Source organism: Gopherus evgoodei, chromosome 2 (assembly GCF_007399415.2).
Source record: "Gopherus evgoodei ecotype Sinaloan lineage chromosome 2, rGopEvg1_v1.p, whole genome shotgun sequence".
In the NCBI taxonomy this organism is placed as follows: domain Eukaryota; kingdom Metazoa; phylum Chordata; order Testudines; family Testudinidae; genus Gopherus; species Gopherus evgoodei.
In genome coordinates, this window is record NC_044323.1 from 91,320,793 (window position 1) to 91,424,096 (window position 103,304).

A 103,304-nucleotide genomic window follows, 5' to 3' on the forward strand; every position below is an offset into this window, starting at 1 on the left:
AAAAAGCAGGTGAATCTTAGTACAACATATGGTCACTCTATACCAGGAGTCGGCAACCTTTCAGAAGTGGTGTGCCAAGTTCACTGTAATTTAAGGTTTCTCGTGCCAGTAATACGTTTTAATGTTTGTAGAAGGTTTCTCTCTATGTCTATATTATATAAATAAACTATTGTTATTATCTGAGGTCTTGGCCACTGGTCCTGCTCAGGCCACTGCCAGCTGAGTAAATGAAACCCCAAACCAGCAGCGGGCTGGTGGCTGGAACCCTAGACAAGGATCCCAGGCCCTGCTCAGCCCGCTGCTGGTCTGGGGTTCTGACCACCAACTCCTGCCAGCCAGGATCCTGGCCGCCAACCCCCCCCCCACCCTCAGCCCACTACCAGCCTGGGATTCTGCTCACCCAGGCTGGCAGGAGGCAGAGTGGGGCTGGCGGCTGAGCTCCTGACTGGCAAGGGGCCGGCAGCCGGAACCCCGGAGTAGCAGTAGGCTGAGTTCTGCTGGCACCCCAGACTGGCAGCAGACTGAGCCACTCAACCCCCCACCGGCCCTGCTCAGCCTGCCACCAGCCCGCTCAGCCCGCCACCAGCCCACTCAGCCCTCTGCCGGCTGAGTGAATGGAACCCCAGGCTGACAGCAGGTTGAGTGGTTCAACTGGCCTGCTCAGCCCACTGCCAGCCTGGGGTTCCTTGGGGGTCCCCAGGCCAGCAGCAGGTGCTGAGTGGGGCCAATGGCTGGTATCCCAGTTGGCAATAGGGCAGCAGCCGGAACCCCAGAGCAGTGATGGGCTGAGCCGCTCAGCCTGCTGCTGCATACCATCAAAAATCAGCTCAGCTGCCACCTTTGACACGTGTGCCGTAGGTTGCCGAACCCTGCTTTATACACTAGTAAGGAGATGAGCATATTACAGTTGTTGGAGGGCTCTTATCAGGAGTAACAAGCTATAGGAAAGTCAGTCAACATTTTTTGTTTCTCTGATGAAAACTGACCCACTCCCTGCCTCAAACCAAACCTGTCACTAATAATTGTCAACAACTTAATTTTCTGTTTTTGGCTAAGATATTGATTTTTTAAAAAAAATATTGAAATTAGATTCAGGATTGTTAGCAAGAATTTTTGGCAAACAAAGTTGTTAAATGACAAGCTAAATGGCAACACAGTACTGCTTTCATGCTTTGCTCACCCCCCCAGCCTGCTGGTCCAACAGCTGCAGTAGAGGAGGAGATAGGTGGAAAACTGCAGGACCCCAAAATCCACCTCTTGGGGTGCAGAGTGGCAACAGCAGCAGCAAACCCTCAGGTCCAATCACATGCCAATGGGCACCGCCGCCAGCCCAACAGACCATGGTGAAGTTAGCACAGCATCTGATCTCAGGGACGGAGCACCGATGGAGCCACAGCAGCTCATCCTGCCCTGTGCAGCTCCCCCCGGATGAGATGGATCACTGGCAGCTGCCAGCCCGGGGGAGAGGCGCTCCCCAGCTAGGGTGGCCAGATCCAGATGTCCTGATTTTATAGGGCCAGTCCCGATATTTGGGGCTTTGTCTTATATAGGCACCAATTACCCCCACCTAGAGTGACCAGACAGAAAGTGCGTAAAATCAGGACAAGGATGGGTGGGGGTGGGAGGGTAAAAGGAGCCTATATAAGAAAAAGACCCCAAAATCGGGACTGTCCCTATAAAAACAGGACATCTGGTCACCCTAACACCACCTGAAGCCGGCAGTATCCAAAGGGCACGCCGAGTAGGGAAAGGAAGCGCTGATCAGCCACCCCTCCAGCTCAGGTACCTGTCGCTCCCCCCAGGGCTGCTGCGGCCGCAGGTTGGGCTCTGCATGGGAGGCAGGGAACCCATGTGATCAGCCCAGGAGGAGGCCAAGGCAGCTGGCGCCTCCTCCCCTGCGGAGGGAGGGAAGCGCTGGTGCCAACCCCGGAGGAAAGCGACGGGGCAGAGGCGGTGCCGGGCGAGCAGCGCCGTTGCAAGGGGCTGGTGGGCGGCTGAGCCTGGAGTCAGCAGCGGGGAGAGCCAGGTGCACCCGCCTTTGCTCTGCGGGGACCAGGGCTGGGAGGGAGAGTTGGGAGCGAGTTGTACGCGGGCTGGCTAAGTCTCGGCGGCGGCGACAGCAGCAGAGGAGGCTCCTTCCCCTGCCTCTCCCTGCGCAGTCCACAAGCAGCCCGGGGCGGGGAAGAAACTCCGCGAAGAGGAAGGAAGCGGAGGGGGGCACCCCCAGCGGCTCGGCTCGGCTCGGCTGCGTGCTGCGGCCGCTGTCAGTGTGTGCCCGGCTCTCCCTCTCTGCAGGCCGGGGCCAGGCTGCAGCCCGGCGGGCGGGGAGCGTGGCTGGCCGGGGGCAGGTTGCCGGCTGGCGTGTGTGGGGTGGGCAGGAGGCGGGGATATTTGTAACTTCCCCTTTGCTTTGAACCCTGCCCCGCTGCCAAGTTCTCGGGTCTGGAGCCGAGCGGTTGCAGGCCCCGCCCCCTGGGCGATGCGGGGCTGGGCCGGGAGAGCTCCCACTCGCCGGGGTAGTGGCACCAGTCCGCTCCCAGCGCCGCAGTCCGAGGGCCCCCCGCGCTACCTTGAGCCCGCAGCTCGCCCCGCTCGCGCAGCAGGTCGCAGCGCTGCCCGCCGCACCGCGGGGTAGGATCGACTCGCGCCGCCGGCCATGGGGGGCAATCTGGGCTGCCACCGCTCCATCCCCCGGGACCCCTCGGACCTCTGCCACAGCCGCAAGTTCAGCGCGGCGTGCAACTTCAGCCACATCCTGGTCAACCAGGAGCGGCTGAACATCAACAGCGCCACGGAGGAGGAGCTGATGACCCTGCCCGGCATCACCCGCACCGTGGCGCAGAGCATCGTGGAGTACCGGGAGTACATCGGGGGCTTCAAGAAAGTGGAGGACCTGGCGCTGGTGAGTGGCGTCGGGGCCGCCCGGCTGGAGCAGGTCAAGTTCGAGATCTGCGTGAGCAGCAAGGGCAGCTCGGCGCAGCACTCGCCCAGCTCCCTGAGGAAGGACCCCAACCCCGAGCCGCTGCCTCACCTGGCCGCCGCCAGGCTCAACATCAACACGGCCTCGCCGGCCCAGCTCATGAGCATCCGCGGCGTCACGGAGAAGATAGCCCACGGCATCGTGGACTACCGCAAGGAGCACGGGCCCTTCAGAAGCATCGAGGACCTGGTGAAGATGGACTGCATCAACTCCTCCTTCCTGGACAAAATCAGGCACCAGATTTTCACCGAGAGGTCACGGCCCCCTTCCACCAATACCAACGGGGGGCTCAGCTTCACCGTCAATCCTCACCCCAGCCCCACCTCGCTGAGCCTCCAGAGCGAGGACTTGGATTTCCCACCTGGGGGCCCGACCCAGATTATATCCACTCGCCCCTCGGTGGAGATGTTTGGCGGGGTGAGAGATGGCAAGCCTGTGCTGAGGGTGGCTACCTGGAATCTGCAAAGCTGCTCTGTTGAAAAAGCCAACAACCCTGGTGTGCGAGAGGTTGTGTGCATGACACTGCTGGAGAACAGGTAAACTGCTCAAATGAAATTGCATTACTTGGTGTTCGGTGCCTTATGTTTCCAAAAAGCTGTGTACTTTGATCCTCATTACTACTTCACAAAGTTCTATGTACCATCCCCATTTTTCTTGGCTCATCCTTAACTATAAGGCGGTGATGGTGGTCCTTCAATGCTTTGGACCAAGTGGGTTAGTGCATATTTTGGGAATGTGTATTTTGGAAAGATCAATGGGCATACTCTCTGTTTCCCTCTGTCATGGCAATACAATCCCAGGCATCTGCATTTCTTTAGAAAGTTTTGTGTGAATGTATAACAGATTATATTTTTAATTTAACTACCTAGGCCTATAGTCCAGCCTTCCAACCTTTCAAATATTGCCAAATGAATCTAGCGCACATTCAGAAGTGCTTGGGATCTTTAGCCAGTGTAGAATGCTGCAGTTCATCTGGTATCATGTAGCAAGCCATTGTGGGCACCCACCATTGCTCTGTGATGTGCAGTAATTATTTACTCACAGGTGTGAGTCAAGGTATAAATGTTCTGGGACATTGTCGTGGTAAAGGTGGTTGCAGTCTGCTTACATCTCTTTTTGTCTGTCTGGTGCTGAATGCCCTATGGCTGGTAGCAGCCTTCAGAGGGGAGTAATGCCTCTGGAACCTGCTATCTCAGGCAGTCTGCCAAACCATGGTTTTGGTGAGCTTAAGGGCACAGTTCAAGACCTGTTTGACTGGTCAAAGATTGGACTGACCTTTAGTAATGTCATGAAATAGTTCTTCTGTTCTTTATGAGTAACAGGTTGTGCCTTATTTTGTAACTGTTTCATTAACGTAACACAAACATGTGCTTGGATGATGGGGATCTATATACATTTCTATGATAAAGAGTTGCTTGCTAAACTCTCTGGTTTAAATTGAAGCCTTTTTCCCATCACAGAACTGCAAAGAACTCTGAAGACAATTTTTCTTCCCCTTCCTTCCACAATTAAAAAAACAGCTGATCTCACTTTGTTGTCCAATGTTGTGAAACTAACTTTGCTCCCTTGCAAGTTTTAACCTGAAACAGGTTTGTTTGGATGACTCTCAAACCTCTGAAAATGGGATATTTTGGGGGTAGAAGTGCTGACAAGCCATTATCTATTGCAATATTACTAGCACTATTTGTTTTTAAAACTGTACTGTCAAGTTGAATAATGGTAATTGTTTATGTGATTGAAGAAGTCAGGCTAGCTAGAAATACAATATGTTTTATCACATTATGTTGTGGTTCTTGTTTTGTTTAAAAAAAATAAAGCCATGGCAATAGGTAGGAGAAGTGTGCTGTCAAGGCTGTGCTGCAATGTTCCTGCATTGCAATGTATCATTGGTGAGCTAAGTGTTTTGACACAGGAAACTTATTTCCTACAGGCATGACATGGTTTGATAGCAAGAAAGCTATGTGGTGATGAAATGGTGTAAACCTCTGAATGTTTGGATGTCCTGCTGCCCATTTCAGCTTAACACTTTTGGTCTGGGGTTAGTATTCCTTGACCACTCTGCTATTTCATATTTCCTGTGCTTTCCCTTGACCATGGTCAATCTCCTGTTACAAACTGAAATTACCAGCCAGTTGTTTTAGTCAGAGGAGAGCATAAGTGATCTCTAATTTATTTGCTGGTTATATTAAAAAAAAATCATCCCCATTACTAGCTGAGCTTGGCAGTCAATCATTTCCAACTCCACTAGAGAGTGGGTTTTTTTTTTTTTCACCTGTAAGTTGGAAGCAGCCAGGAACAGTGTGAAAAAGTAAGGGATATCAGAAAACCACACTAAATAGGACAAAAGGAAGGCCAGAGGGAACACAAATGGCTGAGGAAACAAACAAATGCAAATAAGTAATTCTCACTAATCTCAGGATGATTAAATTCCAGTACTGAAAGGAAAGTGATTTGATTTACATAGGACCTAATCTTGTGATGTGTTGATTGCCCATAACGTCTGTGCATTGAGCTTGCTCAAAGAGCCAGTGATGAATTCAGAGGGAGTTGTGAGTGCTTGGCAAACTGAAAATCAAGGCACAAATTTTTTAAAACAGGCAATTTAAGTTGCATTTGCAAAATGTGCACATGTAATGATGAATGCAGAACAGAGAATTATATGTATACTTGTATATTTTGCACACATAGTTACTTGTACAAATACCTCAAAATATGTGCTCACGTTATGAATATGATTTAGATGACTATCTTTGAAAACATGTTCCCCGAAATGTTGATTGAGCCTATTGCTAATGTAATTTTTAGTTTTTCATTTTGTAGACTAGTTTAGGTATTTACATTGAACATGCACTCAAAACCATGTACACACACAGTTACTCTCAGAGAGTATGGTCTGAATGGTTTCTAATCAGGAGCACATGCATGGATAATGAGAGTCTGGAAGGAAGTGAGAAAGACTAGAGGGTATAGCTAAGCCTACATTTCCCTGGAAACTGAAGTAAATGTGGGTTAACAAACAGCGGGGAAAAATGTTAGCAATAGGCTCATTCAACAGTTGAGATGCAAGTGGGAAAGACTCTCCTCTCGCTCATACTAGTGCTATTGAAGTCAGTGGAGTTATGCTGCTGTAAAATTGACTTCATTGAGCTCAGCATCAGGCCCTGCTGTATGTATTAGTGGAAAGGTTTAAATTTCCCATCTCCAGTCATGTACTTGTTGGAAAGTGATAAAGTGCCCAGCAGACTAATCCTTGCCCAGTTAGATTAACTTCCGATAATAATCAGCAGGGGAAATTCAACTCTTGCTTGCTCAGTCATGAATATGACACAGAGGGCTTATCAGTACTTGTTGAGTCCAGTGGCATCAATGAGGCGCAAAGGTGAATGTTCAAGTAGCTCAGAATGTAAAGTGAGCAGATCACATTTGTCACTTATATTTCCAAGCATTGATTCCACCTGTTGTCCAGTGGATTAGGCAGTCTATTTAGCCTTATCACTTAGCTTGCAGGAATGCATGCATGCTGTGAATGACAGATTGCTAATGTATTTTCTGCACAGCTATATTAAGATAAATGAACATCTTGTGCACACTTCCTTGTTACAGTATATTGTCTAAGGCACCCACAGAACTGCTCATGCTTATTGAAGGCCTGATCTTACACTGCCTGGCACCACGTACAGTCCTCTATATCTGTGCTGTGCAATGTTAGTATGAAAAACTGCTAAATCAGGATTACACTCCCTTTGCATAGGTGTAAAGATCTGCGCAAAGTGCAGGGCAGTGGAGAATCAAGATCTCTTTTCTAAGGCTGCCTCTGGCTGTGGTGCTGTTTTTCTGATGACCAGCCAAGAGGGAGTAGCTTTGAGACTGCCGGATTGTTTTACACAAGCCATCACACAGTTCTGTTAACAGCTTCTTTCAGTAACTATCAACTGGCCAAATTACTGTCTGTATCTGCTTACTACCTGCATAGGACATCCAGTTACCCTAACAGGTGAGGACAGATTAATATAAATACCATTCAGACCCTGCATAATCTATATATGAAGAATGGTAATACAGGGAGAGGGAGTACTGTATCCTTTGGTTACAGAAAGAGCAAGAAAGGGTCAAACTCCACATTGAACTGGACAGTAATCTCTTTAAGAATGAGAAAAAAAGATCAGGCTCAAGTCCAGAGGTGCTAAGGATAGTAGCAAAAGGAATACACTGTGATTGCTCTCGCATTAGCTGCACAAAGTCCATACACGTGATCTGTTACCAGTATATTGTTTTAAAATCCATTATTGTGATAAAAAAACAAGGAAGCGCAGTAACCTCCCCACCCCCCTCAAACACTTTGTTACATATATGAAAGGGGTCCATTGTTAGCATTGCTTGCAGAGATTGAGAAGCAAATACTTTCATTCCTAGGACTAGAGAGAATTCAGTAGTTTTAGAAGAGATTAACATGGCTGATGTGCTGGAGAACATGTAGTATAATTGGATTAAAGTATCAAATGTATAGTGAAGTTAACCAAACCTGCAGCATTTCTGCAGACCTAGTTCACAAATCCAGGATGTATTTGTATCAAAATGCAGATCTCCATCCCTTAGATGCCCTTAGTCCCCCAGTGTAAATGCAGGCACTTTAGAGCAGTGATTCTCAACCTGTAGTCCAGGGTCTGTGGACCATATCTAAGGGGTCCGCTAAAGACTTGGACTGAAAACTGACTGAACAGAATTCAACTATATATAGAGACAAGAGATTTCCAACGGACATATTGTTGGGGTCAGCAAATGAAAAAAGGTTGAGAACCACTGTCCTAGAGTAGTTTGTATCCCCTCTGGAAGATTTAAAAGTAATGGAATTTGGTTTTGAGAGGTAATAAGATAGTTAATGAACATGTTGATGGGGAGATAATGCCACAGTTTCATAAAACACTGAACCAAATGTTAGCTGTGACTCAGGAGAGGTCCCCCCCCACACTTGCTGAGAGCTTTTCATGGGGGTTTCCCGTGTAAGTTAGGCAAGTTAACCCTCTCCACTCTGTAATTGGAAAATGTGCTAACAGCTGTCAGTGTTTAAGTCATTATTTGTTTTTTCTTTTAAATGTGCTATATGTAAAGTCCTACTTATGAGAGTGAGTCGAGAGGGTATTCTGTATGGTTATTATAAGGAAAAAAATGTTATCCCCACTGGAATGGCCCTGGCTTTGACAACAATCGTTAAATAGCATAGCTTCAGTTTAGTATAGATGTTGCATTCGTGTGGTTTAGTGGCATTGCAGGGTGTGCTGAACATTTCTGAAGTACTACAATAACGTATGCATCAAGTCAGTATACTGTCCATGAGAATGTGGTGTTACACTAGAGCCCCTGCAATGGAAGGGTCCTTCTTGATAGCCTGCACTGGCTGTACTTCTGTGACAGTAAATTCTAGGTGGTCAGTGGTCTGAGGTTTACAGCAAAATCATGATAGTGTGGTGAATCTTGTATTTCAGTGTGGTGAATCTTGTATGCTGCTGATTGTTTGTGGGCCAGATCTTGACTTGATTTACTTACAGATGTGTAATTCTCTTGACTTCATTTCTGGATCAGCCAGTATGTCTCCTGGGACTTCCAATGCAGCACGACCTCCCTTTTCCTGACTGTGCCTTAAAAACACAATCCATCCTTAAGATTTGTAGGCTGTATTTGGCTCCCAGGCTGTATGTTGGGTACTCCAGGGCTAGTTTATGCTCACATTAGGTCCAAATCCACACCCTCCTTCAGAAGTGTGGACATATAACTAGGGGATCAGGACAGTCTCTAGTGGGCCACACAAGTCCCTGTGTGATGCACAGCATAGCTTCACAGGGGCCCCCTATCGGTGAACATGTGGTTTGAGTTGAGCATGGGTAGGCGGCGGAAGGTGAGGGACTGTAGAAGGACACCCCTTCATGGCTCCTCCCATCCTCTCTTTAGGAAGGTAGGTGCCTCAAAATGGACCATATAGAGCCTACTTCAGCCATTGGGCTGCAGTAGTCTTTGCAGAACAGCTGGAGAGCTGCATCAGGGTTGCTTCATGGCTTGGATTAGGAGGGGAGAGAGTTCCTTTCATTTTCCACCCCACATTCTGCCCAGAACCTGGCCCTACTACTTGGGCATGCCCTGGACTTAAGATTTGCTCCTTAGTGCTATTTAAACCTTTCCACTAATACACAAGATTTACTCCTTTGCTTCTTCAGCCCCTTTTTTAAGTGCAAAGAGTGTGCACTTTGCAGTTGCATCAAGAAGTGTGATTTAAGTACGTGCGTGTATAATTTGTGTTGATACAGATAATATATTGATACTGCATCCTCTCATTTAATCACTTACTTGAGGGTTCACTGGTAATCTTTTAGTTTAGGAAACAGTATCTTTTAAACTAAATGTTCCAAGTGAACGTTTATGCTTCAAAATACTGAGAAGTGACCCTGAAAGGGCCTTTTTTGGCTATACTTTGTAATTAGGCAAATTTAAGATGACACAGGGTCTGAAAGCCAAATCTTGTACTCTCAAAAACAGGAAAAAAGTGCCAAGACTGAGGCTCAAATACCATGGAGCATACGTCTGATTCAGATGGAAGAAGTCTACTTGGATCTCAGATTACTGTGTTTGATCATCCGCTTTCATCCCTCACTTTAAGCAATCTTTTGGAACTGTCCGCTCTTATTAGTCATAAAATATATGACCAACATTAGCTCAAGTTGTATAATCACAGAAATGTGTACAACTATGGAATCTCTTCAGTTGGACCATCCAGGTTTTACTTTCAAGACTTCAGAAGCAGCATAGTTTGTCACTTGTTTCTTTTTTAGAAAACAAACATGCAGTTCTCCCAGACTCTTAATCTGTCTTCTGAGGGAACAACTTGTAATGTGGTTTTACTGTATGTGAAAAGCTGGGAACAAACTTTTTTTGGGCGGGGGGGCGGGCAGTAGGGGCGGTTTAGTTCTCTCCACTGTTTCCCTCCGCACACACACACACCTTGTCTAACAGGTGTGGTAGGCATGGTAATTATATGAGAGGCAATTGTTTTATTACTCTTTGAATTCTTTTGAAGGGAGAGCTGTGGGAGGAGGCTGAAGGAAAAGCCTGACAGTTTGCATTCCCTTTCCATTCCCCCTCACCACCCCCCCCCAAAAAAAAGATGGAAAGACGAGAATGGAGTTCATGCACCTGAAGGGTTCAAATAAGTTTTTCTTAAGTCCTTTGTATGTTCTCTGATAGTAGTAATAACAGGTATTAGCTGGTTATCAAACAAGTATCTTTCAAAGCCTCGTCAAACCCCATGTGCTTGTGTTGGTTATTTTTGTTTTGTTGCTAAAACAGTTGTTGATCCTGCTGAGTAACAAGGTGTGTCTTTATCTTTCCTTTTCCTTTGTCGTGCTAATAATATGGTGGATCACAGCCAAGAATAACTGCATTGCAATAAAAGAGCAAGAAAGAAGCATGGCCCACATAATGAAGTGTAAGGTGTGAAAGAATAAAATGGGATCCTCTTGTAATATTTTAGCAAGTCTTGCCTTCCTAAGCTGCAAGGCCAATTTAAGAAAGAAAAGCGTTGTTTTTACTGTGGCTCTTCTATATGCAATTTATGTATGAATTATTTTTCATGAACTGTGCATGTGAATTAGCTTTGCAAGATTGCCATGGAAATTTAACAGCGGAGGCACAATAACTCCTAGGTAAAAAGGAGCATTCTTTAATATGATGAGGGGAAAATAACATGTCATTTTACTCATCCCAGGCAAATAGAAGTTTGCATAGTTAATGTAAATGCATCCTGGATCACGGTGGATTTGATTTAAAACACTAGTCAGAAAAAGCAGCAGAGAGACCTGTGGCACTTTATAGACTAACAGCCGTACTGGAGCATGAGCTTTCGTGGGTGAATACCCACTTCGTCAGATGCATGCATGCCATGCATCCAACGAAGTGGGTATTCACCCACGAAAGCTCATGCTCCATGCATCCGACGAAGTGGGTATTCACCCACGAAAGCTCATGCTCCAATACGTCTGTTAGTCTATAAGGTGCCACAGGACTCTTTACTGCTTTTACAGATCCAGACTGACACGGCTACCTCTCTGATACTAGTCAGAAAGACTCAATTTAATCATGGATTTCTACATAAAAGTGCATTCCTGTTGGTTGTTATGACCTTAATGCAGGGGTAGGCAACCTATGGCACAGGTGCTGAAGGCGGCACACGAGCTGATTTTCAGTGGCACTCATGCTGCCCGGGTCCTGGCCACCAGTCGGGGGGGCTCTTCATTTTAATTGAATTTTAAATGTAGCTTCTTAAACATTTTAAAAGCCTTATTTACTTTACATGCAACAATAGTTTAGTTATATATTATAGACTTATAGAAAGAGACCTTCTGAAAATGCTAAAATATATTACTGGCATGTGAAACCTTAACTTAGAGTGAATAAATGAAGATTCGGCACATCACTTCTGAAAGGTTGCCGACCCCTGCCTTAATACATATTCTTCATAACTCAGAGATGTAGATTTCATTTTTAGAAGGTACACACTGTACATTTTTAAACTGATTTATTTTGAAAACTTTTCAGATTAGTTTTACAGCTATATCAGAAATTGAATTTCAGTTACCCAAGGTAACTGAAGCAGATATTTATGAAGTCATTGGTAGGAGAATTATCTCCAATTCAACAGGTTAATCATTAATATTTGGAGGATTTTCTTTCCATGCTGTATTAGGAAGAGAACATCACCAGACAGACGTTTAAATTGTTTTGTTTAACTAAAACAACAACATTATGTATTCTGGATTATGTTCTTCAACAGCAAACATATACTATTTTAACAAAATGACCATATGAATTTTTGAATTTAGTGCAACATTCAAGTTTTTTAAAACCAGGTTTGTTCTTGTTAAAATTGTTTTTAACTAAAACAGTTAAATGAAATTAAAAAAAAATTAAAATCGACTGTCAGCCAGGTCAACATGAAAAACTTAAAATATTGGCTTCTGCAGCTAACCTAGTCATCTTCACCTTCATTTTCCTGTTTGTTCATAATCTGGAAAAGAAAAACAAGCTTTCCTGCTTTTTCAGGTCCCAAATGATTTCTCAATTTGGAATGAATTAGTCCAAAGGACGAAAATATTTTTTCTACAGCGGCAGAAGAAGCTACTGCTGTTGAAAGTGAGATTATCACGTCAACAGTTTCTGAATCCAAGTGCTTAAGTGACTTCCACCAGTTCACTGGAGTGACTTTCTTTAAAACATCATCAGCCAACATATATTTCTTGAATAGTTCTTATTCCCAAACTGGATCTCTTTTATGGCCTGTTTCCATTATAGGTTTTCCCTTCTAGTGAGAGAATGGTATGGTAGATCTCAAATCAATAAAGGCTGCATTCAGAAAGACCTCAAGACTTCTGGAATCTGCTGCTCGAATAGTTTCACTTTTGGAGACACAAATCCATAGTTTGAGAACTGCAAAATCTGAGCATCTCTGATGGTATCTTCTAGACTGAGCACTGAGTCCCACTGGGTAGTTAGAAAGAGTAACCTAAATAATCTATACAGAAACCCCTGGAACCCCATAAGATTGGGTTCCTAATCCATGAACTATTGGAACTCATTTAAAACTTTTCTTAAAAATTACATGAATATATTGTCTCATATTATAGAATTAGAATTTATAATCCCTATTCCATGATGAGTTATCTTTGAACTATAATGTATCTTAATTAAAACTATCTCTAGATAGGATTTTTTTTCAAAAAGCATTTTATAAAAAAAAAATGCGATTTAAATGAAAAAAATCAGACTTTTTATCCACCCTGCTCTGGATATCAACTTATTGGGAATGCAGCAAGAAATTATTGGCCAGATCCTTGGACTGTGTCTTCTTAAGGAACGGTGCTGACTTGCACTAGCCGAGGCTCTGGCACATTATTCTTGGCTGCAGAATTATATGAAGAATATAGAGTTCAATGCTGCTAAATTCTGCGTGGCATCTCTGACGGCGTGAACATCCTCAAAACCCATTAGCTTTACTGGGTGTTGGGGGCAATCAGCCCCTTGCAGGACTGGGCCCATAAAGAGTGGACGTAGTGAAATAATAATATAGGCCCGGATCATGCTCCCAAGATACCAATGTGGAGGGTACCCTCCATGTGGAAATCACTGACTTACTGACTAGATGAAGGATCAGTTGCCTCCATGACATTATTTGACTCATCCTAACCCCACAGATCCTTGCGATGGGAATGGAACGGATGGGCTGGGGGTGGAATGATGGATGCAAGTATTATCTACCACTTCAGTTTTGTAGAGGTTTCTCTGGGTGTCCTGTGGGCAGCAACAGGCAGAGGAGACCTTGACAATGCACCCTGAGCCAGGAAGCCCGAGATGGAGGGGAAACTGAGGACTAGAATCATCCTCTGCCCAAGTGGCTCTAACTTCCTCTGCATCTTTGGGGATCTACCAGGTTTTGCCCAGGCCCCACAACTTTCCCCATTTGAGGGCAGGGCAAACCCACAAGCCTTGCATCTTGGAATTGTTGGGGCTAGGGTGGGAGGAAGAACCTCACAGGAATTTCCTCTCCCAGGGTCTCCTTTCATTGGTTCTACCACAGAAGAGAATGATCTGGGCTTCTTGTTTACTTTTATTCTCAACTGTTCTGCTATTTTTCCTTTAATTGCTTACAGGCTATTATCAAGCCAAAACATCTTTTCCTGTGCACCAGCATTTAAGATGATAGCATAACTAAAAAAATAGTGTTGGTTAGAGGGAAATCAACAATGTAAAAATAACACTTGTATTTTGTTTTTTTACCTACTGTACTGTTATTAAAGTGGCACCTAAAACGACTAGAGCTGAAAAAGATTAGAGAGAAAAATACTTCTTCATTTTTCCAGCTTCTGTACTTAGTGCATTTGACAATATAGAATCTGGTCAGTTTCACTCTCTCCAGTTTATTAATAGATGCATTTTTTCATTTAATTGGATTCACTGGCTTTATATGCTGTATGCATGTTGGTAAACTAGAGATGAGTGATTTCTGCAAAGCCTAGCAGATTCCAGCAATGGACATGTAGCAAATTTATAACTGACTTGCGGTAAAACTACACTCTTTGATCAGCAAATTACTCCCTGATGTTTCACAGGGCATGCCACTGGAAGGTGAACAGATTCCAAGAGGCTATAATCTGTGCCTCTCATGAACCTTAGGGCCACAAGACTATATCAAAGAGTATACCGGGTCTATATGTGCAGATGGTTTCCTGTAAGAAGAATTCCCAGTGCTCCAGGGCACTCTTTGAAGCTTTTGAAGATAATAGGACGGCTATAGGAATGAAATGTTTACACCTTTGGTTTAACAAGAGCAATTAGAAGTCTTCCAAAAGCAAAAGCCTTTGCCCAGGAGAAGCAGAGAAGGTAGCTTGCTATAAGAAAAGGCCAGGGATTAATGACATGGGAGTTAAATACCTAGAGTTATATGAGGCTGTGTCTAAAATCAATTAGTCTGGGATAGAGCAGAATATCCTCTTTCCAGCTGAGTTCCAACTTGATATGAAGTTACCATCTATTCTTTGGTCAAGAAAAAAATGGGACATTTATGAGAATATTTTTACATATGTACCTTCCCTCTTCGTCTGGATTTAGATTCCACTTGCTATTGCTACTAGCATGTCTTTGTCATTATGGCCCAAATCCTCTAATCCTTACTTAGTTATCATTCCTGTTGAAGTCAGTGGGACTAGTCCTTCCTGCCTGAATAAAGACTGCAAGATTTGGGCAGATGGTCAAAGTGAATTGGAAAGATCTATGACAAGAGTGAAATGTGTGTGCACATTTTTAATTGCACTGTTTTTATCCTATCCAGGTTTTCCATTGCAGTGCCTGTGTTAGCTCACACAGGGAGACATAGTACCCTTGTTACAATATGCTACAGTAATTCCCCAACACTATGATAATCTGTAGTGTTTGAGACTAATGTTATAGCGTATTATAAAGGTGGCAAAGGTAGGACTCGTCGTAGGTTCTTCATTTGAAGACTTATGCATATTGGAGGTTAGCTGTTGCCAACTTTAGGCATGCAGGGTGACCCATAGAACTCATTGAGTTACTCAGGAGTAAAATTAAGCACATGTGATTGTGTGTTCAGGATCAGAGCCATAACGTTACTCAAGTTAATTCTTGACTTTCCCCACCTTTACTTCAGTTTCAGGCTTCAGAGATGAACAATGAGTTATGGAACACCATGTAACATCTTGAGAACACTTTGGGCGTGGAGTTAGCAGCATGATGACTGTAAATAGAACACACAGTTGTGGTGGAAAATATGATTTCTGTTTAGAATTTGCTTTTATATTTTGTTTCATTCTGTAGCATATGCAATGTGTCCTTTTAACTTTAAAGTTTATTTTCTAACTAAGCAGTTTAAAATATTTGTACAGTCAATAACAACAAAAAGTTAGCTTTCAGGGATCACATTTATATTCTTAAAGCTGGGAGTTTATGGGTTGTGTGTTTTTGTTTGTTTTAAAGTCCCAGCCAGGGTCTATTGTTGGATTGTTGTTCTCACTCCATGGGATTCCAAACCTGGGCCCTAATCCTGCTGACACTTGTGCATATGCTTAACTTTATGCACATGAGCACGTCCACTGAAGGCAGTGGGAGCCTGTAGTAAGAAAAGAATATTGCCTGGAAAATGTTTGCATCCTTAATGTGCCTCTGTTACGATCCACAGAACTACCCAGAAAGTCTTAATTATATTCTCAGGAAAAAAACAACAGAACTAATAATTACTATTTGTAAACTTACTGCCTTGTACTGGAAACAATATTATTGGAATGTTATAGTTAACTAACATTAGAAATGCAACAATTTCTCATTAAAGATCAAATATCAATCTCAAATGCAATAATCCCAGCATTGCTACCTGGTTTGACCTACTATTTGGAGATTTTTGCTCTGGAAATTTCTAATATTTTTTCTGGTTTAAAACCTCTACGTTTTCATGGTCAAACTGCCCGGGTTGCCTGTCCTTACTCTGTGTGTGACGGTGATTCCATTGCTGTGCATTCTGCCATGTCTCTCTTTTGGGCAATGATTCCATCACTTGGAAAGAAATTCAATGACATTTTTCTTCCTGTTGTTGCTAAGGGAAGCTCTTCAAGACAAAGCTGCCAAAGGGAGGAGATAGTGGTTTAGGCTCATGAGTATAAAGATGGGGAGAAGGAATAGAGATGGGAATGACAGGCCATGAGATCTTCTTTTCCTTATGCGCACATCTTGGTTGTCAGTTAGATAGTTATCCAGCTCCTTTTCAAATTCAGTCATGATATTTGTCTAACAACCTTCCACGAACAGGTTGTGGTTGGAATTTCTTGTGAAGGGAAGTAGGTAAAGGAAATGCTCTGTTCTGCAGGTACTGCCAACTCTCAGCTGATTATTAGCTTTGTTTTGTTTGATTTGTTTTAATTAGGGCTGTCAAGTGATTAAAAAATTAATCTCAATGAATCACGCTGTTAACAATAGAATATCATTTATTTTAAATATTTTTAGATGTTTACTACGTTTTCAAATATATTAACTTCAGTTGCAACACAGAATACAAAGTGTGCAGTGCTCACTTTATATTTATTTTTATTACAAATATTTGCACTGTAAAAAACCAAAAAATTGCATTTTTCAATTCACCTCATACAAGTACTGTAGTGAAATCTCTTTATCATGAAAGTTGAACTTACAAATGTAGAATTTTGTGTACAAAAATGCATTAAAAATAAAACAATGTAAAACTTTAGAGCCTACAAGTCCACTCAGTCCTACTTCTTGGTCAGCCAATCACTCAGACAAACAAAGTTGATTACAATTTGCAGGAGATAATGCTGCTTGCTTCTTGTTTACAATGTCACCTGAAAGTGAGAACAGGCCTTCACATAGTACTGCTGTAGCTGGCACTGCAAGATGTTCATGCTTCAACCACCATTTCAGAAGACATGCATCTATGCTTATGAGGGTTCTGCTTGATAACGGTCCAAAGCAGTGCAGACTGATGCATGTTCATTTTCATTATCTGAGTCAGATGCCCAGAGCTGCCCAGAGGATTCAGGGGGTGTCATAAACAGATAGTTAAGGGTTAATGTCTCTTTTATCTGTAAAGGTTTAAGAAGCTCAGTAAACATGGCTGACACCTGACCAGAGGACCAATAGGGGGACTAGATACTTTCAAATCTTGGTGGAGGGAAGTCCTGTTTGTGCTTTTTGTTTTGGGGGTTGTTCACTCTTGGGACTAAGAGGGACCAGACGTCAATCCAGGCTCTCCAAATCTTTCTGAATCAGTCTCTCATGTTTCAAACTTGTAAGTAATAGCCAGGCAAGGTGGGTTAGTGTTGTTTTTGTTTTCTCAACTTGTAAATGTTTCTTTTTGCTGAGAGAATTTTTCCTCTGTTTGCTGTAACTTTGAACCTAAGACTGGAGGGGGTTCCTCTGGGCTATATGAATCTGATTACCCTGTAAAGTATTTTACAGAGATGATTTTTTACTTTTCTTTCTTTAATTAAAAGCTTTCTTTTTAAGAACTTAATTGATTTTTCCTTGCTTTAAGATCCAAGGGGATTGGTTCTGGACTCACCAGGGATTGGTGGGGGGAAATGAGGGGGGATGGTTAATTTCTCCTTGTTTTAAGATCCAAGGGATTTAGATTTGTGTTCACCAGGGAATTGGTGAAGTCCCTCAAGGCAGCCTAGGGAGGGGAAAGTTTTGGGGGCACAGAGAGTGCTCCAGACACTGAAATTCTGGATGGTGGCAGTGTACCAGATCTAAGCTAATAATTAAGCTTAGAAGTGTCCATGCAGGTCCCCACATCTGTACCCTAAAGTTCTAAGTGGGGAAGGAACCTTGACAGGGGGCCTGAGGCAAAGTGGGAGAGCTGTGGTGCTTGTACTCATCCGGCGGCGGTCTGGGTCTTCGACAGCATTTCGGCTGTGGAGGGCCCTTCAGTCGCTCCGTGTCTGGGTCTTCAGCAGCAGTGAAGGCCCCCCCGCTACCGAAATGCCACCGAAGACCCGGACCGCCACCGGGCCAGGGCTTGCAGGGCATTTCGGCAGTGCGGACCCCTTCCGTCGCTCCACGTCTTTGGCAGCCCTGAAGGGCCCCTCGCCACCGAAATGCCTCCGAAGATGCGGACCATCACTGGGCTAGGGCTCGCGTGGCCTCTGCGGGGCCTGGGCCTAGGGCAAATTGCCCCACTTGTCCCCCCCCCGAGCGGCCCTGCAGATGCCACTAGCAGAAGATTGATTTTCTTCTTTGGTAGTTTAAGTTCTGTAGTTTCTGCATCAGAGTGTTGCTCTTTTAAGACTTCTAAAAGCATTTTCCATACCTCATCCCTCTCAGATTTTGGATGGCACTTCAGATTCTTAAACTTTGGGTCAAGTGCTGTAGCTATTTTTTAGAAATTTCACATCCTACCTTTTTTGCATTTTGTCAAATCTGCTGTGAAAGTGTTCTTAAAGCAAATGTGCTGGGTCATCAAGACTGCTATAACATGAAATATATGCAGAATGCGGGTAATATAGAGCAGGAGACGTACAATTCTCCACCAAGGAGTACAGTCACAAATTTAATTGACACATTTTTAACGAGCATCATCAGCATGGAAGCATGTTCTCTGGAATGGTGAGTGAAGCATGAAGAGGCATATACAAATGGTTAGCATGTCTGGCATGTAAATACTTGCAACGCCGGCTACAAAAGTGCCATGCGAATGCCTGTTCTCACTTTCAGGTGACATTGTAAATAAGAAGCGGGTAGCAGTATCTCCCATTAATGTAAACAATTTTTTTTGTCTTAGCGCTTGGCAGAAGAAGAAGTAGGACTGAGTGGACTTATAGGCTCTAAAGTTTTACACTGTTTTATTTTTGAGTGCAGTTATGTAACCAAAAAAAATCTTCATTTGTAAATTACACTTTCATGATAAAGAGATTGCACCAGTGCTTGTATGAGGTGAATTGAAAAATACTATTTCTTTTGTTTATCATTTTTGCAGTGCTAATATTTGTAATAAAAAATAATAATATAAAGTGAGCACTGTACACTTTGTCTTACATGTTGTAATTGAAATCAATATCGAAAATGTAGAAAAACATCCACAAATATTTAATCAATTTCAATAGGTATTCTATTGTTATAAGTGCTATTAATCGCAATTAATTTTTTTAATCTTGATTAATTTTTTTGAGTTAATCGCATAAGTTAAGTACAATTAATTGACAGCCCTAGTTTTAATTTAACTATGTGGAACTGACAATAGACAAAAAATCATCTAACAAAATGGATTTCCCATTGTAAAACATAAAATGAAATACAATCCAAAGAGTCAACACATTAATTTAATGGGTTAATGAATCGCTAGTTGATAAGTGAGGGTTTTGCTGTGTGACATTGTAGGCGGTAGCAAGTTTGTGCTTTTATAAATCCCTTGCTTCTTTGCTACCTAATTGCATACTTACACAAAAAGAATACTGATCCCTCCCATGGTTACCAAAAGAACCCCAAGCCTTGAGGCTGATAAAGAGGCTGATAAAGGAGGTGCCATTGTCATCATGAACAGGTCTGACTATCAAAAGGAGGCAGCCAGACAACTCTCCAATACCAAATTCTACAGGCCACTTCCCTCAGATCCCACTGAGGAATACACTAAGAAACTACAGCATCTACTCAGGACACTCCCTACACTAACACCAGAAGAAATCAACATACCCCTAGAGCCCCGACCAGGGTTATTCTATCTACTACCCAAGATCCACAAACCCGGAAATCCTGGACGCCCCATCATCTCGGGCATTGGCACTCTCACTGAAGGACTGTCTGGATATATGGACTCTCTACTCAGACCCTATGCCACCAGCACTCCCAGCTATCTCCGTGACACCACTGATTTCCTGAGGAAACTACAATGCATTGGTGACCTCCCAGAAAACACCATCCTAGCCACCATGGATGTAGAGGCTCTCTACACAAACATCCCACACACAGATGGAATACAAGCTGTCAGGAACACCATCCCTGATGATGCCACAGCACAACTGGCTGCTGAGCTCTGTGCCTTTATACTTACACACAACTATTTCAATTTGATGACAATATATATCTCCAGATCAGTGGCACTGCTATGGGCACCCGCATGGCCCCACAATATGCCAATATCTTCATGGCCGACCTGGAACAACGCTTCCTCAGCTCTCGTCCACTCACACCCCTTCTCTATCTACGCTACATTGATGACATCTTCATCATCTGGACCCATGGGAAGGAGACTCTGGAAAAATTCCACCATGATTTCAACAGCTTCCACCCCACCATCAACCTCAGCCTGGACCAATCTACACGGGAGGTCCACTTTCTTGACACCACGGTGCAAATAAGTGATGGTCACATTAACACCACCCTATATCGAAAACCCACTGACCGCTATGCCTACCTTCATGCCTCCAGCTTCCATCCCGGGCACATCACACGATCCATTGTCTACAGCCAAGCACTGAGGTACAACCGCATCTGCTCTAACCCCTCAGACAGAGACCAAACACCTACAAAATCTCCACCAAGCATTCTCAAAACTACAATACCCGCATGAGGAAATAAGGAAACAGATCAACAGAGCCAGACGTGTACCCAGAAGCTCCTACTGCAAGACAAACCCAAGAGAAGAAACCAACAGGACTCCACTGGCCATCACATACAGCCCCCAGCTAAAACCCCTCCAACGCATCATCAAGGATCTACAACCCATCCTGGACAATGATCCCACACTTTCACAGGCCTTGGGTGGCAGGCCAATCCTTGCCCACAGACAACCTGCCAACCTGAAACATATTCTCACCAGTAACTGCACACCACACCATAATAACTCCAGCTCAGGAACCAATCCATGCAACAAACCTCGATGCCAACTCTGCCCACATATCTACACCAGCGACACCATCACAGGACCTAACCAGATCAGCCACACCATCACTGGTTCATTCACCTGCACATCCACCAATGTAATGTACGCCATCATATGCCAGCAATGCCCCTCTGCTATGTACATCGGCCAAACTGGACAGTCTCTACGGAAAAGGATAAATGGACACAAATCAGACATTAGGAATGGCAATATACAAAAACCTGTAGGAGAGCACTTCACCTCCCTGGCCACACTATAGCAGACCTTAAGGTGGCCATCCTGCAGCAAAAAAACTTCAGGACCAGACTTCAAAGAGAAACTGCTGAGCTTCAGTTCATCTGCAAATTTGACACCATCAGCTCAGGATTGAACAAAGACTGTGAATGGCTTGCCAATTACAGAACCAGTTTCTCCTCTCTTGGTTTTCACACCTCAACTGCTAGAACAAGGCCTCATCCTCCCTGATTGAACTGACCTCGTTATCTCTAGCTTGCTTGCTAGCACACATATATATACCTGCCCCTGGATATTTCTATTACATGCATCTGAGGAAGTGGGTATTCACCCACGAAAGCTCATGCTCCAAAACGTCTGTTAGTCTATAAGGTGCCACAGGATTCTTTGCTGCTTTTACAGATCCAGACTAACACGGCTACCCTCTGATACCCAAGCCTTGAGTGTATTCAATCTACAATTTAGTTGATTATTGTTTTCATATTTTTATTTCAATGCTGCTGACTCTGAGTTGTTTACAGTTTACTTTTCCTTTTCCTTCTGGCTTGTCTATACATCACATGTCTGCGGTTGCAGAATACACAGATGCAATCTCCCTCCCTTGTTGGGTCTGTTCCAGCATTACCCACAGTAATTGCCGGTCAATGACCTCTGCAGGAGTTGGTTCATGTAGGGATTAGTGAATTTCTGCTGAACTTGAAGTTGCTTGCTGTGGTGTATGCAGTAACTGCTGACTTAGAACAACTTGCCTGGTTTCCTTTATTTAAAAACAAATAGAGCCAAATGCATCCCTATTGTAACAGCACTGAATTAAAGGGTGTTTATACCTGTTCTAAAAGATCAGCTGTACAATACTGAGCTTTGCAGTTAATAAATTCTGCAGAATGGATATCAGTACAGTACAGAGCTTATGAAATAATTGTACTTTATTTTCATCTTCTCCTTGAGTGAAATGAAAGCGTAAAACAGAATGTGAATTCATGCAAGGCAGAGAATCTTAACGGACAGAGAGACACCGTTTGGCTTAAAACTCTCTTAGTATTTTGAACAGAAAAGCTTCTGCATATTTTTTCTGTGGTAACATTATCTTAAGGCTATAACGTAGGTGTAAAAATGTGTGCTGTGGAAGCAAAGAAAGATGCTGAAATAGCATCTAAGTAACCTTTAAAATCTTTATATTTGCCAGCCCAAGCAGCTAAAGAAAAGTGTATCAGGCATACTCATGGTTTTAACAGTGACTGTAGAATGATTTTGGCTAAATGCATTATTTATTTATGTTTTGATAGTCCAGTGGTTAATAGTGCATTTATCCCATACCTCTACACATGGTATCAGTATCATAATCAATCCAAACTGATATACTGGTGCTGTCAAATAGTACAAATAATTTTTTTAAAAATCCCTGTGCTTTCTTACCCCCCCTCCAAATATGCTAGCTCACACTGTAGTTTGCTGAGAGCAAGAACTGAGACTTTGGATTGTGTGGGCTGATTTGATGCTGTGGGCAGGCGTAAAATGGAACACCTGTTGGTTGGAACCCTGTGGTGGGATTAGAACCATAAACAGGGAGGTGAAATATTTGTCTGTTGTACTGAAAGACAACTCTATTCTATTTTCAGTGTGTTTCAAAGGGATCTCTCTGCCATCGGAAACACAAAATTATTTTATTTTTGGCTGCTTCAGTCCAAAGAACCTTTAGAGAAGAGGAAGTTTACTTAACCAGAAAAGAGTTCAGGGACTAAATAGAATCATCAGTTCACAGACAGTGTAAATATGTATTTAGATAGTTTTCTCAGTGTGCAGTTGGCAGTAAAAATCTTTATGAAATCGTGTGTGTGTATATGGAAATTACAATACACAAGCAATAGCCACCTTTAAAAGACAGAGTATTACAATTTTCTTTTGAAATAAAATATTAGTTCCCATTGTGGCCTGACTCATTTACATTTCGTTTTCTCAAAAGGAGGTTCAAATTCTATTTTCTTTTCTTTTTTTTGTTTAAACTGAAGTTGTTTTTGGAGTGACCCTATACAAACACAACAATGGATCTTAAATTTATACGTTTGCATAGCCTAAAAATAGCCACACCAATTAAAAAAACAAAATTGAACTTGAGTGGCTGCATAATACACGCACGCACACTTGTTCTGCATAAATCAAAGGGAAATTGACTCACAGAAGTGGTTGATGTGAATTTTGTGAAATTCCAGATATGAACTATGCAGTGTGAGTCCATCTCTAAGCCCCCCATGGAATTCCCTGGGAGTCTTTGACTTCAATGGGAGGTGGATTGAATTGTCACAGTTACTGGGCTAACTGATCCTCTGACCCCTCCTGTTCTCTTCAAGTGTACCTTCTCAGGCCTCAAGCTGTTACCTCTCTCTTAGGATAGAATCACACAATTCTCTTAGTTTCAGAATGGGCCCTGGGCTTCAGTTCCCTGTGGTCAACTGTGATTACCTCAGTAGGTCTAATCTATCTTCAGTGCCTGGGAATAATGACAGTGGTAACCAATGACCAGGCAGCCTTCTTATAGTAGAACATCATGTATTTAAAACCAAAGCACTTTTAAGAAAAAACAGATCTTAAAACAATAAACCCGTTTATATGCATGCCTGCTTCTCCCTAAAGCTCACCATTCCCTGGCTCTGGGGAAGGCCCAACTCTTTCATACTCCCTCCTCAGGGCATCTCTCTGTGTCAGCCTGTCCCCCTACACAGCCCCAGACACCTCTCCCACCTCTCATCCCCTCCTAAGTGGGGCTTTTTAACTGTTTATAGCCCTTCGATGTGTTACTTCCCAGCACTGGCAGAACAGCTGTGTCACTTTGACCTGTTGCCTGGCAGTATGCCATTGTGCTGGAATTGCTCCCAGTGTTTGCTGGGAGGTTGCTTACCTATTTGTATTGTGTTGTTTTACTACTTGTTTATTCCAGAGCCCCCTATTATGCTAGCTCAGTGCATTCATTCAGGAAAATCTTATAACCCGATGTATAATAATTTCACCTCACTGGCTAGGTCACTTATTGTATTCCTAACATTATTACTTCTCTGTTCTCTTAGAGTATTACATAGTAGGCACCAAATCTATCACTCAATCCACTAGTCAGTTCTTAGAAGAAGGCTGAATAAGTCTTTTGATGAGATCAGAACAGTGGGAAATGTTTCAGCAAAGGTATGTCAGTCCAGCCTCAGTCTTCCCTAGTGCCTGTAACCCTTGCTCAGGGGCCTGTAAGCAACACATGGAGGACACCCAGATTCAGAGCATCTCTTGGGCAGCCTTTTCAGTTCCCCAACAGCAAATTAAGGCTGCTTTTCTCTGGTCCTTTCTCCCCTGGGAAAGAGGATGTGGTTTTAAATGTGTGTGTAAATTGTGACCCCTCTCTGCCAGTAGAAGTATAGAGAGTCTGATCTATAAATCGGAGTTGAGGTTTGTTATGGAAAAAACTATTGCCTGCTGGTGTGAAACATTTCAGATTACTGTCAAGTGGTGGTAACTCCTCCAACATAAGAGACAGAGGTTATTATCTGTATGAATGTAAACATTTCAGTGTATGGGTCAAGTTTTGTCCTTGTGTGGGCACATGCAGCTTCCACCTAAATCCAGAGAGAGGGCTGTGTGTGCGCAAATGCGTGTACGAGCAGCACAGGTACAATATGGTCCTATACGTTTTTAATGTAAACCTTTCTAAAAATGTCTTGACTTCAAGATGTGCTGCAGTTTAAGTTTCCCTTTACTGGGGCCTCTAGCCAGCATTTTCAAAAGTGACATTTTGAAAATCAGGCCCCTTTAATGTCTCTCAAGTTGAGGGCCTCAAATCACTGGTCACTTCTGAAAATGTTGGCCTCCGTTTTTAGCTCAGTGGATCTGATCTTATATCTAATCTTACAGCAGCTGGAAAAACTCTTCACAGAAGGTATAGAGATCATTACCATCTGCTCCTCTCAGGCTATGTCTTCACTACCTGCCGTATCGGCGGGTAGCAATTGACTGCTCGGGGATCAATATATCGCGTCTCATCTAGACACGATATATCGATCCCCGAACGCCCTTATATCGATTCCGGAACTCCACCAACCCGAACGGAGTTGCGGAGTTGACATGGGGAGCCGCGGACATCGATCCCGCGCCGTGAGGACGGTGAGTAATCCGATCTTAGATACTTCGACTTCAGCTACGTTATTCATGTAGCTGAAGTTGCGTATCTGAGATCAATTTTCCCCCATAGTGTAGACCAGCTCTCAGTATCCACAGCATTACACCTGGGTCATTTCCTGTAGATCTCTTCTCCAGGACAGGTTGGTTCACACAGTCCTGTCTAACCTGCAGCCACCACCTGCTGGGAAAATGGTAATGTGATGTTTGCTGCTTGTGTTCCATTGTTACATGATGTGCAGTATGAGCTGCTTTGTGGCGAATGAAACCTTTGGAAGGAGAATAACTTGATCCTTCCAGGGTATCTCAGCCTTTCCGCCTTACCATGGGCCTGGCTGACCACATCATAGATTCTTCCTTCTCCTGTTTAAAACAAAATTTTGATCTGCGTTTCCCCTATTCCTTCTGTAAATACACACACACACACACACACACACACAGAGCTCTGGATGAATTATTTTTCTTCACTGCCCCGACCTCCAGACTGACATGGTAGAGCAGTTCTGGGGACAGTTGTGATGGTAAGAGGAAGTTAGATACTTAAGCTTGAGCCTTGCAGCTGTAGGGCTCAAAGGAGTGTCTGAATTCATGGCCCTCTATTTTTTGAACTTGTCGTTCTTGGGGAGCTCCAGATGGAGTGTTAATAATGTATTTACTTTCATTACTCTGATCTAAGATGCAAGGTTTGTGTCCACGGTCTGAAAAATGCCTTCCACCATCCTCAGCTGCTTTCCTATCATGCCAGCTCTCCTCTTGGCCAGTTTATCAGTCATGGTTTCCGCTTTCCTCATGTTTTTTATCCCTCGCACTCAACACTCCTTCAGCTCTTATCGAATATTTCACACAAAGCCTTGGTATGTTTTCTCAGTGCTGCTAGATGATTCTGGTGTTGGCTGCCATGGTTGGTCTGAGGGGAAATGGCATTCCTAAGTGGGATGACTCACTCCCAAAGCCCTGCCTTGCAGAAGTCACTGTAGTTTGGTTTTGTCCTCTAGGGCATCATTCCCTATCGCTTTGCCTCTGTCATCCTCAGCATGTCCTGGCAGTGATTCAGTCAGTGATGCAATCTGTCATAACTTACATGGGGAAAAACAGCCTAAAGAGCTAGAGGGAAGCTGGAAATCTGTGCTGAGCCTTTGTTCACTTCAGCAATTGGCCTTGCCTCTCTCCCTTGTCTACTTATTTGCACACCCTTCTTGCAACCCCTTTCATCCATGATTTTTACTTTGTGCATTATGAGTGATCAGCAGAGCTGATAGAAAACAGTTCCCTCAAATATTTTCCCATCAGAGAATGCAATGCAGTCAGAAATTGAAATGAGTTGTAAAATTACGTCAGGTTTCAGAGTAGCAGCCGTGTTAGTCTGTATCCTCAAAAATAACATGGGTACTTGTGGCACCTTAGAGACTAACAAATTTATTTGAGCATAAGCTTTCGTGGGCTACAGCTCACTTCATCAGATGCATAGAATGGAACATATAATAAGGAGCTATATATACACATAGAACATGAAAAGGTGGGAGATGATATTTTTCACTCCATGCATCTGATGAAGTGGGGTTGTTAGTCTCTAAGGTGCCAAAAGGACTCCTCATTGTTTTTGCAGTTACAGGACAGATAAGCATCCAAGTGTCTGAGTTGCATGTATAATTCAAAATCACTATTGTTAGCCTTCAGCAATATAAGACCTACCAAGCTGCTCTAGGAAAGAGAAAATTTCTTCCTTCAAAAAGGGAAGCATAAACAGATGCTTATCTAGGGCCCCAAAATTATATTAGATCTTACACCTCATTTCTGGATTCTGGCAGAAAGCCCAGTCCAACTCCCACTGAAGTCAGTGGAAGTCTTTCTGTAAGTGGAGGATTCGTCCCACTGTAGAAGGGGAATTTTTCTCTATACCCAGCATCATGGTTGAACTGAATAATGAAAGGATCTGAGTCCCTGCCCCGATTCATGTCACCCTGATACCTGCCCACCTTGACTTCCCTTCCGGACCCATTGAACAAAACTCCCATTACACAGGGAGGAAATCTTTTAACCAGTGATCACTGCAATTCACTTAAACTCATATACAGTTATTTAGACCAAAACCTGTTTCTCTGGGGATCAAACAACACTTCATGGCATAAGCACTGTCAGGAAATGGTTTGAGTGAGGTTTAGTGCAGCAGTCTGCATGGTGCAATAAACTTTTACAGTTACAACAACTTTATGGGTCCAGTGTCTTCTTCCTGGACCTGGTTGTGCTTCTGTGAGGCTGCTGGTGTGACACTGCCCCAGGATGGGTTTGGACTCAAAGTCTCACAGAACCCATTCTCTTTGGTTCTGGCCCTCCTCTCAGGCCACGTCCCCCTCTGGGGATGGTGTCACATTCTGGGGTGCAATCCAGACCAGTGAGAGGTTGTGTTATCACCTATCCTTTAGCTGTGGGTGCTTCATAATGTTTTGCTGTTGTAGCTTCCAACCTGGGCTGCTCACAAACAGCCTGCCAGCAAGCAGGTCATGCCCTGTGTGTTTGAGTATAGTTGAAGACCTGGCCCAACAGCTCTGAGCCCAGCAGCCTGTCAGCAACACTCCAGCCACACTCTAGGTTCCACCAGCCTTGGTTACTGGTTGCAAGGTGTCCCCAACATACTCCTAATCCCGAATTTTCCACAAAATTGTGTTCTGCACTGTCCATCCCTCTCCTGGGCAGTTGACATATTAAGATCCTTTGCTCCCATAAAAAGTTGGCATTCAACAGTTTGCTTCTTTAACTGGAGTTACCCAAACTGTTCAGTTTAAATACAGTGCAAGATTAATTTTGATTAAAAACATAAAACAAGTTTATTTTACTGCAAAGGGAGAGATTTTAAGTGAGTACAGGCATCAGATATTAAACTCAGAAATGGCTACAGGAGAAATAAATATAAAAAACACTTTCCAGTAGCTAAAATGTTATCAAAGCTAGAGTTGGTCTGAGGTAAAATCCTTACCATATGTTCCCAGCAACATTGCTTAACAGATTCTCAGGTCAGGATTCCCTCACAAAGTCAAAGGGCTGGTAACTTTGTCATCTTAGGTGAAAAAGAGAGTGTTAGGGAGAGATGCCTTGGGGTGGTTTTGCCCATCAAAGGGTGACTGGACTATAAAAGTGAAGTGGATCCTTCTGAGGATTCTCCTCAATGCAAAGTTTATTCAAGCAGTAAAGAAGGTGACGAGGACTCTGGTAGTAAAGGTGGCTCTATGCTCTTTCTTCTCCTCTGTGTATGCCTTGATCTGCCTTGTCTCCTGCCATTTTCCCCTCTTGCTGTCTCAAGAACTCTGTTTACTGCTTATATGCAAACTGAGGTGAACACACATTCCTTTGTTTAGGATTGACCTGCTTATCAACTTTTGCGTAGGCAGGGCTGTTTGGTTTTGAACATGTGCTAACAATATCAGATAGGTAGAATTCATAACTTTACACAGAATGTTGCTACCTGCATTTCACCATCATATTATTGACCAGCAAGTTATTAGTTTCCAGATGATACCTCACAGGGCATATTTGGTACAAAGATTATTACAGGGATATGTAGGGTGTGAATATAAGGATGCTTTTGGTCACAGCTGATACTTAATGCTCTCTCAGCAGACTTGGGGAAAGGGGCCTGTCTCTTCCTCTCTCCCCTAGACCAACACACACAACCCAGCTGTGAGAGTGGGAGAGTTCATCCCACCACTATCGCTTCAACACACCTCTGGCTCTGAGCTGCTCTTGGCTGCTGCACTCTCCCCAGTTCTGCTCTGGCAACCACAGCTCACACGGAGTTTGAGCCCTGGACTCCCTTGTTGCCCTACCCACCTTGTCAATCTTGCTGATTTGGAGCACTGGCCTCTCCCCAGTGGCCCTGGGGACCTGTCAGTCCCAGGATCCTGGTTCCTCTTTAGCCCTTCCCCTTTCTTCTGGTATTGGGAGAGGGCCAACCCAAAAAAACATTGTTTCAGTAAGGGGCCAATAGCCCCCTTTCATTTCCATTGACTCTAATGGGCTTTGGGAGGACACTGATATATCCACAAGAGTGTACAGTAAATTATGGCATCAAGCTGACCCACCTCCCTTTCCCTGTTTGTGTTCTATAGACAGTCTGGGCATTTCTTTCCTGAAGGAGCAGCTCAGAAGGTTGTTTTTTCTGAAAAAAAAATCTAGCTTTTCTGGCTAGGGACCATATGATTTGAATGCCATGTGAGAGATTTCATCAAAGCAGAGATGGCAGTCTTTTCATGTTGTTTGTTTTTGGTAACGTGTCATCCCTCCTGCCTAAATCTTTGCATCAGCATTTCCTGTGGTGATGCAGGTTGAGGTTTTGACACCAGGGAAGTGTATGTTTACCTGCCACTGTTACCATGGCCAAGCTTGCAAACCACATTGCATGTGCACACGCAAACTTATCATCTCTCACTTACTCATAGTAAGAAACGGCCGGTTATAGCACCAGTTTTCCTTCTCCTTTACATAACAATGTAAATGTTTTATGAGTGAAACTTCCTTCAGCACAGTGTGTGTCCCTGGTTAATGGCTTCTTAAAAGGATGACATTTTTTCTTTTCTTTTATAAACAGGAAAAATCAATGTCTCTTACATCAAATAACCTGGCTCTTCTCTCTGTAGTCAGAGTTCAGAGATACCTGTGTAATGGAGAAATGATTTTTCTGCGTGTCTTCTGTTCTTCTATGAGCTCTGCAAGCCGTTAACTGATGGCAGGGCGGATGTTTTTGTAGCAATTCACTGTTTGAGAGTGTGCAGCATGAGAGGGACTTGCTATCTAGCACTTGGAGGCAGCATCAGGACTGACTGTGCATCTTACTTCTCCAAAGCACTATGCATCATTGTACCTGTCCTACGTGGCTGGTAACATTTCATCCTCATTGCTGACAAGTAAAGATTAATCTCTCATCTTTTTCCAGTTGTGTCACATTAACTTCTTGCTGTTTTCCCCACTGCTTGAAATAATAGATCCGAAAATTTCAGAAGGCCCCTACCAAGTATTTTCATCTTTCTCTTTCCGTCAGGGCTGTCCTTAGCTTTTTTCATTGTTAAGGCCTGTAAAATATGTTGCCACTAATCCTGCCTCTCTCGTCCCAAAACATAAAAATTGACTCTGGTCCCAGTCTTTCTTACATAGTCCTTCCCTCAACCCCAAATGTAACACTCTCATCTCTGCCCTGTTCACGCCTCCCTATGCATCGTTCATGTGAATGAACAACACAGTGTTGAGGCAATACTATGACTTGCTTATGTTCCACAAGTGTGGAGCATGTACTTACCTGTCAACTTAGCTTATCACTCCCCTTTGCACTATGAGCAGAAGGGAGGGGAATAGGGTTAGCCAGTAGCATATTGCATCCTTCCACAGGGTTAATGGAAAGGGCTGTGTGTGTGCTTCCCACAATGATGAAAAGGTTGAAAGATGTTTCCATAGGTGAATGGCTGGCTGAGTTCCTGTTGGACTGATGATTTTAGTGCTTTTGGGATGATATTGTAGTGTAGAATTCACGGATTAGCATGTCTAGAGCCTTGGATAGGCATCTTTATCCTTTTAAATATAAATAAATGATGGAAAAGGAGGTTTTTAATTGACACGCCTGTAAAAACAGGCCTTGAGGTGAGAGCCTTGCTACTTCAGGGCTCCTACTGCTGACACTAGGTCAGCTGACCCAGTGTTAGGACTGAATTATTTTTGAACATTCTTTTTGCCTGACCCAGAGAGGTTAGGAAACTCCCCTAATAAATCCTGTAGCAATGCAATCCTAACCACATAATATCTGCAAACTTCTTCCAAAAATGTCGAGACATCTGCCTTAAGCAATCTTTGTTTGGTTAGATAGAAACCATGTTCCTCTTAAACATGAATCCTGGTAACCCCTAAGATGTCTGCTTGGATCTTTGCCTTTAGAGGGTTACTTCAGTTCAGCAAGTTCACTGTACACAGAGTTCGTGGCAGACTGAATCCACCCCAAAGTCAAAGCAGCTTAGAGACTTGTAAAATATGGACAGCAGGGTAAAGGGAGAAGAAGATTGCATAGTTGACAAAAGTCTCACATTCTGAGAATTTGGTAAAAGCCCATCATTTTTCTAATGGCTCTTTTGGGGGATTTTAATCTGATGATTTGTTTTGAGCAACTTTAAAAATATGAACATACCTAAAGCATGCACTACTGGAACAGTTTTGACTAAAAGGAAAAGATTGGCATTCTTGCTGCTTTTCTGCATTTCTGAAGTAGTTCTGTTTATGCCTATGCCATATCTCCAGCAAATGAACCAATAAAATGAAATAAATCAGTTGCTCTGCCTTTACAAGAATTCTTTTCCAAGGTGGTACACATCAGTGGCTTGATTTTTAAAGGAGCCTTAGCCTATCCTCCTTTTTATATAGTTTTTTTTTGTTTGCAGTTTTGCACCTTTAAAGAATTATACCCATTTGTGGGCACAGATGAAGATACAGTAGACTTCTGACTATATGATTTTTCAGGTAGTGAGTCATCTACATGCCCTAATTTGTATAGTCAAAAGTTATTTTTAAGAACGAATTGGAAGTACTAAGAAAGAGGCAGTTTTAAAAATCAGGGTGTTAAGACAAACCATGAAGAGTAACTGATAAACAAAGTAATACATAAGGCTCTAAGATTTTTCTTAAGGCTGAACCAAGTGTCAATGGTGAACTGCTTAGTATTTACATAACGTTTGTACTTTCATAGTGCTTTAAAAATGTGTAAAAGAGACATTAAAAGGCAGTGGGGCAGAGGGCTCAGGACTGATAATCAGGAGACCAGGGTTCTGTTCCTAGCTTTGCCAATGGTGTGATCTTGGACAAGAAATTTTGCATTTCTTTGTCCTACTTTCTCTGTGTATAAAATGGGGACAATACGTGCCTCCTTTTAAAGCGCTCAGAGAGCTACAGGTGAAGACTTAGGTGGTGATATTAAACTGCACAAAACAGTAGGAAATGTATTGAAAGGAAGTGCAGTGCAGTGGCAGAAAAATGGTTTAGGAAGACCTGTTACATCTTCTCTAATATCTGATTCAAACATTGCCTGATTAATTATCACAACCATTTTGTGAGGTTGGTGTTCTGTAAGTGTGGTTATGCCACAAGTGTGGGAACCATGAGACAGTAAGGTTAAGCTCTGGACTTTCAAAATTAGACATGCAATATCATTCCACTAATTTGCACACATAATTATCACAGATGTGTATTGAAATAGGCAAATTAAATTTAAAATGGCCAGTTAGCTGCACAACTAATCATTTACAGGGCAGTTACCTGATTTATGTACAGTCATGGTAGTGGGTACATGTTTAGTGCACTTAATTCTGACAGTTACAAAAAAGGTGTTCCTATCAGGCATTACAGGCATGATTTTTCAGAGGGACTGGGCAGCTACAAATCCATTTGAAGTAAACAGATGCTCAGCTCCTTTGAAAACCAGGCTCTTAATTTCAAGGCCACTTGATGTGTCAGTGGCTGAGCTAGGATTAGATCTAAGGTGTTCCTGACTTCCAGTGTTGTGCTTAGTCCACTAGCCCACACTGCCTCTTGCCCTGTATGTTGCTTCCTGCTCTGGACAATGTTGTGTTGTGTTCAATATGTGGTATGATTCTGATATCTTATCAGATCAGAGAGCTTGGAGACTGTCACCACGAAGCATTTTTTTTTATTACTGTGACAAATGCAGCACTTGTTTTTTTAATATATAAAACGAGTGAGTCATGACTGACACTCTGGGAGCAGGGCACTTAGATTAATCCTCAAACCAGGTTCAGTGCCAGATTCTACTCTAATCTGCCCCTCAGTAACCAGCCCAGGGAGGCTTCACTATGAGGATAGGTTATCTGAACATCTATGTGGAGTCACTCCAATTTTGATCCACAAATATTAATCATTCAGAAGGTCACTGATCTGTAATGTTCTCAGCTTCAGGCAGCCAGATGGCTTTTTCCTTACAAAAGCCACACCCTGCTTTTCTGCAATAATTGACCAAAAGATTCAGTATCATTATTAATGGGCTTTTCATCAGTAGATCTAAAAGCACTTTGCACAGGAGGTGGCTGGCACAATTTGTGGATAGGATCACTGAGGCCAGGGAGGTAAAGTGATTTGCATAAAGTCACCCAGCAGGCTAGTGTCTAAGGTGGGACCAGAACCCAGTTTTCTGGAGTGCCAGTCCACTAGACCATACTGCTCCCACAGAGGAATGCAAGACAGGTGTAATAAGCCATTGTCAAATAACTGGGCTATTATATTTTCTAAATAAAACTTAGAAAAAGCAAAATGACAGCTTGGTTATGCCTGTCTAGAGAGAAACTTTTTGACGTGATGCATAATTAACGTGCTCCAAGGTACCCTGGAGGCTTAAGAGCTCAGTGGAATTCAAATGAAGGATTAGATGTTTCTGCAGGTAGTGGTAACATCCACAGTTATATTAGATAAGGAGCAAACCATATGTAAGGGGGCTGTTGGCCCCTTACTGAAACTTAGTGGTTTGTGTGTGTGGAGGGGGTTCACTTGGCCCTCTCCCAATACCAGAAGAAAGGGGAAGGGCCAAAGCGGAGTCAGGATCCTGGGACTGGCAGGACTTAAGGGCCACCGGGGAGAAGACAGCTCTCCAAGTGAGACCGATTGACAGAGTGGGCAGACCAATGAGGGCACTTAGCATCCAGAGCCCAGGGCCTATCCTCTGTGTGAGCTAGGGCTGCCAGGGCATTGCTGGGGAGAGTGCAGGAGCCCAGAGCAGAGCTGTGGAACCAGAGCTGCAGCTCGAGGGAGACTGCAGCAGCCCAAGCAGTTGCCCGGAGCCAGAGCAGCATCCGGAGCCAGAGCAGCATCAGGGCAATAGTTGTGGGGAGGAGTTTCCATCTCTCCCAGCAGGGTTGTGTGTGCTGGTCTAGGGAGAAAGGAAGAGACAAGCCCCTTCCCCATGGTCTGTCGAGAGGGCATTGTGGCAACCTCAGAAGGGACGTGGCATGAAAGGTGTGCCAGAACTGAAGGTCGCGAATGAGAACCTGAAACCCATCCTGGGGCAGAGCCACACCAGCAGCCTCATAGCAGCACATCCAGTTCCAGGAAAAAGACACCGGACTCATAAATTTGTTGTAACTGTAAAGCTTATTGCACTGTGGAGACTGCTGCATTGAAACTTACCCAAACCATTTCATCCCAGTGCTTACACTGTGAAGTGTTGTTTAATCCCACACAAAATGGTTTTAGTTGTAAATAAATGTGAATTGTGGTGATCACAGGTTAAAAGGGTAAGAAGCAAGTTAGAGTATTCTGAAGTAGGGGCATCCCCACCATTGTGCACGGAGAGATTGAGGTAAACACGCAAGAACCTCGGGGCTCAATCCTCCCTGTGTGATACGAGTCCTGTTCACACAGGGCTGGGAAGGAAAGTCAAGGTGAGCAGGTACCAGGGTGAAGTGAATCGGGGCAGGGATTCATGTTCTTTCATCACTTGGTTCAGCCAGGGCAACGTGTACACAGAGAAATTCCCCTGCTACAATGGGACAAATCCCCCACTTACACATATAAACTTCAGGTATTTTCCACAGTGAGACCTTGCACCATCCTCTGAAGGATTTAGCACATGCCACTGTCAGACAGGGTACCAGTCTGCTCAGGTATGGCTATTCCTGTGTTCCATAGAATCCATGATTGTAATATCTGAGTGCTGCACAGATTAATGGGCCTAGGTTTTAATGTCCATAGTGTATTTCATAGAGGATTCTGTTCTTCACTGAAGCTCCACCATGTGTTTTGGTTTTACGTCAGTTAAGGTGGGAAGCGTTAGCAAATTGTTGATTCTTGCACCATGCATTAAAATCATCCAGAGCCTGCCTTAATACATATTTATATTGCTTGCAGACCGTTTATTTTCTAGTTGCTCCTATCTCCCACTCAGTACAGCATTGCTAGAAAATTCTGTCATCGTACTGAGCAGAGCCTGCCTCCGGGATAGCACTTGGCTCAGATAGTGCAGATTCAGCCAGTTTGCTCTGCTTACAGAATTGGGGAAGGATTACATTCTCTCCTGGATTAGAATTACAGATACATGATGCATCCCCAGAAGGTTTAAATCAAACCCCTTTGACGTTTTTCTGGTACAGTGAGTGACGTCTGTATGAAGTTGTGGCTTCTGGCTAACCTGAGGTTCCAGTTTCATGGAGCCATGTTACACTTTAAAGTCATCATTACAGTAAAAGCAGCTGGATCCTGATTGAAAAGCTCTCTGATTTGCTTTGTGGTCCTGGTTCTGTACGTGGCATTGAGAGTGCACAGCAAGCTAAATACCCAATTGTAACTCGTGCAACTTCACATGTGAAGCTAATATGGGACTTTTGAAATTACCTGTTGGAAAGAAGTCCCTAAACTTCCCAGATCCACATGGCAGTTGGCAGTTTACTCCTGTTGCTTCTCTAAAATTCCTGTAAATGGACTCTCAGTAGCAGTAGCCAGTGTGTCCTGAGGAGAGAATTGGTTGATGTTGGTGTTAACTTTTTGACTGCAGTGTTCTATTTTTAATGGACCTAATACAGCAGTCAAAAGACACAGGCAAAACTCCGATTGACTTTAATGTCAACTCTAGTTGTGGGTCCATTTGTCTAGTTCTTTACAGTCTACTTTCCCATATGGTATAGCTGTAAATAGAGTTCAGCCTGACATCTGATGATTTATATTTGGTAGTTAACTCTGTTAACATTCTTGTCCATTATGTGATAGGTACTGATTAATATACAAAACTGATGATTTTATAAATGTGGAACAGCTGTATTCTTAATCCAGGTCTACACTAGAAACCTTGTCAGTGTAGTAATGTTGGTTAGAAGTGTTAATTTTTTTTTTAAAATGACATTTCTGTGATGGCTCTAGTGTAGGTGCAGTTATACTGGCAAAAAAAGTGCTTTTGCTGTTCGAGCTTATTTCATTGAGAAAGTCAGTCAAAAAGCACAATAATACAAACTATACGTAAACATTAAAAAAATGCTGTATAGAAACATAACAAAACACAGTCCTGGATTTTTCCACCATTCCTCCTCCAATCCCTGCTTTCCCAACAATGCCTCCGTTGTAATTTTGCAGCACCTCTCATTTCCATGCTATTTAATAACTCTCATTTGTTTTTTCCTTTATATACAATGGAGAGTCACTTTTTCCCCATTTCAGTGCTTCAGTTTTGCCACTTAGACCATGTCTACACTACGGCAGGACAGCTATGGTGCTGCAGTTGTGCCATTGTAGCACCATAGTGTGAACACTTCTGATGTTGACCGGAGGGGGTTTTCTTTCAATGTAGTAAATCCATCTTTCTGAGAAGCAGTAGCTAGGTCAGTGGAAGAATTCTTCCATCGACTTAACTGGATCTACACTGGGGTTAGGTTGACTAACTATGTTGCTCAAGAAGGCATGAAATTTTTCACAGCCTAGAGTGACATAGCTAGGTCCATCTAATTTTTAAGTGTAGACCAGTCATAAGTCTTATGAATAAGATTCTTCTGTGAAACGCAACTGGCACATCAAACCATTAGTCTCTTAAAAGTAGGCCCTGCTGTCTGAAGGTCAGTCTCTTTGTCACAACCAAAGAGAAGAGTGTTCAATTTTATAAAAGACTTTGCAGTCCTGTATGCTGATTCAGCCAGTAACCAATGACTCTATCCTATTTCTATAACACTGGACCAATATTTACTGGTATTCAGACATTTCCAAATAATGTGTCACACCACCAGAACACGATTGCTCTGTGGAGCTATGTTTGAACAAGTGTGCTGAAGTCCAGTGTATCCCCTGTAGGATTTTAAACTCACATGCCTATCTCTCTTTGAGAAATTCAAATGTGCAGATAGGACAATGGAGTCCAAGTAATATTGCCTTAAAAATTTGAGAGTAGTTGAGAGAAGGATGCACATTTTAACATTGAAAGAGGTATTTGCATATGGCTCAGGCATTCTTGGGAGTCAGGGAGGCAAATAACCTGAAATTACATTTGATTATTTCTCAAGTTTAAAGCCATTCTGCAAGAGCACAGAACTAATTCTCCAGTTAATTCCCAACACTGTCTTAATATTAAATATAAAAAAAAATAATTACAAATGGAGGAATGGTGGCAAAACATTGTTTACATGTGCGTGCCCTTTCCAAAACATCCTTAGTATCATTTAATTAAGGGTTTACTCAGTCTTTCATTGGTGCAGTGAGGCAGGATTGAATTGGAAAAGGTACAGTTTCTGGAGCTACTAAATATAATCTGGGCGGGAAGTGATTCAGAAGATCCAAGAAAGGGAGCCAGATGTGAAAGGCCAGTATAATATAGTTCTATATTTGGAAACACTTAGTCACCTTTGATTTTATGAGCTTCTAATCTTTGTTTTAAATCTTGGCCTTTTCTCTTCCCGTGGTCAGATTTTGATCACTCAGTGTCACTTAAATGATTTGCCCAAACCAAATGTAAATGATTCAATAAAAAATTAGCTGCGCGCGCGCACACACACACACACACACACACACACACACACACACACACACACACACACACACACACACACACACACACACACACACACACACACACACACACACCACCTTTCCTAGCCCATCCTGTCTGACCAAAACATCAGAAAATTCATGTGCCCTGAAGGTTAAAAATATTAATACCACAAATAATACACAGCATGTTTTCCCTAATTACAGAACTATTCTAAATACTGTAAGCTAGTTTTAAGTAGGAATTAATGTCGATAGTTAAATTTAATAGGAAGCCAATATGTAATATAGTAGGGACAAATAAGACACCTTTTTGTTATTATAAGGGTGTAATACTACTCCTGGGGGAATTCTGTGCCAAAAAAACCCATAAATTCTGCACCAAAAATTAAAAATTTTGCATACAATATTGTAAAATTCTATATATTTTATTTGTCAAAATAATACAATATAATCACTCCAGTTTCAATTATTTTAGTAATTTATTTTGACAAGTATGTCAACAATACAAACAATAGCAAAAAAGATTCCCCCTGGAGTAGAGAGTTAAAGAAACCCCCTAGAACAACCCAGTTCCAGTTGTGGGGTGATGGAGGAGAGGGGGCTGTATGGGGCCCCCGGAGTCCAGACCCCTGCATTCCCATCCCCCCAGAGCCCTACTGTGGGGCAACCCCCAGGCACCAGCCCCCCTTCCCCACAAAGCTGAGCAGCGGGGCAGCCACTGACCCAGACACCAGCTCTCCCGGAGCCTTTACTTCCCCCATTTTCTTTACTGTCCTGCCGGGGGACCTGGTGTGGTGCAGCCCTGCCCTTCCTCGCCGTTTGCCAGAGCTGGGTCTTCCATGCCCTCTCCAATCCCTGGGAGAATGAACATCAAAGAGCATGCAGCCTCCAGCCCCGTCAGGCTCGACCAGAAATTCTATGGAGGAAACAGGGAATTCTGTGAAATTCTGCATTGTGCAGTGATGCAGAATTCCCTCAGGAGTAATTTAATATGAATAGACTTAGTGGCATTTTTTGGATTGGTATTTGTCAACTGTACTGAAAACAAAGACATTAAAGGTGACTTTTTATGTATGTTGGTTAGAGAAGGGGATAGGTATCAGCATTTCCGTTTGCTGATATGCAATATTATACTTTTATGCCACCTGCATCAAAGGGGAACAAAGGTTTGCTCCTACACAGCAAAAATCCCATATATCTGCAAATTTGCTGATGGTCTTGGGATGCCCTCTGTAATGATTAAGGTAGAGTTAGATCAGAGAAGAGGCTGATCAGTTTTGGTAAGTATCATCACAGATGTCAGTACCATGGCTTTGCATCAGTGTGTAGTGAACAGACATAGGAAGGAAAAACAGAATGAAGACATGAGAAGAAATGTCCCCAAGAAGGCCCAGGGCTTAGGAAACAAAAATGTCTGCTGGCTCTGACTGCACATCCCTAGTGCTCCCTGCCTCAATTTTGATGAGGACGGAGAATCTGTATTGTTTTCATTCATTTTAACATCCATTCTTGGGGCCGCACAGTCCGAGCAGTTTTTTGTTTTTTGTTTTTTTGCTTCGGCAGTTTGAGTGGCTTTCTTTTTTTTTTTTTTTTGCTTGGAGCAGCAAAAGATGGTACAGTCAGCCTTGTGTCTGATCTTCTTCCTCTGGAGGGATGGGAGAGCTGGTCGACAGACAGCCTTGCCTTATAGGAAAAGAATATAAGGTGCTTTTCTCTCAAGTGCTGCTGCTGCTCCAGTCCCTAGCAGGAAAAGCCAGAACCTGTAGAAACTTCCCAGCCAGGCATCTGCTTCTCCCACTTCACTCTCCCCTGCCTGATGAGTCTTCCTTTGGGCAGAGAGGAGAGGCACCTACAGGGGGCAGTAGGAGGAGGAGCTCACCTGCTTTAAGCAGAGAAAGAGGAGCTGTGGTCCTTCCTTATTTTGACCCCTGGTCCTCTGATTCCTCCCTGGCCCCTCACCTCTCTGATCTTCCTCCGATTCCACAGTAGCTTGGTTCCTGAAGTACCCATACTGGTGAGCATTCCCTTACCAGTTGCTGGACCTGGAGTCCTCCATTATTTGCTTTAGGAAATGAGTTATTTGCTGAGGAGCATGAATATTGCCTGCCTTGGAAAGTACTCGGGAATGCGCAGTCCCAAATGGTCTTAATGGGAGATCCCTATTCCCAAAGTCTCTTGAAGCGTTCCAGCCCATTAGTGGCTAGCTTTAGATTCCCAGTAATATTTTGAGACATCTTTGTGAGCATTTCTCACTCACTTTTGGAATGTCTGGAAGAAGTTTGCTCTTCTTAGTCTTGGTATCTCCCTCTTTATGTTCATGCATGCACATGTGTATCTTCTATACGAATCATTCCTGTGTTATTCCAGTTAATGGCGATGCAGCTCCATTGAAATCAGTGAAGTTAATCCAGTGTGAATCAGGCCCACAATAGGATGTCCCTGAGGCCTGCAAAATTAAATCTCCTTGTTTGTTGTACATAAGAGTCGGGGAGGGAACAGGAGAAAGAGAGAGACAGTCTGCGACTCTGTTGCCTGTAGCCCAGAAGTAATGGGTTGGGAACGTAGGGAACTGGGAGGGCAGCACAGGATACCAAAGAGCCATGTAATAATTGAAATGGAAAAAGAGAAAAGAAAAAATGTTTCAGTTGCTTCCTCTATGCTTGTAGAACCCACTGGGGAATGTGTGTTCCAGATTCCCCCACTAGGCTATAATCCATATGAGTTGATACAGCCCTCAGCTACAGAACTGTTACTCTTTAACTCAAGTTGTAGGACTTTTTTATCCCTGGTTCAGTCCTTGGTGTGTCTTGACTCAGTGTGCAGTAGCTGCTGTCCACTCCCATAACATCCCATAACATCCCCTGGACTGAAACATAGTTACAGGGCCTTACTTCAAGAGTAGTTTGGGGGGAGGGGGAGTTGTGTGATGTGGAGAAGTTTGTGGGTTCAAGGTGGACCCTTTGTTACTACTTAATGTAGCTTATTTGTGGTTGAATGGTTTTATATTATGTCCATGATATTTAGGTGAGGATGACTAAGTACATTATACTGCAAAATGAACCAGAAAGAAGAGAAATCAAGTGGCGTTTCTGTCTGTTAACTTTAGTCAGGCTTGTGTGCTGACTAGTGGAAAGTATGAGTCTTCTAGAGAAGCTTAATCACTGAACCAAGATTTATAACACTGCAGAGTGAATTGAGATCAATTTATCTAGCTGCTGGATAGCAAACTGGGACCAATAAATAGCCTAGTGTAGAAAGCAGAAATTATTGGACATGATCATTGCTCTTTACCAGACTTGTACTGCAATCAGTGCAGTAGTAAGAAGTAGTCATTATTGGCTGTCCAATAAGTGACACTGTTCCAAGGTTACACTGAGGTTGGCTGCTTTAGAGAGAAAAAGTGTGATGTGTTTTAATGATCGCTGGACTGACATCTCTGGGGATTGATCATGCTCTGTGTATTCACAGAACAAGTGTGGCACAGATAGCTATGGCATAGGTAGCAGAAACACAAGCTTCTTCATGTTGCCTTGACAGTTTGCCTCAAACCTGATCTCCCAGAACCATGTATCTACAGTCATACCTCCCAGCTCTACTCCTCCTTAACAAGAAGCTATGTTCCCTTTCGTGAACTGTGCCCCAGTCCTGCAAATACATAACCACATGAATAACTTTACATGAGTAAAGCTGTGGAGGCACTTAAGTATTTGCAGGATTGGTGGTTGAGGCCAAGAATTTTTAAATTAAGTGCCTAAAATTGGACTCCTAAGTCCATGTGTAGGTGCTTGAATAAGTGACCTGATTTTCAAAAGCACTGGACTCCCAGTAAAGACACTATATTTCCAAGTTGAAGGTGCACAAAGAGCCACAGGTAAATGTTTTTGGGCTTCCTTTTTTTAACTTGGAAGGAATAGAAGGAAATGGTCTATTAAAGAACTCCCCAGCTAATGGATTGTAGCCAACCCAGTGAGAGACACTGCCCAGTGAGAAGGAGCAAAGGCTGTATCTTTGACGTCTTCCCCAAGAAATGAACCTTGATATAGTGAGGATTCAAGTTTGAGTTTACCAGCACTGACTGTCCTGGAAACCCCACCCCCCAGTGCAATATTAGGGTTCATCTACACCGCACTAAAACCCCCTCAGCACAGAGTCTCAGAGGCCTAAGTCATTTGACTCTGGCTTGGGCTGCAGGGCCAAAAATTGCACTGTAGATATTCAAGCGTGAGTTGGAGCCTGAGTTCTGGGACCCACCCCGCCTTGGGCTCTCAGAGCTTACGTCTACACTTCAGTTTTTAGTCCGAGCTCTATTCAGCTGATCTGGGTGAGCCTCAGAAATAGCATGGGTCTTTATTGCAGTGCAGACATAGCCTTAGTGGAAACAGTGAGGTGCTGTAGAAGAGACTAGAAAACTGTTGCCTCTTTTAATTCTATAATAAAGAAGCTTCATGTTGGTCCTTGGCTGCTGAATAGGACTATTGCAGCCCTATAAATCAATCGGATGAAGGAAACTGATCCCTCTCCATGTAAACACCCTTTTGGTCTAATTGAGTACATTCAGTTTTAAATAAGAACACGTGGCGGGTCGGAGGAATTCTAATGGGCTTTTGTATAGCAAGGAACCAAAATAGCATTGTAGTAGCATTGTAGAAGAGAGTATGCAATAACAGAGGGACCAATAGTGAGATTGGCAATTGTAATGACAGTTTGGCTCATCTCTCTCTTTCAGCCATGGAAGTTCAAATTATCTACTGAACTCTACAAATAGGTAGAATCAGCAGCCGCCTTAAGTATTCATGTTGCTTCCAATGAGAAATTAAATGTTTTATGAAGATTACAAGCAGCTAGAGAATTAATGAAAGTAATACGCATATTAAGTATCTTGTGCTGCATTATATGCCAGGGAAAGGCAAAATCACAGTTTGCATTATCGGCAGTGTGGATCTGAGTCTGATCTTTTTACTGAACCACTTCGTTTGTCTGCCTGATCGCACTGAACTTCTAGTGAACTTATATAAAGGAATTCCTCCATATGAACTCTCTCACATTCATCCTGTGCAAGCTTAGAATATTAGTGATTCATAACTCAATGGTGCGGGGTGGGTGGGTAACTGGATAGGGAACCTTTAACTAGCTACTAAGCATGGAATTCAAATCCAGCCCAGATATATAGTGGCACAGTTATAACTGTACTATTACAACTGCCTAGTGGCCTAGATGCAAGTTGATGGTTCTCAATCCATCACCCAGTGGATGCACATCACTGGAAAAAAATCACTATCTAATTATTGCCCTGGGTGACAGTCACCTCTGAGAGGCCAAGAGTTCAGTGGAAATGGAGTTCACATTGCCTGTCCAGAGAGGTGGCTTCTCCAATATTAAGATGTATTCATGGTGCCTGGTGAGGAGGGTTGTACTGCCGTTGCCAGTGCTGTACTTGTTCTGTGAATAAGTAAAGAACCAGGGTGTCAGTGCCAACTTCTTTCACAACCTTGGAATTCACAAGCACATTTTAAAATTTAAATAAATAAATAGCATTAGGGACAAAAAATAAGGTAAACAAGAGGCAGTGGGTCTGCACTGGTTTAAAAGCATTTTTTATTGAAAAGCATTCTTTGCTCAATGCTTATTTGCTCAGCTCTGAGCTTTCCGATAAGTAGGTTGAAAGGTTCTCTAATTTCAACATTGCCTGTTCCTTAAGTACCTCTCTCTACTAGAATGTTACTGTACAGCATACTCAGTAAATCATAGTAGATATCCACATTCCTCCTACTCTTACAGCAGCAGTGCATTAGAGCTATATGTTTTCTCTGATGTACTCCTTTGGTGGAAGCATATTAGTGTCTGAACTGTCTTTATCAGGATACTAGCCCTCTCTGTATATAGACCTGGCAGACCTAAAAAGCATTATCTGGAACTGTTTTATGCTTCACTATACTTAGTCATTGTGAAATTTGAAGAGGTATGAAATCTTGAAATAAATTAAAGTAAAGGCAGGTATATTTAGGGTTTAGAATGGGTTCTCAAACTGGGGATTGGGACCCCTCAGGGGGTTGCGAGGTTATTACCTCAGGGGTCGCGAGCTGTCAGCGTCCACCCCAAACCCTGCTTTGTTTCCAGCATTTATAATAGTGTTAAATATATTAAAAAGTGTTTTTAATTTATTGGGGGCATGCGCTCAGAGGCTTGCTATGTGAAAGGGGTCACCAGTACAAAAGTTTGAGAACCACTGGTTGAGAACATGACAATTCTTAGTGGAAGGCATGGAAATGTAGTGAAAAGGGCTTGATTTAACCTTGTGTCATGCCAGCTTCTGTTACAGAAGTGCTTTATATTTGGAGATACATATATACACACACATAGTTAATAAATAAGATGCCAGTCAAGAATATGCAGCATAGTTCCAGGGGTTTGTAGGACAATAAAACTTCTGGTTGTACACTGCAAATGGCTTCCTCTGGCACAATTTTATGCATCAGTTCCTAGCATGCCTCAGAAGTAAATCAGTTTTTAAGCCTTAAATACACCATTGTGACTATCCAGAATCATTGAGTCATTTCAGCAGTGGCTGTGAACAGCATTCCCTGCTGCGATGCAAATACATGGGTATACTGATGAGAAGTGGAGCTTCCTCAAGGTCACATGGACAATTTGTTAAGTGGCTGGCTCTAAAACTGGAAAGAAAGCATGGTAACCAGAGTGGTAATATCATCATAATGCAAAACGCTGGTGGTGGAGAACGTTCTTGTTCTGCCAGGAGACTTGCAGTCAATTATTGCAATCCCTAAGTAGACACACATTTCTGCTAGGTGGCATGTCTGAAGCTACTGATTTATTACGTACTCTGGCTAGCCTTCAGTCCATGGAGCTTTGACTGTATGTTATACCCGATGTCTACTGGTAAAGCCTTGACTGTACGTTATACCTGATGTCTACTGGTAAAGCCCCATGAGGAGGAAAAAGTGCAAACAATGATTTTGACTTCTCCAGTGACCCTGCCGGTACGGTGGGTGCAAAGTTTGCACCTGCTGCCCAAACAGGTTTGAATTGAGTCCAAAATGTGAAATGGCCAGCACTCTTTATAAGTAATGTATATAAAACAGTACTTAGGGTTCCTTCGGAGGTGAGTTTGGTATAAAACGGGTTTTTGGACTTGAAGTTTGCAAAAAAAGGAGGGGGAAATGATACCTGATTCCTCACTGTTATACTAATTTTTCACTGTAAAGACACTGGAAACCCATAGAGCCTTATCTGCACCAGAGCTCCTACCAGTTTGATTAGAAATGCAGATGAACTGAGGGTACTATGCATGGGATTTTTTCCTAAAATTCTCTAGTTAGACAAGCCCTGAAGTGGCCAAGATTTCTACTTCTCTACAGGTAGGATAATGCCCCGACATTAGTGTTGCCAACTTTCTAATAGTACAAAACCAAGCACTCTTGCCCTGACCCTTCCCTGAGGCACTGCCCCTGCTCTGCCCCTTCTTTGAGGCCCCACCCCCACTCGCTCCATTTCCCCCTCCGTCTGTCGCTCTTCCCCACCCTTCACTCACTCGCTTATTTTCACCAGGCTGGGATAGGGGGTTGGAATGTGGGAGGGGGTGAGGGCTCTGGCTGGAGGTGCAGGCTCTGGGGTAGGGGTTCAGGTTGCAAAAGGGGGCTCTGGGCTGGGACAAGGGGTTGAGGTGTTGGAGGGGGTGTAGCTCTGGCTGGGGGTATGGGCTTGGGTGGGGCCAGGAATGATGGGTTTGGGATGCAGGAGGTACTCAGGGCTGGGACAGGGGGTCGGGGTGGTAGAGGGAGTGCGGGATGGGGCTGAGAGGTTTGGCATGTGGGAGGGGGCTCTGGGTTGGGGCAGGGGGTTGGGGTGCAGGCTCTGACTGGGCTCTGAGCTCTGGGGTGGGGCTGGGGGTTGGGATTCCGGAGGGGGCTCTGGGCTGGGTGCGGTTGTGACTGGGGTGTGGGATTTGGGGTGTGGGAGGGAGCTTGGGTGGGGGAGGGGCTTCCGACCTAGGGCAGGGGATTGAGGTGGGGAAATACAGAAAGACCTGGATTTTAGCACACTCTTTCAGCCCCATTTCCTGCTAAAATGATGTTGAGCTAAGTTGCCTGATCATTGTGGATGAGTCCAAATTGTGCTAAATTATTTTCAAAACCACAGTCAAGACTACAAAACTGAAATATATACAGACTAAGGGCTCCCTGCTCCCACTGGAGTTGAGGATAATTGCTCAGTACCACATGGGATCTGGCCCTAAACTAGCTTCCTCCTAGCATCAAGTATAATGGGTTTTTTGATGTTTAATGTGTCTTTACCGTCCACTAACCAGCCAACTGTGTTCAGAACCAATTTAAGGGGAATTATGGTAAACTGACCTAAAAGGCGCTTGTTTAGTTTATAATCTCTTCTCTCATGAAAGATCAAACAGAGCCAAATCCTCTTGTGGTGTAAATCAGCATAGCTCCTTTGAAGTTGATGCCCATTTACATTAGAGCTTGACCATAGTCTTTGCTTAATTGTCTGGATGAAAAATGAGAGTGTGTTTCCTGTGAACCTTGAGTTAATCCCCTGGATTTTGTGCATATCACGCTCAGAGTGGGGGAAAAAAAGTCAGTAAACATACAATAGCAATTAGAATGGGATAGGAATTTGTACTAAAAAGGCAAGTGGTTTGACCACTGAATGCAGCAAACGGATAGTGGGGTAATTTCCATATAATGTATTCTATCCTGATTAAGATGATGATGATGCCAGTGTAGATATGGGACCTCAGTGCATGCCTTCACCTAGTGATGACTTCACATCTTTTATTTGTCTTTTAGGGCAAATACTGCTTGTCTTACATAAGTCCCATTGAAGTCATTGGCATAGGATGAGCGAGATTTAGCCCATTATGGGCCATCAGTGATAGGTTAAATAAAGAAGAGTTTTGTGTAATGGTGAGGGAATAAGGCTTTGAATAGAAAAGGGGTAATCATATACACTGGACTCTTGCTAGAACACGGGTTTGGGATCCATGCGCGATACTGCGTTATCGTGGGGACTGCATTATAGCAGGGACCACATAAAATGAATTGCAATTAAAGTAATTAATTAAATTTGGGATCCATGGCTACGACCACGTTGTATGTGAATTCATGCTATATAGACATGCATTCTAGCAAGTGTCCAGTGTACTTCTTTCCGGGCAGTTTTCTTTGTGTGTGTGTGTGTGTGTGTGTGTGTGTGTGTGTGAGAGAGAGAGACTTGTTTCTCCCTCCCTTAATGTCTTGAGCCCAGTTCTGTCTTAAATATTGTAACTTTTGTATAGTGTCCCAAATATCCAGTGATGGATACCATGGGAATTGGTAACTTGTCGATATCGAAGAACAAAACTGGTTAAAAAGCAACTGCAGAGATGTAAACGTTTGGATAGAAAAATGACCGTTCTGTTAAATACTTCTTCAGTTTTTGTTTTGAAAAGATCTTTGTGTTGTTTTAAACTGTTCAGAAGGGATGATCAGTGTGACTACTCTTATACGGCGAATTTGAATATGCTTACTAATTTAGGAACAAAAAAGTCTATGTGGAACAGCTATATCAGATCAAGCAAAGCACGTAACAGTGCTTGTCCCATGATTAATTGTAAGACTCCTGCATGCTGCATCATGTAACAGGCATTTTAAACCTTTTGAAAGAAAAAAAAAATAAGAGCAAGATTTCAATCTTAGTATAACTAGTGCTTTGGAAATGTTTGCCATTAAATGATTCATTTTTTGTGTTTCTCTCTTACAGCATCAAGCTCTTGGCAGTGCAGGAGCTGTTCGATAGAGATGCTTTGGAAAAGGTATTTTTTTAACCTTTTATACAACAACAACAATAAAATGTATTCAAGCTCAAATCTTTTCATGTCAGCAGGGTTTCCAAACTTCATGTGAAATCAAACAGCATAAAACATAAACAAGTAGGACTTCTTTTCAGTTTCACAATACATAGAGTCAGAAGGACAACATTTGTTCCAGACCGATTGTATTTTCCGGAGGCTTTTGTACTTTATAGCAGGATTTGAAAAGAAATCTCTCTCTCTAATCTGTTTGTAGGAGCATTTCCAAAGCAATTTTCCTAGTAGCTAGTTGAAGTACATGGTTTGCAAAAAGAGTGAGGAATGTCCAAAGAGGTCAGGAAGACCCTAATTCTGTACTACATCTCTTTGGAGCCTGACGGGCCTGGCCAGGGCAAAAGTGGCTTTATGCAGAGGTAGGAGCACTGTTGTAGAGAGGGCTCCAACAATTTGGCTACTCAGAACAAGTCTACAAAACATGGCGTTTAAGACAACGGCAGTTGCTGGCATCCAGTCTACACTAGTGATCCCGACAGTGAAGCTGTTCTGGTGGCAATAAAGGAAAATTTGTAGCATAAATTTCCTATTGAGACAAGGCCAAGAATGTACCAGAAACAGGCCACTTGAGATCTGAGTGAGCAGATTTAAGGAGCCATACACACCAGAGCCAGGCTTTTCATGTAAATCATAAAAATCCATGTATTTATAATTATTCCAGCTTCAGATCTTTCAAAAATACTAATCTGTTCCATGGAGAACCAGACATCCTATTTGTTGTCCAGTCAATTTGCAGCTGCTATAGCCTGCCCTGCATTCATTTCCTATGATCAATATTCTAGAAATACTGGAAGATATAGAATGAATGTGTGTAGAGAACTACCTCAGTCCTGAACAACAGGAACAACCCTTGGTATTGCGTGCAGAGGGCCAGCACAAGTTGCGTCTGTGTCATGAGCTTTGTTTTTGCACAGGGTGAGTTTCACAAAGGGCCTTAACCACACCTCTTTAAGCCAATGGGGGTCATTTCATTGGCTTCAGTAGACTAAGATCAAGATTTTTGGTTAAGGGCATCAAATATCTGATCCTTCTTTCTTTTTATACACCCACGCACCCATTATATATATAACAAACAAGCATATGATGATGTTGTTGTTGTTTCTGCTAGTGGATCTACTAGTGTCCCTCTTTGAGGGTCAGTGGACTTTTAATTCCACATGTCTTTGGCAGACCTCTGTTTACCTTTTGGCAAAATGCCTCCTTAAACAAGACCTTGCAAGAAAGGGTGACCTCAGTGTGGTGTGACTGCCGAACAAACCATTGTTTGTAGCTTTGCAGGAAGTGCTTCATAAAAGCTCAACATAAGAAAAATGATGTTTCTAAATTGAGCTCTGTGACTATTTTATATCTGCTTTGATACTATGCCAGGCTTAAAGAATTTAAAAGGCCAATTTATCCCCCTGGAAAATAACAGTGTTGTGTTATATATGTACAGGAACATTTTGCACTCCCCATCCTTCTCTTTTTAATTTTTTTTTTTTAAGCACACATCACTAGAATAGTGATCTCTGTGCTTTCTACTTAGAGTTCCTCTGTGGAATATGCAACTCATGTTGTCTTTTAAATCACTATTTAATCCTATAGTGTTGTAGAAATAAAACAAAATACTAAATATCTTTTACTAATCTGTATGCCTTAGATTTCTTGTATCTAAAGGTGCTTGGATGGTTTTTTTTTTTTTAAACTAACTGAGTTTAAGAACAAAGGTGTTTTTCCTTTAATATGTTTTCTGGCCTTTGTCACATCATCTTACTGGGTATTCACTAATATATTTTCTTTAATTTCAGGAGCCTAATTTTTCATGTCTTCATACAGAATCCTGTGTTGATTTTTAAAAGAAGGGTGAGATATACTTACAAAGGTTTTAAGTGAACATCTGTGGAGGAGGAGGAGGAGGAGAAGAAAGAGCTCCCCCTCAGTCCAACAGAGACCTGTGCACATGCTTAAGTTTGCACATGGTGGAGTAATCCCACTGAAGGCAAAGTCTCATGGAAGTGTGTAAAGTTAAACACGTGCATAGGTCTTTGCAGAATCAAGGCCTAGATATGGGAAAACAACTGATCAGGCAATAACTATTAACAGGGTTTTGTGTCTTTTTAAAAAGATTATCTGGATTTTGGGGAGATGCTTATTAAAGTGAGGGGCTGACAGCACTGCCTTGGCTCACAGAGTGGGGATAGGAGTTAGCAGTTTCTCAAGCTATGAACATAGCATCTCCTTGATGGTGGTAGAATCAAAACAGCATGTGATAGCCTGATTCAGTATGTCAGGTTTTGACACACATTCCTTTAAACACAAGAAAAAGAGCAAGATAAAGATCTGACGGTATATTTAAATTATTTACCTTTATATTTTGATTTTTCAAGAGCAAAATTTGGGTTTGTTTTTTTTTTAATCTCATCTTTATTTATGTTCATTTACTTTTTGCATTTTTCTCAGATTGGACAATAAATAGATTAGTCAGTTTTACTTTCAGGTAATCGTAGACTAGAACAGTGCTGCAACATATGTGGCTTCGTACATTGTGAAGAAATATTTGTTTTTTATTAAAAAAAAACAAACCTGTTATCAGAATTAAATAATAATAATGGAAACATTTACACAGTTCTGAGGTTTTGTAGCAGTTTAATTTTAGAAACTGGCCGAATTTGGCCTGACAATGCCCTTTTAAGCCAAAAAATCTGCCACAAGGATCTACCTGAATTTTAAGGATTACTTGGGAACCCAGCCAGGAGGTGAAATTGTCTGGATTTAGCTAGAGCAAGTTGGCTATTGCAACCCTTACTCACACTAGGTAGCAGTTATTTCACTTGACTTCAATGGGACTGTTGACACAAGTAAACGATACTGAATGTCAGTGAGAATTGTAAAAGTGGACTCTAGGAGGAATATGGGCCATAGCCTGCTCCTATTGAAATCAGTAGAAGAATTGTTGTTTTCAATGGAACATTGCCCTGTCATTGTGTCGTATAAGAAGAGCGAGTCCTTAACCAAGAATTTCCCCCAGTGAGCCCCTACTACAACTCAAATCGAGACAGAGAGAGACTCTTAAGGCAAGCCCATTTGTTTTCCTTTTGGCCCCAGTCCATCAGAACACTTCGGTTCATGTCTAACTTTAAGCATGTAAGTAGTTTCATTGACTCAAGTAGAATTCACGTGCTTAAAGTTAAGCATGTGCTTAAGTGCTTTACTGGATCCTTAGTAAGTTCTAGCTATAAGAAGCATTTTGTCATATCTTAAACCTCCAAATCTGTCTGTTTCTCCCTTATTCGGCCTCAGCTTAACCTCATCTGTCACAACAGTGGTGCTTATTTGGCAGTATAAACTGTAGAACTCACAGTCCTTTGTTTTGAAAAGCGCTTCTCTCTTTTTGTCATATACAGGCACATATGGGGAAATCATGAGATGATTGGGTGTGGTAGAAAGGATTTAACAACATGAATTTCTGATGGTTGCGTTGCTCATGATTGGCAAAAGTGCTTAGAGGATTTGAACTTTGAATGAAACCCTGGAGGAGATTGGTTAGCAGGCAGAGCACATGTGAGCTGTTTAAAGGTATGTGATAAATCCAATGTATCACATAGCTCTCCAGTGTATCACATGGATATCACCACTGCTTAGGCATGGTGTGGGGGTGTGTACTAGCTACCTTATCTAAATTTTAAATATTACAACCGTAATACAGTCCCTAATTAAAGATGAGTAACTCTTGGCCAGTTCACATTAAATAAATATAGAGAGAAAAAAATATCCCCTTAAGGGAAATCTGCTCCTTATAGTTTAAGAAGAAATCTGTTTAGGTAGTCAGAAGATTGAACTGCACAGCCAGCCAGGTGACATTCCAGCTCAGCTCCTGTTTTTACGTTCAAACCCACGAGCATTTTGCTGTGCACAGCAAATATGCCAAAATTATTGTGCTGTGCTCATTGGTGCTTTGAAGCCAACAGAACATGCAGGAAGAAACCTCCCTGGAACTTTTCTACCTCTGTTTATAAAGCAAACAAACTTCACACACAAATTCTCATGATGGTGAAAAGACTATTCTACTCCTCCAAAAACAAAGATGCCACTGGTAAAAAAAAAAAAAAAAAAAAATCTGGGCCAGATCATCAATTGGTGTAAATTAGCCCAGCTTCACACACCAGCTGGCACTCTAGCCCTCTATGTGTTAACAATGAAATGCTGGTATACTCTCTGTTAAAGATGCTTCAGAGCTCCATTTTCCCAGTAAGACATGTTTTGCCACACTCACTGCAATGCAGATCCACTTTTTGCAGTTGACTGGAATAGTCAAATCCTGAAGCAGACACAGTTATGTGGATTGTATGGTAGTTCCAAGGCCATACAGAGGCACTTGCATAGTTTTTAAATTTATTTTCCCCAAAAAAGAACATAATTTAGGGCATGTGTACGTTATGGGACTGATCTAAAGCCAACTAAAATCAACGGAACTCCCATTAATTTCAGTGGACTTCAGCATTTAAATTTGATGACATTGGCATGTGGTGATTGCTATGTGTTTTGTTTTGTTTTTTAAAATCTTCTTTAAAAACCTCTCTGGAGTTCAGTAATATCAATTTTGATCCTTTTATTTTATCCTTATTAAGATTATTTCCAGTTCCATATTGATAATTTGCCAAATATTTTCCCAGTTGGGTCTAAGATGTTAATGATGTTGGGGCCTTGATCCCATTTTTCACTGAGATTTTGTAAGTCTGTAGTGTAGAATACTATACATATTGTAGGCCATTCCTTTCCTAATTGTGTATTAGTAGGCTTGCCCATCTGCTGATACACTGGATTGTATGATAAAGGACTCTGATATTTACACTGCAGATATGTCAGGGTTGCCAGTTTCTTGTCAACTATTAGGGTTTTACATCTTAAGATAGTGTGGTCTGTTCAGTAGTCTTTTGAAAGTGTAAGGTCAACTGGAATGTATGGATGGCTTAGAAATGAATTGTCTAGCCTGGAATGAGTGATGTTCTTGAGGGGCTTCCCCAGGCTGGGGTGAGAACTGGATTAATGTACAGTGGAGTTCTTACTACAGTTAATATCCAGTGGACTTGATAGCTGAGTTAAGTAGAGGTATGTGCCTGTTCTCTAAATGTCAGCATCCTTTCTACTCTGACATTTTGTGTGGGGATGTGCATGGAAAGCTAAATGATAAGAGATATTGATCTGGTAGGTCCTTTTCCTCCTGGCAGCCCTGTCTTTCCCCCCCTCTCCTCCCCAAATCATGAAGGAGATGGGGCTGTTTCAGAGATAGGGCTGTTCCTTTTCCCATAAAAAGAACATAATTATCTTGTTTTAAAACATGTAGCATTTATCTGCATTGATGACAATCCAAAAATCCAAGATATATGTTCATTCTATTTTCACTCTACTCAGCAGTGAGAAGATTAGTTTGGGTCATCTTTGTGCACTTTTGTATTGTGATGTGATCCAAATTTAAGTGAAACCAGGTTGAAAAGTGGGGCACACATCTTTTATGCCCACTTCTTTGCCAGTGTGAAACAGTAGACGTTGGGATCGATATTTTGGACGCACCCAGTAGGTGTGACCATTCCTGTTGATGCAGAATCCTGATACAGACCCACAGAGGAGTCAGTGAAATACAGTGGGTGTGGTGTTGAGCAGGCTGGTTTATTTACCATAACCCTAATGTCAACTGCATAGCAATTGATTCTACATTCTGTTTGCTCGATAGAAATGCCTTTAAGTATCGAGTGCTGCATATTAGCATTACTAGGCGTTCCAGGGAAGGATCCAGAGGATGGGAGAAAAGAGGCAACTCTCTTGCATTCCCCTTTCTAGCTGTACAATTATTACTGCAGTTTGCAGGGGATTTCAGGCACTTCTAACGTAATTTTTTAAACGCTGAGTTGTGCAGTGCTGTCTCTGCAGTAGCGTTCTGTGGTCTGCAAAGTGTACTGATAGGGAGACATGTTTAACAAGAAACTATTTTCAGTGTTCTTGATACAATACTGTATTTTCTCATGACATTATCTGCATGTACTTTGACAACCTCTGAGTTATTAGAATGTCAGCTGGGGCTGAGGGTTTTTTTGGTCTTTTTTGGTCTACTTTTGAGTAGATTGAGACAGATCAATGTTTAATCATGATTAAACACATCGTAATCACTGTGCTTTCTAAATTCCTTTCAGAGCAAAGCAGATTTTTTGTGTGTGTGTGAAAGGACTGTTAAGCAGAAAAGGGTTGTTCAGTGTTTGAAATACAGCTCATGTTTCCTATTTGCATGTTTAAGTACAGGCATGTCAGTTCTTGTGTACATGAATACTCCAATATGTAAGAGTCTGTGTATGCATGTTTATGTGCATGTGTGCATATGTACGGTGGGACAAACAGAACCTTGTATAATCTGTCTGCTGCCCTCATTACGATAGTATCTGGCCACCTCACAATTATTAATGAATTTACCCTTAAAGCATCCAAAAGGGGTAGGGAAGAATTATTATCCTAATTTTATAGATGAGGAATGGAGATGCACAGAGATTAAATGACTTGCAAAAGGTCACCCTAGAAGTCTGGCTGAGTCAGGAATTGAATCCAGGTCTCCTGAGTCCAGTCCAGTGTTTTAACAACAGTTTTTTCCCTCATGGACGTAAATTTTATTGACTTCAGCAGGAGGTGCCCCTGCTTAGACTAGGACTGAATTTAGTCCAGTATGGCATCTTCATGTGCATATTTTTGTGAACTGTTAATGAGAGTCCTGACTAATAAGTGCCACAGGACTGATGCATTTGTCCTCCAACTCGGTAACTGATACAAAATAATATTTAATTAACACAAATCAAGGGCTGAGCCCTGGGTTAGTTAAGAAGTTGTAAATATTGACTGTGCTTAAAACTTGTCTTTTTTGTTAATCTGTTTTATTTATCTGTTAATCTGTTATATTTATGCTCTCTGTAGTGATGCAGGGAGGCAGCATTGCCTAGTGGTTTGAAAATAGGAGGGGGTGCTAAAAGACCTGGGAGCCTAATTCTGACTCTGGCACTGACTTACAGTGTAACCTTTAACAAATCATTTTACCTCTCTGTTTGCTTCCCATTCTGTAATGTAGGGAGAATAATATTTAATGAGCCTATTTCACCAGGATATTGAGGCATAATCACTTAGTGTTGCTGAAAAGTGTTTAGCTCATTAGCTGGAGGGCACTATGTAATTGAGAAGTGTTATTTATTTATACTGGCACATGAATAACCATTGCCCTTTATACCACAGATAAAAGGTACTGAAGAAATGTTTGCTAGATAAAATGTGCTGCTATTTTGTGTCGAGGACCTGAGGTGAGATTTTTTTCTCCCATAGGAGTCAAGGTGACCTCGGATAGTGCACTTTCCAAATGTCAAAGGGAGAATGTATCTTTTAGAATACTACTAAAATGTAGCAAAAATTCTTACACATACTTAAACTTTTTAAAGTTACATAACAATTCCAGACGAGACTATGTAACTGTGCTATAAAAGACCCAAAGCCTCTACACGTGCATGGAATTTATACTTGAATCATTTTCTCTCATGGAGTAAAATGCTATTCAGTGTGAGTAAAGAAATTATAATCTGATCCTTAAGCATCTGTACTTTCTCATCTTACTTTCTCATTGTCAATTTATGCCTGGGGACAGGAACATAAGACATTATGATCTACATTATCAAAATGGCCTGTGACAAGGCTGCAGACAATTTCCCGAGTTTAATACTTAAACACTTCTTATATAAGTAAAATGCAAGAGCAGTGAGCCAGTGCAGGAGGGAAGTGTAAATCCAAAGTGCTGAAGGCATTTCTGAATGATGCCATACTTCAGCGGTCTTGCCAGCATTTGTACTGAGAGAGGGTTTGCTTTGGATAAAACTTTTTGCCAAGTTCTGTTTGCCGGAAGCAATTGTCAAAGGCTCACCCTGCCCAAATCTGACTTATCTATAGGTTTGTTTTGTGAACATCTCTTGCTGAAGGAGAAAGAACGAGCAAGGAGAGAATAGGCAGCCTCAGTATTACCCCTACATAAGGTCATAGGGCAGAAGATGCACAAAGGAATGTTAAGGAATGGAAACACAAAACTAAAATGCTTCTTGCTTAAGATCAGACTGAGCAGAAGGAAAGAGGAAGTGGGTGGTTTAATCCTGTCTGAGTAGGTACAGTGCTTAAACTTCCTGATTTTTTTTTTAATTGAGTGAATTTGGTGCTCCTTTTAGCACTGTGTGGAAGCAGGCAGATGCCTTACAAGCATCCACACAAAGCTCTTCTCAGCTTGCGTACTCAGATTCAGATCACAAGAGCAGAGAGTAGCTCCTGTTCAGAGTGAGGTAATGTGTTTGTGAGACACGTAGGATTACAACACTTTAAAACTGAAAGGCCTGGGAAACCTGTCAGAGTGGGTAGTGATGGTGGGTTGTTTACTGCAGTGTTTTGGCAGAGTGGAGGGGAACTGGGTCCAGTCCTTTCCCCTTCCCATCATATTGTTGCTTTCTAAATTCATCCTTAAAGCAGGTGGCAACCTAACTCTTTACCTACTAATACGTAATTTAAGGTCTGTTCACCAGCATCATGGAGGCTACAGCTGACTGCCCATAGCAGAAATGAAGAGTATGCACTGCAGGACTAGAGTAGTGCCCTGGTCCTACTGTAATTATTGTACTTGCTTTCTTGTTCTCACCTTGTTCTCCTCTTCCTGCCCTTCTCTATAGGTCATTATACCATGCTCATCACCATAATATCTGAGCACCTTCCAGTAGTGCGTTAAGCAACGTGACTATACATCTGTCATGTGTTGTTTTTTTTTCCTCTCATCCTCTCCACAGAGGGTGAGGTATGTGCAGTGGATTAAATAATTTGGTAGAGTGCAGTGTTTTGGTTGTGCGGGTGGATTCAGTTTAGGGGAAGGCAAACTACAGCCCACAGGCTGGATATGGCCCATCAGGCAGGACCGGCGCCAGGGTTTCTCGCACCCTAGGCGCACAGCCATTTCGCCGCCCCCCGCGCTGATCCCGCGGCTCCGGTGGAGCTGCCGCAGGCATTCCTGCGGAGGATCCGTTGGTCCGTGGCTCTGGTGGAGCTGCTGCAGGCATGCCTGCGGGAGGTCCACCGGAGCCGCGGGAGCAGCCAACCATCCGCAGGCATGACTGCGGCAGCTCCACCGGAGCCGCAGACCAACGGACCCTCCGCAGGCATACCTGCGGCAGGTCAACCGGAGCCGCCTGCCACCCCCCCTCCCCCGGCAAAATGCTGCCCCCTCAATAATCCTGGTGCCCTAGGCAATTGCCTAGGCTGCCTAAATGGTAACGCCAGCCCTGCCATCAGGGCTTTCAATCTGGCCTGAGGGATTGCCAGCCCTATGGCGCAGCAGGGCTAAGGCAGGCTCCCTGCCTGCCCTAGCCCTGTGCCGCTCCCAGAAGCGGCTGGCACCATGTCCCTGTGTCCCCTGGAGGAGTGGGGTGCAGAGGACTCTGTGCACTGCCCTCACCTGCAGGCACCCCCCCCTGCAATTCCCATTGGCTGGGAAAAGGGAACCGCGGCCAATGGAAGCTTCAGGGGTGGTACCCAGTGGGGAGTGCAGCGTGTGGTGGAGCCGCCTGCCCCACCCTACCCCCAAGAGCCACAGCCAGCCTGGAGCTGCTCAAGGTAAGCAGTCAGCACCACCTCCTGCACGCTGTACCCTCTTCTGCACCCCAACCCCCTGTCCTGAGCTCCCTGCCACACTCCACACACCTCTTGTACCCCAACCCCTTTCCATGACCTCCCTCCTGCACCCCAACCCCTTGCACTGAGCCCCTTCCTGCACACCACACCCCCTCCCACACCCCGCACTCCCTCAACTCCCTGCCCTAGCCCTACATTCATGGCCCTGCATACAATTTCCCCACCCAGATATGGCCTTCGGGCCAAAAGGTTTGCCTACCTCAGTTTAGTTTGTTAGCTTGTCTTATTTTTATATAAATACACTTATTGTTATGTATATTAGAGAAGAAATATGCCTTGCACTTGAAGCAGAAAATGTTGAGGTTTGTGATGGTCCTCAGTTCTTCGGAGAATATTCCACAGTCTTGGACCAGCCCCAGAGAAGGTTCTGTCTCATGCACAGACAAGTTTTACTCTTATCGTTGACGGTTCCATTGTGCCAGAGGAGCATAGTTGTCAACCAGGATCTTCATCTAAGAGCTTTAGAAAATATTTTAGATATCCCGGGCCCAGGTCGTGAAACGCTTTGAAGATAATCAATTTCCATTTCCACTATTTTATCTTTTCATCTTGTAGGATCAAAGTGTTTTGCATACTTAAACTAAAATGCAAACTTTTTATTAGATTTCACCTACCATAGTAATGCAACCACCCCTTGGGTGAAACATAGTATCTGTCTGATAGCGTGAAGCAACATCACATGCACACTGGGGCAGGAAGGCCCAGATCCTCAAAGGTGTTTATGTTCTTAGCTCCCATTGAATTAGGAGCCTAAATATTTCTAAGGGTCTGGGCCAAAATGGAATAATAATTTGTCAAATTGAAATGACTGGGCAACAGCGGGGACTTAGAATGGAGCTAGTCACATTTTCTCCTTCTCATAACACAAGAACTAAGGGTTATCAAATGAAATTAATAGGCAGCAGGTTTAAAACAAACAAAAGGAAGTATTTTTTCACATAATGCACAGTCAGTCTGTGGAACTCTTTGCCAGAGGATGTTGTGAAGGCCAAGACTTAACAGGGTTCCAAAAAGAACTAGATAAGTTCCTGGAGGATATGTCCATCAATGGGTATTAGCCAGGATGGGCAGGGATGGTGTTCCTAACCTCTGTTTGCTAGAAACTGGAATGGGTGACAGGGGATGGATCACTTGATGATTACCTGTTCTGTTCATTCCCTCTGTGGCACCTGGCATTGGCCACTAGGGTAGATGGACCTTTGCTCTGACCCAGTATGGCCACTCTTATGTTCTTGGTAATTTGTCCAGGGCACAGATTCACAGCAACCTCACTCTTGCATTCAGAATTGGCACCTTTGCGGGCCCTTAGTTCCATGAATCATTGGTCCAATACTCATACAGAAGCGAGAATCTTTGCTTTTGAATCACCAGCACCACTTTGGAATGCTGACAGGATCATATCGCATCCATTCAGTCTTCTCTCCCTCCTCCAGCATTTCTCCCACTGCCATATCTTTTCCCTTCCCTCTCCAGCACTCTTCAGGGTGGAGGGTGATTTAAAACTACCTGGGAACCATAGGGAGCCTGCTTCTACCAGGAGACTTTATGGGGCCTGGCCAGCCCAGAGTTCAAAGTTGCTGCTCCTGGCAGAGGTCCTTATGCTGCCTCATGTCTTTCAGGGCTTCTCAGTCAGAGTGATTCTCTCTTTCACTGCCACTGAGAACAGATGATACATAGTTAGCAACAGGGGGAAACAATGCTGTGCTGCATTGCAGGGAGGTAGGTGGATAAGCTAATATGGGCAGTTCAGGTAAAGTGACTGACAGTCCCCTGACATTCTATGATAATTGCTCCCTTTAAAAAGCTGTTGCAAATGTACCTCTCCCACAGCTAGGGTGACCAGACAGCAGGTGTGAAAAATCAGGATGGGGGTGGGGGTAATAGGAGCCTATATAAGAAAAAGCCCCAAATGTCAGGACTGTCCCTGTAAAATTGGGATATCTGGTCACCGTACCCACAGCGCAGGTGGGATGGTCCAAGAGGCATTGTGCGTTAGGTGCTCCCCATTGGGTGGTGTAGCTCCATGCCACACCTTTCTCTGATGTTTGTGCCAAGTGCATGATCAAGCCTGTTGTGAGTGTAGTCTGGATTTGAGCTAAGCACGCCACAGGTAAAATAAGCCCACAAAATTCCAGGTCAAGGAAGAACAAGGAACAGTGGACACACACTAGGGTGACCAGACAGCAAGTGTGAAAAATCAGGACTGGGGTACGGGGTAATATGGGCCTATATAAGAAAAAGCCCCCAAAATCGGGACTGTCCCTATAAAATCGGGACATCTGGTCACCCTAACACACATTTGCTGCTGACCATATGGTTTTTCTTCAGAGGGGTAGAAATAGTCTATGGAGCCCTTATTCTGTCCTTTTTGGCTGACCTTATTGGACAAGATAGTGGGAAAGAGAGAAGGCCAACAGCTCTAAGCCTAGTTTTAGATAGTTGTTGTTTTTTTAATTTACATAGCAGCAGGAGCAGCATAATATCAAGCTAAATCAGCTTTTAGCTGTCTAAATGGATTAGTAATGCATTCACTCTGTGTGGAGAGCCAATGACCATTAGGACTGTTCAAACAGCATTTTGTGCGATTAAAGTACAGAAGGTCAGTTCTTAAATGTAATCAGTAGGGGGGAGGGCAACAGAGGGAGAAGACAGAAAACCCTGCCCTTTTCTTTTCCTCCTCATAAAAATGTCTTAGCAACTGTCTTCTGTTCCAGCAAAGAATCATTGTCACATCAAGACTCTGCCTGAGGATTAAAGATGTGGAAAATACATATAATCAGAAAGGAGGGATAATAATATGAAATTTGTGAGGAAACTGGTTTCTTCATGTAGGCTGAAGTCTTTTGAAGCTAGTAGATTAGACTATATTCTCCTGATAATAAGCACCCCAAAAGAAATAATGAAATATGATGAAATCTGTTTTCATGACTTTAAGAAGTATGACACAATGTATTGTAAAGTGAGAAATCTATGGAGGAATGTGGAAAAGGGTAAACATTTGTGATGTGGGAAAAACTGTTTTTGTATATTTTTCCTTTTTAGAGCAACTTTCCTGAAATTGCTAAAATCAGATCAGAATGGTTTCCCACTTCCCTCTGAGCTTTTTTCTTCTGTCTTAATTACTGTCACATTTTATGTGGCAGTATGATTTTTATCCCAGCCCTGGAAATATGTCAGTACAGTTTTAAGAAATCCTTCTTCAGATAAGTTTCTTTTTACAGATCCTTTTTCCTTTCGGCTTGCTCAGTGCAATGCTCATGGCAACAAGAAGGTAAATAGATTCCGGGGAAACCAGATCATGGCAAATCGATAGAGCTTTATTATTTTTCTCTCACCATTGAACAGGAAACTAATTCTTCTCTTTTTATCTTGTTCTTCAGAGGGAATTTCTCCATTTGGCTTGCAAATTAGGGGCCAGATTCTGATAATCTCATAGACTCATAGACTCTAGGACTGGAAGGGACCTCGAGAGGTCATCGAGTCCAGTCCCCTGCCCTCATGGCAGGACCAAATACTGTCTAGACCATCCCTGATAGACATTTATCTAACCTACTCTTAAATATCTCCAGCGATGGAGATTCCACAACTTCCCTAGGCAATCTATTCCAGTGTTTAACTACCCTGACAGTTAGGAACTTTTTCCTAATGTCCAACCTAAATCTCCCTTGCTGCAGTTTAAGCCCATTGCTTCTTGTTCTATCATTGGAGGCTAAGGTGAACAAGTTTTCTCCCTCCTCCTGATGACACCCTTTTAGATACCTGAAAACTGCTATCAGGTCCCCTCTCAGTCTTCTCTTTTCCAAACTAAACAAACCCAATTCCTTCAGCCTTCCTTCATAGGTCATGTTCTCCAGACGTTTAATCATTCTTGTTGCTCTTCTCTGGACCCTCTCCAATTTCTCCACATCTTTCTTGAAATGCGGTGCCCAGAACTGGACACAATACTCCAGTTGAGGCCTAACCAGCGCAGAGTAAAGCGGAAGAATGACTTCTCGTGTCTTGTTTACAACACACCTGTTAATGCATCCCAGAATCATGCTTGCTTTTTTTGCAACAGTATCACACTGTTGACTCATATTAAGCTTGTGGTCCACTATGACCCCTAGATCTCTTTCTGCCATACTCCTTCCTAGACAGTCTCTTCCCATTCTGTATGTGTGAAACTGATTGTTCCTTCCTAAGTGGAGCACTTTGCATTTATCTTTATTGAACTTCATCCTGTTTACCTCAGACCATTTCTCCAACTTGTCCAGATCATTTTGAATTTGACCCTGTCCTCCAAAGCAGTTGCAATCCCTCCCAGTTTGGTATCGTCCGCAAACTTAATAAGGTACTTCTATGCCAACATCTAAATCGTTGATGAAGATATTGAACAGAACCGGTCCCAAAACAGACCCCTGCGGAACCCCACTTGTTATACCTTTCCAGCAGGATTGGGAGCCATTAACAACTACTCTCTGAGTACGGTTATCCAGCCAGTTATGCACCCACCTTATAGTAGCCTCATCTAAATTGTACTTTCCTAGCTTATCTATAAGAATATCATGCGAGACTGTATCAAATGCCTTACTAAAGTCTAGGTATATCACATCCACCGCTTCTCCCTTATCCACAAGGCTCGTTATCCTATCAAAGAACGCTATCAGATTAGTTTGACACGATTTCTTCTTTACAAATCCATGCTGGCTACTCCCTATCACCTTACCACCTTCCAAGTGTTTGCAGATGATTTCTTTGATTACCTGCTCCATTATCTTCCCTGGCACAGAAGTTAAACTAACTGGTCTGTAGTTTCCTGGGCTGTTTTTATTTTCCTTTTTATAGATGGGCACTATATTTGCCCCCTTCCAGTCTTCTGGAATCTCCCCCGTCTCCCATGATTTCCCAAAGATAATAGCTAGAGGCTCAGATACCTCTTCCATTAACTCCTTGAATATTCTAGGATGCATTTCATCAGGCCCTGGTGACTTGCAGGCATCTAACTTTTCTAAGTGATTTTTTACTTGCTCTTTCCTTATTTTCTCTTCTAAACCTACCCTCTTCCCGTAAGCATTCACTATACTAGACATTCCTTCAGACTTCTCAGTGAAGACCGAAACAAAGAAGTCATTAAGCATCTCTGCCATTTCCAAGTCTCCTGTTACTGTTACCCCCTCCTCATTGAGCAGTGGGCCTACCCTGTCCTTAGTCTTCCTCTTGCTTCTAATGTATTGATTAAAAGTCTTCTTGTTTCCCTTTATTCCCATAGCTAGTTTGAGTTCATTTTGTGCCTTTGCTTTTCTAATCTTGCCTCTGCATTCCTGTGTTATTTGCCTATATTCATCCTTCGTGATCTGACCTAGTTTCCATTTTTTATATGACACCTTTTTATTTTGTAGGTCACGCAAGATCTCAAGGGTAAGCCAAGGTGGTCTTTTGCCACATTTTCTATCTTTCCTAACCATCGGAATAACTTGCTTTGGGGCCCTTAATAGCGTCCCTTTGAAAAACTGCCAACTTTCCTCAGTTGTTTTTCCCCTCAGTCTTAATTCCCATGGGACCTTGCCTATCAGCTCTCTGAGCTTACCAAAATCCGCCTTCCTGAAATCCATTGTCTCTATTCTGCTGTACTCCCTTCTACCTTTCCTTAGAATTGCAAATTCTATGATTTCATGATCACTTTCACCCAAGCTTCCTTCTACTTTCAAATTCTCAACAAGTTCCTCCCTATTGGTTAAAATCAAGTCTAGAACAGCTTCCCCCCTAGTAGCTTTTTCAACTTTCTGAAATAAAAAGTTGTCTGCAATGCAGTCCAGGAACTTATTGGATAGTCTGTGCCCCGCGGTGTTATTTCCCCAACATATATCTGGATAGTTGAAGTCCCCCATCACCACCAAATCTTGGGCTTTGGATGATTTTGTTAGTTGTTTGAAAAAAGCCTCATCCACCTCTTCCGCCTGATTAGGTGGCCTGTAGTAGACTCCCAGCACGACATCACCTGTGTTTTTTACCCCTTTTAGCCTAACCCAGAGACTCTCCACCCTTCCGTCTCCTATGTCCATCTCCACCTCAGTCCAAGTGTGTACATTTTTAATATATAAGGCAACACCTCCTCCCTTTTTCCCCTGTCTGTCCTTCCTGAGCAAACTATACCCATCCACACCAACATTCCAGTCGTGTGTATTATCCCACCAAGTTTCAGTAATGCCAATAATGTCATAGTTGTATTTATTTATTAGCACTTCCAGTTCTTCCTGCTTATTACCCATACTTCTTGCATTTGTATAAAGGCATCTAAGATACTGGTTTGATCTTGCCTCCCAGCTTTGCCCCGACCCTCCTTCCTCTCTGCCATTATAGCCCGTGCTCCCTCCTGTTTCCAACCCATCTCCCAGGTCTTGTTCCCCACTTACCTGTGGGCTTTGCTCACCTGTCCCCGTCGAACCTAGTTTAAAGCCCTCCTTACTAGGTTAGCCAGTCTGTGCGCAAATAAGGCCTTTCCCCGCTTCGAAAGGTGAACACCATCTGTTCCTAGCAGTCCTTCCTCAAATAGCATCCCGTGGTCGAGGAAGCCAAAGCCCTCCTGGCGACACCATCTTCGCAGCCAGGCATTCACCTCCACGATGCATCTGTTTCTGCCCGGACCCCTACCTTCAACAGGAAGAATCGAAGAGAATACCACCTGCGCTCCAAACTCCTTAACCCGTACTCCCAGAGCCCTGTAGTCACTCTTGATCTGCTCAGCGTCAGACCTCGCAGTATCATTTGTGCCCACATGGATGAGTAGCATGGGATAGTAGTCAGAAGGCCGGATAATCCTCGACAAAGCCTCTGTAACATCTTGGATACGGGCCCCTGGCAGGCAGCATACCTCCAGATGAACAGTCAGGGCGACAGATGGGTGTCTCCGTCCCCCTCAGCAGAGAGTCTCCAACCACCACTACCCTACGTAGGCCTTGAGTAGTCCTATTGATTCCTCGATGATTAAAGTACTACTTGAGGTGAGTAAGTGTCATAAACAGATAGCTAAGGGTTAATGTCTCTTTCACCTGAAACACCTGACCAGAGAACCAATCAGGAAACCGGATTTTTTCAACCTTGGGTGGAGGGAAGTGTGTCTCTGAGTCTTTTGTCTGTCTTCCTGCTGTCTCTGAGCTTTGGAGAAGTACTTTCTACTTTCTAGTCTTCTGTTTCTAAGTGTAAGGACAAAGAGATCAGATAGTAAGTTATATGGTTTCTTTTCTTTGGTATTTACATGAATATAAGTGCTGGAAATGCTTTAATTTGTATTCTTTTTGAATAAGGCTGTTTATTCAATATTCTTTTAAGCAATTGACCCTGTGTTGTATCATCTTAATACAGAGAGAACATTTGTATTTTTCTTTCTTTTTTATATAAAGTTTCTTTTAAGACCTGTTGGAGTTTTTCTTTACTTCAGGGAAATTGAGTCTGTACTCACCAGGGAATTGGTGGGAGGAAGAAATCAAGGGGAGAGCTGTGTGTTGGATTGCTAGCCTGATTTTGCATTTCCTCTGGGTGAAGAGGAAAGGGCTTTTGTTCCAGGATTGGGAACGGAGAGGGGGAATCACTCTGTGTAGTTTCACAGAGCTTGTGTCTGTGTATCTCTCCAGGAGCACCTGGAGGGGGGAAGGGAAACAGGATTATTTCCCTTTGTTGTGAGACTCAAGGGATTTGAGTCTTGGGGTCCCCAGGGAAGGTTTTTCAGGGGGACCAGAGTGCCCCAAAACACTCTAATTTTTTGGGTGGTGGCAGCAAGTACCAGGTCCAAGCTGGTAACTAAGCTTGGAGGCTTTCATGCTAACCCCCATATTTTGGACGCTAAGGTCCAAATCTGGGAATAAGGTTATGTCATGGTGGCAGCGGTGGGATATAGACAGAATCCAGAAGCCAGTAGGAATATTATATTTTTCTTTTCTCTGCTAAGGGCTTTTTAGCAGAGAGAAACAGTTTGGTTTTAAAAGGGAACCAGAGAGAATTTTTTTTTCTGCTCTCTCTAGCAGTTGTGGTTTGCATGTTAAGCGAGAAGACTGTTGAGGGTCTTTTGTCATGCAATAGCCCTCCCATTAGCAGGCAAGTACCAGCACTTATATGCATGCAAATAAAGTGGTTTTTCTGGTTTCCCTTCATTGAACATTAGCTAGAGAGAGAAAGGGAAAAAAGCACTGTTGCTAGGCAGACTTCAGGAGGCAACAGAGCCTGCAGTTCAACAGAGAAACACCGGAGGGCACCCCAACACAAGAAAACAGGAACCATGTCTACTAGGACAAAAATGGAGGCCGAAGACCAATTAAAAGAAGCTGAACACAGGCGACAACTGGAAATAAAACAAAAAGAGATGGAGATAAAAGAAAAGGAAGAAAGCATCAAACTGGCAGCCTTCCAAAGAGAACAGGCAGCCCAAGAGGCAGCACACAAAAGAAAACTAGAAGAAGAAGAGGTGGCCCACCGCCGAGAAATGGAAAAGCACCAAAAAGAAATGGAAAAGCACCAAAAAGAAATGGAAAAACAACAAAAAGAGAATGAAGAGAAGGAAAAACAGAGAAAACATGAACTGGAGTTGGCAAAAGCTGGGCTGCATGTGCCAGCCAACCCTAACAACCCGGCGCCAATTATTGCTCCACAGCACAGGAAATTTCCCACCTACAAGGCAGGTGATGACACCGAGGCCTTCTTGGAAAATTTTCAAAGAGCCTGTCTTGGGTACAGCATCCCCGAAGACCAGTACATGGTAGAATTAAGGCCACACCTCAGTGGACCTTTAGCAGAGGTGGCAGCTGAAATGCCCAAGCCGCAAATGAATGACTATAAACTTTTTCAAACCAAGGCCAGATACAGGATGGGGATAACCCCAGATCATGCCCGTCGGCGCTTCAGAACCCAAAAATGGAAACCAGAGGTGTCATTTCCCAAACACGCCTACTACATTGCAAAAAACTATGAGGCCTGGTTAACAGGAAACAACATTCAAACCTTGGAAGAAGTGAACCTTCTCATACAAATGGAGCAGTTCTTGGATGGTGTTCCTGAAGACATCACACGGTACATACAAGATAGAAATCCCAAAACTATCGCTGAGGCGGGGGAGATTGGAGCCAAATGGATGGAACTGGCAGAAAGCAAAAAAGCTACTGTCAAGGGAAACGATTACCCCAGGGGGCACACAGACCATAAACCCTACAACCGAGGACAGCCAAAGACCCTACATACCACCCAAGTAAAGCCACAGATACCCTACTCTTCAACCTCACCAGTCTCCAGTAACTCACCTCGGCCCAGTGACCCATCAGATGGAAGATGCTTTAAGTGTAATGAACTGGGACATATCAAGGCCAACTGTCCCAAGAACACCATGCGAGTGCAATTCATTACACCACCATCACCCCAAAGATCCCCAGGCCCAGATGCCTCTCAAATACCCTTGGAGCGAAGGGAAAATTTGAGAGTGGGCGGAAAGAAGGTTACTGCGTGGAGAGACACGGGGGGCACAAGTGTCAGCTATCCACCAATCCTTCGTTGACCCCAAATTCATCAACCCAAAGGCCAAAGTTACAATTTACCCCTTCATGTCACAAGCTGTAGACTTGCCTACAGCTCAACTGCCTGTCCAGTACAAAGGCTGGTCAGGAATGTGGACTTTTGCAGTCTATGACAATTATCCTATCCCCATGCTACTGGGGGAAGACTTGGCCAACCAGGTGAGGCGGGCCAAGAGAGTGGGAATGGTTACCCGTAGCCAAACCAGGCAAGCTTCCAGACCCATTCCTGTTCCTGAGCCGTCCACAGAGGCCCCGTCTGTGTTACCAGAAACCCAGACAGAGGTAGTGGACCCGGATTCCATGCCTACCACTGAAACAGCCACAGCACCTCCAGTCCCAGGCCCGGAACTGGAACAGCAACCAGCACCAGCAAGTGCAACCACATCTTCAAACTCAACGCCAGAGGGCGCCAGCGAGCCAGAACTGGCAGAAGCACACGACAGCCATACCCAAAAGGCTCAGCCAGAGCCTGAAATACCCTCAGGTGCACCAGCGGAGAGCGGTTCACCAGCAACGGAAACAACCCCATCACCTACATCGCTTCCAGAGGGACCAAGCCCAAGTCCACAGTCTGAGGAAGAACTGGTGACCCCAGCCTCAAGGGAACAGTTCCAGGCTGAGCAGGAAGCAGATGACAGCCTTCAGAAAGCGTGGGCGGCGGCACGGAGCACCCCACCGCCTCTCAGCTCTTCTAATCGATCCCGGTTTGTTATAGACCAAGGACTTTTATACAAGGAAATTCTTTCTGGTGGACACCGGGAAGAATGGCAGCCGCAAAAACAGTTGGTGGTTCCAACTAAGTACCGGGGGAAGCTCTTAAGCTTAGCCCATGATCATCCCAGTGGCCATGCTGGGGTGAACAGAACCAAGGACCGGTTGGGGAAGTCCTTCCACTGGGAGGGGATGGGCAAGGATGTTGCCAAGTATGTCCGGTCTTGTGAGGTATGCCAAAGAGTGGGTAAGCCTCAAGACCAGGTCAAGGCCCCTCTCCAGCCACTCCCCATAATTGAGGTCCCATTTCAGCGAGTAGCTGTGGATATTCTGGGCCCTTTTCCAAAAAAGACGCCCAGAGGAAAGCAGTACGTACTGACTTTAGTGGACTTTGCTACCCGATGGCCAGAAGCAGTAGCTCTAGGCAACACCAGGGCTAACACTGTGTGCCTGGCCCTAACAGACATCTTTGCCAGGGTAGGTTGGCCCTCCGACATCCTTACAGATTCAGGGTCTAATTTCCTGGCAGGGACCATGGAAAAACTGTGGGAAACTCATGGGGTGAATCACTTGGTTGCCACCCCGTACCACCATCAAACCAATGGCCTGGTGGAAAGGTTCAATGGAACTTTGGGGGCCATGATAAGAAAATTCATCAACGAATTCTCCAATAATTGGGACCTAGTGTTGCAGCAGTTGCTGTTTGCCTACAGGGCTGTACCACATCCCAGTTTAGGGTTTTCACCATTTGAACTTGTGTATGGTCACGAGGTTAAGGGGCCATTACAGTTGGTGAAGCAGCAATGGGAGGGGTTTACGCCTTCTCCAGGAACTAACATTCTGGACTTTGTAAGCAACCTACAAAGCACCCTCCGACACTCTTTAGCCCTTGCTAGAGAGAACCTAAAGGATGCTCAAGAAGAGCAAAAGGCCTGGTATGACAGGCATGCCAGAGAACGTTCCTTCAAGGTAGGAGACCAGGTTATGGTCTTGAAGGCGCAACAGGCCCATAAGATGGAAGCATCATGGGAAGGGCCATTCACGGTCCAAGAGCGCCTGGGAGCTGTAAACTACCTCATAGCATTTCCCAATTCCTCACTAAAGCCTAAAGTGTACCATGTTAATTCTCTCAAGCCTTTCTATTCCAGAGACTTACAGGTTTGTCAGTTTACAGTCCAGGGAGATGATGCTGAGTGGCCTGACGGTGTCTACTACGACGGGAAAAAAGACGGTGGCGTGGAAGAGGTGAACCTCTCAATCACCCTGGAACGTCTGCAGCGGCAACAAATCAAGGAGCTGTGCACTAGCTTCGCCCCATTGTTCTCAGCCACCCCAGGACGGACTGAACGGGCATACCACTCCATTGATACAGGTAATGCTCACCCAATCAGAACCCCACCCTACCGGGTGTCTCCTCATGCCCAAGCTGCTATAGAACGGGAGATCCAGAACATGCTACAGATGGGTATAATCCGCCCATCTACCAGTGCATGGGCATCTCCAGTGGTTCTAGTACCCAAACCAGATGGGGAGATACGCTTTTGCGTGGACTACCGTAAGCTAAATGCGGTAACTCGTCCGGACAACTATCCAATGCCACGCACTGATGAGCTATTGGAGAAGTTGGGACGTGCCCAGTTCATCTCTACAATAGACTTAACCAAGGGGTACTGGCAAGTACCGCTAGATGAACCTGCCAAGGAGAGGTCAGCATTCGTCACCCATGCGGGGGTGTATGAATTCAATGTCCTTCCTTTCGGCCTTCGAAATGCACCCGCCACCTTCCAGAGGCTGGTAGACGGTCTACTAGCTGGACTGGGAGAATTTGCAGTTGCCTACCTCGATGATGTGGCCATTTTTTCAGACTCCTGGCCCGAACACCTACTCCACCTGAACAAGGTCTTTGAGCGCATCAGGCAGGCAGGACTAACTGTTAAGGCCAAAAAGTGTCAAATAGGCCAAAACAGAGTGACTTACCTGGGGCACCAGGTGGGTCGAGGAACCATAAACCCCCTACAGGCCAAGGTGGATGCTATCCAAAAGTGGCCTGTCCCAAGGTCAAAGAAACAGGTCCAATCCTTCTTAGGCTTGGCCGGATACTACAGGCGATTTGTACCACACTACAGCCAAATCGCTGCCCCATTGACCGACCTAACCAAAAAGACCCAGCCAAATGCCGTTAAGTGGACTAATGAGTGTCAAAAGGCCTTTACCCAGCTTAAGGCGATGCTCATGTCTGACCCTGTGCTCAGGGCCCCGGATTTTGACAAACCATTCCTAGTAACCACAGATGCATCTGAGCGTGGTATAGGAGCAGTGCTCATGCAGGAAGCAACAGCTCACAACTTCCATCCTGTCGTGTTTCTCAGCAAGAAACTGTCTGAGAGGGAAAGTCACTGGTCAGTCAGTGAAAAGGAATGCTATGCCATTGTGTACGCCCTGGAAAAGCTACGCCCATATGTTTGGGGACGGCGGTTCCAACTACAAACTGACCATGCTGCACTCAAGTGGCTTCATACTGCCAAGGGGAACAACAAGAAACTTCTTCGTTGGAGTTTAGCTCTCCAAGATTTTGATTTTGACATTCAACACATCACAGGAGCTTCTAACAAAGTTGCTGATGCACTCTCCCGTGAGAGTTTCCCAGAATCCAGTAGTTAAAAAGTGTTCTTAACATGTAAAAGTCTGTTAGTTATATACTTAGTAGTATATGTAAAGGTGCATGTGTTGTATTAATCTGTTTATTTTCAAGTTCTAGAATGAAATTGCCGCCAGTGAGCTTCCCCACTGTCTGCAATTTGGGGGGCGTGTCATAAACAGATAGCTAAGGGTTAATGTCTCTTTCACCTGAAACACCTGACCAGAGAACCAATCAGGAAACCGGATTTTTTCAACCTTGGGTGGAGGGAAGTGTGTCTCTGAGTCTTTTGTCTGTCTTCCTGCTGTCTCTGAGCTTTGGAGAAGTACTTTCTACTTTCTAGTCTTCTGTTTCTAAGTGTAAGGACAAAGAGATCAGATAGTAAGTTATATGGTTTCTTTTCTTTGGTATTTACATGAATATAAGTGCTGGAAATGCTTTAATTTGTATTCTTTTTGAATAAGGCTGTTTATTCAATATTCTTTTAAGCAATTGACCCTGTGTTGTATCATCTTAATACAGAGAGAACATTTGTATTTTTTCTTTCTTTTTTATATAAAGTTTCTTTTAAGACCTGTTGGAGTTTTTCTTTACTTCAGGGAAATTGAGTCTGTACTCACCAGGGAATTGGTGGGAGGAAGAAATCAAGGGGAGAGCTGTGTGTTGGATTGCTAGCCTGATTTTGCATTTCCTCTGGGTGAAGAGGAAAGGGCTTTTGTTCCAGGATTGGGAACGGAGAGGGGGAATCACTCTGTGTAGTTTCACAGAGCTTGTGTCTGTGTATCTCTCCAGGAGCACCTGGAGGGGGGAAGGGAAACAGGATTATTTCCCTTTGTTGTGAGACTCAAGGGATTTGAGTCTTGGGGTCCCCAGGGAAGGTTTTTCAGGGGGACCAGAGTGCCCCAAAACACTCTAATTTTTTGGGTGGTGGCAGCAAGTACCAGGTCCAAGCTGGTAACTAAGCTTGGAGGCTTTCATGCTAACCCCCATATTTTGGACGCTAAGGTCCAAATCTGGGAATAAGGTTATGTCAGTAAGGGTATCAGAATCTAGCATGAAGGTCTTGATCCCGCTCCACTGAAGTAAAATGGGAGTTTTGCAATTCATTTCAGTGACAGCAGGAGCAAGCTATAAGTGCACAAGCTGGAGATGTTGAGTGTCTTCCACTCCCATTGACTTCAGTTGCTGATCACATTGTAGGAACAAGCCTCAAAGGAATATCCCTGAAAGTGAAGTTCCCTTTAACATCTGTTGCATACCGTATGATTTCATTGAGCAGTTTCAGAATAATAGTGGGAAATGGAGTGTACATATACCTTTGATAAACATACAGTAGTTTCCTTTGTAGCAGGTTTGACTTTCTTCTTTATATTTGAAGCTATGTCCAGGTTGGCACATTTGTAATAAGTTTTCTGAATATTCTGATGCGGTTTTATTGCTCTAACACAGTGTTTCCCAAACTTGGGACGCCGCTTGTTTAGGGAAAGCTCCTGTGGGCCAGGGCAGTTTGTTTTACTGCTGACATCCGGCGTCCCAAGTTTGAGAAACACTGCTCTAACAAGATTGCTAATAGGATCTGTCATAAACAGATAGTTAAGGGTTAATGTCTCTTTACTGTAAAGGGTTAACAAAACAGTGACCTGCAACACCTGACCAGAGGACCAATCAGGAAACAAGATACTTTCAAATCCGGTGGAGGAAGGCCCTTTGTTTGTGTTTTTTGGGTTTTGCTTTGTTCTCTCTGGTCTCTGAGAGTGACCACACGTACCTACAGGCTCTCTAATCTTCTATTCCAATGTTGTAAGTATAAAGGTAGAAAGGCGGTATAGTCTTTTTATTTGTTTTCCTTTATGTGCAAATGTGTATTTGGCTGGAAGTATTTTAAATTGTATTTCTATTGGAGGAGGCTATTTCTCCAATTTCTTAAGCTGACAGACCCCTGTAACTTTTTACCATCTAAATTGCAGAGGTAGACCCTCTTTACTATTTTTCTTCTTTTTATTAAAAGTTTTGCTTTTAAGACCCTGTCTGATTTTTTTTTCCCCTTGTGAGGCTCAAGGGAATTGAGGCTTGTACTAACAGGCGAGGAGAAGGAAGGGGAAGGGTGGAATCCCTTTGTTTTAGATTCACGGAGTGTGAATCTGTCTCTCTCTCCAGGAGACCTAATTTTCTCTGTATTGTGATTCAAGGGGTTGGATCACAGTAATCTTCCAGGTAACACAGGGAGGGGAAGGCTAACAAAGGCAACAGTGAGGGAAGGGGTTTACTTTCCTTCTGTTAAGATCCAGGGGGGTCTGGGTCTGGGGGTCCCCAGGGAAGGTTTTGGGGGATCAGAGTGTATCAGCACTCAAATTCCTGATTGGTGGCAAGCTTATCAGATCTAAGTAGGTAATTAAGCTTAGGGGAATTCATGCCAGTACCCATATTTTGGATGCTAAGGTTCAGAATTGGGAAAGATACTATGACAGGATCCCCCCAAGCATTCATGTATTCTCTGGAAGAATGTGTACAAAGAAATACAAAGAGAGATATTGTACTGTAGTTTCTCTGAAGGCCAAATGGTAGCAGATTAAAACTTTTCCGTCCTTTCCAAAACAACAAACTATTTAATTTTGAGGGGCGTCATGTTCTGCTAACGCCAAGTAAATGAGTGAACTGTTTTATAACTGAGTTCAAGGATTCATTTCTTATAAGAACTCTTTGATGAAAAGATCCCTTTGTGATCATGAGGACACTCCCTTTTTTCTGCTGTATCTAGATATTTAAGTAGTCTTGTTATTTATGATTATGCTGATTCTTTTATGCATAAATCAGATCAAAACATTGATTTATTTGAAAGTAATTCAAAAATGACTTGCAATATTTAGTTACTAATCTTCAAAGCCTCTATGAGCCAACAAAATTATCTGCATGTGTTGGAAACACATGAAATTATGAACAGTGAAGCCATTTTTATTATGAGTTTTATTAGGTGTTTTTTCTTATAGTTTCAGCTTCTGGAGTCGTGATTACATTAGTATCTCAGCTTTCATTAAAAAAAAAAGGGAAAGTAAGCTTCTAACCCTCATGATTGTGGAAGAAAGCTTGAAAAAGTGAGCTCTAAAGGCCCCCAAAGCAGAAGGCAGCACATAAAACAATACATTTTGCTCATGACTTGGGGGGTAAGAGGGGCATGATTCATGTTTTTGAATGCTTGGGATTGGTGATAGTATAAATAAGAGCATAAATACGTATGACAACCTTGCCTTTCCTTTTCTCCCACACCTCCTATTAAAACTCCAGAATTCTCTGTGATTTTCTGCTGGGTAGAGGAAGCTTTTACTGCAGCTTCCCAACAACCATGGTAGATGGATGGCTTCACTTCACATGGATGGCAGTAATCTTACATTGTTGTCCTTTTGCACCTGATTACTGCCCAACCCTTGAATTCTAAAGGAATTTGTTCAGACCTCTTTCCTCATCATGCAGCAGGCTCCACTCCTCATATTGGGCCAGATCCTGCATAATTTAAATCAATGGGAGCTTCACCATGAACTTCAGTGGGTACAGCACCAAGCTAATTTAGAGCAAAATTCTCATATTTTCCCTGTGTGTGTATACATGTGGCTCTCCCATCAGGGAGCAGAACAGCAGTGTAGATCTCCAGCATGCACACAGGAGAGGAGAGTTTTGCACGAAATCACAAACTGGTTGAGAAATACTTTCCAGTCTGTTTTGACTGCAGGTAGTTAATAATTCTGTGGTTCCTTTGGACTGGCACATAACGCTTACAGGGCGTAATTATATTATGTTTTCTCTTCGTTGCTGCATATCGCTGTCCTGCACCAAAGATAATACACTTCTGTCTTTTTTTTTTTTTTTAAGATCTGTAAGAAGATTTTCTTTACATAAATAATAAATTTGTTTAGAATGAAGCTAGGAAAACACAAATGAACGGTTTGAACTGTTACCCAAGACTTCTGTGTTTAAAGGACAGACACGGGACTATTTTGGTAGACTGTAATCTTTTTTAAATCAAATCTTCAAAGATAAAATGTGTAATATCTGACAGGAAATTACAAAGGAGGCTTCTGTGAAGTAATTGTGGTGAGTTTTTGCTCTGTGTTCCCATACCAATTAAAACTCACTATCCGGTTTTCCAAAACATCAGCTGAAGGAGGAAAAGCAAATAATTTGGGATTTTAAAAAACCTAGATCTTTACATAAACTGATCAGGATCAAGTACTTTCAGTTCGTAAGTGGAAATAGGCTACTGTATAGTAAATAAGGATTGTACAGTAAAATAACAAAGGTGTACTATATGTTCCTTCAGCAGTGAGCACAGTGATTTTAGAAATCATGCAGGCACCATAAATGAGTATTGCAGCAGCTGCAAGAGTGCTTCACGTTCTAATCTGGTTCATTTTAACTAGTACTCAGCACCTAGAAAATCTCTGGAACAACACTGTGATCCACAAAGCCTGAGTTAGTGGCTTAGACTCCAAATAACTGAATAGGGAGAGAGAGATCCCTAAGAATGTGATCCACAAAAGCCAGCACACTCTGTGGGGAGCTGCCTAAGCTAGCCAGTGGGAGGTGCCAACGAGAGGGTTGTGTCTTAAGCCCCAGCCTCCTCACAGAGATAATTGCCTATCTTTGTTAGCGATCCACAGATGGGAACTCCACACTTGGAGTCTGGTGGCTGAAATGCGTAAATCACTTTTTTGTGAGAATGAGTTAGGCATCTGCCTCACACCACACCAAATGGCCAGAGGAGGAGGTGATGACCTTATAACATTTAACCTAGAGGTTAGAGCACTCACTCGGGATGGGAGAGAGCCATGTTCGATTTTTCCCTCCTCTGGCAGGCCGGGAGAAAGGATTTGAACAGGATTTCTCATCTCTCAGGAGAGCACTCAAGCCACCAAACTATGGGATGTTCTGCTGCAGGCTCCCTCAATCTCTGCTGTTGAAGCTGTTCCACTCTGGATTGATTATGAGAGTCATTGGGCCAGAGGGAAAGAGAGTAAGACTGACGCTGCAGTCCAGTGGTGAAGGCACCCACCTGGAAGATGGGAGTTCCAGGGTCCAGTCCCCTAACTCCAGTGATTCGTTCATTATTTATCCACAATGGAGCAGCTTCAGCAGGGAGAGACTGAGAGAACCCCATGTAAGAATATCTCATAATTCAGTGGTTGGGGCACTCTCCTGAGAGGTAGGAGACCCCTATTCAAATCCTTGCTCCCCACTAGGAAGAACACAGAATGGAACCTGGGTCTCCCACATCCCAGGTGAGCACTTTAGCCACTGGACTAAAAGTTTTAAGGCGGTGCTTTCACCTCCTCCTCATGCCAGATTTTGAATGAGACCCAATCTGGTAGGCTTCCTCTGAGCTCACCTACTGGATTGGGCTCTGTGGGCAAGAAAGGCAGCCGAACACCTATTCTCCCATGTTTCATGGATCACCTTGGGGCTTATGCAGGAGAGATGCTTCTGGACACCTAGAGGGAGGTAGCAGTACAATGCCCAGAGGCAAGAAACTTAGGCACCTGGAGAACTGTTACTGTAAAAACCTCGTTCCCAAGTCAGTTTAGGGACCTACAGAGTTAGGCAACATCCAAGTGGAAATTGTGTGACTCATAGCGCGTCTAGGTCTGGGGGTGAGACACTTAGGTACCTTTGTGGAGCTGCGCCTCAGGACCTGATTTTAGGCCCTGGCTTTCACTTCTCCCCAAACACGTGCATGCTCACTTGAACAATTCAAATAACTGTGTACATGCTAATGTTACAGTCTGCATCCAGGACAAGTGGGTTTTGCAGATGCAAATTCTTAACACTTCTGTGGTCACAGTTGTTAAAGTGCGCTTGCAGGTATGCCTAGACGCAAAGTGAGGGTGGGTGTGTGGAGTGGGTGAAGTCTGAAAATTCACCAGAGAAGACTGGTTTAAAGGCCCCAGCTGAATGTCTAGTGCTGCTGAACTGCTCTGTCTCAGTTCCACAGTCTGTAAAAGGGTTCTTTGGTGCATGAATTAGTTAATGTTTATGAAGTACTTTGAAGATGAAAAGAGCTATTTAAGGGCTAAATATTATTAGTTGTTTAGTACTAGTATTAGGAGAAAGAAGTAAAGAAGCAGACATAGGAAGCCTATCCAAAGCTACAGACCCAGTTCAAACTGAAGAGCAGAGAATAAGAGGGTCACACTGACTTGGCAAAGCAGGTAGAAAGGCAAAATGAGGCAGAGTCAAAGTTCACATAAGGGTTTGGTTTTATTTGGTTTTGGTGGTGGTCTCGCTTTCAACTTATTTTTTCTTTAAACTTTCTTTCATTCTTGCATTTTTCTCTGAACTTGTATAACCCTCAGTTCCTAAAACCCACAAGGCTGTTGGTATCTCTCTTTAATCTAGTTATACAACTGAATCAAGAATGAAAGGTAGAAAGCTTTTTTTCCAAAACATACCTATTCATGTGTCTGTGATTGGAAACTGATTTTATGTGGTTTTCTGCTCTTTTTTGTAAATAGCTAATAATTAGTTTTTCGTCAGGCCCAAAGAGTGTCTCTTAATTTTTAACATCCTTTATGCAATATCAATATTTAAATTAGTGAAAAACCATTAAACGACCATTAATAAAGTCTCCCTGAAAAGGACTAATTAAGAAGCCATCTATAAAACACAATACTTCAGCAAACGAGTCCTAATTATATACATGCTTGTATGGTTCCCATCAATGCGGTATGTGAGTACCTCCCAAACACTAATGTATTTATCCACCCAAACACTGTGGTATTAATCCCATTGTACAGAAGGGAAATTGATATGGATAGGGAGAAAGTAACTTGCCCAGGTTCCACTATGTCAGAGAGAAATTTAATCTAGATGTGTTGAATTCCCATTAGTGCTTTAGCCATGAGGGCCCATTCCTTTCATCCAGCAGGTGTATGGTTTGGTTGTAGAATAAGCAAGATGACATTAAAAGGTATGATGCACCTGTGCCCGCATCTTGTACAGTGTCTTGTGCCTAGGCAAAATGGATGTAAAATGCTATCAGTCTGCATAAAGGAGTGGTCAGTTCTGATTTGGTTGCATTTTACATCCACTTTATACTTACTTTGCACTAGTGCAAATGACTGCACAAGGTACAGGACAATGGAGAATCACTGAGGCGCATAATGTCTGGCCATGTATCTAGCTGACGATTGGACAGAAAAGCAAAAGAAAACCCTACCTCTTGTCTCCTCATCACAAAAGTTTTCTAGCAGCCTCGTGTTTGATTCTCAAGGGGAATAGATGTCAAATCAGGACGCTCATAACTAAAAGTGTGAAAAAATATATTCAAGAAAGGGAGAACCTTAAACTACTTTCTCTCCTCCCAGTTGTCTAGGTCACAGGCTCAGTTGTGGCGCACCAGCCCTAGCTGTATCCTTCACATCACTCTTTTTTCTTGGACTCCAAGGTAGCTCAGACAGGGCCACCCAAAAGGGGGGGTGCAATTTGCCTCAGACCTTCAGTGTTGCTAAAGACGCAGAGCGACTGAAGGGCCCCCCACTGCCGAAATGCTGCCAAAGACCCGGACCACCGCCGGGTGAGTATAAGCGGCGCAGCTCCCCCACTTTGCCCCAGGCCCCCTGAATCCTCTGGGTGCCCCTGAGCTCAGATGAGAACTACAGGTGTGTTGCTCTGATTAGGTTTTCTTGTTGGGAGCGGATTTAAACTCCACTCCTGAATGAGAACAGTTGAGAAGCGAACAGGACATGAACACAAAGTTTAAGCTGGAGCCACTGTCAAGCTAAAATTTATAGTGGCTCCAGGGGCAACAGGAAATGTAGCAACACAACGAGAGGCAGGGAAGGGGAAATGGAGGAAGAAACCTGGGGAAGGATAAATTAGAGACTGGATTAGAAAAGAGTTATCTCTGGGTGATCTTATGAAACAATGTTCACACTTCCTTTTTGTTGTATCTTCTAAATCTTTAAGTCTATCTGAAATAAAAATCTCGTGTTTCAGAGTGGAAGCTGATTGCCAGAAGCATCAGGAAGAGAATTATTTTCCGTAGACAGAATCGCACAATTAACAAAGCATATTTTAGGTCTCTCTTGTTTACCTTCCTCTGAAGCACACAGCACAGTACTGGCTGCTGTAGGAGGCAGGATATCGAATTTGGTGGTCTGTTCGTGCATAGCACATCCTGTGTCCTTGGCTAACATGGTAAAACATTTCATTGATTGGTCAAGCTCTCCTTTTCAGATACCACAATCACAGCAATCCTTCAGAGCCCTCGGACTTCATGGACTTCAAGTGTCTCTCCCCACATCTCTCAACCCTCTCAAAATAAAATCTGCTCTACCTCTGCTAATGTTGTTCTTCTTAAAATACACCTCTACTCTGCTATAACGCGGTCGTGAGGAGCCAAAAATCCCTACTGCGTTATAGCTGAAACCCCATTATATCAGGGTAGGGGCAGCAGGGCTCCGGTGGTGATTTAAAGAGCTCCAGCTGCTGTAGGGAGCCCCAGGCCCTTTAAATTGCCGGCAGAGCCCCACTGCCACAGCCACAGGGTAGCGGCGGTGAGGCTCCAGCGGTGATTTAAAGGGCTCTGGGCTCCCCGCAGCAGCCGGAGCCCCAGGCCCTTAAATCGCCAGTGAGCCCCGCTGCTGCAGCCCCAGGGTAGCGGTAGTAGGGCTCCAGCGGTGATTTAAAGAGCTCCAGGCTCCAGCCGCTGCACAGAGCCCCGGGCCCTTTAAATCGCTGGCGAGCCCCACTGCCACAACCCTGGGGTAGCAGCAGCAGGGCTCGAGCAGGATTTAAAAGGCCTGGGGCTCCCTGCAGCAAACAGAGCCCTGAACCCTTTAAAGCACCGCCCGAGCCCCACTGCCACCGCCCCAGAGTAGCGGCAGCAGGGCTCAAGCAGTGATTTAAAGGGCCTGGGGCTCCCTGCAGCAGCCGGAGCCCCAGACCCTTTAAAGCGCTCCTGGAGCCCCACTGCTACCGCGCTATACGTGAACCCGTGTTATATTGGGTCGTGTTATAGCGGGATAGAGGTGTATCTGAAATCACTGGCAATTGATGATATAGATTTAATATGTATTTCCTGTGCCCCTCCTTCTAAATGTATTGATTTGATTCCATTTAACAATTATCTCTACATTTAAGAGAACACATCTCTAGGGATTAGCCACCTATTTCCCCCTCACTGCCCTGCTTTCCTCCAAAAAAACAAACAAACAAACAAAAAAACTATTTAAACTATTATCCATCAAGCAACTTTTAAAAAAATCTATAGAAAAATGCATATGCAAAGGCATTTTTAAAAAAGAATATTTATTCCCTACCATTCTCTCTCTCTCTTTTTTCTTTTTTAAGTGAAAGCAAGGTCAGCACTGCTTTAGTAAAGTATGTTGCTATTTACATTTACTGTAGTGCCCTTTTGGTTCAAAAGCCTCTATGGGAATTTAACAAATTGGACAGCTAATTTCTTTGAGCACCTTTTTAAAGTTCACACTGATTACCACATGGAAATGTGTTGTGCTGTGTTAATGGGCTTGCAGCAGAAGTCTCTTGAAATATTTTTTTTCCTTTTTAGCCTGTGTTATGCATTTGTGTCTGAAATTTAAGGATCTTTCCAAAGTGGAAGCACGTGCTAACAACAAATAACATATCCGCACGCTACTTTATAAAAACCCCAAACTTTGTTTTCTTGGGTCATTTGTGGTTCCCATATGGCTCGGTTTATCTTGGACAGCACACTCTTTTCTGAGACAGAAGGTCTATCTTTGCCTCAAACAAGCGCTGGGCTCAGCCTCGTTCCCAGCGCTGATACTGCAGATCAATTTTCGGCAGGGTGTGTGGCATTAGAGATCTATCTTTGGAGAAGATAAACCAAAGTCCTCTCTGTTTGTTTCTGGTAAGAATGGAAGTTAACCCTGGAATCCTGTGAGACAGGTTCTGAGGTCAGTTTATGAGTCACCAAAGCTTGCATAACAGTGCTGTATTAATAAACACAATGTCACTTTTAGCTCTTTATATGGATCGGTTATTCTTGTTGGTCAATGGGAACAAAAATTGATGATTTGCATCTGTAGTAATGACATGTTAGGTGAAATATTAGGAAAACTTGGAAAGGAGCAAACTGCCAAGGGTAGTTGTACAGTCACTATTATGGGATACATTCAAGGTTATGCTCAATATGCATCCATGGGTTCAGAAATGAAACATTTCCTAGTATAGTGTGGTGGCTGGAGTATACCATTGCTGAACCCCTTGACTTCCCTTCCAAACTTAATAATCCTGGTTTACTACAAGCTTTGGAAAATCTGGATTCTGAAAGGTGCCAAAGGGAAAAAAAAACAAATTCTGTTCTATTGCTCTCTTTATAAGGAGTTTATTATTATGAGGGTTTTGCAAAGCCTAAGGCATCCTTTGATCAAGAGTTTTGTATTAGTGTTTCTTGCCCATCTAAAGGACTCTAAGCTTAGTGGTTTGAGCATTGGCCTGCTAAACCCAGGGTTATGAGTTCAATCCTTGAGGGGACCATTTTGGGAACTGGGGTAAAAATCTGGGGATTGGTCCTGCTTTGAGCAGTGGGTTGGACTAGATGACCTCCTGAGGTCCCTTCCAACCTTGATATTATGTAATATTAAAAAATGGATTTATCACAGATCTAATTTAAATTGGAGAATGAATAAGGGATGCAGGTTTTTTTTCATGTGGACCAAGCACTTACCTGTATATTTGTATTGTAAAAAGTGAAGTCTATTGGATTTTGTGGGCAGGACAGCATGAATTGAGAAATGCCCTTCTTCACTTGAGCAAAAAGATGACCTAAAGCAAGCAGCTGAAGAGAATTTCAAAGTTTGTGTGCCTTCTCCACTGGAAAAGGGGCACATGTCAAAATCAGCTTATCAGAGGCAAGTTCTCAACCCCTCTGATTATATCCAAATGCATTGTTTTTGGGTTTTTTTGAGGAAGAACTGTGTAATCTTTTGCTCCATCCACTTTGTTTGAGCACACTTAAATCGTAGTCCTGTCAGATCAATTTGCTGGAACCAAAATCTTAGTACTAGTTGAATGCAGGTGCTCTTTTCAATAATGGATATTTTATTTTTTATTTAATACTGTCAGGTTCTGATGTGCTCTTCCAGACCCTTGCAGCATAAAGATAGATGAATTCCTTGTATAGATTTATAATAGAACTTTTATCTCCAACAGTGTTTTGTTTTATGATTTAAATTATTAAATACTGAAAAACTTATTTAGACAATTAATTTTTGTTGCAAACCCAATGGAGTTGCGCCACAAATTCTTATTTATTATATATTTCATTGTGTTTATTATTAGGGACCAACCAAGAATGGGGCCCCATTTGTTAGTTACTTGCGTGTACCTTATTGTTTTGTTGATTATCTCAAGTGTGATTAGGGTAGTCCTTATATATGGAGATATACCTAGCTCATAGAGCTGGAAGGGACCCCCAAAGAGTCATGCTCCCTGCCTTCCCAAGGCAGGACTAAGTACTGATTTTGTCCTAGATCCCTAAGTGGCCCCCTCAAGGATTGAATTCACAACACTGGGGTTTAATAGGCCAATGCTCAAACCACTGAGCTATCCTTCCCCTCTGCTTCAAGTTATAATAAAGGAACGCTAATAATATAATACATTTATACAGCACCTTTTCATGAAAAGCCCTAGAGCCCTTTACATCTCAGCACAATTACAAAGATATATCAAACACTTCAACTCTTAATTTAGAAACTAAAAGTGACTTGGCCTTCTACATACAAAAAGGTTGTTGGATTGCATAGTCCTGGGGCATAGACACTAAAAGCTTGAGCATCAAATGTGTCTAAATTATATACAAGGCAGTCCATCAAGTCTGCAGGTTCTGACCTTATTTAAAAAAAAGAAAGAAAAGAAAAAGAAAAAGAAATAGGTATGAGAATGTCAGAAAATAGTAAGTTGGGAAGATATTCAGTGTTATTCTGAACCACAGCCCCAACCCAGCCCTGAGCTCCATACAAGAGACCTGTACACCTCCACAGAAGCCCATTGAAGCTGGTAAACCTCTGTATGGTCAGCATTGTCTGTCTGCACTGCTCAGTTTGCAGCATTGGAGCTCTTTGTTGCTTTTAACTTAGTTCTTTGTTTTGGTGTGACATTCAGGATGCAAGATTTCACCTAAAGAGAACTCTTCTCAAGGAAAACATTGGTGTTTTTGCAGAACAATATACCACAAGAGTGCAGAGGGGCTGGAACAGGACATGGGTCTGGCCCTGTGATTATGTCCTAGATAGAGTTATAATCATTGGAAGCAGGCACAAAAGGAATTCTTTTCACATATAACAAGCTTGGCTATTACTTTTTACTGAGAATGATGATTAGAGACTTTCAAATACTCTTAACTCCTTATAGTTCACTAAAAGGACTGGCGCTTTGAATAAGTTAACTTTAGGGTCAAATGTTTTAAATAAGAAGTTATAATTATAGCATCTACAAAATTCTGAAAATGTCAAAGTGAGTGCAAGTTAGTGCAGAATTTGGCTTGGTATTCCTTTTATGCAAACTGTCACAGAGGTTAACATTTCAGAGTTTCTGTTATGTGCTAGTGACGTGCACTTGTTCTCTCTATGTTAACAAGCTTCCTTTCCAGGACTTGGTCAAGCTGTTGCTGTATCAAAACCCAGGGACCAGATCCAGAGCTGGTATAAATTGACATCACTCCATTTAAGTCAAGGGAGATGTGTCGTTTTACACCAGCTGAGGAGCTGGCCTCACATCCGTAGATGGCGTGTGTTTAATATTTCAATAGAGGTTATTATTTGTCATCTCCACTATGTCTATTATTAATACTGGCTGCTTTACTCTTGTTTGGGGTGGGGGGGAGAGAAACTCTCTACAAAGCTTTTTCTTTTCCTTTGCAGTTTTGTATGGAGTTGAACCAGCCAACTCTGCCAAACATCCGCAAATGGAAGGGCCCTAGAGGATGTTGGAAGGGTGTTGTTTCCGAGAAACCTTCAGGCGAGCTACATAAGGTACATTAATCCCAAAGCTTGACCTTTTACTTAATTTTGTTTTGCTCAAGCCAAGGACATATTTTTAATTTGGGCCAATGCATTCTGCAATTTTTTTGCAGGGGGATGGGGCGGCAAGATTTACAATTCTCTTCTGTTTTGAGCTGACTCTCCTTATGGTATTTGATTTTACTTTTGTTATTGATTTTTTCAAAGAGTGATTTTTCTTTCTGTGTAGCCAGGAATCAAGGAAAAAATATATATTTAAAAAAGAAGAGTGTGTGGCAAAGGTCACACAATAGGATAAGAAGATAGTCCTGCAGTCTGCATGCTGAAATACTGAAGTACTTCCCGAGTACTATTCTGCTAGTCAGCTAACCTTGTTCCATGATAAAATGTGGGCTGGAAGTTGGTAATGTTTTCAGTTTTCTTAGTTTGCAAATTAAGACCTCACAGAGAATCTGTTCAGTGCTCTTTTGTCCTCTGGAAAAGTAGCTTACGTTCTATGTTCCAGAAACTGTATCTTACATATATTTAAAGTACACTGTGGGCATTGTTAAAAAATAAACACAGGACTGCAATGTTACTTTTACTGCAGCACTTCCTATATTTAGAGTGTGTATTGCAGTAAAATATTTCTCCTGTAATGTAATAACAATTATTTATTGGCACCCACCACTGTGGACAATATACAAAATATATTTACACTGAGCTAGATTCTGCAAGCCTTCTGGAGGCTAAGTAGTGCCTTACTCTTTGAGAAGCTGTCTCATTTATTCCAGTGAGACTACTGAGGAGTAAAGTACCCTTCAGTATGCCAGGATCTGGTCTCTTGTTATTAAATATGATAATTTGCATAACACTTATAATTGTATAGTTCTGCACCCATCATGTCATGAAGATGAGACATGTCCCCATGGAAGGAAATCAATTGTTTGTGCAAGGGGATTATTTCAATCTATTCTGGGTATTGTTTTTATGAAACAGATGGCAACGATTTTGTCCCATTAAAAACCTCATTACAGTACTGAAAAAAGAATCCACAGCTTCATTTTTCTCCTCCACATATGAATCATGTTACTATTCAAGTTTGTTCATGGCTTGTTGTTACAGTTGTTGGGTGCTGTCATGGTTTTGAAGTGGAAGCTAAAGGAAAAAAGAAGCATTTCCTTTGCAAATTAGACACAGCTACTGAGACTAATCGAAAAGCCACATAAGCAACATAGGAAATGTATTCTAGCAATCACGGGAAACACGTTGATGCTTTTTAATAGGGATGTCAAGTGATTACAAAATTAATCGTGATTAATCGCGTTGTTAAACAATAATAGGATACCATTTATTTAAATATTTTTGATGTTTTCTACATTTTCAAATATATTGATTTCAGCTATAACACAGAATACAAAGTGTACAATGCTCTCTTTACATTTATTTTTATTACAATAAACAAAAGAAAATGTATTTTTCAAATAACCTCATACAAGTACTGTAATGCAATCTCTGCGATGAAAGTGCAACTTACAAATATAGATTTTTTTTTATGGTTACATAACTGTACTCAAAAACAAAACAGTGTAAAACTTTAGCACCTACAAGTCCACTCAGTCCTACTTCTTGTTCAGCCAATTGCTCAGAAAAGCAAGCTTATTTACATTTGCTGGAGATAATGCTGCCGCTTCTTGTTTATAATGTCACATGAAAGTGAGAACAAGCATTCGCATGACACCGTTGTTGCCACTGTCGCAAGATATTTATGTGCCAAATGCGGTAAAGATTCATATGTCCTTTCATGCTTCAACCACCATTCCAGAGGACATGTCCATGCTGATGACGGGTTCTGCTCAATAACGATTCAAATAGTGCAGACCACATGTTCATTTTCATTATCTGAGTCAGGTGCCACCAACAGAAGGTTGATTTTTTTTTTCTGGTGGTTTGGGATCTGTACTTTCTGCTTCATAGTGTTGCTTTTCCAAGACTTCTGAAAGCATGCGCCACACCTCATCCCTCTAAGATTTTGGAAGGCACTTCAGAGTCTTAAACCTTGGGTCGAGTGCTGTAGCTATCTTTTGAAATCTCACATTGGTACCTTCTTTGCGTTTTGTCAAATCTGCAGTGAAAGGGTTCTTAAAATGAACAACATGTGCTGGGATATCTTCCAAGACTGCTATAACATGAAATATATGGCAAAATGCATCTAAAACAGAGCAGGAGACATACAATTCTCCCCCAAGAGGTTCAGTCACAATTTTAATTAACACATTATTTTTTTAACGAGTGTCGTCATCATAGAACCATGTCCTCTGGAATGGTGGCAAAGCATGAAGGGCATATGACTTTTTAGCATATCTGACACGTAAATACTTGCAATGCTGGCTATAAAAGTGCCATGTGGTTGCCTGTTCTCACTTTCAGTTGACATAAATAAGAGGTGGGCAGCATTGTCTCCTGTAAATGTAAACAAACTTGATTGACTGAATATGAAGTAGGACTGAGTGGACTTGTAAGCTCTAAAGTTTTACATTGTTTTGTTTTTGAGTGCAGTTATGTAACCAAATAAATAAATCTACATTTGTATGTTGCACTTTCACAATAAAGAGATTGCACTACAATACTTGTGTGAAGTGAATTGAAAAATGCTATTTCTTTTATCAGTTTTACAGTGAAATATTTGTAATCAAAACAATATAAAGTGAGCATAGTACATAGGGCCAGCTCCATGGTTTTTGTCGCCCCAAGTAGCTCAGAAAAAATAAGCAAAAAGCCGTGATTGTGATCTGCGGGAGCTGTACCCTGTCACTTCAAAATTCAGCATCAGGTCCTTCAATCTGAGAGGGAGTGAGGGAACCACTGCCGAAGAGTCGGACGTGCCACCCCTTCCCCGTGGCCGCCCTGAGCACCTGCTTGCTGGGTTGATGCCTGGAGCCAGCCCTGACTGTATACTATATTTTGTGTTGTAACTGAAGTCAATATATTTGAAAAGGTAGAAGAACATCCTAAAATATTGAATAAATTTCAATTGGTATTTTTTTGTTTAACACTGCAATTAAAACTGCGATTAAATGTGATTAACTCAAAAAAATTAATCGCGTGAGTTAACTGCAATTAATTGACAGCCTTACGGTTTAAGTTTTAATGTGAATACATAACAGTACCTATTTGGGTGCACAATGAGCTAATCCATTTCAAGGTATTTTTATCCCTTGGTTGGAAAATGCCGTTTCTACTCTCTGTTGCCAGATTCACCACAGCATTTGATGGGTGGGAAATAGGAAGCCAAAGAGTTATGCTAATATTCATTTGCCAAATGAAATAGTTGTGGTACTATTTTAAAGGTTTAAGCAGTCTTTAACTGAGCTAGCAAATAATTTTAGTTAATCCTGTCTTCTTACAAAGCTTGTGGAAATATAGCACAGTGGATGCTGCTTTTTTATTGCATCCGGGAATGGAAAGCCATTTCTATGACTGGCTTTAACTAGGATTCATTTGGAAGGAGGTGTTTAAAAAAGGTCAGGGAGAGCCAGAGGGCTGTGTGCGTGTGAGAAAGACAGACAGACAGACAGTAGTGACTCCAGAAAGAGCTCCTGGAGATATTATATCTAAATCAGAGTCATCTCCTAGAATACCCAGGGAACCAATCTCAAACTTGCCCATACTATACCCTTTGAAAGGATGCATCTTACACTGCTACCAGCCCATACCGCATGCAGCCATATTACCAGTGGAATAGTTGAGGAGGTTTATTAAATTCAGAGACTGTTGACTAAATGTAGCAGTGCTGTAAGTTACATGGGCCTCAGTTGGCCAGAAGACAGGTACAGGCGGCTGTAAGTAGTTCAAAGCTGTGTAAGTTCAGCCCTTGGTGTAAGCAATTTTCATTGAGGTCAGTGGAAGTTGTGGCTGAAGTACCTTGCCACATCTGGGCTGAATTTGCCATGGAGCATCCTTTTTAGGGTGTTGTGGGCATGAATTCAAGTGACTGGGTGGAGGAGCTGTTTTACTCTCACACTCTACTTTTTGTAGCTTTGCTCTTCCTCCTCCCCCTCGCCTGGCATGTGTGGTAAGTTAAACTCATTCTGCGCCTCCACTGAATGCTAAATCAGCACAGGTTGCCCCGCATTGCCATGTGTCTCGTTTTCTGAACAGCTTATGCCACCATTGATACTACTGAATTTGAACCATAGACGCTGGTGGGAGTGACACGCTCCAGGCTGTGTTGGGCTGAGTGTAGCCTTGTGTGTGAGTCATGGAAGAAAGGGAATGGTGTCACAATGTTTCAGCTTTTGTTACCAGCTTTTTCCCTTTTTAATTGTAGGGTGTCGAATATTCAGGCTTCCTCTGGGACACGACGGCTGGCATTGAGCTGAAGGATGCCTCCTCCCAGGAAAACGCACACACTAATGGCAATGGGAAACATGCCTACCCTCACCCTTACCTTGCACATTTCAAGGTAGTGGAATCATGTTGAGTTTACCTTTTTAATTATGCTTCTGTAAAAACGTTTTAGATAGAAAATCTAAAGGAGCAACATTTCCTTTTTAGTGACTAAAAGTTGCTTGGCCTTTAATGGAGGCCAATACATTGACCTGTTGTATCATAAACAAAGCAGCTTACTCTGACTGTGATAAGGCATTAGCAGGCCTTATCCCTCTGTACTGAAGAGATGAGAGCGAAGGCCCTTCTGCTTCCATAGATGGGGGGTAACAACAATCAGCAGGTCTCAGCAGCATGGACAATGGTGTGGAATAGGCATGCTGACTCTCTGCTTTGCTCTACTTCTTTATCAGCCATGGGGGAGCACCTCCATTCCGCAGGCTATGCATGGTGGGAAGAGAAGCTATGGGGAGAATCTATATATGGCAGTGTCCTCTTTAAACTCCATGGGAAATGTTGTTCCACCTTCACCTTTGAGGGTGGGGCAGGTCCAGTAGAAACGACCACAGGACCAGTGCAATTATGCCATAAACTCTGGAAGGAGTATGAGAAGCAGTGCAGAAGCACAGAGGCTCCAGTAGTCCTGAGATCTGCAGTCTGAGGTCCCCGATGCCTACAGGGGGCGGGTCAGGCTCAAATCTTTCCCTTAGTGGAGAACTGTAAAGTCAGTTCCACCAGTGAGACCTTACAAAGTTTCTAAGCTCTTTCACTGGGAGAGCCCTTTTAGGAGTGTCAACAAACTCTAGAAGTGTTATCTGTCTGAAATGGGGTTCTGACCTGTATGTCTGTATGTGTGTGAACACAAGAGACCAAGTGTCAACTTGGTGCACCTGCCTTCACATAAAATAAACTGGGATACAGAGGGATCATGGTTTGTGACTATGATGCCTTTGATAATATTTGAAATGATTTCTAATATGTACAAATAAGGTCAAAATTAGAGCAATTTAGGGATACTACTGCTTGCTTTTTACACACACCAGATGGTGATCTGAATACCAGCTGCTAGGTACATGTGTGCTGGGCAGAGAGACCAATGAACAGTTTTCATCAAGGAGTTGCGTTTGGTCTCTGTGACATTTCAGTACTGGTCATAATACAGAATAATTAATATGTGTAATAACTGGACAAAGTTGGCATTATGTGTATTTTCAGTAGTAACGTGTGTTGTGTTGGTACACAAAGTAAAGAATCTTACTGCTTATGAAAAGCCACTTGCTTCCCGAGGCCTGAAAGGATAGAACTATATTGCAACTAGAGCTGAAGAATGTCTGCCCTGTACTTTTAAAAGAAAAGAAAAAAATAAATCATACCCTCATCCAGGTGACCAGTCCCAAGTGCTAAATACGTGTGCTCTACGTGTGAGTGACGACATGAAAAGCTTATGCCTTTGTGAACCATCCTGATCCTTTCTTTATGTTGTTTTCTCCTTTTTAGATTGGAATGAATGATCTAACACTGGTTAACCTTCATCTGGCCCTGTCACCATTAGCAGGAGAGAATACAGAGAAGAATCATGATAGCCACAAATTAGCAGTCTTTGCACAGACTCTGCAAGAAACACTGAAAGGTATGACTTTATTTTTATCCAAGGATATGCACACAGGTCAGCTTATCTAATACAACTGATCTAAAATTAAGACCCACATCAACTTTATATTCTCACCATCCCCATTTCAGTTTAAAAGTTCTGAGCTATTTCCATCCCATGAGTTTCTCAGTATGGCTTTTAAGGCATGAGTGCTCCTTGGTACTAGGACTATCTTATTGTGCTCATTGTTGATCCTTAACAATTGCCAGTAATTAATATGGGCCTGATTCACTTTACACTGGTTTCCCATTGATTTATATGGAATTATTTTGTGATTGTTAGCAAAGCACTATTCATAGAATATCAGGGTTGGAAGAGACTTCAGGAGGTCATCTAATCCAACTTCCTGCTCAAAGCAGGACTAATCCTTACACAGATTTTTTGCTCCAGATCCCTAAATAGCCTCCTCAAGGATTGAACTCATAACCCTGGGTTTAGCAGGCCAATGCTCAAAGCACTGAGCTATCCCTGCCCCCCAAGAAATCAATTTTCCCTGCCAGTGAACAATCCACCCAGAGCCACTGACAGCACAAGGGGGAGGACCCAAGCTATACACCAACCTCCCATTTTAGAGTTCATTCTCACTACCCTAGTATAGCTCTTTCCATGTGAAGTAAGCTGGGGAAGGTATACAGGTAATAGAAACAAGTGTTCCAGGTAAGGCTTGACCTCATAACCCTTTGCACTAACCAGTTGTACCACTGCAGGTGCTTGATGCCAATGGAATACTCACATGCTTGAAGTTAAACACATGCTAAAGTGCTTTGCTGAAATGGGGCTTATGTGAGATCAGAATCAGGACTGGTGATTTTTCACACATAAATTGTTTGTATACACTTACTTCAGAGTATTTTTGTAACTGCTTTGGAAAAAAACAGTGCATCTCTCAAATCATTTGTTGCACATTTAAAAAGAAGAATAAGAAAGCCAAAGCCTAAATTGTTGTAAATGCAGAGTACCGTATATACTCGTTCATAAGCCGAATTTTTTTAGTAAAAAAGTGAAGCACCAGAGAAGGGGATTGGCTTATGAATGAGTATTGAGAGGGAGAGGTGGGACACAGCCCCTCCCCCCAACAGAGGGAGCAAGGAGAGGCAGCACAGCCAGCAGAGACAGAAGGGAAAAGGCAAGGCCAGAGTCTCTTTGCTTCTGGCCACGCTGCTCTCCCCTCAGCCTCTGAAGCAGCTGCAGCTTCGGGGCTGGCAGGCTGCAGCCGTGCCACTCGGCCTATCCCCCAGAGCAGGCTGCAGCCATGCCACTGAGCCCCGCCCCCCAGAGCAGGCTGTGGCTGCGCCACCTGGGCACTGGGGCACTCTGCGGCTGTGCTGCGTGGCGCACCCCGCTGGACATGCTGCAGCCGCACTGCCCAATCTGGCCCACTGGAGCAGGCTGTGGCCGCGTTGCCCAGCCTGCTGGAGCAGCTCCAGCCAGGCCAGAGACATCCTCCTCTGGCTCTTCCCAGATAAGGTGAAAAGGGATGGGATGGGGAGAGTGTGGGGGTCCTGGGCAAGGGGTGGGGTCACATGGGGGTGGTCACAGGGGTTACTTCTCCCCTCCCCCCCAAAAAATTTTCCCCACTCCGTCAGGGTAAGCAGCTGGCGCGCTGAGGCACTTTGTTTACTTAGATTTACCTCCGTGCCTGCAGACACTTGAGGTAAACAAACCATCTCGGCCCACCAGAGGCTTATCCTGATGGCCCGGGAGCCAAAGTTTGCTGACCCCTGAATTATAGGGTTGGCTTATGAACGAGTTATAAAAAATTTCCATTTCTACTTATCCATCTTGGGGGTCCAGCTTATAAAGGAACCAGCTTATATATGGTATATACAGTAATTCCACTGACAGCATGTAAATCAGAGTAGATTTTGGCATGTATATGAATATGTATATGAATATGTAATTTAATAAAGAGAAGCTTGACTCTGTCCCACTTCTGATAACCTGCCTGCTTCCTGTCTGGGTACTTGTAGGTTGGGCTCAAACAGTTTCTTAATGAGGCTAAGCAGTGATTTTCCAGTACTTATTGTTTTTGATATTAGGGCTCCTCATAGGAATAGGGGTAGGGAAAGTGAGCATGTTGTTTGCTGTTTAACAAAGACCAAACAGTTACAAGGTTACGTATGTGATGATTTTCAGTTTGGCCTAGTTTTGCGAGGTCAGTCACATGAAGAGTTCGGAATCAATACCAATCTCCTATTCCCGGAGAGGTGTGAGTAGTTTTTATGCACACTGTCTTGTTTTCCTTTGAGCTGCAAGATGTCAGTCAAGGCTGTTTTTAAATTGTACTGTGTTAAGTATTTGTTCACATAATTTGAAAGGATTCTTTAAAAAAAAGGATCGTTTATGTAACACACCTGGGCCAAATTCAGATGTGGCATAACAAGATACAGCTTCATTGAAGCCAGTAGAGTTGCACCCACTTACTCTGGGTTTGAATTTAGGTCTTCTTCTTTAGAGTTTCAGTTTAGTTCTGTTTTCACTTATTTTAACCTGAGTTTAATATAAGAATGGCCATGCTGTGTCAGACCAATGGTCCTTCTGGTTTGGAGCATTACAGAGGAATGGTACTGTTGAGTTGTGTTCAGTTTTTCACCTAAAGCAGGAATTCAGACTCTTTGGGTATGGCTACACTTGCAGCTGTACAGCGCTGGGAGTTAAACCTGTCTTCGTACAGCTGAGTAGGGAAAGCACTGCAGTCTGTCCACACTCACAGCTACCAGCGCACTGTCATGGCCACATTTGCAGCATCTGCAGCAGCATTGGGAGCGATGCATTATGGGCAGCTATCCCAGCGTTCAAGTGGCTGCAACATGCTTTTCAAAAGGAGGGGGTGGTGGAGTGTGACAGGGAGCGTGGGGGGGGGAGAGAGAGAGAGTGGATTTTTGGAGCCGACACTGTGTCAGCTCCCTGCCTTGCAAGTTCCGACCCCTTCCACATCCCTCTCTCACTCACTGAAAGCAAACAGCAGCTGTTTGTTTCCTAACAGACCAGATAAGCAGCCTCGCTGAAATGGACCCTCCCCCTCCTCCCGCCGTGCTGCTTCTCTCCTCAAGAAAACATTAGCTGTGGGCATTCCAAAGGGAGCCCCCTGCCTCTGCTCAGTCACAGCAAACAGTACCTGTGTTTGGGTTTTTGATAAGCAGCTCCGGGATCCCAGAGTTCACAACAAAACAAAGAGCGGAACCTTCACTTAATAGGATTATGGGAAGCTTCCGGAGGTCAGTCACCGGGTACTAAGATTATTCCCTATTTACACTGGCACCCCAGCGCTGCAGGAGCAGCGCTATTCTCTTTATTTCTCTTGGGGAGGTGGAGTACAAGCAGCGCAGTAGCCACGGAGATCCAGTGCTGTATATGCCTTGCCAGTGTGGACAGGGAGTGAGTTACAGCGCTATAAAGCCACCAACAGCGCTGTAACTCTCAAGAGTAGCCAAGGCCTTTGTCTTGTATCAAGACTGCCATGTATCTTCTCCAAACATACAGCACACAGGTCCTCATTCGCGAAGGAATTTAAGCACAAGCATAACTTTGAGCCTAAATCGGGCTGAATTCAGTCCCACTGAAGTCAATGAGATGACTCGTGCTCTATTTCCTTCCTTTTATCAGGCTATAATATGTGGATAGTAAAGACAGGATTTCACTGGGATACTCGAGTCTGTCACTTAGTTTATGAGTTAAAATGAAGTGAAGTGGGACTTTAAGGAAACCTTTTCTGCTTTCAGACTCCTTTTGTGAACAAATGGCAGGTTTGTCATCTTGCACACGTGTGACGTGGTACCTGTGCACTGGAGGAAGCTAGTTATTAAGCATATCTCCCCCATGGAGCACCCTGGGTCCTCAAGAGCAATAGAGTCTCCTCGTTCCTCCCTCATCCGTGACCCTATGGTCTTAGGCCAGTGAGCCCTGGATTCTTTGTGCTTTTCCCTCCAGGAGCGATTGAGAGGCTGTCTCTCCTACAGCTGCTAGGAGCTGACCCCATGCACCCAGCTCCCTTTTTTCCTCTCAAACACTGTGCCTGTCTCAGTTCAATGCACAAGTCTGCGTGGTCCCACCCATATACAAGCCATCCTGGGCCAGCAGTTGGTTGTCCTAATATGTCAGTCGGGCTCCATGCCCAGTAACTCCCCCTCTCCCTTGCTGGCCTAGCCCCCAAAGGCTGTCCATGTATTGGGTGCCCAGTTTAGACAGATCTTTGAGGTTCTGGGAGGGTCCTTCTTTCTGGAACCTCCTCATAGGTTCCCTGCTCCGTGTCATGCCCTTCCATCACTTCCTTTAAGATGAGGGCAGGTCTTACCCTAGCACATGGTGGAAAATCTATTTCATTGCTATGGGACTGATCCAAAGCTCACTGAAGTCAATGGAAAGATTACCATTGAGTTAGGTGGACTTTGGATCAGCCCCTGTGAGACTGCTGGAAGGAAATGAGGGTGTCACAATTCTCTGAGAGAAAACAGTGTTCAACTCTGCTTATTATCTAGTAGGAGATATGTATGTATAAATATCTCCTGTCTGTGTGTTCCATTCTGTGCATCCGAAGAAGTGAGCTGTAGCCAGGAGCGGCGCCAGGGTTTCTGACGCCCTAGGCGGACGGCCATTTCACCGCCCCCCATGGGTCCGGTGGACCTACCGCAGTCATGCCGGCGGACGGTCCGCTGGTCTAAAGGCTCCGGTGGACCTGCCACAAGCATGACTGCAGTAGGTCCGCCGGAGCCTTTACACCAGCGCACCGTCCGCCGAAATGACTGCGGCAGCTCCACCGGAGCCTTTCCAGCAGTGGACCGTCCGCTGGCATGACTGCGGTAGGTCCACCGGACCCGCGTGCCGCCCCCCCGGCAAAATAGCGCCCCCCCCCAAAATTCTGGCGCCCTAGGCCATTGCCTAGGTCGCCTAAATTGTAGCGCCGGCCCTGGCTGTAGCTCACGAAAGCTTATGCTGAAATAAATTTGTTAGTCTCTAAGGGGCCACAAGTAACCCTGTTATTTTTGCGGATACAGACTAACATGGGTACTCCTCTGAAACTAGTAGATGGTGATTTATCTTTCGTTGACTATCGTTGCAAGGGCTCTAGACATGCCTTCACTAATCACTTTGGTATACAGATGATTAAATAAAGAGATTGGGCAGGGGAGTAGAGCATTGATAAGAGTCTTCTTGCCCTGAAATTGCAACGTACAGAGGTTTTTTGCATTTCAATACTGTGGCTGTCAGGTAGGCTAAGAAAGTGTTCTTCTCCACTGCGATAAAGCTAACCAAGTATAGCTCAGGGAAACTGTTCCGAGTAGTGGACAGCTTAATGAATCTGCTTTGTCTCTGTTTGGAAACGGAACATAGTGGAATCTTTCTCACTAGGAAGACTTTTCCATCTATTTAATTAAGATCACTTTGATCTGGATGATTCTGGCTATGGTAATGTGAGAACCCAGAAGACTGGACAAGCCTGCCATCATCGCAAAGCTGAGTGCCACCTGATCTTGCCAGCTGAGATTCTGGAAGTGCAAGGCTCAGACTTCTGAGAGGGACCTTTGTTACTCACAAACAGTGAAAACTGGGCTGGTGGGGGCTGTTTGGAGTCCATTTTTATGAAGATTACTAATACCTCCTTTTGGGGAGAAAAAAAATGTACTAGATTCTCTCAACTGTTAGCCTTTTGCTCAGGAAGCCATCGCTGAACGATAGCAATCTTGCCAATCATGGCTCAGTCTCAAAACTTCTTTTCTTGAAGAGAGTGATGGGTAAAGTTGCAGCAAGATGCTTCTGGGATCCTTGTGCTCCTGTTCAGTCTAGTTTCCAGCAGGGATGTTGTGATTGTGTTAGTTTTCTTGGCCAGTGACTTTGGCCAAAGGCTGCATCTCTATGTGGATTCTTTTAGCTATTTCAGCAGTTTTTGATATCCTTGCCCAAGAGCAATTGTAGACCTAATATGAGGCTGGAGAGGTGCTTTTGGTGGCTCTGTTCTTCCTCTCTAAAAAGGGGAAGGATGGTCCAGTGATTAGAGGTAATTAGCATGTTCTGCCACCTGCTTCACTGCAACACTGTAACATCATGACCCAATGTGATCTGATTCATTTCCCTGCTCTTACCAAGACTAGGATCTTAGTTGATTGTGGGACAGACATGCGAAACTCAGGACTGATGGATACCATCCTGTGCGTGTTAGTGCACGAAAGGTGGTACCCGACCAGACTGGATATAGGCTGGAAGGTGGGAATAAAAAGGATTTAAAATTTAAAAGGATGCCTTCAAGCATTTGTTTCATAAGCTGTTAAAATGGTGTTCTCTATTTGTAGTACTGAGTTAGAAGCATGAAAGTAAACCGATTACTTCCAGAGTGGTTCTGACCTCATCCATCAGGCAGGCATTGATTTCCCTTGTAATTCTAATGGAGCTGAAAATAGCATGATTTTTTATTTTAAAAGGGAAGCCACTGTCACAAACACTCTGCAGAGTAATTACTAAATATCATGTGGTTTGTGATACTCTTAGAAGATTGAAAACAATGGTGGTTTCTCGGTTTCATTATTTTTAATCAGGTAAAGGTTGATCCTACCACCCTCTTTCTTATGGGGCAGCTTGGTTTTGCAGTGGGATATCTTTTCCCCTTCTAAAGCATTAGCAAAAAGATGAATGCAGTGTAGTTGTAGCTCTGTCAGTCCCTGGATATTAGAGAGATGAGGTGGGGGAGGCAGTATTTTATACGGGACCAACATCTGTTTATGAGAGAACTTGTCAACTGCTTGTCTTTCTCACCAACAGAAGTTGGTCCAGCAAGCAAATAGATAGCAGGGAACAGGGTTTGTGGTTTAATTTAAGCTCTCTCTGCTGGCCGACTGCCTCTACAGCAACAGAACATAATTGTAACCAATTAGACCAGGGGCCCTTCAGACCTAGGGGAGAGTTCAGCTACTGGTTAGAGCTGGATCTAGGATGGGCACAGTCCAGGACACAAGCTAAGAGTCAGTACAGGAGGGACAGAAGCCAAATGCCACAGCCTGAGGGTAAACCAGAGTTTGTAAGCCAGAGGCAGAGCCAAGGATCAGTACCAGAGAGACTGAAGCCGAATCCAGAACCAGAGGGTCAATCAGAGCAGTAAGCCAGAGACAGAGACTGGGATTGAAGCCAGAGGGGAGCAGGGTCTGGAACAAGGGCAAGCACAGCTGCAGACGTGGTGCACATCAAGCAGCCGCTGATCTGCTGTGGGAACCAGGCTTATAAGCAGGGTTGCGAAACCAGCAGCCAGTTGAGGATGTGGCCACTCTGTATAATGGGATCCCTGGCTGCCTAGCAGTGAAGTTAGTCAGGGAGCAGGCCAGTATCTGGACCTAGTTGATCTGGTCTGTGATGATAGTTGTAGGTTGGTACATCAATAGCAGATATTTGAAATAAACTGATTCTCAAAGAATGGCAAATTTTAACAAACACACATATTATTAATGCGCACAATATTCTCCATCAGATTTTCTGAGGTCAAATTTCAGGCTATTTTAGCACACTTGTGTCCTTTTTAGCAGTTTACTCATAGTCATTCACCAGGTTATAATGCAATGACTTCTTTGGTTGGACACCAGCATCACTGAGGTCATCACCACAGCTTTGAGAGCGGTCTGAGTTAGGTATCAGAGGAGTCTTCTATCAAGGGATGGAAGAGACACAAATATCTAGAGGCTGATTCTCTTCTTACATTAGCGTAATCAAAGATATCTTCAGTGATAGCCTTGGAGCTACACTGGTGTCAAAGCAGCAGGATATTTCAGGAATGGGGATGAGGTTTAAAAATATTTGGAATCTAGACAATTTTCCACATATATTTAAGATTTGAGATTTTTAAAGAAGCCTAAAGAAGTTGAGCGCATAACATCCTTAGTTCCTTTCATAATCTCAACCTTAGACAAACTCTGAGGCATCTCAAAGTTCCACAAAATCCATTGAATCACATAGGCAAATAAATATATTTCTTCTATAGATTTATAGAGTCCTGGATTATGAATTGCAAGGGGCCACGACTGCTGCTTCTGCCACCAGTCTCACAGGCTGCTAGACCTGGTGTTTTTTTTTTTAATTTCTTAAATCTACAATTTTAGAATGAATGTCCTGCATTCTCATGTTTTTCTAGCACTGATCCATCCTTGAGGAAGACACACCCTTCTTTGTATTTTCACAAAAATGTCTTGGTGGCAAAACTATAAAAGGACAGCATCAGTGCATATTGGTCCCAAAATGTAGATATCGTTTAAAACAAAACAACAAACAAGCAAACAAAACCCTCCCACCTTTTACAACGCTTAAGATTCCTAAGATCGGCAAGATCAGATTTACCACCACTTGGTGGTAGGGTCAGTCTGTCATTGTGTACAAATGGATAGTTCTCCAGACATAGTTGTGATGAGGGAAATTCAAAAAGGAAACAAGCAGCATAAATTGTGCAATGTATATTGGATTTCCAGATTCTTTTTATGAATTGTAATAACCCGCGTGGCTATTAGTAAGATAGGTAAGCTAATGTGTGTGTTCACAATAGAAGGTTTTTAACCCTATCCTGTCATGTTAAAAAAACAAACAGCACTATGCAAAGTAAATTCAGCATCACTACTAGGGATTGTATTTCTTTTCCCACATCCCATATTTAATCACTGATTTTTTTTCTTCATCCTTTTCTTGTCCTTTTAATTTTTCTAGGAGAAAAAGATGTGATCATTTTAGGAGATTTTAACCAAGCCCCAGACAGCAGTGACCTCGATCTTTTGAGAAAAGAAAAGTTCCATCACCTAGTCCCTACAAATACATATACAAACATCAGCACAAAGAATCCTCAGGGATCTAAGTCACTGGATAACATCTGGATCAGTCGAAGCTTGAAAAAGGTCTTCACAGGTAAAATGTCTCTACCAGCGGAAACAATGTTTGAAAACACCTTCTTTATATGACCCTTCCAGAGTGGCATCTTGACTCACCCCTGGATAGTGATACCTCAGCATCAGCCCCATTGATGTCAGTTGGAGGGAGATTTCTCATGTGCATAAACATTTGCAGAATTGGGCCCTAGGTCTTATGTGAATTAAGCTTCTTTCCTCTGGCCTCTTTCCATATTAATCTTTGTCTCTGCAATTGTTCTGCATGCAGGTCACTGGGCTGTTGTGAGAGAAGGCCTTACAAATATATGGATCCCTGATAACTGGTCCTGGGGAGGAGTGGCTTCAGAACACTGCCCTGTATTAGCTGAATTTTACATGGAAAAGGACTGGAACAGAAAAGAGGTGACCCGAAATGGAAACGGGGTGACCGTGGAACGCAGTGATTCAAACATTAAACATGAACGATGATGAACTAGGGGTTGACAGGACCCAGTGAGAAGATCCCATCGCTTGAGGCTCAACTGTGAAGCAGAACTGCCTCCCCGCCCCATTTAGAAAGCATCAGCCTCTGCTTCTGATGTCTCTCCCCTACCCCTCCCTACCCTCCTAGTGCCCCTCATGGATGTTTTAGGGTATCTCACTGCAGCACAGCGATTTGTAACTTTTTACGGACGCAATGGACGCTTTCACGCCTCGGGACTTGGAGGAGAATCATACAGAAAATAAAATGCACTTTTACTGTGGCACATTATCTCTGTTTAAACCCAGTGGAACAGGGCTTTTGTTGTTGTTGATGTTTTTAATTGATTCCTTGTAAAGTGAAGCAATAATGGAGACCATAAAAAGAGAAAAGAGACACCTTGGAAACTGTCAGTGATTTGTCGAGTATAGTTTAACACTTGCAAAAACTGCCATGACGTAACATTTCTTTCCGACCAATACATGATCTGAACTGGGGATTATATGGGCTAGTTTGAGTCCTTTGATCTCGGAGAGGCAAACATATTCCCCAATTCTCCCGTTGCTCTTGAAGGTGGAGAGTAATTTACTTCATCCTTTTTCAGAATCCAGCTTACTCCCCCCTTGCACCCAGCCAGTTACTCAAGCTGGCAATGAGTGGGCAGAGCCAAAGTTGCTGTTCCTCTCTGACTCCTTGCTCACAGGGTGAAATATTGGCGGAGCAGCCCCTGCTTCGCACCCTGCAGATGGAGCTGTAATCTGAGTAACCCTGGTACGGCTGAGCAGAGAATTTGCGGTGGTCTTGGAGACAATCTTGCCCATAGTATTTATCCATGAGTTAGCATTTTTAACAAACAGCTGTCTCCACAGTGCAGTGGTGCACGTCAGTGGGCTGTGAATTCTAATGCTAACCAACATCCTCAGCCAGGACTAAATTAACATGCCCGAGAGAACTTTTAGTGCACACCAGCAGGGTCTACACAGGCCATTAGTATGTGACACTTTGGCGCACATTCGAATTCACACCCCACTGATATGCACTACCACATCAGGTAGGCAAGCCCTAACTTTTTCTTTCCTGAAAGCAGAGGGAATACAGTCTTAGAGTCATGAAGCTTAAGGCCAGAAGAGATCACAAGCTCATCTAATCTGATCTCCTATATATCACAGGCCATTAATACCACTCAGCACCCACACACTATACCCAACACCTGAAATTAGACCAGAGTATTACACCCACTGGAGACTGGACGTTATGGGCCACAGGCATAGAACAGGAGGGATTGAGGTGCACCAATGCCACAATCGTCTTAGGGAAATGATTAAATGAGATCTGTCTGGACAGTCCTTTCTTGAACATGGTGTGAAGTGTGGGGCAGTGCTGGGGGAAATTTGTTTCCCTTGCCTGTCCTGTGGCGAGAGGACTTCAGTCAACAGGCTGTCAGTCTAATAGCTGGAGCCAAGCACTACATTTGCACATATGCACAATTCTCAAAATAATTATTGGAAAGCAAGAGACATAAAGCCAACCAGGATATGAAAAAGCAAATCAGCATTTACTGAAGGAATTTGTTGTGTTTGAAAGGAGCTGTAGCCCTGCCAATGGCCTGCTAAGGTGCACTCTGTTCTAGGCTCTAACGGATGATCCAGCACATTTTCATGATTCATGAAGAGAAAAGGTTTATAACATTGTGCTATGGAGAAAAAATAAATCACAGCTTTCTATCTGAGTGGGTTATTATAAGTGAGTGCTTAAAAGAAAATACATTAATCTCCCCACACCACTTTCACTGTACTGGCTTTTGCAAATAACGTCTGAACACTTAGTTAGTAATAAAGTGATATCACTCGCACATACACATTGCAGACACAATTATTTTGAACAGGTTTTCTAAATTAAAAAAAAAGGAAACTGGAACAAAATAAACCTCTTTGGACCTGATTCTGAACTCACACCACTCTAAATCCTGGGTTAACTCCACTGAAGACCATGAGAGGTATGTCAGAGTAAGTGAAGTCAGAACCAAGCTCTTTGTCTAAAGAGAATTTGCATCAGGCTGGGCGTGTTCTTAGAAGAAATTTGTTGTTCACTCTCCCTTTCCAGTTTTAGCTAATGGATACAGCTCAAACACACCCAGTTCAGTTACACTGTTGGTTTAAGGTTGGGGAGAAAATAAACCGTACTAAGAAAAATGAACTTTGAATAGCAAATAGAAGATTACTTCATAAAGTATACTTAATGTTTGTTACAGACTCTTCTATTAGCTTTCAAGTTAAGGGGGAAGTGTTAAGCATGAAACATACTGTGGTGTAACCCTTTCCTAAATGTTTCATAAAGCAAAAGATTTAATACACAGTTTGCAGTTATATTGCACCTTCCATTCAGAGACACCCTGGTTCTGGAAATCCTGTGCACATGCTAAACTTTCAGCACAGGGGTAATCCCATTGGCTTCTTAAATCCATGCATGAATGTTTGCAGGATTGGGGCCATAGATCTCAGAGGAATTTACAAAGATATGTCCTTTGAGTCCCATTTTCACACATACAGAGAAACTGAGGCACGGTAACTTGCCTGAAGTCACAAAGTGAGTGACCAGCAGAGTTTGGAATAGTATCTAAGAGGTTTGCTAATGCCTAGGGCTGCATGGACCTGATTGTGGCATTTTTACTCATAGTGAGTGGCACCTAAACCCTCTATCCTACTGAAATCAACTGATCACTTGCAGAGTCAGGTATTACTCAACATGAATAAGGGTGGCAGAATCCAGGCCTATGTGAACAACTTATCAGCAGGAAGAGTTTTTCTTGCTTTTTTTTAGTTCTTAATATTTTCCTCCTGTAGGAATGGCTGGAGACTGAATTTACCTTTTAGCTAATGAAATAAAAGTTAAATGGGACAGATCCTCAGCTGATGTGAATCAGTGGAGTGGCACTGAAGTCAATGGAGCTATGTTGATTTATACCAGCTGAGGATGTGGTCCAGCATGTTGATGGCAGCCTTTAAACTGTGGTACAAGCAGAAAAGTGGCTATAAAATGGCCTGGGGAGAATCTCTAGGGTCACAATGTGCAGAGATTGCTAGCAGAGCAGGTTTAATGCTAGCTGAACATTAGCCTTCCTGCTGTACAGGCACTCCAGGGAAAGTTGATGAGGCAAGGCTGCAGGCCAGTGAGGTTCCCCAGGAGAAAGGCAGGAAACTGCATGCAGAGTAGCTGTTTGTAAGCAAAAAGAGGAGCTCTTTTGGAGCAAGGAGAAGTCTACAGCATGGAGGAAACAGCCCAGATGCTTTTGGGTCCTGGCTATGTACAGTAAGTGAATTTCAGCTGTGTGTGAGAACATGTAAAGTACAGGTGGGATAGTGCAGTGGTTTGAGCATTGGCCTGCTAAATGCAGGGTTGTGAGCTCAGTCCTTGAGGGGACTATGTAGGGATCTGAGGCAAAAATCTGAGTGGGAATTGGTCCTGCTTTGAGCATGGGGTTGGACTAGATGATCTCCTGAGGTCCCTTCCACCCTGATATTCTGTGATTCTATTATGTCTTATGGAGATATAAATGGTGCATAGGCCTCTTGCCCTCTGCACAAGGGACTGTAGCAGCCATTAAGGGGAGTTTGCTCAGTTTGTTGTACATGGTGCTCTCTAAACACGCTGAAGAGGATGGGGGTGGCATTAATAGCTTTTGTTTGGAGTGGGGGCCTTGGGATGCTTTGCTTTCCAACACTTTCACAGCTTGCTCTCGTGTAGTTCTCATCTCAATAGCTTCTCCATCGTGTTTACTCCACTTCCAAGCCAAGCTAAACCCTGCAAATGCAGCCAGTTGTCTCCAACTCACACTGTGCTCGTTCCTGTTGCATTCATCCTAACCAGAAAATCAGAGAAGAGAAGCAAAACGTAGCAGGCAATTTTTGTGTGTGTGCCCCTAAGGCAGAAGCAAAAGTAGCTCACCTTTCCATAGCCATGTTGGCTCCACAGTGCTGACAGTAACACAAACTTGGGCCTGTCAGCAAACTAAGCGGATGGGATTCAGCCAGTGCGGAGAGGGCCTGGAACATGGTGCCATCTTCACAAGCCACTTGATATTATAGATAGGTCCAAGCTACAAACTTGAATAAAGATCTGGATTTTGACACACCCCCCCCGCAACACCTATTCAGGATGTTTGGATATGGAGGGAAAAGGGGGAGTGTTTGAGCTCTTAGGGGCACACAGATCAGGTAAAACATTCAGATCTGGAGCCAGTTGTAGATTCTGAACCCATCCAGCCTTAGGTGGCGTTTTGTGGATCTGGGTTTGGTTGGAGCCTATCACTACTTGTTAATCATTATAACAACACACTTTAATTCAGTTAGTGTCTAAGATGCTGTACTTTCCAAGTGACCAGCTCATATGACTCTGCGTTTTACCCTTTCAAAGGAGACACTATTCTCAGAGCAAGTTGTGAAAACCGATAAGGCTGCTTACTATAAATGTCAATCTAGAGTAACTCCATTGGAGCCACTCTGCATTTACACCAGCAAGTGAGATCACAAGTGACTCCACTGAAAATGAATGGAATTAGTCACACCAGTCTAAATACAGAGTAAGAGCTAAAGTTGATCTATAGTTTTCTTCCATCCTCAGGATACACAATCCATGTATTGGTGAGACCAAGATTCTCAATGTCTTTGTTCACTTTTAACTGAACAAATGAAAGCAAG

The 103,304-nt window shown here is 43.2% G+C and overlaps 1 protein-coding gene across 1 annotated transcript; it reads left to right on the plus strand.

Moving 5' to 3' along the window:
- The first annotated feature begins 1,876 nt into the window (after positions 1–1,876).
- On the plus strand, positions 1,877–99,003 carry EEPD1 (endonuclease/exonuclease/phosphatase family domain containing 1). Its single transcript, XM_030551356.1, has 7 exons — positions 1,877–3,516; positions 47,580–47,631; positions 83,181–83,291; positions 87,589–87,723; positions 89,145–89,277; positions 97,972–98,166; positions 98,416–99,003. The coding sequence occupies exons 1-7, from the start codon at positions 2,657–2,659 to the stop codon at positions 98,613–98,615; spliced, it is 1,686 nt and encodes a 561-aa protein (XP_030407216.1). The 5' UTR covers positions 1,877–2,656; the 3' UTR covers positions 98,616–99,003.
- The last annotated feature ends 4,301 nt before the right edge of the window (positions 99,004–103,304 follow it).

Excerpts from the sequence above, each read along its gene's own strand:
- EEPD1 (XM_030551356.1), top strand. The coding sequence starts at position 2,657 with ATGGGGGGCAATCTGGGCTGCCACCGCTCCATCCCCCGGGACCCCTCG. Across the intron at positions 87,724-89,144 it reads CTTACCTTGCACATTTCAAG|ATTGGAATGAATGATCTAAC; the intron begins GTAGTGGAATCA and ends TCTCCTTTTTAG. Across the intron at positions 98,167-98,415 it reads CTTGAAAAAGGTCTTCACAG|GTCACTGGGCTGTTGTGAGA; the intron begins GTAAAATGTCTC and ends TTCTGCATGCAG.